Source organism: Epinephelus fuscoguttatus, linkage group LG24 (assembly GCF_011397635.1).
Source record: "Epinephelus fuscoguttatus linkage group LG24, E.fuscoguttatus.final_Chr_v1".
NCBI lineage: Eukaryota > Metazoa > Chordata > Actinopteri > Perciformes > Serranidae > Epinephelus > Epinephelus fuscoguttatus.
The window spans coordinates 12,543,889-12,666,956 of record NC_064775.1 but is presented as its reverse complement, the minus strand read 5'-3'; the positions used below and the strand labels follow the sequence as shown (position 1 = coordinate 12,666,956).

The following is a 123,068-nucleotide window of genomic DNA, read 5'->3' as shown; positions in this document are numbered from 1 at the left end:
AGTCAGGATGACAATAGGAAGACAGATTGCCAGCATAAATGAAGAATATGATCCAGGAGGATTTCGAACAACTTCTAGATGCTGCCAGAACAGAAAGATCCTACACCACATGATCTTCTCTCCACCGCAAGACCTGGAATGAAGACACAAACACACAAGAGGGACACAACTCAAGAGCAGAGATAAGAGGAGACAAAGGAGGACGAAGACCAGATCCAAGACGTCTGGAATGAAGCAGCGACAGCCAGGGAAGAGAGACAGAGGTCAGAGCCTTTGATGGTCCATCACAGAGCTCTGGCAATGTATACAGACAACAGGAAATGAGAAAACACTCAATCATCACACAATTTTAGGACGATGCAAAAAGACAATTATCTGAAAAACAGACGGGAAAAACCCAAGTGGAACGTGTTTGACTGGCCACGTCAGGCATGGCGTCCGTTCAGCTGAGCATGTGTTTCACCTGCTGCAGACCAGACTGAGGGCAAAAAGCCCAGATGAAGACACTACAAGAGCATTAAATCATAACACTGGGTAATCTAATTAATGGCTTCTACACAGTATGACAAAGCAAAACACATTTTTGGAGATCACAAGTCAATATCTTTAACTCACAGAGGTACTGTGACTCCTTCATTCCTACTGGCAGATCCTGTCAAGCTCCTGGCTGGGAAGTATCTGTGAAACTGCCATCTTCAGGTCTCTCTACAGATGTTCTCCCTCTGACACTCTGTTACTGTGACCACTGAGTTCTTAGTCTCCTCCCTGACTGACACCCATGCTGAGATTGGCTGGACGGCCAGGTTTAGAGTCTTGGTGGTTGAAAATGTCTTCCATTTCACAGTGATGGAGCCCACTATACTCCTTAAATTCTTGTCCTGATCTATGCCGCAACACAATTTGATTGCAGACATGATGGTGGCACATAATATACACAGGTGTGGGCCTGTCTGAATAATGTCCAATCAGCTGGCACAGGTGGACATCAATCAAGTTCCAGACTAATCTCGAGGAGAGTCAAATGAAGAGGATGCAGTAGGCCTTTTTTTCACAGGGGACATTTTGAACTGTCACAGATGTAAATAATAAAATTAATGATGGCTGAATTCTACTTTGTTGCTTTGATCTCGGGGTCCTGGTATCGTGCATTTCCGCTCACTGTCACTGGAACACTTGAATTGAACAGAGCCATCATTCGTGTTATTGGCCTACATCTGCGCCTACAGATTCTGACAATACATCTACTTCTGAGGTCTCTTCCTCTTCAAAACAAACGGACCAGTTGATTAAAACCAGTAAAAACGCTAAATAAAGCAGTTTCACGTTAAAAAAAAGCAGTAATGTTTTTTTTATTCTGTGGTGGCTGACACAAAAATAGGAATGCTCCTATCTGGTTTGTCTGTTCTGGGCTACTGTAGACACAGACACATGATGGTGCAACATTGCAGACTGTGTAGACAAGGACCTGCTCCACTAGAGATTATACAATAAAGAGAACATTCTTATTATACTGTATGCCATTTCTGCCAAAGTATCTCCCTAAATCCCACACACTGTACCTCTAAAAACAAAAATGATCTTAAGTTAATATTATCTATCACATTTCAAGCAACCAGAACATGCTTTCTAGTGTTAATATTCAGCAACACTTGATGCTTGTACTTACTCAGAGCAACCTGTAGGTGGAGGCAGAGGCCAAGCTGAGATCATACACAACAGTTTTTACTTTATTTATTTAGTCTGTAAAAACTGCATGTTTTACTTTGTTAATGTGAAAGTTTTACTTGACTATAATTATAATGTTGGCTATTCTATGTTTGTAATGATCATTACAAGTATTACATTCATTCCAAACACCCTCATGTAATCAAATTACAATTATGGATCATAGTGCTCTCAACAAAGCACAGCGCATAAAACACACATTCGATTGTATCTTAATCATTCTAATTTTAAAAGTTTTATAACTGCAGTCTAATCTGATCATGTTTTTTTCTCTCTGGTAATGTTTTCCTGTATTTCAGTGTGTAATTACAGACTGCAGATTGGCCGGCTTCATTTGTGACATCAGATATTCACCAAAATCAATGATCTCATCAATGATTCAGACAGGGACCATTAGCAGGCTGGATACACACACACATGCACACACTAATGTATGTGTTTATATACAAGTGATGTGAGAAATAAAGCCTTGCGGTGGGACTTTGTGTGCGTGTGTGTGTGTGTGTGTGTGAGAGAGAGAGAGAGAGAGAGAGAGAGAGAGAGAGAGAGTAGGACTAACAATACATGCAGCACTTGTCAGCACTTTAGCCCTCAACAAAGGCTGTTTACCAGCAGAGCAGACCATAGGATTTGTGGATTAAGACTTTGATCAATAATTGAATTGCTTCTAAATAAAGGCCACAGACAGACAGTGAGGATCCCCACTTAGTATCCCCACCATAGTATTTCCCATCACCATCATATGAATCAGTATCTACTTTAGGGTCGATAAGCGCATTTTAAAAGTCTGGATTCTTAGATAATTGAACTTATACACACTTGCTGTCTGGCATTGCTTTGGTAGGAATGGGAAGGAAATGACACCACTGTGGTCGGGCTCATCACAGGAGGGGACGAGACAGTCTGAAAAGATGAGGTCCAGCAACTGGCAGCGTGGTATTAGGGCAACAATCTGCTGCTGAACACCACAAAAACCAAGGAGGTCATCATAGACTTCCAAAGGATCAGAGCTTACCACGCCCCTCTCTACATCAACAGGGATCGTGTAGAGAGGGGCAGTTTACATCTCAGAGGAGCTCTCCTGGCCCATGAAAACACAGACGGTGCCCAAGAGGGCCCGACAGTGACTGTACTTTCTGAGAATTCTCAGGGAAAAAATAAACTAGATCAGAAGCTGCTGGTGACTTTTTATCACTCCACAATCGAGAGCATACTCACGTACTGCATCACGGCATGGTACACTGGGAGTTCGGCTGCAGACAGAAAGGCTCTGCAGAGGGTCATAAACACAGCCCAGGGGATCATTGGCTGCTCTCTGCCCTCCTCGGAGGAGATGTCCTGCTCCCACTGCCTCAGTAGGTCAAGATCTATCCTCAATGACTCCTCCTACCCAGCACATCATCTGTTTGACCTGACGCCCTCAGGCAGGCGTTACAGGTCACTGAAAGCCTATACCTCCAGACTTAAAAAAACAATACTTATGTGCAATATCTACACTGTGCAATACTTGTAAGCACTGTATAGGACAGGAAATGAGAAGAGATGGCAAAACAGTAAAGGAAAGGAAATAAAACAAGGAAATGTCAGGAAAGGAATAAAAAGGGAAAAAGAAAGAAAAAGCAAGGAAACAAGAGGAAAGTAAGACAAGGGAAAGGAAAGGTGGCCTCAGTGAGGGCAGAGGACAAGGTAAAAGAGGCCTCGGCTGCGTGAGGAAACAAATATAGAGCAAGGGCAAAAGGACACAGAGCGAGAAATGAATGGAAAGATTAACCTTCAAAAACAAAGAGAGAGGAAGAGAAGCAACAAGGTTAGAGAGGCATGAAGGAGGAATACTGTGTCTGGCCAGTGCTGTCAAAACTAAAAATAAACGAGTCAGGCTGTAAACTGTAACCCGTTCATACCGTGTATGAAATACTGCATGTTCGTTGTGCCATAAATTCGACACTTCACCAGCTGAAGCACTTCAGGGGTTTAGCAATATTGAAATGTCTGACGTCATTCTGGAGAGGGAAAGAAATGTGCAGAGCGACTGTCAACCGAAAGAGAGCGAGACAAAGTCAGAGAGGAAGCAGTGATGGTATAATGGCAATACGTTACAATTAAGGACTCATTAATGGGGCTGAAAAAGCACTCAAGTGCTTTTAGCATACTTCACAGTCCATTTTAGCATCCTGTCAGGCATTTATTCGTTTCTTAAAATGGGCGAAATAGTGCAATTACAATAACATTTTAATGCACTATGGAATTTTTGAAAGCTTCTTCGCTAAAAATGCGCAGAAGCTGCATTATGCCTATATGGTTGATGTCATCCTCGCTGCATAAAATTATCTGTATCCACCTGAAAAAAATTAAAAAGCATGGCACAACCCTGAGGAGCAAAACAAACAAATGTGGGACTGTTATATTGGATTGGAGACATGCTGGTTGTATCACTGGTTCATCACGCACACAGATAGAAAGACACTTACATTTATTCCGATGGGAAATTAAGGCCTCAAATCCATGTGCATGGGAGGAAACCCAGGAGAACAACACGCCATCTCCACACATAAAGACACAGGAAACCAAACATACGTCTTTCACACTGGAATGCTTTGAGCGCTCCACTCACTGGGGAGGAAAAAGGACACGACCATACAGTACGTCCACATATTTCCACCCACACATTTTATTCCCAAAATATCACATTTTTCTTGTTGTTGTTAATAATATTTGCAGGCCAGGACAGTTGCAGTGTCTGTGTGCTGCATCATTCAAGATGAACACCTCCATTTTGTTATTATTCAAAATACGCATATGGAGGTAGAACTTGTGGTTGTGCAGATATCTATTGTTCAGTATGTGAGAGGTTTACACAACAGCAGTTTCCCCAAAAATCACGTCATTAGTGCTGAAACAATCGCTCGAATACAATTAGTCGTTTGAAAGGAAATTAAGTGGATGGTTAATTACTTGTTTGAAGTATTAATTTAAAAAAGCAAAAAGAAGTTCTCCAGTGGGCAGATTTGCTGTTTTAACGCTGTTTCATATCATTTAATATAATATTTTAGGATTTTGGACTGTTGTTTTCCACTAAATTCTTGCATTCTATCAATTAAATCCGTAATTAATCGTTAACGATATTTAACATTGTTTTGTGACTGTGCGCAGTTCTTAATATGCGTACGCCTTCTTAAAAGCTGAATATTTTAATATTTATAAAGTGACCAGGAGATTTTAGATCTTTGGTGGCACCTTGTTTGAAACTGAAAAGTATCAAATATGTATTAAATGGTAGGCTATACATATCATTCCCTATATATATAAATATATGAATACTGGGGTATTTCTCAGCTTAACACTAAGGTAAATGATATTATCCAGTAGCTCTTGAAGGAAAGGCTTTTCATCCAGCTCCAGCCTGCATGCACGGGGTGGGTGTACCCATTCCGTGTGACGTCACCACATCATTCCCTGTACCCCGGGCCCATTCATCCCTACCTCGCCACAGTGCCGCGCGCCTCGCCTTCTCCACACCTCACCTTTAAACCGGGGCGGCTTTTTAAGTGAAGCAAAAGATAAATTAGGATCAATTTCTGTATTTGCGCGACCCAGTCTGGACTGTAACACACGGAAATAACCGTCCACACTACAGGGAGCACTTTAGGAAATAGGTGAGAACTTCATTATTTGGATTGTTTCACGCGGATGTGACAGTTGTTGCCTCGCGCTGTTTTCTCACACGGAGCGAACGCAGAGCGAAACTCCATTTAAAAAAGTCTAAACTGTAAAATTTCCTTGCTGTTAAAGAAAAACGCTCTTGCTTTCAGAGCTGGGCGTAAATTATTTTGTAAGTCTGTAGTCAGTCTTCAATTCAGCACAAATTGTATACACCCAGCAGCACCTTTATGTACATAAAATCCAACTTTGACAAGTTACTTCGCCTGTTGACTCACTCAGCCAGCACGCTGTGTGCGCCTGTGCACAACTGAAACCGGACTCTTTTAATAAAAAAGTACCTTAATTTTCTCACATGTCTAATTGTACGGTATTATCCGGCTTATCTTGCACGTGACGCAAAATCTGCGTTCAGCTTCCACAGAACACATCCAGCCATTCACGGTCCCAACACCTGGACACATCTGTCAGAGCTCTCCTTTGGGTTCTGGGGCAGTCTATCTGCATTTCCACAATTTTTCTGCATCTGTTTTGACGGTTTCAGTGTCACTTGGAGGAGCAGGGATCACCAGAGGTGACACGTTGTGCCCTGGACAAAACAAGTAGGTGAGTCACTATCTGGTCGTCACACACCCAGTGAAGGCACACACACTCACAGATGTGGGCTGATATGTATGGTGATAATTTCTAGTCAGAGAACACTCAAATCACCCACGAGGGGCTCCACATTTTTCTGAGTAAACCCACAGCTGCATAGATAGATGGATAGATAGTGTGAAACAACATGATCCTCGTGCAATATTTCTTAATGATTCAGCACATCTGGGAATGTGAGCAGAAAGTTCCGTGTTAAAAATTGGACCGCAGCTATTGAACCTCCAGCCTGTCAGCTGATATCTGTTAGCTGGTGAGAAAGAAGAGGAACAACTAGGGGTTTCACAACTCCAAAAACTTATACTGGAGCAGGGTTCAAGCTGTGGAATTTTTTTATTATATGCAAAATGTTCCCTTTTATGAGAAGAGGAAGATGTTCTCTCTTTTCTGTGTACATATGGGGTAAGCTCAGTTAGACAAAGATTTGCAAGCATTAAATTAGAGTGGTGTGTATAGTCGACATTGTTGACACTGAGTCAAAACAGAGTCTCAAAGGGAGACTGGAAAACATCCCTGACAAATGATGTTCTCCTTGGGACAATGAGTGGCTAGTAAACAAATGTTAGTGTTATTTTTAAAGTTAAGACTGTAACATTGCACTCATATGCAGCTTTCTCTGCAGTTCATTCACAATTAAATTTTTATGGCAGTCAAAATCGTGTGTTTGATGCACAGGCAGATTGGTTGTTGCCAAATTATTGGCTGTGACTGAAAGATTTTTGGTTAAATTTTGGTTAGCTTTGGACACAGGGAGGGTCAGGCAGAGGATCAGAGTCTAATCATTATGAGAAATGGATAAATATTTGTAGGCCTATGACATAAAACACAGTAAACAAATATTGAGGTTAACACAACTAACAGAATGGCATGTGATTAAGTTGCTATGACGAGCACAAATAAATACACCGGAGCAGGAGGACACACCTGCTGTTCCTGGTGTGCTGGTCAGCTGCAACAGCACAGGTGAGAGAGTTATGTATAAGAACGGGAATGTATGCTGCTGTTGCTCTGCAGTTGTAGGGTATGTGAATGGAAACACATCCAACATCACCCAGACATCTGGACGAGGAAAAAACAACTTGGAGGCCAGCTCCTTAACCCCCGCTACTTTCTAGCAGCCTCTGGTCGCCAAATTAATAGATTATCAGAATAGTTGCAGATTCATCTTCTGACAAGCAACTGATTGTTACAGCTCTAGATCTCTGAGTTTTTCTGTCTTCCTTTCTGTTTAAACAGGTATGGCTGCAGACAACTTTTTAAGGACACGTTTTTGACCTCTTTTTGAAGCAGAGACACATTTTCCAGTTAAACACAGCCAGTTTTCAGCCACAATGACTTCAGACTACGACCCCTGCCACAGCAAGGAGTCCATCGACGAGACAAAGAGCCCGCTGATCAGTGCCATCATGTTCGCAGCAGGCATCTTCGGCAACGTGGCTGCCCTGGTGATACTGGAAATCCGGCGACGTAGAGACACGAGGACCGGGAACACGTGGCGGCGTTCCTTGTTTCAGATCCTCATCACATCGCTAGTGGTCACGGACCTGGCGGGAACCTGCCTGATCAGTCCGCTGGTGCAGCTGTCGTATTCACGCAACACTACCTTGGTGGCAATGTCGCCTAAATCACACAGCGTGTGTTGGTACTTTGGTGTCAGCATGACCTTCTTCAGCCTGGCCACCATGTCACTTCTCTTCTCTATGGCACTAGAGAGGTGTTTTGCTATTGGGTACCCCTACCTGTACAACCGGCTCGTCACCAAGAAATGTGCCTACATCACAATCCCGTTGGTGTTTCTATTATGTATGTTATTCTGTCTCCTCCCTTTTGCGGGATTTGGTAAATATGTACAATACTGCCCTGGAACGTGGTGCTTCATTGACATGAACCCGAAGGGGAAGGAGGACCGGGCCTATGCCACCCTGTACGCCACTCTTATGCTAGTGCTGGTGCTGGCTATAGTGGCGTGCAATGGGTTTGTGGTATACCAGCTGTTCAGGATGTACCAGCGTCGGAGGAGGAACGGCTCGGTGATGGCAGGCACCAGATCCAACAGCGAACGCAGGGCGACGTCTATGGCTGAGGAGGTGGAGCATCTTATCCTGCTCGTCTTCATGACCATCATCTTCATCATCTGCACACTGCCTCTGGTGGTAAGATGAAAGCCAATATCACACATGCATGCTTTACTGCCTTGCCATTATTTAAAAATAAACACTTATGCACAGTTTTAAGTTGAGAAAAGGTGACTAGTGACTGCTGACCTTGCGTTACTGACTTATTTGGGATTCATTAGCTCAATTGGTCAGCTGGTCGATACAGTCAGAGCATAAATTGATTTAAGTTCCATGATGCTGTGAGTAAACAGCTCCCGAGGGACTGACAGTGTTTTACCTAACATTGATGCACCGGGGTCACAACATATCTTCATCTACTGTTAGGCACCCCCCAACCCCACCGCCAGCAAAACAATCTGGAAGTATATGCATTTTCAGATTGAACAGTTTAAGGACTCCCTGAGAGGAACTGCCCACTCAGGGAGTCCTTAATCAAGAACGAAATATCTTTAAGGACTTTTTGTTCTGTTTGCTTTTGCAACAACAATAGGAACGCTGACATGATGTGCTATAAGCCGACCAGCAGTTGGTACGGCAATGTCACTTTTGCTTTGACTAGTTGTATTTCCACCGTCACATATGCTCAGCAAAGCCTGGATGTCACTGTCGGTTCATTTGTCATTTTCATCTGCTTTTTTTTTTTGTTACGAGCTGTAAGACGTGAAAACGTCTGGACCAACTGTCATAGACTTAGTTCACTAATGGTTCCTCTTGTGCTTGGAGAGTACCCACTTTGGAATAGGAGCTAAAAACAGCATTCTAAGAACTACGAGTGCTCCTCGTTCTTGCGGTGCAGACACAACAAAAAAGGGTTCCTCTGGCTGGAAAACACTTCACATTACAGTCATATATTGCTTGACTTCACAGGTTGATAGGGAGCTAAATAAATACGGTTGATTTAATATTGTCTTGTTCTAAATTGAACGTCTTGCACAAAAAAAGTCATCAGGTGTCTTGAAATTGGGCTATTTTCTTTCACCTACTAGGGTGGGTTTATCATTTCCTTTTACAGCTTTGAAGCATATGCCAGCCAACTACAAAAACAACAATCTTATCTAAAGTATGTCAAAATGTTATGCACCCAGATATAGATCTGTGTTTAGCTGTGTCTCCGCACACTTGTGGCTTTTTGTGCACATGCAGCGGTTTATAAATAATACAATGGACTATGAGCTGTTTTGATGCCAGGTTGTAGACAGGAAGCTCTGTATCGGTGCCATTAATAGCAAGTTGGACTCAGCTGCTTATTTTGATGCCAAGTTGTCAACTTGTTTCAGTTCATAGAGTTTAAAAGAAAATAAAAATCGCAATATTATGATTATTACTACTGTCATAAATAGATAAGGTGCCCGTTTCAACGGGCTTTTCAGTCCGTTGAAACTGTTAAAGTCAAAAGACAAACTAGAGAAAGTATTTTTTTTTTTTTAAAGAAAACAATATATGCTTTTTCAGGGGGAGAGTCTAATCACTGAAATCATTTTAGCGAGGGGAGTTTACGGAGCACTTTTAGCATCATTAGCAAGGAAGACGATACAAACAGCAGACTTTCCATACAGTAAACTGCATAATTGTACACGTCCTTTGAAGAATTCTGGATTTGATCAGTTAATGTCATCAGGAAGCAATTTGGACAGAGGCCATTATGAGGAGATCTGTTTTCGAAACTGTAATCATAAATTTGGTCTAAAATGTAGCAACAACAAGAAGAAAAAACATCTGTGACTGATGACTAATTGGGGGATGGACCTAATAACCATTTACCATGCCTGTTACATGAGCTGCAATCACATTTTAATAAGATCGACCCCATGGCAGCAGAATAGCCACTGAAACCCTGTGTCCAGTACATTAAATGAATTACACACAGGGGATGTATAAAGTGATAACACATGTGAACAGCAGCCAGGAACCTTTTCAGATGTCCTGGTTGCAAACAACCTTTAGCTTCTGCTTGACATCAAACCTGCTGTTGGGTACCATACACTGCAAAGGCCAGTGAAAACTAGTTTTGACAGATGGCCAGTTGATCTTGGAGACAAATACAATAGGAAAAATAAGGAAGTAAGGATGGATGGATGGATGGATTCAACCCACAAATGACTCATCATCCAGCGATTCGCCATTTTGTTGTCTCAGTATGACTTCTGGGCATTCTGTTTGTGACCACCTCACTTCTGTGAGTGTCACATTGGATTCTCAACGCTAAATCAATAATTTTCCCAGCAATGTATGATGATGTGCACTTTATTAGAGACAGCACTAATGAAAGTGCTATCTCATGCGCTGCTGCGTCTCAGCTGTGGGCTCAAATGCAGAGTCATAACCTTCATCTCTGCAATGGCTGGCCTATTCTGCATCACATTTAATTTAATAGCATCATTAACAGTACAAACACAGGGTGCTGACCATTAAATGAGCTCTGTGTTGTCACAAAACAAGCTTTAAAGAGTCTGCCTCAACAGTCAGTGGAGTCTCAGTTGGGCAGCAGTTTAATTTAAGTAAATTAAGTATATTTTGACACTTAAAAACATGTGCAAGTAATCCTTTAACCCTACTAAAGGCAGAGTTAAAGCTATTAAACCTTATACAAAGTGGGCACCGTTTGTATAATAGATCCCTCCATGTGATAGTGTTTGTAATGGATGATATGAGGATTAACTTGGATCCACAAATTAGCACCTACAGCCAGTAGCTGCCTTATTGGGCCACAAAGTGCTTGAAATCTAAGAGGCACAATCAGATACTGTTTGTCAGTAAGCGAGGGTCAGTTGTACTTAATGATGTAATCAACTTTTATTTCCACTCCCTCCTATTGTGGCAAGGAAAATCAATTTGCCAGACCACTGCTGCCAAAATGGAGAAGTTGAAAACATTCAGCATATCCACAGGGCGTTTACAGAAAACTGTCAGTGATGAGTACAGTGCATAGTAAACATGCCTCCAGATGATCTGCTGAAAACAACATATTACTTAGTTCGTTGGTCGAGTTGGGTGCTTGGGTGCTGTGCATTCACTCAGCCCCTCCTTGCCCCACCCTCTCTCTGTCTGTCTCTGCTCATCTGACCACAAATGAGACAAGAATTAGGAGGTTAGCCACCCCACAGTCCCTCCGCCTCAGTCCCTGCTGCTGTGGACTGGGAGGAAAGCAGGCAGCAGCTCAGAGACAGCCTGAATTTGGCAAACATAAATACCCCAGCACCAGGTGTCACAGTGGGTTGGTGGCTAGTGGCAGCACCGGGTCTATCCTGTGTAACAAAAGCAGCATATCTGGCGGGGAGTTGGGGCTATCCAGTCGCCTGGAGCTGGGGTTTGCGCTGGCTGGATTTGGGTTGCTCTAGCTGCCGACTGGGGGTCCTTCTTCGAAACTGCTGCACACTCTTCTATTGGCGAGGTGATCTGTAGCAACAGGAAGTGAAGCAGAGGACACACTGTCATTCGTGGCTCTAGAATGTTAGCTCCATAAACAGGAACATGAAGCCACAGACGTCGGCCCGCGGCTCCAGTTAGCAGGGGGCTAAAGTATTAGCAACATCTCTGAAACACTTTGCTGATATATTTTCTTGGGTTTATTGTCAGACTCTATTTTGAAACGTCCATCCTCCTTTTTTGGGTTGCCCCGCAGTGTTGGCAGTTGTTGCCAACGCTGGAATAGCAGCTTTCTCTGCAGGACCATCAAATCAGGCTTTCAATGAAGGGACATGCATGCACATCTGCATTTGTAGAACAGCCACAAGGAATGCTGAGATGACCTATGATATCTAAAATCTCCCGTCACGGACTAAATCTTTTAAAGACTGAAAATAGAGCCAAAAGGGGTGAAGAGGTCTAGTTTTCTCTCAGACCACTTGGATGACTATATGTTATGGATGTAAGTCTATTTTAAGATTTTTGCCCAGTGACACCCAAATAAAACCGCCTACCCTAGCTTTAAAAGAGATGGTTTATGAAATTGTCCTCCACTGTACATTGTGTACCAGATGTAGACTACTGAAGGCAGGTAAAGGACACTGGTATCAGCTTACTACATTGGCTTTCTTAACTACCTCATCGGGAAGCTGAGTAAAATAGATGACTCGGGTACAGGGACGTTAAATAAGGACAGACAGTAAGAAAGGAACAGAACAGAAGATAAGATTGAAAGAGAGAATCAGATTAGGCTACAGCAGATACTCTCTTGTGGAATCAGCAGATTGTTCTTTAGTGTTTGCTTTGACATGTGTTATTATTTGGTCTAAATTGTAATTGACAGCAACCCTAAATTAGTGTTATTTAGGGGACATAAATCTTAGGCTCAGGCTGATAATGCTTGATGCAATATCTCTGTGGACAGCCACTATATTTAATATCATTTAAATTCCAACAGCCACACAAGGCAGTTAACCAGTTGTTAACCAGTATCTACGTTACTCTGGCTAACGAGTCTCCACTTCCCGATGGAAGCTAGTTAGCCTTGCTTGTTAGCATCCACTTTTGGAGTTAAATACAACTTGACGATGGGTTCTCCTAAATACTGAGTGGTGTAAACGGACAGATACACATGCAGACTTGATGAAAAGGGGGGGGGGGACACCTTATCATTTAGCTGTGCACTGATCACAAGTCAGTACATTAGCCCTTTTATCCATTAGGTTATATATGTGCATCTTGATGTCTGCTGTGTCCAGCTATTAGCCTGTCTTACCTCTATATCAGATCTCCAGTGATGGTAACCAGGACTTTCACCACTGCAGGCAGAAGTCATCACAACATTAATGTCAGCCATAAATGATTAATTTATCTTATAATGGGACTCCTGTGTCATTCCTACTGGTGAATCACTTGTGGCTGTCGCATTTGTCTCTCCTCTCGTTCCATCTGTAGTTTCCTCTCATCCTCCATCTCTCCTCTCTTATCTTTCCTTTCCTCCTCTGGGGCGGCAATAGCTCAGTCCATAGGGATCTGGGTTGGGAACAGGAGGGTCGCCAGCTCAAGTCCCCATCCAGACCAAATATGGAGCGTGGACTGGCAGCTGGAGAGGCACCAGTTTGCCGCCAGGTCACTGCCGAGGTGCCCTTGAGTAAGGCACTGAACTCCCAACTTCCCAGGGCGCCTGTCCATCGGCAACCCCTCACTTTGACATCTCTCAATTTAATGCATCGATGGCTCATGTTTGTGCATGTGTGTGTATTTTGGGCCTGTGTACTTATGACATCAGATTGAAAAAATTAAATTACCCTCCAGGGATTAATAAAGTACATCTTCTTCATCTTCTTCTGTAGCTCCTCTCCTCTCCTCTCCTCTCCTCTCCTCTCCTCTCCTCATATTTCCCCAGAATGGCCACATTAACTTAGTGGCAGACATTTCCATTCATTGCCCTGCAGGAAGACCTAGAAAACCTTTTAACCATATTTCATTGGAACTGCGCACTAAGTGATGATGCAGAGGGGGATGTGGTCTCTTATTTTCAAGGAGCATCTACGCTCACGTAGAATTACCTTTCCTGTTTTCTTCTTTATAGTGTAGATAAAGGTAAAAACATCTCTGCTGATAGCAGCTGTTCAGTGTTCAGGTGATGATCTATCCTTAATGTGTTGTAGTGCCTGAGCAGGGCATTATCTACGACCTCAGTGGCCTCTTCAAAGATTCTTTTACAGAAGTGATGTCTGTGAATGTGTTGGTGGGGACAAACTTGTCACTAAACACCTCTGAAAAGTGTTCTCGCTACTTGCTGCAGTTTGGACTTAGATTACCACAGATAATCACAGAATTCATCAGCTGATAAAATCTGCCAGTGAAGGAAACAGGACACGTGTAGCGGTAGAATGGAAAGCTCGACAGACATAACAACAGTGAGTTGGAAAATACTCTGTGATAAAATTTCAGAGGTGTTTTATATGTGCTGTGTGGTCACACGTTTGCCAAAGCTACACATTACAGTGAGGCTGCAACAACTAATCGATTAAATTGATTTAAACTTTCGGGTCTCTATTGTATGATGCACGGAAAACGCTGTGGCAACGTCTCCTAAGGTCACGTGATGACTTAAAGGAAATGAAGCCATCTGGTTTGTCTCCAAAGTAAGCTTTTTCAGTTGTAAAGGAATCAAAAACTTACTTTGGACTGTCTCTGACTAATGGCTGGAAATATTTCCACAACTCCATAATGTTATGTTATACTCTAGTATACTGACCTGACCTGATTTCAGCTGATTAGCATTAGCCACATCTCCTGTCTCAAGCAGATTCGTGTCTGTTTTGACCAACAATTGGATCAACGTAGCCGCTGAGCCCCTGATATTAATCCGTCACAAAACTGAGAGAAAACAGATGGAAGGTATTTCTATTTGCTGCATTTGTTCTGAAACTGTAATCAGATATTTTTTTCACCAAAACAGACACACAGCTAACACTAATTTGCCGAAATTAGGTTGGAAAGACGCTGGAGTATAATGTGACGTATTTCATACTATTAGTAAGACGCTTGCTAAAGTGAATCCAATTTAAATATATATTACATCTCTAAATAAAATACTGGAAATAACAATATTTAGCTTTTATTTTTTTAGCCAATTAATAATCAAAGTATAAATCGATTATCAAAGTAGCTGTAAGTTGCAGCCTCGCATTCAAGCATACTAAACAATACTACAAATGCATTATTTATTAAGAGCCTTATATAAACACTATGGGGTGTCTATGCAGCAATATGATACCACAGTCTGAGGTCAGGATAACAGACAGACACACACACACACACACACACACATATGTGCACACACAGCAAGATCATATTGCATTTCTCTGCTGTGCCCTCTGTTCAGTTGAAACTTGGGGCTGATAATGTGTTTGTGTCTGTGTGATGTGCCTCTGGTTATCTGTGATTGCATGAAAGACTGAAAAGGCCAGACAAAAGCCTTCTGGCACAGAGAGACATTGATGGAGAGATAGACACAGTGTAGAGAACACTGACAACATCACATTTGAATACAGTGACAGAGTTTAAATGGTGCAACTGCAGGTTCCAAACGCATTGATTGTGGAGGCATGTTTGCCTTCTCATGACAACTGAGGTCCTAGGCCTGATTTGAAACCATGAAACTACAATCACATGTGATGTATTTATGGCAGTAGAGTGAACAGGACGCTTCATTCAGTTAACTCAATAAATTGTTCAAATTAAATCTCCTAACTCCATACTCCACCTTTTAGGGACAGCTTAATATCACTGTCTCATGTTCAATACTGATAGCAATAACGCAACCTTGAGTATCTGCTGATACCGATACAAATCTGATACCATCTTTTTCCCTCTCTGAAACAATTACGCTGTTAATAATACATATACATGGATGCAATTGCTTGTCCTAGCCATTTAAAAAGCATTAAGCTCAAACTGTGAAACATATTCTGCTCACCTAAAGGAAAAAATACACAGCCTATAAAGGTAGACAGCGCAAGCTCTACAGTAACTCTACTGTTTAAATGACACATGCTCCTAATCTGTCTATCATCGTGTGACGGTTCTTTACAGCATGGTTTGTCATTTGTCATCATGTTTCTTTTCCTGAACCTAACCTAAATAACTTTACTTGCCAAAGCCTAACCTACATAACTTCAAGTTAAGTATGTAACGTCAGTCGTGGGGCACTATTTCGTTAGATGTGGTTGTGGTTGTATGAGGATGTGTTGGGGTGCAGACAAGCATGCGCCTTTGAAATTGGATATTTGAACATTCTCTTGCATTAAACCTAATGAAAAACAGCCAGAAGCGGAGATTAAGAGAAATTGTCACCTCTTACTTGCATAGTTGCTCAGCGCTTGTTTTAAATTTTGACCTTGAAAATGAAACTCAAAGTGAAGACAGTGTTTTTTTTTTCTTCTGAGCATCAACCCCTCACAGACACTTCACATAAACACTTTTGTTACACTTCCTGTTGATGCTGAGAAAGCAGAAGAAAATGGGCTCACAGTGTGAGTTGGATTTAACGGCTGAGCCCGGCTAAACAAAAAAATCTGTCTCCACACGCACATATCATCTTTCGCCTACTTTGTTTTGGTCCCACACACATGGCAAGGCCTGGCACTAATCACAGTAATGATCTCATGTGGTTTTGTTTAAAATGACACTGGGGTAGCGTGGAGTTTTTCAACACTTAGAGAAAAAACAGCACACCTCAATTGTTTTATGTATGAACTGTATACAGGTTTTGTTGTTGCAGTGAGATAACTTTCCCTGAATTAGTCGTTTAACAACATTTCCCTGCTGCAATTGAGAAAATCTGCAGAAGCGCGTTTTTAAGAGCTAACAGCTGCTAATGTGCCCTTAAGCATGACTCTTAAGTGGCTTCTACAGCTGTGTAGTTAGCTGGGAAGGCAGCTGTTGTCTTCACAGCAACAATTTAGTCACTAGGTTGTCGGATGAAGCAACAGGAAGCTGCCCTAATGAGATTGGCGTGACAATGTTGGTCCAACCACTGCCATCTTAGGAAATTGGCTGCTTTTATAGGAGTCAAATCTGATTCAGTACAAAAAACAGATGAGAAATTGGAGAGAAAAGAGTGGGTGTGAGGCAGAGCTGAAGACATAAAGTGGATTGAATGGAAAATCAGAGAGGAATAAGAGAAGTAGCGCTGTGTTGGTGAACAGACTGACTTCATAACCTCGAGGGTCAACTTTCCTTTCACATTTGACTGGATATTGTTCCTCTCAGACCTCCAGAGAGATCAGCAGCAGGAATTTCTGAACCTGTGAACTAGTCATAGCTTCCATGGATTGTAATAATGTGCTGGCTCTCAACCTTGTGGCCATCATCCCAGTGAGTTAACTGCTTTTCACTTTGGCCAGTCATTGCAGAAGCTGATTTCATGGCCATATTTAAACCACAGACAGGAAATAATGAATACAATCAGCTGCTCATTGTTGGCTGTGATGGTGCTACTAAAAACAGCTGTATTCAAATGCTGTTTTTATTTGAAAAGGTCAAAGACTGTAATACAGCTACTAATGATCAGCTGCACAACACAAATCACAACAATGTGTGTGTGTGTGTGTGTGTGTGTGTGTGTGTAATATAGTGTTGATTTTAATCTTCCTTTAAAAGGCTAATGGCTGCACATATTCATCATTTCACAAGACAGGCAATCATTATCATTCTGCTCTACAAAGGCAAAACCCAGTGACCATATTTGGTCAAAATAAAAATAATAAATAACAGTGAAATAAGTCAGTCAGTTTCATTTGTTAGTGATGGAGTTCGGTGCTCTGCTGTGCTAACGAAAGTCTGGAGATGATGAAGTATCCACAAAAACTTTCACCTTTGCCTTTCTGTTCTTCAGTTAACATTCTTTCTGAAACATAATGGGGCTGTGGTTAAAGCTGGGGTAGGCAGTTTGATGGCGTCACTGGGCAAAAATTCCATAATAACCCTTCAGGGTATTTTAATTCAAGAGGACTAAGAGAAAACTCGATCTTGGCACTTCCTGTTGGCTCTGTTTTCAGGCTTTGGAAAAACTAGCCCATGACAGGAGACTTCCGCCAATCACAAGTCATTTCATAAAGAGGGCAAAAACAATTTGTCAAAAAATCCTGGGTGAACAAATTATGGCTAAATCTATTTATAATGCTGTCCTGGTGATGACAGTGATATGCGAGGTAATGACAGTACAAAGACAGTGATAATGAAAACAATCCATCTTTCACAACCAAGAGTCTTTGATTATCTGTGTGTATCTGTGTATCTTAGTGTGTAAACTAACACAGCCACATATCAGCCTGGGAAATTTTTTTTTGTTTTCGTCTCAGCATTGAACATCTGCCGCTCAGCCTCTCCTAAAACCACAAAATACACACGTGTTCGTCTTTAATAAGTTATGAGCTCCTGTGTTTGCCTCGGCAGTCCTTCAGAAAAGCAAACAAAATGATGCTGGCGAGAGTAATTCAAATATCCTCCCTGAACGAGAGCACCGCTCCGTTCTCTGCAAACATCCTGTGTATTCTGGGATTAATGATAGTGCTTTCTGCATGTACGAGGATGAAATTAGAGAGCGTGCTTTTTGCTGACTGTGCGTTTTACAACAACATTTATATGCAAGTTAGTTTGAGCAAACACATTGAGACTAAAACCCGAAGGACACACTCACTTAAGTGATCTCTGTGAGGAGTCTTTGTGGTTGTGAGATTCTGGTAACTGACATGTATGCGTTCCCTGAGTAGGGCTGCATGATTATGGCCATTATTCACTGATTTTAGGGACAAGATATTTTTCATTGCGCTTTCACATTTAAATAAACAGAGCCCTGCTTCGGCTTCCATGTTGTGCTGCATTCCTGGTAATCTACAAATATTTACATAAAAATAAGACTGGTCCTCATTCACAGTGCATCTCCTGGAAGGACAGTATAAATAAAACTTTACATGCAAAATTAAATCAACGAGCACTGCTTTCACTTACACGTTGTACTACATTCCTGCTCATTAAATCTTTGCATCAGATTAAGACTTTAAACGAGGTTCTTCTTCAGCTCAACTCAGTGCATCTCCGAGAAGCAAAATATAAATACAAGTGTTTGTTGGACATGTGTCTTTTGCCTAATGGGATGCGACTGCATTGGCTATTTCAGTCTGTCTTTGGAAACTGGATGAGTACGGTGATACTATATTGCTGTTATGGATGTCTGAGGTTACGCTGGGTAAGGATGGGTATTCATTGAGGTGAAAGTTGCGGCGTTCCTCCTCTTGCCTTTCATGCTTTATGATACTGCAGTTTGTGGTGCTATTTTCAGATGGTTTAACAAGTTAAATGTGTTGCTCTGCAGCGCAGGCACAAGTCTCATGCACCAAAATAGAGGAACTACTTTCTCACCTTCTGATCTAGTCATTTGATTTCTGTTTCACCTGTCTTCTCTCTGTTGTATATCATTTTTTGACACTGGACTGCCGTGCAACATTCAAGACATTTTTTCACAAGTTGGCCATGGCTGTTAGTTAAGGAAGCTTGATTTGATATGCAGCACTTTTGTCAATCATGTTCATCTAATTATGGTAAGCCAAAATGGTGATCAAAATTAAAATCTGATAAAACGTGCAGCCCTATCCCTTGGCGACAATACAAAAAAAGGTATATTAGCCCAACAATACTTTGATCATAATTTACAGGGTTGCAAGGAAATATAAATAGACATGAGAGCTAAATTGTAATTATGTTACTTTGCAGAAAATGATCTTGAATGTTGTCAAACATCTGCATTTTTGCATCCCAACATGCTATCCCTGTAGTTACCATGCAAAAAAAAAGAACAAAAAAAAATTCGTTAAAAAATATGATTCAGGTCAGATTTATATATATGAGCCGTGACACCACCTGTGTCAGGAGCTGTAATAGTTAAAATAGGAGTGTGTTTGTGATGTCAGACTCGCTTGAGATGGATGACTGAAAAAGCAGCTGTAACCCCTCCGAGGCTGACAAGCTGTTAGACTCATTTTTAATTCATTATGTAACCGCAATGAAGTACAGACCAAATAAAGGTACGTTTTCTGTTAAGTTTCTTTTTTTTTCTCATCCACTCTCACACGTGCATTCTTTCTTTCTGTAATGTTTTAATATCAAGGCTTCTTTGTATGTTTGGAGGATAGATAGAGAGAGAGATCATGACCAGGAGGCATGTGAAAATGAAAGCAGGTGACTGGTTGATGCTTTGTCTATTTTCATCTTCCAGTGTGCATACTTATCTCGAGTTGAGAGCAGTTTACAGTTTTACTGAGACGAACAGAAACAAAGAAAAGGTCACTGGTTTCTGAGATGTTCCACTTTACCCTTCATGCATTTGGTCAACAGCACATCCACATCAATGGGATTAGATATGTTGTCATAAAAAACATCAGTTGCATCAAAAGCAAATGACATTTAAGACTCTAAACATGCATTATGAATATCAGCTTGGCATTTTAACTGATAGGTGGTTTCAATTTCTATGTCAGGTTGTCCTACTGCCCCCATAAACTGGTCCCAGGCTTCATGTGGTACAGCTGCTATAGATGGTTTAGTATAGTATTTAAAGCAGAATGTTATCTAGGATCTGTCTGTGTGTTTGTCATGGATGGTGTTAGTCGTGGGATTATACCGTGGCAGCCAATTTAACACAGTCTCTTTTCCTTCTCCCTGCCTCTTCCTTCCTCTCTATCCATCTCTCAGATCCGGGTTTACATCAACTCTATAATGCAAGTGGACGCTCATCGCCTGGACCTCATCGCCCTGCGCTTCATCTCTGTTAACTCCATCATCGACCCCTGGGTCTTTATCCTCCTCTCCCCCAGCGTGCTGCACTTTTGCTGGGCCTTGGTGTGCCGTGGCCCCCTGGAACACACCAGGGGTTCCTTTTTTAAATCATCGATAGCCAAAGAGAATTCTCCGGCCAACCTGGAGCTGTCTCGTCCCACGTTGGAGTACACTGAGAATTTTCACACTGTGGAGGATCTATGACCATAACAGTACTTTCTTATTTCATACTCATATTTATTGGACACCGGACTACACAGTATGCTCTTCGTTGGCCACAACATCCCTCCCACGTGGCTGGTGTGTCTTATCTATTTTATGAATGTGTTTCCGTTAGATAGTGGCCCCGTCTGCCTAACTGACACACACTTTAACCAGTTCTATCAGCTGGTGGCTGCCTCTTGCCATTTACTGGGTGTTTCCATCAACTCCTTGCATTTCAGCTAAGTGTATGCATGTTGAATGCATACTGACTTTACGTTAAGTGTAAAAGCTCAACACTTTGTCTCCTTTGCTGCTTGTATTTTCAGTTATTCAAAGAAAAGGCTGCTGATGGGAGCTGGAGAAAGAAAGAGACTTCATTCAGGTTTTGTGATGATCTCGAAAAGACAAACTGCACTTGTGCTTTTGTCTACACTGTATTAAAACAGAGATGTTCAGTTGGAAGAAGATGTTCATGCAAGGAGATGTGACAGAATGCAACATACTGAAGATATTCATCTATCAAAGAAGGAGGTAACCAGTGACTTGAAGCCTTCTCTGATTCAAATGCTGCTTTCCAAACAGTTATTACTGGGCCTGGGAATGGTGAACCCAGTGAGATGTCACATACAGGCATGAACCACAAACATTACAGGAATGCTTTACCAGCAAAATGACTATTTGTAGCCTATATCGATTTCTCATTGTGTATTTGAATTTGTGAAGAAGTGCTCCTCGATTATGCCTAAGCACGTGCATGCGTACAAGTATAAGGTAACATGATGACTAATTGACATACAAATGGTAATTTGCAGGTGAAGCATTCCTTAAACACGTAGTTGTATAGAGCACAGTCAAGGAAAGTCTGTAAAAGGTTAAGTAAACCAGAATAAACTTAATGGCATGCCTACAAAAAATAAGCACAATCAAATCAGTTGATGCTCCTGAAAGAAGAAAGGGCCTCATTCACCAATATTTTCTTGAATTTGTTCTTAAGAAAGGTCCCAAGAAAAGTCTACATTCGATTCATGACGTATCCTTAAACCCTACTGTTCGCACCGGTGTTCTTGCAATGATGAATCCCACTGAATCAGAAGAAGCATGTGCCAGTCGATCATAATTAGCATAGGTAAATGCCATGAGACTGCAGGGCTGTGTGCACAGAGAAACTGCAGAAGGACAGGAAAAGTGAGACAGGAGTGCCAAACCCAAAGTCTGAAGATGCGTGGGATGCTTAAAATACATGTTAAATCAACCACCTAATCCGCGAACCTCAAACTTTGTGCATTGTAAAAGCACAACTGTCAGGAGTTAGGACGGACATTAGTGCCACAGTGCTTTCCAAGCTGTGTATGTGTGTGTTTTTGAGTTAGAGAGAGGGGGAGAAGGTGACAGGTGGTCCATTTCACGCAATGTTTGTGTTACTCAGAGTGCTGCTTTTTCACTTTTTGTCCTGCCTGCCCAAACCAACTGATATTTTCAAGCATGATCATTAATCATTTATTTCTAGGAGGCATGATTCCCATTAACTGATAGGAAAAGTGTTAGTGAAGCCGAATGTTTATTTTAAAAGACCATAATGCTTTGTAAAAAATAATTTAAAAACATTATAAATTGTAAAAATATCACTGTAAATTAAATGCTATATTATTATACAACTGTAGAATGAAAGAAAATGCAATCATTTCACAAACATGTCAGCGCAAAATGTGAGTAAGAGTGCTCTTGAGTGTAAGTAAGTAAATCCCAAATACAGAAACATTGGTGAAAACTGCATAAGTGGGTTTTGGTGAATGAGGCCCACAGTATGTAAAATTTAATGTCACAGATTGTTAGAAGGGCCTTTTGTTGCAACAGTAAAACAAAGTGGTGCCTTTTAATGCCACGTGTACCTGTCTGACGCAAACCTAGATATAATCTAGACATGAGGCACGTTCACACAAGTGCAAACGAGAACTCAGATATTTGATATGAAATATGTGGGGCATGACTTTCTCTTTCGAACACTTCATCTTGAGAACATTATCTCATCCCCTCTGAGCTTCATCACTGATGACTTTAACCCCTGCTCTGCTTTGGTAACCTTCCCCCTCAAACACCTACTAGACTCCTGCTGGAAAGGTTAAAGGCCAACAAGCCTGAGGACACTCAAAACTTCACTCAGGGAGTGGGTGGGAGAGTGATAAACACAGAAGAGGTCATGCTGATTATATATACTCATTTATACAGACATGTACATTATGTAGCATATAACATAATATTATATCACAACGGTATTTTATAAAATGTTCTTTGTTTGAGACTGCAGTTACCTTTTGACTTGAAAACTTCTGCTTCTTATATAACCACGTAGCAGCAGAGAGTAAATATTCTGGCATAATCCGGCTATAATTGTGATGCTTATGTATGACAAATGAATGATAGCACACAGTTGTAGCAAATGATGGTACTTTTTAAAGAGCAAACTACCTCCTTTAATGACAAACAATTCTCAGAACACTTTTACAGATCAGGTTCTCTCTTTGTTAATTATTATTAACTGGAGGTTATTCTTTCTTCGAAATGAAAGGTGTTAGCTTAGCCTGAATCCATGGGCAGTGACGTGAGTATTGAGCCTCTACGTTGTTGATATAAATTGTCTGTTACCCTTTAAAAAGTACCATGTTTTGTTTTCAATTCGTGTCATATATCAGTTCTCAGTTGGTAGACGAACTCGCTTGCGTTTGATTTTCTCTTGGCAGGTACTTTGTTCTGTCACGTCGCCTTAAAGTTATTCAGAAACTATGAAAAGAGCTCCCTTTATTTTTATTCATCAACTTTCTGACTGAAGTGCCATTTGAACTGCATAAGTTTTACGAGGGAACATACTGAAATGTTATTTTTGGTGGATGTGTGTCTCTCAAGAAGACCACCATTGTTATGGGACTGAGGACATCCACTTAAAACACCACTAATAGTCCTGATTTCAGTCTCTGATTACAGCCTTGCGCTGATTGTTCAAACACGTTCAACTACCGACTGAAGCCAAACCAGAAAATGTCGTTTTGCCTTCACACCCGCCGATGTAACACTTCATTACTTTATAATGATGTCAGCTCTGTCTGACTTGTTGAAATTAGATGACCACTGAGTTTCCTGTTTCCATTTTTTTTTTATGTTGTCAGACTGGTTAAAGTAACACATGATGGATTCATACTGGGTAAAGTTACACAACACCATGGGGACTTGTAACCATTACAGCATCTCTTCCTTTGAAATGAATCAAATTCAAACAAGGCTCAAGTGTCTGACAAAAAAAAATAAGCTACTACGGATTTTTATGTGATCTCTGGTCATAAATCTCTTGAAATAGAAAAGCATTCAAACTCGAGTGACTGGGGTTATGCAACAGCAGGGGTCCAGTTCAAACTGGGAGTCCTCCAAGTGTGTAAAATGTGAGAAAACAACAAGTTCTCAATCGAGGATGCCAGAGTACTTGTGAGCATCAGGTAAACATTGGGGCTGTAAGCCTTTATTTGAGTGTGTGTGTGTGTGTGTGTGTGTGTGTGTGTGTGTGTGTGAGCAGTGATGATCTTGTTTGGTTCGTGTGTTGTGAGAACAGCAGTTTATTTCCTCCGTAGGTCTGCTGTTGGTTCTGAGCTCAGCATCAAAATGTTCAGTGTTTACCACAGAGTGTTACTACTTCCTGTGGGCTCGATGTGTGAGTTTAAGCCTCTGTGTGCATGCCCTTGCTTTTTCCTGTTGTTTTTATGTATGTTTTTTTTATGTCCATGTGCCGAAGATAGGTAAAAGATTGTGTATATGTGCATGGCAGTGTGTGTGTGTGTGTGTGTGTGTGTGTGTGTGTGTGTGTGTGTGTGTGTGTGTGTGACAGACAGCACTGAAATGTAAAGATGTCAGAATGCTAACTACCTGGATGTCTTGTCCTCTGTAATTATAAAGTACTGTAGATAAAACTGAATGCACTGAATGTGTATGTGTGTGTTTTATGGCTTGTTTAAATAAACATCTCATCCACCACAAATTCTGTCCGACCTGCTTTGTAACCCTGCTCCTCTAAACACACACTGATTGTGGATGGGTTCCAGATGTGAGGAATGCAGGCAACTCTTTCTCTTAGACGTGTGTTTCAGTTTCTGTGTGTCTGTCTTAATGAACTTTCCCTCCACGTCATTTTAAGACTTTTGTTTACGGTGTGTTTTCCATCATTTGAGCACAATGTATTTCTGTGGTTTAAGCAAAGTAGGCCAATGTGTAGAGGGTGAGCAATGACCACAACAGCCTATGTGGTCTTTGACGACAAATCATAGACAATATGTGCAAACAGGAAGTCAAGAACGGTCTTGTGATTGAGCTGAGTTGCTTTGCTTCCAGCCAGTTTTATGATCTTAAGTGTGTTCATTGTTCTGGTGTCTTTTCTTCATAAGTCAGTTACAGGTCAGTGATATAAGCTGCTTTCTTAAAAGTCTTCAGTCTGCGTTACAAAAATGCATCTTGGCCAAGCAGTTAGTCTCACCGCTAAAACTGAGTCAAACCACCAAACACTTGACATGTCTTAAATTAAGCTTATTCAGTCGTAACACTGGAAACAATTCTGACTCAGGACGCATTCACTGACTCACCTAACCTTAAAAACACTCACAACAGGAAGCATTACATAGTTGATCAACTTCTATCCAGTTCAATTACTTCATACAAAATTCTTCAGATTTCATCTACTCATTCTTGTCCATAGTTTGACATGAACATTACATGTCTTGTGTGCTAGTTTTGATGTCACAGAATCATGCCTCTATGTTTCATGTGTTACTGTAAACTGATTTACTGGGAACACAAAGACACTTTCCACCTTAAGCAGATGGATGTGAAAGCAGCTTTCAAGTCTCACATACATCCTTCTGCACAGTGAAGCTCAAACATCCAAGTAATCAAAAATTTGCAAATGAGTAATTATTGTAAGACTTACCGAATTGTCTGGTAACTGGATTATCCAAAAGCAGACACTCATTTAGTCAGTTTAAGGGTTTCTTATTTAATATTCAGAGTAACTTCTATATTACAGTATCAGTATTGCAACTTTGGGAAAATGTGGTCACTGAATGCATTTTGTGTAAAAGCAATATACAATAAAACATGGTTCATAGTTTGGTTCATGCAGACTTCATTATCGCTGACTATCTGATGATGGAAAATAAATAGATTTCTGTCAAATCAAAAAACCTAAAATGGTATTTTAAAACTGCACTTGCACTTTTTGCTTGATAAAAGAAATAAAAGGTGAGCAACTGACATCTCTATCACCATCTTGGACTCTTAGATATGTCACAAATGAAGCTCAGTCAGGAAGACTCTATTTACGCTCTCATTTCATTTACTGCCTCATTCCAGCCTCTACTCTGTCAGCTGGCGTTATGCGTCACTCTCAGTGATTCTACCAGATTTTGCTACGATCTTCCTGAGCCAATCATATCACTGCTGTCAAATATAAAACCATTCTCCTGTCTGTTGCTGTCAGTTGTCATTTCATGTTCACTATCAGAGTAAAGATGCTAAACAACTATGAATACATTTTTCATGTGTGAACAGATACAGCATCTTACTTTTTGCAGTAATATTCACTTTTTCCTGTCATTACTGACAGAAGTTGCCACAGATGTCACACCACTGCTTCTCAGAGTCATAACTCGTAACTCTATATAAAAGCACAGGCATCACACCCACACTTCCAGTCAGCCCAACTTTGTCTTTTATCTTCAGATCTTGACTCTGAGTAAGAGCAGGAACTGCCAGTAGCCAAAGCAGCATGATTATCCACAATATAGATGGATCAAAATATAAACAAATACTTTCAGGCTAAACCGTAGAGGTGTAGTTCGTATAAAGTTCAATCTTCAGACATTAAAGCATGTTTCATCTTTGTCAGTTTTGTGGAAAAGCTTGCCTGATATTGCACAGGTGTTCGTTTTATCTCATGATCTGACTTGAGAGTAAACGGGAAACCCACAAGCTGAAGTTAGGGACTGTCTCAAAAGTGCATGAAAACAGTCAGGAGGACTTCACAGATTTTTGTCAACAGCTTTCTCATTGTTTGTCATCAACAAATGACTGACTTTGTTTTTATCTTGAACTCCACCTGCTGCATGCACAACTTCCATTTTTTAAAGAAGATTTATGCAATATGGCCCAATGCAATTCTGACTTCCCCACTGCGAAAGCATTCAGTTTCCACTACTCATTCCCACCCACACCACAGTTACACAGCTTTTATTTTGACACAGTTTAGACTTTCTGTTTTGTTTTTGAAATCATGCAATTCATTTCGGCAATGGGTTTAAATTTTACTATTTTGTATATTGCATGAGTGTAACAGTCTACACAAAGTCAGCACATCTTCTGTGCACACCCCTACATGAGTCCAGCTTTGTGTGGATGAAGAAATCTCGCATCATTTCCTGTGTACAGAGAAGTGACCACACACACACACCCACACACACACACACCCACCCACACACACACACACACACACACACACACACAACATAGATTCAATTAAGTAATTAGAATCAATCATCAGTTGAGATCTAATGTGTTGCAGCCACACTTCACCATTTTGCCCTGACTTTTGCCATATTAACAAATCATTCTATTGTCATGAGTTGTTTTCTCGCTATTTCTTCTTCCTCTCTTCTTGCAATCTTTCCTTCTCTCCTCTCCTTCCACCATTAGCCAGTGAAAGCCAGATAATCTAATTTATCAGAATTATGATTCAGCTTTTGGGACATTAAATGCCACAGCCTATTTACATGCCAATATCTCATCTCCTACTCCGTCAGTCCATTCTGAAAATTAATCTCTCTCCCCCTGCCTCCCGCTTTCTCAGTGAACTAAGAGCCCCTTGGCATCAGACACTGGTGCGAACAGTCTATCAGTAAGTGTTAGTGTATAACAGAGTGAATGACTACATTGGACTATTTATCAGTATGTAAAGATCATGTGTTCTCGAGTTTGGCTGAAGTTATGTAATGAAGACTTCCTGCTTTTCAGATGAGTCACAAGTATGTCAAATGATCTAAGTGTGAACTATTATAGCCACAATCACCATCAGTATTTACCTAAACATCACCACACTTTTTCCTCGTGAAGGTCATCATGGCTTTCCTCCTGCTGACTGATAAGATCAAGGTGTGAGTGTTGGTGCTGATGGGAAGCTGCAGTTATTTCTTGTGCAAAAAAGGTGAGACACTGTGAGAGTGTGAGTCACAATGAGTACACAATGAGAAGTTTGATACACTGGTAAATTATATATTTCTTTACCTTCAGTTCAAGGTTCAGTGTGTAGGATTTAGGGGGATATATTGGCAGAAATTGAATATAACATAATAAGTATGTTTTCTTTAGTGTAAAATCACCTGAATATAAGAATTGTTGTGTTCTCGTTACCGTAGAGTGAGCCATTTATATCTACATATGGAGTGGGGCTAGCCACCGTAATTAGCAGCCCCTCCATTACAAGCCGGACAGTGGAAAAGTTCTTTATTCAGTGTTTTTACCGCTTTAAATCACTGGTTCCATTTGTTTTGGAGAGTAAGAGACCTCTGCCGATAATTCAGCTCCCACGGAAAAAAACCCCCTCAACGTCTGGAGGCAAACAGCATCAGAGAAACACTCATTTGTAACATGATACTGTATTATTATGTGTTTTCACCAGTTTTAATCACCTGGTCCGTTTGTGTTGGAGAGGAGGAGAACTCAGCGGATAATTTAGCTGCGGTAAAAACCTCCTGAACAATGAACAATGAAGAAATCCTGGCTGGGAGTTCATGCTTGGCACTCAGGAGAAGTTTCAGCTGGTTGCAATCTGCAATCCTCGCCGGTAGATGCCACTAAATCACACACACTGCTCCTTTAAGTAAAGGTCTGAAAGCAGAACTTTATAGTATTTCACCATACAGGTCTCATTTTGCACTTACTTTGCACTTACAGTTTCCTTTGTAGAGATTTTCATAACATGACTGTAGCAAAACAACATATATGGGGTAAGCTATCCAAATATCTTAAATTTACATACATATTCTCAAACACTTGTCTCCAAGTCTGTAACACAGTAAGCAGCCTGTGGATTTCATTAGATGGCAGCTAACTGCATGGGGATCGACTTCCAAGGCAAGCTGTTGGCTAACCAAACTACCTGCACAATGGATGTATAAAGAAAAATGGAAATAGCATTTAAGGCAGGCCCATTTATTCCACTCAAAGTTGCTCAGTGGGGTTAGACATAAAGGGTCTCATTCATGAAAAGTGAGTAAATCTGTGTGTAGATGTGCACATAAAAGCCTACACTACTAAAAACCTACTCCGGATTCAGGAACGCCGCGGGAAACTCAGATTTGATCGTAAACACTTGTGTACGATCATGAATGCCAATCCATCGTAAAGTGACAGCACGCTCCCGGTAATCAGCAATCAGCATAAATCCCCGCCCATGAATAGCCAATGACCACCATATAAGGAGGTGTAGGTACATCCAGTCGACCTGTCAGTCATGGTGCAAACAAAGGAAGAGAGAGAAAGAAAAAAGAATTTTTCTGAAGCGGAGATCAAAATAATTTTGGGTGAAGTGGACTTAAGAAAAAACATTTTATTTTCTTCAGTTAGTAGTGGTGTGACAGGGACAGGCAAAAGCCTGGAGGGAGGTAACAGATGCTGTTAATGTTGTCTCCGTTGTACAAAGAACCATGTCAGAGGTGAAGCGTAAATGGTTTGATATGAAACTGGAGGCAAAGAAACGCATAAGCACACACACAAAAAATACAGCAGCCGTAGAAGGAGGAGGCTCACAGTCACAACTATCTGCTGAAGATGAGCGCATCGCTGGCACGGTAAGGTGTTGTATCATAATACATTCTGAAAACCATCACTGATAGCATAGTGGTCACCAAACAAACAGAAGACTCATTTGTGGGGTTTTGAATGAAGTGGGAACGGGAAACCAGAGATGTTTTGTGCATATGGATAAAATCTAAATCAGTGATGGCTGTCGGAATGTAGAGCTATTTAACTTTTTTTTTTTTAACAAATGATAGGGATAACATATAGCCTACAGCAGTTTTGTATGCATCGTCTTCAAATTATTTGAATCTTAATAGCCTAAAGCTCTGTTTTATACAACGTAAATTAAACATTTTTCAAATCAGATTTATTCATTCAAATGATCAAAAAGCCACAAAAAACAAACAAACAAAAAACACATGTTGTCTCAAATAATTCTTTCAGATGGCGCGTGCTCCTTTGTGGCTCCACCACCTGCTGCTCCTGCTGCTCCTGCTAAACCCAGGCACTGAGGCCGAAGAGGCTGTGATCCGGCTGTCCTTATGGATATTTTTATTATCATCATTCAACATGTAGAAAGAATGCGTAATCTATTGAGTCGATTTACAAAGATAATTCACAATCATGAACCTAATCTGGATCTTAAACCTGCTGATTGCCAACTAATTTAACTAAATGTGTTATATTTTTAATATTTTGTCATGTTTAGATGACGTGTTTTAAAGGCATCTGTGTAATTTCAAATTTTGTCAAGCAATATTTATGTGCTTTACTAAATTTACTCAAGCACTGCGAGTGGTCAGGAGCAGGAGTAGGTTTTGTTAATAGCTACGAAAAGATCGGAGCTACTAAAATATTGATGAATGCGGACATGCACGTAAATTTCTAACAATTTTGCTAACAGTTTACACACAAATTCCTTCTGCTCATGTTTCACGAATGAGACCCAAAGTAATCCTTATATATCCCATATATTGTATAATAGTCTATTATATATTTCTACGGGCTATAGGAGCAGAAAATCACAGGTAAGAACATGTTAAATGGTTCAACAATTCAACAGTAACACATCTTAGATAAAAAATAAAAGATATATATTCACACAACAAATGCAACCTACATTTATGAGACATGATATACAACTTTACAGACATGATCGATTGCTAGGCTCACACTAAACAGCTTTGCTGGCTGCTCACATTCCAGGTAATGATGCCATTCATCAATGACACCTATAAGCTCACACCACCTACAGTCAAACTGCGGCCATTATGGGATAACAGGAAAAGTGTTGAGAGTCAGATTCAAACCTGCGCCAAAGAAAGCCCACGTCATTCAATTACACTTTGACAAGAAAGCCAATTCCCCCTACAATTATCCATAATTCACTACATAAGCTGCTTGCTTTCTGTCAATTAATGTCCCACTAATTAACAATTACATCCAACTGGCTAACCAGACACCAGGAACACATCAGCTGTAACTGAGTTTATTCCACATAATTGAATAGATGATTAATTACCCCGTCTGTTTAACTGGATAATATCGTTTTGTTTGGTGTCTTGATTAGGTCCGAGGAAGGAAGGAAGGAGCTGATGTGTGTGTTGAGTTTGTATGTGTGAGTGTGCAGATTACTTTTCTGATTCCAGATAGTGAGACCATTATAGTAGAGACTGACCCAGAGAGCTATGAGAAATTAAAAAAGATTCAAAGGGATGTTTATGATGGAGTATTAGTTTTTAAAATCTGCAGGGGTTCAAGGTTTTGTTTTTGGGGTCCCATCCTGATTATCTAGCTGTATGTTATTTCTTGCCTGACAACATTAAGAATTTCAAAACATATTTTAAAGAAAAAAAATCATTGTATTTAAAGATGTTACAGAGCTGGGGTCATCAGCATAGAAAAGAATGTATATAATGTCTATCTGCTTTTATCTAAGAAACAGAAACAGTATGATGAAAGCAACTGAAATGCAGCATCAACCTGCTGACCAAAGAAAACTTCTGAGTCATATTATCAGATTTTTACTGTCAGATTATCTGTTTCCTTGATAGTCAAAAAAATTTAGTCAGTTAACAACTTGTGGTGCAGTCACATAAAACTGTCCCCACACGAGTTGTTGATGGATAATACTTTTCACTTTCATATGACAAATTTCAATCCGCTCTAGTTCTGAGAAGGAGAACCTGCTATGCGGATAGAAATCAAATATGGTATAGTAATATTAACATCTTGCCAGTGCTTAATTTGAGCCAGAACGTACTGGAACGCGTACCAGGATCTTTTCAGAAAAGGCCCTGGCGTGTTCCGCAACTAATTTGCATGGGTCTAGAACTTTTCGCATCTAAAAACTACATACAGTATTGGCTGATGTTACTAGTGTTGCAGGGTATAATGGTAATGGTAGACCGCGGTACTAAAACTCCACAGTAGCCTACCTATGATAGTTCAAAGTCCAATCGTGTCCATGCGCCGTCCGGCCACCTGGCACTCAATATGCTGCTGTAGTGGTTTGTTTTCCAGGCATGTGAGTATCTTTGAGCAGTCAAAGTTTTTATTTATTTATTTTTACTTGTCGGCAGTGATTTGTTTTCCACAGAGTTTTACATGCGAGCATTTTACTTGCATTGGCGACTAAAAATAGTTTCGTGCGCGCAAATTAAATCATTCAGCTCGCTGTGTGAGTACAGATTTCAACCAGCAGCAGAAAGGAAAATCAAATCCTGCCGGTTGTGGGTTGAATGGGGGTCACAGACAGGACACGGCGGTCAAATACGGCGGAGGCTCATAGTGCTCCGCGCCGCAACATAACAGCTTACTGGTGAGTCCGACTCCAGGTCCAGTAATTTCCTCTTCTTGGTGTCATGACTGCCCAGTAGTACCTGGACAACTGAGCCATGGCGGCACACAGGTATGTGGCGTGTCAGAGGAGAAACGAGCCGTTCACATTTCTCTCTGTGGCAGGTAATGCTCCACAAACCTCACCGCACTTTAGGGACTGTTCTTTACTTGTCAGGGGAGGAGGGTGGCTGGTTGATTTTTATTTTATTTATTTATTTTATTTTGATCCCCCCTATGTTAATCACTTATTGATGCTGTTTTTGAAGTATGAATAAGTCAATAAGTAATTTATTCCACTGAAATATCATTGATGTATTATGGAAAAGTGATTTATCTTTTTATAAATGACAAAAGGCACATCTGCCTAATTTTTGCTGTGGTATTGTGATACTACTCAGAACCGTGATACTTTCACTGGTATCGTACCATGGGTCCCAGTTTTGGTACGGTGACAACACTAGATGTCACAACCATTCTATTCGGAGTCGCGCAGTGAGGCGGCTCGGGTGCCCCACTTTTGGGAGTGGGGGAACACTGCTCTCTCAGAGGCCCAAAGTGTTCCCCTACTTCTAATTTTACAAATTAAGCACTGCATCTTGCCACAATTTCCTGTCACAGCTTGTAACTTTAGGTCTGCCAGGAATAATCCTCTGTGAAAAAGCACAGTAGTGTCTCTCTGGTTGTTCTCATTGTCAATCTGTAATCTAAATAATTTCTATTATTTTGAATGAGTGAATTACTGACCAACGGGCAATAATAAGGAGAGTTGCCCTTATCTTCTCTCTGCAGTGATCAGCTGATGATCTGGAGGTAACATTTGGTCAAAGATTAAAAGCAACTTTTGAGGTCACCAGTTCACCAATGCACACCGGAAAATAAGCCTATAGCTCTGGGGGAAGTGACTAAGTCAGAACAAGATGCAGATTATTATGGTGGTTAACTGACTTTAGCTGTGTCAGTGCTAATATCGAGCTCTAATCTTTGGCATTTTGAAAAAAACTTTCTTTCATGTTTTATGAAGCAAATGTTTGGGAAATGATGCAAGACTGGAGTAGATGTCACATGTATGCTTCATGGTTGTTAGAAGAGTCGCGATACAAGAGGAAAATGGAGTCTCATTTTTTAACAATATGACAATGTTTTGTCTGTCCAGTTAAGCCAACATAAGTTACAAGAAAGTCTTGACTGTGCCAAAAAAGCTTAAAAACTCTTTGTTGCTGTGCTTTTCCATCCCGACTTTAAATTTCCATTTGAAAATGACTACTCATCTTCCTCCCCCTGATTATAATGAAGGAACATTCTTCTGGTAATAGCTTATAAAAATGCTTCATTTGTCCTCAGGGTTTTTTTTTCACAGAAATCACATCAAGTCATAGTGTGAGACCACCAAACTGAAAACTGAAGACCAGTGCCTCATCTGAAAGGGTGCACTGTTTCTCTTCAAACTCCAACTGGGAGGCTTTCTAGTTGAGTGTCCCTAGATAGCAGATAAACACTGTGAAAAAGCTGCTGGTTAATAAGATGCCTGCTCATTAGTTCTTCCCAAAAAGGAGCCTTATACAGCCTGCTATAGCTAAGTTTAGACAAAATGCTTCATCAAATCTAGTTAAAGTAATTTAGCAGCTTCACAGAAACACATTTGCTGACATGAATGAACATTTTTACAAATCATCTATGCACTTTTTTTCTGTTATTTTAGCACTACTGCAAAAGTGCAAGATTAAAAAGAATGTATCTGTTCTAACACAGGCTACAAATATTAGCATGCCCAGCTAACTAGCTTACTGCCTACAGGGTAGTGACCTGGCACAACTTCAAAAGCCAAGAACAACATCATTACCCAACTACATCATTTGTGTTTTGTTGCAGGTTACGTATGTCAGGTTATGTCGTCAGGACTGACACACATTCACTGGAAGTTTCACCTCCAGCAATGAGTAATCTGTCGACTGACTTTTCAGGCATCAAGTTGGTCATAATTAATGATAATTAACTAGCTAGTTCCTGGTGATAGAAACAGCCAACAGTTAATTTTGGCTAAGGAAATAAGCTATAAATGAGGAGTGTGCATTTGCCTAACTTTCAGTAAAATTCAAGACCCATTGTTTCAAATGTAACTAAGAATTTGGGATTGTAAATCTGCCGCCATTGTCTTTGTAATCTGCTAAAATGAAAGGTTTAAGTCATTTGAAAAGACGTAAACATCTAAGTGTATCTTCTTAAATCAATGATCACAACGGATAAATAAAAAATAAAATCTGAAGTTACAGTTAGGCCTGAGGTCTCCTGTATGTTTAATCTTGAGTTTGAGCAAGGATTTGGTCAATAAGCAACTGTTTAGGTTACAGCTTTGCTAACTTATCCGAAAAGTGACAAGACGACCCCATGTGAGCAGACGAGATACAGCAGGTCCTGAGGCACCGCTCCAAGGTGAAAGTTTTTAGGGAGTCCACTGGTGATAACGGGCTTGAGTGCAAGCATTTTCTCAAGTGTGAAATTATCTAGGCAAGATATTTTGTGTGTCTGCTTTGTGTCTTGCTATCTCTAAGCTTTTGAACAGCTATGGAATGATGCAAAAAAGGTCAAAGTAAGTAAGGAGTCAGAAGGGGTTAAACTGACATGTTTAGTTCACCATCTACAGCTTCAACAGCTGCAGAACCTGGGGAGGTGATGTATGAGATGGCCCTGGGCAAACTGTGTCCTTCTGTGCGTCACAGCGACTTACAGAATTGAATCCCTGCTGGAGGCAATCAGCCACTTGCTGAAGGACACTTCAGTCTTTAACACATGGCCAACCTGCTGCTGTGATATCAGCATGACTTGGGAGGAGAAAAAGGGGAGGTGGTGGGATGAGAGAAGATGTTTTGAACAACTGTGTGATTTAAAGTTGACATTTAGTTTTCTGCCACTGGCCTTTGAGCATTAGAGAAAACAGGGGTTAGCTACTTTGCTCAAATTTACCTCAGTGGTTATGAGGCACAGCAGAGGGATTACAGTCTGAAGCTTTGTAAATCCAGAAATGAATTTTGAGAACATTCAAGTGTGATGAGATCTTCTCCATCCACCCACTGATGACCTATTTTGCTAAATTCACGCCTAACGGACTGTTAAGAAATACAACACATAAATCAGACAGGAGAGGTGTGTCGATCCCTGATCGAGGGCTGACCGTTGACAGCCACCTCTTCCTCTCCTTTTTCTCCTCTCCCCATGAAACCACTTCCTCTGCAAACTGCAGTCACTCTCCTCCACTCTTACTGTAACATCAATACGAATCCCATGCCTTATTTACAGGGAGAAACACTGATGGGGAAAATGAGAGTGAGCTGGAGAGGCCAGTGAGAAAGGACGGATGAGCCACAGAGGGATTTCCCCTTTGGTAACAGAGAAATCAGACGGAGGATTGCCTAACTCTTAAATGTCCACTATTACATGCTGCGGTGACAAACAGTCTCTGGACACATAGTGTAGTTAAATATAGCAACACACAAGGTTTCCACAACTCCAGTGTTACAATCACAACTGTGAAAACAGTTTTCACCCGAAGTAAGTGAGACGCCAGCGTTTATGTAATATTCCAGCATTTAAGTGCTGTACAAATGGACTAGAACCCAAAGTCAGATCATGACAAACAACTGTGCACTTTATGACTCAAAAACAAAGATCTCTATTGCAAAGGTTCAGATGACAACTGGGAAACTACAGTCTGTCTGTGTTAATTATTTCACCCAGTGTTTTTTCACCCAGCTGTGTGGGCACACACGAGGTCATGTCACTTGTTTCCTTGGCCGTGTCATTACCGAACAAGACAGCACACCACCCTGGTCTTAGTCAGCGTCCTGTAAGTTCGTGTGTTTGGCTGTTACGAGGTAAGAGCTGAAATATTTACAGGAAAAAAAACAGCAAAATAGTAGAAAGTCAGACAAAACCAGACAACACTAAGGGTCACACCCAACTGACGCAAGCTTTGCTCATAGTATTTTTCCTATGTTTACTTTATATAGCTATAGCATCCTAATATAACTGTGCGCAAAATGAAAATGTTTCAGCTTGACAGAAGTAAATAATTATCCAGCGGCTTAAGGTATCAGTCATCACATCCAGTGACTAAAGGGGACAAAAGGGAGAGACTTGACTTTGACTTTGACTGACATTCTGAGGAAGTACATGTGAATGACACACACACACACACACACACACACACACACACACACACACCCCTCTACTATTTTCCTGGCAATGTAGTTGCCTACTAAACTTGTTTGTCTATTTCTGTTGAATTTTATCTGCAAAGTAAGCTTGGTAACCAGGTGTTTTAAAGTGTGTTTAACTTGGTGTCAGAGTCACTGTGGATAATATTTTGGTATTGTTCTGACTGAAAATGTGTCCTTTACAGCGGCTATGAAGGTTTTGCCAGTGTTAGCAGCAAGAACATTAGGGTCTGTGATGAATAAAAGTAAATAATGTCCTGTGTTTATCAGTGTGGGGTTATAAGGAAGCTCCTGATGCCCGGGCCACACTGCCTGCGGGAGCAGCATGTGACAGCAACCTCGCTGAACTGCTGTAGCTCACGTGTGAGGTGTTCACACAGACAGTGTTGCTGCTGTGGTGCTGTTGCAGAGCTGCCCTTTGCTATGAGTACTGTACTTCCACAATTAAAAGCCAATACTCCACAAGTTTACAGAGCCGTGGAAAGACCACGGTCCTACAGATATTTCACAAAAATAATCCTTGTGTCGACTAATGAAGAGATTCTTTCGACAAAAATGTTGTCAGAGGGCTTTTATTTTGAAACAAAAATAGGAAAGGTTGAGTTAAAAATAAATAGGTTTTTTTTGGTGTGTGTATGTGCCGAAAATTGCACACGTCACGTAGAGAAAAAAGTCGAGACTGAGAATCTCTAGATGCTCTGAAGCTGAGCAGCAGTTGAGCTGCACCTGACCAGCACTGCTCATACAGGCAGTGTGGCTGCTCTAATGTGTCAACATGGGCACCGAAAAAAATTAAAAAACAAGAGATTTCATGATGCAAACATGCTGCTTATGCAGGCAGTGTGGCCCAGGCACGACAGTTATGTCAAAGTCCAGCCATGAGGTGCTTTATTTGGGTGCATACATTCACAGCAAAACAGGCTACAAGAGATATGTACATACATGGGATGGGAGTCTTGTCTTGTTAAGCAGAGATGTGAATATTGAGATTATGGAGCCACACAAAATTATCCCTGGTGAAAAGATGTGGCCACAGCATTTTCTGAATGTTGAATATTTGGAAGTATTCCCTTTTTTGAATTTGTGGAACTGTATATCGTGACTGGTCATGTGGTCATCCTGGTTGTTGTTGCTGTCTAGTGTTGTGTAAGCCCATATGGTGCATTTCATGGCATTAAAAAGGACCAATGCATAAATTCTAAATATTGTCTAAAACTATCTACTGGCAGCAACAGTCATGAAATCATTGCTGTCACACTTATCAGACAGAAGCCAGTGATTCTATGTATTATGTGTCTCTATTCATATCAGCATAACATTGATTGGTTTGACATTTTCCTGGCTGTTGGTTATGCTGATAATATGAAACCACAGATTTGAGAGATACATCAAATGACTTGAATGGCTTGATATTAAGAGTTTGAGTTACGGCAGTGTGGTGGGCAGCTGTAGTTGCTCTCTGTTCTTAGAGGAATTTTATCAGAGGAGATGGGTCTGTGCAGCCCTACAGGATACATCTGTTCAGAGAGAAAAGTACAAAATAGTGTTTCTGAGGACAGACGATGCAGACGTGATGTTGTGAGTACAGAGAAACTGCCAAAGACAATAGCAAGTGGGCAAAGTTGACTTGGTAAAAGGTGTGTGTGTTTTTGTGTGAGAAGTCAGTGGTCTAGACATGGCTCGTCTAGGGGAGAAGTTAAGTGTGCTTTTGTCACTATTTCTAATTTTTTTCGTAAATCACTCAAGCTACCGCAGTGAATACTGCACCACAGTGAGAGCAGAAAAATAAATGAGTCAGGAAGCATTTTCCTGTAACGTGACTGTACATTAGAAACCTGTTTTACCAGAAGAGACACTGTATTCATCGCTGTGTTTTGCATATGAGGACACTGAAACCATTTAAGATCCCATCACATTTTAATATGAGTACAGTATATTCAGTTTAAAGTTGTTATCCTTAAGATTTCGTTTACGGTAAATAGCCAGTCAACTCATTTACTCGATAGACAGGTAATATTATTACCTCTCTATAATATTGTTAGTGGCGGAGTCCAGGATTCGAATTACCTTCATGCACAGGAACAAGGCACCAGTGTAATCCAAGGTGATCGTTTTTTATCTCATTGTTATCAGTCTCAGTGTACAGTCTCCAACAGCTATATCAGAGCTAAGTCACTGCCAATGCAAACCGAACATTTTCACAGCTTCACATTAAAAGCATTCAACTGGTGAATTTCTCAGGGGCTTTTACTATGAAGCGGTCACCGGAACTAGCACTTAGAGTAATCACTTTTAAATAAAAATGCATATCTTTATTAAAATGATATAAGTTGTTTGGCTGCACTGTAATTATACACACCAGCTGCTTTTCTGTTGTATTTTGTACAAAGTAGCTGCTTAATGAGTGTTCACTGTAGTAATAAACAGCATTTAGTGTTACCACCTGTAACCACAAATGTCAACAAATCACCGAATGAAATCTGAAGGACTGTAAAGAAGTGTTTTCTCTCAGGGCTCAACAATAAGGATTGCCCGATTGCCCGGGGCAAGTAAAACTCAAGGTCGGGCATGTCAACTAACAACTCACTTGCGATCGGGCAAGTTGCTAAAAATAGTAAAGTTAATAACTAATTGATAAAATAAATGTATTTTAAAACGTGCTCCTTCAGCTCTGATGCAGCGGTCTCTCTGCATGAAGTCACAGGCACACGTAACAATGTCCTGCCCACAGTGCCCATTGATATTATTTTGCGCGACGGACGCTTCATATAATAACATAACAACATACTATTTATGGTGTTATGTCATCGTGTCATTTCTGTCTCTACATGGTCACGCGTTAACAATTCTCCTCTGCTCTCTGTATCACGCACGGTGGAGTCCCGCCACACACACAGGTGAGCACGCTAGAGCGGCTCGGCTGCATTTTCCTGACCAAACCTGACCCCGAGCCCGGTGCAGTTTGTCAGCTGACAAAGTTGTTGTTATGGACACTGTGTAAATAACCATCAACAGACTGCTGTTACGCACAGACAAACAGCTGCTCGCACAGCAGCGTAGCACGGCACTCATGCTGAGCTTGTGTTGCGTTCAGGTGTTGTCATGTAAATAACAACTTCCAGCACTTAAATAGGTCATAGCACAAAACAGCAGCATGTCATGTGACTTTTTACTTTATTATATTCAATACAATTGTATGTTCCTAAATCTTGAGACACCTCATATGTAAGCTAGACAGACATTTCACCTGCTCATACTGTGCACACATGTACTGTATGTACTTAGTCCTAAAGAGCCCTTCTGGTAGCCTACCAGTAGATACACAGAAACATCCCAGCAGGCTGTGCTTTGCAAGCATACAAAAAAGTTTCAGGCATGTGAAAATTATTTTTCATGCGTGTGCTTCACCTCCGCTGCTACAACTCCATCCTAGGGGAAACACTGCTGTGTGCGTTTTGTGCAACAGGTGGATGTGGTAGTCTACTGGTAGAGTAGAGAGAGCTAAGTAGCGTTGAAGTAGAGTAGAGCAGGGCAGAGAGATGGAAGCAAAGTATATTAAACCCGGTGTTAATACAGCAGAACTGGAGAGAGGGGTGAAAAATAAATAGAGGTGGGCATGGCTCAAGTAGGGCGCCAAATTATAGACGGAGAAATTTTTCACTTTAAGCCCTGACACTGTCATTTTTTTTTTTTTTTTAAAGATATTTTTTGGGCCATTTTTGCCTTTATTGGACAGGACAGGTAAGCGTGAAGGGGGAGAGAGAGAGAGGGGATGACATGCAGCAAAGGGCCACAGGCTGGATTCGAACCTGGGCCGCTGCGGCAACAGCCTTGTACATGGGGCACCTGCTCTACCACTAAGCCACCAATGCGCCGACACTGTCATTTTTGTGTAGGAATTAAGCTACAATACATGACATATGTTGTTTTAATTAATAAATACAGTGTGAATAAAGATTATATAATATAAAAATAACTGCAGTCTTTGTTATTTGATAGCCGCTTAAATTAAACAATTTTTATAGGGCAAGTAAAAACTGACTTCGGGCAAGTAGATCTGTGACCAACTTGCCCGACCGGGCAAGTGAAAAAAAACCTTAGTCTCTTCTAAGTGCTAAAAGTAACAAAAATCACGAGTGCTATTGCGTGTGTAAAGGTTGAAAATCGCTATTTATTGCGCTTCCTCATCAACAAATAACATTTATATGCCACTGTATAATACTGCAAAGTATATTATTTATTGAGATATCGTTAATAAAGTAGCCCCTGCTGAGCGTATATTTAATACATTTTATCATGTCCATGCTACTGTATAAGTAAGCCTATTAATCCCATGAGTTCGCTAACATCAGCTGGCTATGCTAATACTGTTAGCAAACAAATGTCATTTCAGCTCATGTTAATGTTAGTTTGCTTGTGACATGAGCATTGACATTATTATTTCATGTAACATTACCTAACTTTTTAAGTTACGGTTATATTTGAATATTAGGTTGTAATGTTTACCTTGGCATTATTGGTGGAGGGTGTGTAGCTTATTCAAACTAATCGACGTATGCTAATGTATCCTGATGATTGTCTCTGGAGGGCATACATACTTTCAGACTTCCTCTCCAAGCTTGGAACCAGAGAGAGTCCGACAAAGGAGATGGGCTCGAGCCTGGAGCTCTGCAGCTAGACCTTTCTCAATTTATATGGGAGGGAAATAAAGTAAAATATATTTAGCGTGAGTCACCTTAAATGTACGATCACCTAAAACTTAAGCTTTTATAAACAGAAAACCAAAGTATTGCTTTCTGACTGACAGCTGATTTGTGGTAAGTGTAGTACAAAACCACAGTAATGAGCAGTTTGCACAAAAGCTGGAATACAGCAAGTTGAAGGACTTGACTGCTGCCACATTAATGACTGTAAATCTGACCTGAAGACACAAAATCTTCTTGAGAGTTACATGATTATTATTATTGCAGAGTTGTGTCTATTCCTCCCATGTCTCAGGTCTGAACACATCCAGTTTCACTCTAACGTGGTTGCAACTGTCCTCCCCTCCCCTCCTCTGTCTCTCTGAGAGCTGCCTTATTACCCAGGTCTGTCTGACAGTCTGCTCCCACTCGCTGGAAATGTCAAAAGGCCTTCATGTTTTGTTTAGCTAGCTCATTTTTAATTATTTAACGAACAACATTATGTATTGATGTTTTCAGTTGTATTTTTTATTTGTCTGCCAGTTTCAAACACTCAGAGGATCTTTGTCCTGTGCCACAGTCATTATGTTGATTTCTTTTCCACCTGTAGTACCTCAGAGCCCTGTTTCTGCCAAACACATTTTTATTCTTAATCTTCTGCTGAAGCCTTGCATTTCTCATTGCGAGTCTTTCATTTTATTCCTCATGACATTCTCACTAATGAGGGCTGGGAGAAGCTGAGTAACTTGTGAGAACAAGGTCAGTTTAAAAAGCAATGACAGCCCATCTCCTGAGGTTATGCATCAAAGCATCTGCTGTCGGTGATCCTGAGTCATTGCTTTGTTGTGAAAGAGCCGATTAGCTCAGGTAAGTGTCTTCCTACCTGCTGATTGTGAAGCGCAGTGAGTTCATACCTGGACTACAGCCAGCTTCCTCCTCTGAAGAAGCAAACTCTGAGCTCTGAGACACTTTTCTCTTTCTGTTCATCTGTAAGTCCACAACCCATGAGGAATTTTCTGCTAGGCCAAGGGGAACTAACACTAAATCAACAAAACAGTGCAACATTAAAATAAGTCATTCTCACTGGTAGCACATTTTTGTGTACATGGGTGTGTGTTTGGAGAAGTGTGTTAGCTCTGTGTGTGAGCCAACAGTGAGTCTTGTCAGGACTTGCTATAAGAAACTGATGTCTGAACCTGGCAAACAGGCACAGCCAGGAGCGCGTGCACACACACACACACACACACACACACACACACACACACATTACAGGACAAACTCTGAAGGAAACTCAAACAAAAAAGAAGTTTGGAAAAATGTTTTCTCTCTTCAACCACACAGCTTTAGCCAAACTAAACCTGTTAGTTTAGTGCTGGGAGTCGTATCCTCCCAATAGATTCCTGAAACAAACACCAGGATCTCTAATGTGCTGACAGAAAGTATTGGTCTTCCTCAGAGACTGATGACGGACGGATGCTGCTGTGGTCTTCCTGCTGATGTTTTTGTGGCCACACTGGGGCAGAACGGATGTTATTGATTGCAAGTTCCGTCTCCTTTCCAAACCAAAACGCCAATATTATAAAGGTAAGTGATGCCACAGAGCTCTGGACAAGATTTGGATGTCACAAGCAATATGATGCAGTTTTAAATTCTCTCCGCACTTGGAAAGAAATAACTTATGCTTATCTTATAAGTAGTAATTATAGAAATGACAACATGTTATAGACATGTTATAAATGACAGGTAGAGGTGTGATGGGAAGAAAAGGAGGTTTCCTATACAAAAATGATCCTAAGTACTGTGGAATTGTTGTCACATACTTTGTAATGGGCTTAATACACTGACGAATTTCACAGAGCCAGATACAAAACAGCACAATCCTGTGGTTGGTTGGTTCGCTTTCACACCACAAACAAACTGCACCATAGTCCACTTGGAGGCAAACCAAGACCCACCTTTTCAGGCGGTCTCGGTTCGGTTGTTTCGTCCGCACCAGGGTTTGACTGACAGGTTTCACACCAGTCTAAACCAACTGGACTTACTGGTCAAACGAAAGGTAAGGTGTGAAAGCACCTTAAAAGTGAACTTTAAAGCCTTTAATGTACAGCAGGATAATAAATGCTTAGAGATGTTACACAATTTTAAACAATCAGCTTTCACTGTTGGAAGATAAAATAAAAAAACTGACCTGGATAAATGTTTATAGCTGCCATGCCACTATTATTATCATTATTAAAAAAGAAATCCTGTTTATATTAGCCAAATAAAAAAGATATCTGGTTTCACAGGAGATTCCCCGCTGATTTGAAGAACCACAGAAGGCTGGGAGTTTTTCATAGATAATCTCCCTGATTGTAGAACATTATTACATGCCTGAAATGTGACCAGCTCAGTATTCCCACGCTCCGTTCATCCTGGCCGGAAACACGACCACATCTTTAGACTTTACAGCAAAACCAGAACAGCAAGGTGATCTCTAACAGCACACTAAAATGTTCCCTGATTGGATGAGACCGCAGCCTTTTAGTCACCAGCTGCTGTCCCTCATGTGCATGTGTTGATGGAGCTTTGTAACTTATTATAATGCACCTCGTGTGTGTGTGTGCAGCTATTTCCTGGCATCGTGTGTCAGAGAGTAATGGAGTAACCAGCGTCTGTTTTAAATATCACACACATATTTACTTTGGCACCATGCTGGTTTTATACTGTTGTGATGTTTTGTGCCGCATTTTCCAGAAATCAGGAGTCAATCAAACACAGTCCCCGTGACGACTTAAAATTTTTACTTCATGGCATCAGAATTTTTATGGAGGCCCATTTCTGCCACGAAAAGAAAAGAAAAGTTAGAATTTATCTCCTAACTTGACTCAGGAGTATTTCCATTTCTACAATGCATCATTTTTCATGTCCTTTTCTTGTTGTGTCCGTCTCTTTGTTGTTTTAACTATCAATTTTAAGCTGGTTATCTGAATAATATATTCCAGGTGCAATTTTTCTGCAAAAACTGACCTCAACAAAGCAGGAATCTTTTGAAATCTTATTTTGAAAGAAACAGGTTTATTGATTCTGCAGTTTAATCTTGTTGTTGTCCCTATACTGACGTGCACTCGGTTATACTATTGTTCTGAGACAACGCAATAGAACAGAAAGCATTCTGGCAGTGGCTTCCTGATCAATAAACTGAAGGTCAATGAGGCCTGTGAGGCTCCAATCTGAAAGGGAAAATCTACCATAAAGCCGTAATTTTTCTCCTTGTGACCTCAGCCAGTTCAATTAGTAAGTCAACTTCATCACAAGAGACACAGGCCGAGTGATTTTAGATTCGGTCAAACCAATCCAGTTTTACAGACATGAATTATGTGGAGATTATGCTCCTCAAGATGACATTATGTATCGGTCAAAAGATTATGTGTCAGCAGCTCGATCTGCTAATTGGCTTACGTGACTAAAACAGTTTATTGATGTATGAGTAAAGTTCTGTTTGTCAGTGCAGTATGTCACACTGCTTCTAACAGGTCTTCTTCAAGTAATCTCTGAATATTTCCAGACAATGTACTGAACTCACATGCATGTTTGCATTTCTGTGGCATGTTTTAGAGCTGTAGTTTGCGGTCATACTGTTTTGGACGACAAAATCTGTTTCTAATACTGTGTCATGTAATTTAGATATAATTGGAGGGACTGCAGCGTATATAGCATCTGGCCTTGGCCTGGGAGTGCCTCAGGATCTCCCAGGACGAGCTGGAGGATGTGTGGTCTACTATAAGGCTACTTTAAGTGGATAGATGGATGGATGGATGTCAACAACAAATTCACATGTATATCCCAGTACATCAGCCGTAGAGATGTCTGCTGTCTCTTCAACATAATAAAGTAGATGGCACTCAGCTTGTGGTGCTCAAAAAAAAAAAATACATTTGAAACTCTTTGCAGAAATCAAGAGCCAGTAACTCGAGATAATCCACAGACCTTGTTGTGAGCAGCTTCATGTATTGTTGATTTTGCAGTGAACTGTCCCTTTAACAGCTGGATGGAGCATACAGTATGTCATTATACTTCCTGACGAGTAAAAGCAGAACAGGAAAGGGAATATAATCATATTTACAAACTTTTCTTAGCCTTATTTGTTGGTACATGTCAGTGCCCTTAATAAATTAGGCTGTTTGTTTCAATTGGCTCTGAAACAAATGCTCTAAAGTGCATTTTGAACATGTTTGTGTGTGTGTGTGTGTGTGTGTGTGTGTGTGTGTGTGTGTGTGTGTGTATAGGGGACTATTTAAATGATAAAACAACAGTAGGTGGTCCTGCAGTGACAGCAAGATAAAACTGCTGCTACAAATAAAAGACAGAAGATGGAAGAGCTCAAACCTAAACTGCATGTACGCCGGAATAACAATATTATTTTTAAAGCTCTAAACTATTCACAAACATTAACATGTCTCCATTTATCTCTGTTTATACACTCCCTTCCATCTATTTCCTCTGGTCTCCCCTCATACATAATCCACGTCTACCTTCCTCAGATCGCTTTCCATGTCTGACTTCCTTTCCCTCTGACCCCTTGTCATCCATAAATATTGATAGACCTCTCTTTATGTTTTCTCTTCTGCCATGTCTGTCCTCCCACGTTACCCTCTGTGCCTCCTTGTGAATTACAACACACATCAGTGATTCTGATAACATGGCCTGATGCCACAAACACTGGTTTTTCTTTAGAAATGTGGAAAATATCTAGTCTTATGATGTCACTATCCAATGAAGAAAAGGATAATTCACAGGATGGTACTGCCTTAGTTCTGAGAAAGCACACTGCTGTATTACTAATATCATGTCTCAGTGCTCACAAATGATTCCTAGAATTCATTCAAAGTGGTGCGAAAGTGTTTTTACAAAGTGCAGTCAGGTTGTTAACAAGCCACAGCGTCTGTTTAATTCAAGTGATGAGTCACTGCTTTCTTGAAAAGTTTCTTTTTAATAAACTTCAGGGGTTTTTCTTCAGAAGGCTTTTTGGTTTTTAACATATCCCCATCGCTCTGTCTGGTGAACTCATGTACATCAACTCCAGCTGCAGTGTTCAAAATGCGTTTATTGGACCAAATTTTAAACTGGATGTTGATTAATATTGCGGCACTGTTTATCCATTACTTTAAGCGACAGTGCTTTAGAGGACCTACAGGATACGACACTTGCTCATTGGCTTCAGCACCAAGCTGTTGGTTGAACTCATCAAGTAGGAACTGACACAGCTGAAGATGAAAGAATAACAGGGTTCAACTGAGAGTCTTTTTTTTTGCAGGATGCAAGTGAACCACACAGAGAGCAGAGCAGATCACAGAAGAGGAAGGGAGGACACACGGTGTGAATGTAAAAGGTCACACAACAAATGCATACCTGTAAGCAGGGTTTGGTTTTTTTTACAAGGTGTTAAAACCCACATATGAATTTAAAAACTAAAGAGCAGGATGTGAGAAAGAGGTTGTGGTAGCAGAGTGTGTAGTGTTAAATATAATTGTCTTGATGAGGGTAGTAATATTAGACTGCTGTGAGAGCACAACAGACAGTCAGGACAAAAAAATAGCTCAGGTTCTGTTGAGCCTAAATAATCACAGAACACTTTCTGCTCTCACTATGGCCTTTGACTTGTTTCCCTCTCACTGCTGCCCATATTACCCACTAGCAGGTTTTGAGTATGTAATGTGTTTAAAAAAGTGACTAAATTTGACCTGCCAACTGTATCAGCGAACAGGACACCATTAATATTTTCACCTCGTGCTGTCACAAGCATGAGCCTCTCGTCCATGAGTAGATGCATGCTTCCTTTTGCGCTGTGGTATGGTTGGCAAGTGTAGTTTAGGGGACAAAAAAACAGTCGAGGCACCCAGTAGCTCACTTGGTAGAACAGGTGCGCCATGTACTAAAGGCTGAGTCCTTGCTGCAGCAAAAGACAGAGAAGGCAGACATTTCTACGGCTGATATCTCTAACACTCACACACAGAAGTATGTGACAGTCTCTCTACACTCTTTCTCCAGAGAGACATCAGCAGAGAAAAAAAACACAGACAATTTCACAGGACTCACACTGCATCCAGTCTGATACAAATAATGCTGTTACTGACTTTGCTCCTTCTGTGATGACTTCATCCATTTACAGGCCAAAGGGTGGCATTCCCATTAATCTCAGTACAATCATGTGAGTATGTGTGTGTGCTGTCGAGGTCATACATGCCAAATAAGACACCCATACATCAACACAGGTTAAAACTGGAAGAATTATTCACACAGTGCTTTAAACTAAGCTGCATGTGTGTGAGATCACCATACAGCCGCCACATTCAAGTGACTTATCTGCTCCAGTTTCCTACAACCAAGTTGTCAACACTACTGTGTGTGTGTGTGTGTGTGTGTGTGTGTGTGTGTGTGTGTGTGTGTGTGTGTGTGTGTACACATCCTTTGTCAATGACACAGGAAGCAAAGCCCCAAGTGGGATGGCACACTTGCATGTAGAAGTCCTTTAACCTGCTCCACAATCAATAACAAACACACACACACACACACACACACACACACACACACACACACACACACACACATACACACAGACCATTAATCCATCATATAGATCCTTATTCCCATATCATTCTTGAATCCCTGAGCAGAATAGAAAACTCACCCAATCCCTTCATTCTCTCCTCACCCCTCCGTTCATCACTACCCATTCATAAATACATCACATGTTTAATGCATGTAGGTGACCTGTGCTGTCACCATGGGAGCTATTTAAAGCCCCACCGAGTCTATGATCTGCTGCTCCATGTGCATGCACATTAAAAAGATGCATAGTTTGTGGATGAAACTGAAGCCCAGTTCACACTGCAGGACTGTCAAAGTCATCAGTTAGCTGTACTGTTCACACTAAACAACACGCTGTCTTGTAATTGGGAGTCTAGAAGTTGTGGTTTTCACATTACATGACTAACCATAAGACTGAGACAAGGGGTCACACACTCACCAGGAGGAATCCCCTGATATCTGATCGCCAAACTATAATTTCCCTCAAAATAAAATGGTAAAGTCAGTGTCTGTGTTAACAATGCAACACATACAGAAAGGTTCTTATTGTTACAGTCAAAACCCTCCCCCAGGAATCCCCTCAACCCATCCAAGTCTTGCGCTCTTGTTAGCTGTAGGTCACCAGCAGGTCCAGATATTTATGTCATGTTCACACAGTCCCCCAATCAGCCTGCCTAGCTGCTCACTCCAGGGGCACATTTTTCCATGCCAAGCAATTCTGCTCCTCTGCTCTTGTCTAATCACTCAGAGAGCTCTGTGTGATTATGCTTGAGAGAGAGAGAGTGTGTGCTCTCTGTTTAGACACAACTGACAAATATGTGGAAGCACTAGATGCATATTCTATCATTTATCATGATCAGATCATATCTAATATATCTTTTATATCCTTCATGATAGATTATCAGAGTGTTTTCTTACCAGATTTGCTCACAGCTCAGGGAAAAAATACACCAGATGCAGAGACTATCGCTGCAGATCGCAAGCCGGCCGCAGAGCTTGGGGCCACGGTGAGTGCTGCGTGAACAGCCCAACTGCTTAACATGGGCGCCAAAAGGAAGCAGGCATCGTTCCATGGGATCCTAGATATCTGGGATGCGTCAGTGATACATTGGCGAGCCTCTCAGCTTGCATATTTTAGTTTACACATGATGCCCAACTGACGATTTGTGAGTGCCAAGCCAAGTCCAATTTGCCTCTGATCTGGAGCATCTGTCGGGGTACAGGGCTTAAGTCATGTCGTGTGAACTAGGAACAAGCCTGAAGTAACCTGTAAATGTTCTTTTATGAATCAGACTCTGTTATAATAGGTTAAAAAAAAGATACTGCCAGTACTCGGATGCAAGGCGCCCGCTCGCTGTGATGTGTTCCAGACATATAGGAGATTTGCAGGGATCAACACTTAGATTGATCTGGTGCCCCCATTACCCTCAGCCTGTGTCCCAGAGGGTCTCAGGCATGACAGTAATAACCTATCTTAACCGGCTGCTCCAGAGAACAAGCTGCAGCTGAAAACCTTGCTTACAAAATGAAAATGACTTCTCACAGGACACTGCAAGAGAAAGCATCCTGAAGTGCTTTGTCAAGACAGCAGCAGAAAGCACCGTCCTGTTTAATTTTTATCCCGACCCAGGCGTGATAAATTAGGATTATCAACACGCGCATGTGTTTCTGTTAGTAGAAGTCACTTAAATTTTCTGCACCGCCGCTAATGATACCTCACATGTCATCTAATGTTGTTCGGCCATTTTTTTTTTTCTGTTTGCCTTAAAGGGCATGCACGAGCAAGAAAGAGGGTTAAATTGATTTTCCAGACTGTTGCTACAGTCTGTAAATCATTTATTTTCCTCGCTCCACACTGATGTAAAAATGCGTTTGCCAGTAATTAACTTAACTGCATATTACTCCAGTGAAGACATAAATCCATGTCATAGTCATTTTAAGTTTTAAGTCAAGTACGATAAATTAGTCATCAGATCAGTCGACTAATTGAAAAAGTAATTGTTAGATTCATAGATAAAAAAATAATGGTTAGGTGCAGCTCTATTGTCTGCATAACAGCACACAGCTTGCCTTGTCCAGTGAGCACAATATGCACAATATAATATGCTGTGTTGTATTGTTTTCATACACTGATGGAACACAACTAACACCCAATCATTAATACCAGAACTAAAGAATTCTGTCAGACACAGTAAATCACTGCCCAAATGACATGCTGGAACACAACACACTATCAATAGACCGTTTGAGAGAGTGTGTGTGTGAGGTAAAACAGGAATGTGGACACAAAAGAAAGAGGAGAGCTCTGACGTCATTACACTCATCAGCTCCACACACACGCGCTTCTGACAGGGGAGAGCTGTTCAGGCTTATCACACACACACATAGGTTTTCGCTCTCATCAAGAACATAAACGCTGTGGGACATTCCTGAGGAATGGAGGTAGAGGAGGATGTTTACTAGGTGGTACATATGGGGGCAGAGAGGCACAAAGAGGAGGATGTTATCTCAACTGTAGGTCCATACTTTGAGGAAATTCTAAGCAAAGCTGTGCGTGTTCTCAAAATACACATGCAGCACACTGTATTGACCCTTTCTGTGCCTAAAAGAATCATAACAGGACAGAGTATGCAGAACTTTTCTCCATATTGATTCAGCAAAAGCCTCCTAATGGCAGCAGATGTTATCAAATGCTGACTCCAGAGGTGTGTGTGCATTAGGAACATTACTGTAAAACTGCATTGTAATCATAGAGGATGATATTTAGAAACAGGCCCTCATTAATAAATCAAACATAAACCACTTAAAAAATTCCCATGTTGGGTTTCACATTACTGCCTCTATTTGGCATCTCTGAAATCTCTGATGGAGGCAAAGTGAGAGAAGGTAACGCTGAAAAGTATTATCTGGGCTGAAACTGCAACTTCTGAGATCCACAATGGAGATCAGCCATATCTTTCTTTGTGAAGCTGATGCTTCTTCTGTGCCTTGACATTAGCATGAAATATGCTGGCACTGCATGATAACCCACAGAAACATCCAAGCTGGAAGACCAACAAAGTTCACCGTTTCATTTTGGCACTGTTATAAAGTGAACTGCTGTTGATGTTTACTGCGCACCAGGATGTTATGTTCCATAAAAAAGAGGAATGTACATATTTCACTAAAACACATCCTCCAAAAAGCAGCAGATAACTGAAACCTTCTGTGCTGTTTTAGATTGTGGCTGCTTGGCTTTTATTTACCTTGTGGATGAAGTAAGAACTGCCAAAGAAGTTACACTAAATTTTGTCCAGATGCTTTTCAAAGACCGAGTGAAATGACAAAACGCATTTTCCCATTTTTAATCCTGTTCCCCGGTGTTAAAGGAGCTATATGTAAGAAATCTAAAGCAAATAGTTGTAAAATCATCCTAATATGTCACAGAGACTAAGGACTAATGTTCATATAACATACTGATCTCACCGACAACAATAGTACAGCCAGAATATTCGCATTTAAAAAAAAAATATACAGTCCGCAAATCATGTTTATGTTTTGAATGTTGCGGTTGCGCCACCCACCGCCGTCTACCAGTCCCACAGTCAGTAGAGTCTCAGTATCAGTTACAGTTACAACTGAGCTACAGCAGCACGACAAGCAGCATTAGCAGTGTCCCGGTATATAGCATTAGCAGCTGGCTCCTCCTCAGCTGTATCCCGGCAGCAGCAGCATTAGCAGTGTCCTGGTACATAGCATTAGCAGCCGACACCTCCTCAGCTGTATCCCGGTAGCAGCGTTATCAGCAGAGAAGCTTGCTTGAACGGTCCACTGGAAAACTGAAGATCGAGGACGCGGCGACGCAGCCCTGCCACGGCAGCTGCCCGTGGGCAAACAAATTAGTCTCCAGCGTGCCGCTGTCCAGCAACCTCAAATCTGTAGGGGAGGGGGGGCGGACACGACTCGTGGCAGGATTTTGAATTTGAGTGCAGTAACCATTTGGCCACATTCTTACATATAGCGCCTTTAACTGATCACGAATCCCTTGTTATATGCTCAATATATGTCCCAATATGTCACAGTATTTTACTGATGATTAATCATCCTGTGCTCCGGGGTGTTTACAAAAGCTCATACAATCAAATTAGATGCTAGGCAACTAGCTCGCCACACCGGCGGTCACATAAAGCCACACTCCACTGTCTGTGAGTAGTAGCTATTAGATGACAGAGCGAAACCTTTGTTCTCATTTCGAGGTCTAATTTATTCATCTCTCCCTTGTCCTCTTCCTGATCTAACAGTAAGGGAGGTGTGTGTGTGAAGCCAACAGTCCACTGTAGCTCCATATCGCGCAAACTATATCAACTCCCCCCCCCTAATTTTAGTGATCATCAAGTCGCTTCTGTGGTGGAATTAACATCATATTATGCATGCATATAAGGTTTTTCAATGTATGTCATATTAAATTCATTGTGCAAAATAAGAATAAGCATGCTGGCTGCTTTCGTTCATTTTAAAGCCAATATCGGCTGATACCGATGACGTGCCCATATTATCGTGCATCCCTAGTTGAGGCTGCAACTGCGCCAGTCAAAGTTCATCACAGTTGAACTTCATGTGATGTGAAGATGTGAATTTGTTTCACCACCAGAAGCAGCTGTTTTATTCTCCCCTTCGTACACAGTGAATGGAAGTGAACGGGAGGCAAATATTTGACAAATAACAATTTTGCTCGTGTGTGACTGTATCCTAACTGTACACCATATAAATATTCTGTTTCACTAGGAAATACGTCACAGCATGGAAGCTAAGGATGCTCTTAACTTCTTTCACAGGGACTTTAAATAGAAACTGATTTCAAGCTGTTACACAATTACACAAACAACATGAAATAAAAGAAAGGAAGAGAACTACAATTAGGTATGAGGTATGAGCTATAGCTACAGCTTATTGCAGCTTTTAACAAAAACCAACAACCTGTTTAACATCATTGGTTTCGGATAAGTTGCTTTAAAAAAACACTGATGACTTATGGCTCTCTTTTTGATGTACAAAATTTTAATTGGTATAACTAGAGTTGCAATTGTTTAATATGTATTCCCCTATATTTCCAGCACTAATTTACACAAGTCAATACAATAAAGTAGTAGAAAAAATGATTTAGGAAGTCTTTAATCTTAAACAGGGTTGTGATAATAAATTTCACATAATTTAGGCCAATATGTGTCTTCAATCTGAATTTATTATCTATTATTTGTACCAAAGACGATGAATTTAGAGACTGTATTCCACAAAAATGACAATTGTTTTCGTAAATGCTCAAAAAAAAAAGATACTGTTGCCGAGGTATCTGGATACGTAGGGGTGCGCAGGGGAACTTATAACATGGGATCAAATATAACACAAACTTTTTACGACATTACACATGGTAGAACAGGATATCCTTACAGTCTCCCACTTATTGTTTTTTAAGTTTGGACATGTTTTGGTGGACATAATCAGCCATGATTAATCTAAATCTAATATTTTTTTTATCCTATTCTAATCATCAATCTAGTGGAATTTTGAGCTCAAGAAAAACAAAGAAAGTATTTTAAATATATATATATTTGTTTTACTCACCATTCTTCTGTTCCCCAACACTTAGCTTTAATAGCAATCTCATCATCACCTCACATTTCCCCTGAGTTCGTCCCCTTTTCCTTTAAAGGAAGTCCTGCAAAAGGCACAACAAAGGCCATCATGGGATTTGATTCTAGTAACTCAACCCTGGTGACATCAAGGGTAGTTTAATCACTCCTTTAGAAAATTATACATACACATATCCTTTGACCTTCAGAATAAATGTGAACATACATCACATCTGACTCCAACAACAATAAACCATTTAAATACAATCAAAAAAGTCCTCTGACAAACTCGACAGATGTCAAACTCTGACCTCAAAAATGTCTCCTGACAGAAAATGATTACTTGTATGCAGACAGCTTTTGTTTAGACTAATTCATTATCCTGCCCTGTAAAACTTATTTTGGATGCAGATGAAAGATTTCAATGAGATCCAGATTTGAGAGACTAATGGTGTTAATTAATATTCGTCAGCACATCTGGCCAGATGTATAAAACTCTGTGTAGATTGGCGACTAAAATTCATGTGCAGTATTTTCATCAGTTGTGTAATTGATGGTTCTGCTTTATATGTCTCAGTCATCCTGATTAATGGGTGCAGATAATTAATCAACCCTTTGCTAATCAATACGTCTGCCACTCGTGAAAGCTGTCAATGCCAGAGCAGCTATTTTTGCCACCATTACTCACTGCTGTGGCTGTTTATAGCACTCATATCAGCAACTCATCACATGTACCTGTAAACCATAATTGGCAGTGATATCTCAATCAACATTATTAAATGACAGAAAGGTAATCGATTACTCAGTTTTAGTGCACACATTCAAACAGACTTTACAAGGTACTTCACAACAAAGCATGAAACTCTCTTTCAAACTCAGTGCAGACTATTTTGGATCAATGCTTGAATGCTGCATGGGCGGAGACGGGCAGTATTTTGTGACGGCTCATTATTGCAACTCACCGGTGAAGGAGCCAAAACTGGTGTGTTCTCACGGGTTTTCGTGTTTCCATCAATGCCGAATGGAGCCGAGGCGATAAATACCCGTGTCTACTGCAGAGTCATATCACCCAGGTGTGAATGAAGAAAGATGAAAACGTTTTCCAGGCATTAAAAGGCCACGTTAGCGGGAGTTTTCTGGGTTTTTTTGAGCAGTGGAAAAGGGGATTTTTGAAACAGACAGCTAGAGAGACTTACAGAGCTGTGCTGCTATCAACTGACAATAAACTCCAAAGCGTTATGACAAAGCTAGTGCCACTATCTGTCTGTAGGATGGCAAACTGTTGCCATGGCTACCACTGATCCAGGATAGGTGGGTGACTTCTATCTCAGCCTGAATGCTATCCTGAATTTTGCTTCATAACCTTCAATGCCAATCTACATTTATACAAAGGGCACTTTTATCTTTGTTCTCTGTATCATTCACCACAAATTCTCACATCTTTAAAAGCATATAACTGCTCTGTTAACCACATTAAAAACTGAGCAGCTTTAATGACTCTGAGCAGTCACTGACCTCTGGCAGAGTGGACTGCTCTGAGCAGGACACCCTGTGCTTTCTACTGTTCAGTGCAGTGTGTGTCTCTTAGACTCGGAGGACCAGCAGGAATGCTGACCTCTGCTCTTCCTCTTTCTGGGTCTCTCCCTCCCTACTTTGCAATTAGTTTCCAGCAAAAACATGTGCCTTTTAATCCATGCTGAACTTGGAAAGCTCCAAGTAGGAGAGATCTTAATCTGTCATCCTTCATATATTATTATTGCAGCCGAGGGAGCAACATCAGTTACGCACAAATAAACTTGAAAAACCAGCAGGAGAAGAAATACACATAAATTATTAGGTCGCATCACACTGACCTCTATTTGTTTGGGATAGTCAGTTAATCTCTAATTCTACTTCTACTTCTGTCTCATCTTTCTCCACAAGAGAGTCAGAGATCAAGGTTACTTCAGCAGGATGGACTTTCGGACTCATCCCAAAGGATCAAAGCGAGAACAGAGGCCGCAGGCTGCACTCTGTAACCTCTCTACGACTCTGAAGCAGCAGCAGCAGCTCAGCAGAGTCTGGCAGCCATGTGAAATCACACGTCTCTGTTCCCGACGATCCATGTTTGGAGAATTTAAAAGGTTCACCTCTACTTTTGAAACGTTATCACAGAGATTTACAGCTGCGCAGCTCTGCTTACCTTTTCCATTTCTTTAAACGCAATGTATAGACTATAAAAAACTTTAATGAAGAGTCATTTACAAAAGAACAATAAAAGCAGAAATGAGATGAAAGGAGGAACCCAAAGGAATTCCAATAAAAGTCAATCATCCATCATTTGGTTTTGGTCTGAGAGCTTCTCTTACTGTACTGTCAGCAAAGAGCAGAGACTGTAAAGGATGTAAGGTAAATAAAAGCCTGCCAACAACAAATACATTTAAGGAGAAATGCCCAAATTTTATCTCTCACTAATGTTTTCCAGGTTTTTCCCGACAATATCTGCAATATAATAAACACTTGTAGCACAATTAATGTTTTATATGGTCGTGTTGGGACACTCAAACATTATGGAGCGATGCTGTTAAGTGCATGAGTGAGAAACACTGTCTGATGTATGAGGTTGGTTAAGGTTTTTCATATTCATAAATTGGACATAATCCATTAGCTAGCTATGCCGGATCATCCTTAAGAGGGCCGCAGGGGAACAATAGCTTTTACTGTGTACATGGTGGACTTGCACTTGCTGCACTTCCCTCCCAGACACACACACACAAGCACACACAACTTTAAATCCCTTCCTTATTGGTGATCACTGACCCCACACTGGCTTCTGTAACACAAACACAGACACAAACATACACAGATAAACATGACGCGCATGTGTTTATCCTGCATGTCTCATGGGGACCTCTTCTTTAGTGCATCTTCATGGCAATTTGATGACAACTTCCTGTTTCTCTGTGCTTCATTTTCAAAGTCAATTATGCTGGAAATTGGTGGTTTAAGGAGGAATGAGGAACTCAAACCCCAAATAGCCAGACAGACAATCCCAGGTGAAATGCAAAGTGCGTACACACGCGCTCCCACACACACACACACACGTGCACATGCACTGCCTTTGTCAGCCAGTCCAACTGGGTTTAAAAGGATTGTGGGTTAGGAGTCAATAACTGAATGACTGTGGGAGAGCGTTCACTCTAACAACAGGTCGGTTTTCGGATACAAGTTCATTTTATTCCTGTGTACATACACAAAGAAGCTGTGCAGTAGTGTTTTCAGGCAGATATTCTACATGTCTATTTTAAGGTCCGAAATGCAACATTCAGAGCGTTAATATTGCAGCAAACCACTGTATGTAAAGATATAGCTGAGTAATGGCATCCTGAGTAGCTCTGTCTATGTGCGCTGTAATCTGAGCTTCTCTGTGGTTTGTTATGGTAAGACGGTCCAGGTGTGAGTGCATGTTAGTGCATGAGTGGATCCTACTGGCTAGCTTATTACTGTCACTTTGCACTGTGCTAATACGGCATTTACCACTGACATAAGGATGGTGTCATTGCAGAAGCGTAGCGTCCACCCTCTGGTTCCCCCCTGGTTAACACCATTATTCTGTTGCTTGTGTTTGGCACTATGTATGGGGTTACCACCGTTAACTGCTAGCACCTTTCGATTTTATAAAAGGATCGACACATAAAAATAAGCTTAATAATTATATCGACATTATCGATACAAGTAAGCCAAAGAGATATTGATCCACACAAACTAATGACTGTATGAGACATCTGACCACATTAGGAAAATAACATCTATTTAAAATACATCATAATCATTCAAAATTCCATCAGCTGGTATCTCCTGATCAAATTAAACAGCTCCAACATTCCTCTGAAGTCCTGAGACCAGATTTTCCCTTAAACAGCCAGGAAGAAGGAAAACAAAACCTAAAACTGTCTGTGTTTGGCTGCAAAATCTCTGTGAGTTAACAGAGTAGCTGACAGCAAGACTTTATCTCCCTCTTTGTGACACTCGCTGATTTTGTCGGCCTGTCCAAAATCTGCACCAACACACACACAAACAGAGCTTTTGTTTCCCATTCCAATAGGTGCTGAAAGGTATTGTAGTGTGAGGCTGGCGGGAGATGGATGTGGGAGAGAATGCCTTTGTACTGTGGCAAACTCTTTTCATTATTTCATGCAAACCTGTTTGTCGGCACCATCAGTATTGTGCACACATAATCACCATTCATCATAGATCTGTCTCAAACTAAAACATCAAGCAGAAATGTAAAAAAAGTTTGAAGATATTAGTTTTATTTAAAGGTGGTATGTATTATTTTTAAACTTATTATCAATAAATCTGCAGATAAATTTGCTGGAAGTGATTTATTGTTTGCTCTATAAAATTGTCAGTGAAATAGTGATAATTGTCCATCACAATTTCCCTGCTGACGTCAAACCTTGTGTTGTAAAAAGAAAGTACATCTCTTACTTGCTGGTCCCAGTTGGCACCAGCTCCTAAACTGGCAGCAGTGCAGCATGACCAGTCATGTGTTGTGTTTGAAATATCACAAGAAAAAAAACATCAAATCTCCGTCTCACCACACACTCACAGAAAAACACCAAATTTCCTGACAGTTATTCCTTCATGGCAAGCTATTGTGTTTCTCTTCCCAGAATTGCGCAACAAATTGAATAAAAAGCCTTTTAGGTCTCTCTCCTAGATGGTTTTCTCTATCTCTCCCTCACACATGCACGCTGTATATCTCCTGTCTATATACAAACACAACAAATGCACGCATTATAAGTCTCAGTGGGTGTCCTCTAAAGCAAGAGCATCCAAAATAGAAGTCACAATTTCAATAAAGTGCCTCCCTGATCAGAAATTTAACAAATGCTGCAGCTGTTCTCAGTAAAAAAAAATCTGAAAAAAGTTAAAGTATGTGACAATGTTCATCCTTTTTTTGTTTGTCTGGTTCTTTTTGTGAATTCATACCTCTAAAATGTCAGTATCTTATCAGTTGAGAGCAGTGATTTTGAGTTCAACTATTGGAATTCAAAAGCGTTTTTAGCTCAAAGTAAAAGGCATGCAATCCAGTGAGGCGAAATATATAAAATTATTTCATAACATCATCTTAATTCAACAGTAAACTAACAATATATTCCCTAAAATGTGCACTAATGGGAGACATTTTGTGTGTACAGCATCTTCGGAACATAAACAAATACAGAGGTACCCATACCTGTAACTAAGGTCATCTATGGGACACAATGGGGTGACTTAATAATGTCTTTGGCTCCCCCTATTGGCTGACTGTATACAGTAAATATTGATCTTTGTGTAAATGCATTTAAAAAAGCCTCAGGCATGCGAATATCACTTGCTACTAATTAATTTTCATCCTAAATTTATAGTTTTGACTTACAAGAAAACACAAATGCAGGACCGGCACATCTATAGAGGTGTTTTCACTCTTAGTTAGACGTCAGCTCAACTTGATGATGGGTGGAGTTAGACTGGAAATTTCATGAGGTCATCAAACTTCAACTAATAAGGTGTAAATTGTCCAATTTTGTGCAGTAACCTTGACACAGAGATGAGGGAGATGTCGATTAAGCTGTTTGTTTACACACACTCCTGAGACAATGTGGGATTGGGCTAAATAAGTGAGAACACCTGTGTGCGTACACCACACTTATGTCGGAGCTTTAAAGCTTAGCCAGCAGCCTGTTTGAGTGTGTCAGTGTGCCTTTTGGTAGACTGCTTTTTTTTTTGTATATGGAGTAAAGTTTTTGCACTGTTTATTCACAACAGTAAATCACTCATCTAATGGTAAAGTATATGTTAAATGAAATCATTAATCGACATTAAAATAAATTGGTAATTTTAGATTTTTTTAAGCTTTATTTTTATTCTTTCCCTGTGAGTTCTTAACACATTTCGATGTTTCCCGAAGGAAACTGATTACATAATTAACCGCAGCCTGGTGTCTGACCTGCAGTGCAGCGAGGGTTTTATTTTTCCTCATACATCAGACATAATCACCTGATTGGGCCTGATTGGGCTGTTTTCCCAATTAAAATATACTCAGAATGTAATTTTATAGCAATTTGCTGCTTTGATTAATTACTGTAGCTGTGATTACAATCACCTCATTCATTAAACATGTGGCCTTTGCCATGTGATGTCAATGCAAATACGTGTTTTCCCTTGAGCCTAATGCCTACCACGCACTAAAGACTTTTAATAAGAGACAGAGTCAGACTCCAGTCTTTTAAAAGTGTTTTCAGGCTTTTCAAAGACAATGTGAGTTTATAGTTACACATTATAAGATTTTGTAAAGACTGGGGATCTTGCAAGGTCACTATTTGCAAGACAACAACTGGATTCCTTTTGAGATTGTTCCCCATCCTGCTCCTGATGGAAAATAATACGCCAAAGTCCCTTTAAGAAATATGACAGTAAGAATTCCTTTCGTGCCTGCAAAAACACATAACTCCAGAAGCACAAGATAAAATGCGTCACATGTATTCTAGTTAATTTGACATCAATATAACCCATTAAGATGAACTATATTTGTTTCAGGCAAAGCACCTCCACTATAAAATGCTGCAGGAAATATTATCTGTGTCCCAAATCCAAACTGTATCGTAATTATAGTCAAGTTTTGAGTAGTTGTGTTCACAAATGCTGTGTCTAAAATCACTCCATATTCATTCTGTAGTGCACTTTATTTATTGTCCACCATTTTATTTGAGTCAAATCTCTGTGTGAGATTTGTGCACTATATTGGCACCCTCAAAAATTCCCACAATAGAACAAATAAAGCAGTGTCCATGACTTGTTCACAATCCCATTCAATCCCATAATGCAATTCTCTGCACTTAATAGATGTGAAAATTACATTTTGGCACTCTACAGTTTTCAGTGATAATACAAAATGATGACATTTATGAGGTGTCTGGAAGTTCAATTTAATGCCCACTACAGAGATATTTTTAATATGCAGGGATGATTTTAATCACTTTCTCAAACCAATATTCTTCTTTTTTAATTGTGCAGTTCACACCTTAGTTTAAAATAATACAGGACTTTAAATAGAGTTACTTTACAGTATGTGATTATATTTTTCAGCTGTCATGATGAGGTTGCAGGATGGGAATGGACTCAGTTTATTAAAGACACAACATTCGAAATAAATCTGACTCATCTTATTCATCCACGCCCTGCACGGTTTAATTCCCATTTCTCTCTTTTTTTCCCCTTTCGTTACAGAGGAAATGGCACTGAGAGGTTCCCATGACAACACAGTTTGTCACCAATGGCAGCTGGCCAAATATTAGCAGTGACCTTTAGGGCTGATAAATTAAACATACTAATAAAAAAATGTAGCGTAACTATGTTTTCACATTCACATACTCATACATTTGTCATGATTGCTCACTGACCTTCTGAGGACCACAATGGCAATACTGATTTTCCCACCAGGCAGAAAAAGGAAGTATATACTGTTTGTTCCTCCACTGAATTCAACAAAAGAGTCTGTTGGATATGAAACACACGCAATCTCTAAAATACAAAATCTTCTAAGCATCTGTAGATGCGGATCTGTGGATAGCACTTGCTCTTTATTTCAACAGACTGCACTCCTATTTTATGGTCCAGTATACCAGCATATTGGAAAGTATGCAGCAGAATGGACACATAAAAGAGAGACTGATATAAACTGTCCAAGATGAGGACTTTACTGTCTTCATCAATCAGTCAGTATCGGTATGAAATTGCTTTGGTGCAGCTCACACCAAAGGACAGGCTAATATAGAAGTTGGCACAGTGAAGGGACACATTAAAAAACTCTGCACAGAACATAGTTCAAGTTAGCAGACTCACACACTCTGAATCATGTTGTTGTGTAAGGAGCAACGGCAGGCAATTTGGCCCCCCAAAAACAGCTGTTCTACATAGTTGTGATACAAATATATATCCACAATCCATAGCATGCTCCACGGCCCCTGAATCTGACAGCCGGGTGTCCATATCAGAGTTATTATATATTTCCTTGATTGAAAAATGCACACTGAATATTAGTTTAAAAAATCACAATTAGATTATTTTCTCATACCATTCAGCCCTATTTAGCAGTGAGATCTCCTGTGTGAGTATGTGTGTGTGTCTGTGAGAACACAAATTAAGGAGCATCCCACAGGAGTTTTAGTGCAATCATGGTCAGTCAAGAATTTGATCACAATCTTGGAGTATATTCCCACACACACTCACACAGCATACACAGCCACATTCAAAAAGTATTCCCAACACGATTCCATATCTCTTTAACCCTGCTAATGCCTGGCTGGGACCATTTGTCTCTTTCTCTGTCTCTCTCTCCAACACACACACACACACACACACACACACACACACACACAAATGACACACATACATGTCTCTGCCTCCCCATCACCACATCCTTGTCTCTGCATTCTAACACTCATGCATCTGTGTGCTATTATGCCTTCAGCTCTCTGATTGCGTATGCTGACCTTGTAATAAAGCCAGATTCCATCTGCACGTGCCTGCATGTGTGCCGACTTGCTTTTGAATCAGACTCCTGTATGGCTGCAGCACAGATATTTGAAACCAGTCTTTGTGGTCGGCGTTATGCAACAGCTAAATGTTTTCAAAGCAACAGTTCATGCAAAACTGGCCTTTTTACTTAATTACAATAGTCTGCTTTCATTTAGGATAATGTATGATAATATAAGCATCAGCGTTAACAAATACTCTTATCAGTGGAAAAATCTCTGACTTCTTTCTCCTGAAGACCAAATAAATTACAATTTAAACTGTCTGTTCAGGCTAACAATAATCACACCGCTTGAGGCATCAGGCCTGTGCATCATGTCCCTCAGAAATTGAATATACATGGTCTGCTTACGCTAATGTTATAAGTCACATGTAACAGATGGGTGGGTGGCTGGTCTACAATCTAGTTACACACTTGATCTACGCAGTATCATTTCCCTGCTGATGGATTATGCTGACTCAGGTCCTTCCTGGGTGCAGGAAATGCAATTATTTCATATGTTCATCTGTTTGTGTGTGTGTGACCCTCAGATCAAAAGGCATACACAGACTCACATACACACTGTATATTCTCCCCCAGCATGTTTAGAGTCATCTTCAGCTCAGGATATTCAGTTTTCTAACGGCACCTTGCACATTTCCTGGACAGCTTGACACTTGGAGCCATCAGACAATTGTAAAACTGGCCTTTGAAGGGTTAATCTGCCATCACTAACCAAACTGTCTGCTGCTACATAGATTATTGCCACAATTATCTGGCTAACTGAGCAGCCACAGCATTATCTCATGTGTTTGATAGCAGAAGTTGCTTTACCAGGAACAGCTGTCGGCAGCAGCAGAGCTACAGTAACTGTTAAAAATCAGCGGCGGCAGTTATTTCACTTTCTCTGCGACACGTGACACATGAGTTGAGATCAGATAAGCTCTTTAAGCCAGGACCTTTGACAAAACGTTATTTTATTTGGAAATATTTTTTCCAGACATGATGACTGAGGCAGAACCCCAGGATTTAATTCTGTTCTAATCACTGGCTCCACTGTACGATGAAATCCAGCACTCTGCAATATGTAAACACACACTGATTTGCTTTGCTTTGGCTTTTAATCGTGTTTTTCTGCTCTACTCACTTCAGCTTTGACAGTGATCGACTTGCACAGCGCAAAACAAGCTGAACGCTGACTTAATGAAGGATAAATCCACTCCAAGACAAGAATTATTTGCTATATGAGGACTGCTTTATGTCCGTTACTTTGGCATTTTGCAGTGCATTTCTGATCAAATGGTTATAAATACTTTGAATATAGGAATATAATATCCATAATTATGTTTTAATTCTGTGACTAAGAATTGTTTGTTTTTGCTAGGGCAGAATGAGTCCTTCATCTTTACATATAGGAGCGGGTCGTCTTCCACGGAGCCCTATATGTTGCACCGTCATGTTTGGACAGTAACCAAGAGCAGACAAACCAGACACTGGCTCTAGTGATGCCTTACATGTTTTTACATTACCTGAAGGTTCGCACACACACTTGGAAAGGCAGCAGTGAGGGCAGGGGTATTTATTTGGTTTCAATTTGGAACCTCAGTGCCAGATGCCACCAAATCCTACACACCAGTCCTTTAAAGAAATACATCAACCATTAATAATTTGATAGTTTTCCATGTCACACTTGCAGTTTAATGCAGTAATGATGGCAGTGGCAGAAGCCCCAACATAAATCCTTGAGGACAGATGGTGGCAGTTATTCCTGAAGAGGTGCCAGTTACCATAATTAGTAAACTTTTTGACAGCAGATTTAAGGTCACTTTAAAAACTATGAACATATCATAGAAACATGACTTACACATGTCTTAGTAGTTTATTAGTATAAAAAATATAAACAGCACAACACGGCATAATGTCTGATGTCTGATACAGGTACACAGTGATACCGAATCCTGAAAATATATAAATTAAGTTTAGTATTTAACCTCTATAATATCAACACGAACACTGCCAGGAGTTAAAGACCCAGAAGGCCACATCCCAATCCCAGAGCCATACAACCGTCAGCAAAGGAGCTAGCAAATTAGCATGGCTAGCTAAAGATAGCTAGCAAGGTCAGACTCACAGAGGGACAGAGGGTGTGTCTGACTCACCTTATTTGACGACCAAGTCATTTCTCCTTCATTTCACTGAAAGGGAGTATCCATGTTGGCAGCCATTTTGTTTGTCGACAGGTCTCCTCAAGGCTGCTTACAAAAGAGCGGCAAGGTTGAATGTTAACTGACATCAGTCACACTTAAAAACTATTAAGCTAGCATTAATTCAAACACTTTTTTCGATAAAATACTGACATTTTGTTGTTTCCTCACTTATTTGTTTTTCTCAGACGTGTCCATTCGTAACTAGTGCCATGACGGTGACTGAATCTTGCTTAATACTTTTCAATTAACTTCATTTGACCTGTTTGCGGCAACTTCCATAAGAGTGCAGTGTCGTCTTATAACCACACACATTGACTAACATGTACCAACCGTTAAAACCCAGAGGGGCGCTGTTTCCCGCGTTTGAGGAAATTAAATGACAAATAGGGAAGTTACGGTTAAAACAATCAAATAACAAGTGCATTTTATGGCAGAAAATATATTTATTAAAATGACAACGATAGCTTTTTTGGCTAAGCCATAGTTTGCCTTGATTCATGAGAGAAAATACCACTTTGAAAGCGTGAAACCATTGGACCAAACCATTCGTTTTGAGTGATATGAAAGACAGATATTCAATTGCCAAACATAATTTAAGTGACACAATTTTTTTTTTTAATTTGATATATTTATGAATCTACAAAAATACACAAATTTAAGGGTTATGTTTAAGTAAGACCATTTTCCAAGATGCCCCCCTTGCCTAAACTTTTGTACCCTCAAAACATGGGACTGTTGAACACATATTGAATTTCATTATACTTACTCAAGTCCTTTATATCCTCTGTATTGTGCCCAGTATATTAAATATATTCATCTAATTCCAATTTATTCACTTACAGCATCAAAACACCAATTTACAAACTAATCTGCCAGGCTTCATACGTTCAGTCTGTCAGTTAGAGCAAAGACAAAACCAGTGGCTGGACAAAAATTAAGATTCACATAAAGGTTCAATAGAAAATCAAACCTAAATCACAATCAAAGACTTCTTCAGATCCTTCAGTACATGGTTTCGAATGGATGTTCCCATTTAACTGAGAGGCTAATTGATTCAAACAACTCAAGGTCCCAGAAACCACATCTGAAACCACCATAATAAATAAAACAGAACAGTCCGACTGACCGATTTCACCTCTTTTGTTCTGCATCGCAACTGCCGGGAAAAATTACATAGCCATCCAATGATGCCACTGTCATTACGGGAGAAGAAGTGGAATGACTGGAAAACGACGTCAGAATAATTTCCAAGACATTTACGGGGCATAAATATCCTTCAAATAAAGTCACTGCAATTTTCAACGCACGCTGGGATTTAAGAGAGGAGGCAGATGTGGTAACAGTTAAAACATTACTGTGGCAAATCTGCAGAAAAGGTAAGCGTAGGAGCTGTTCAGATCATATGACCGAGCAGGATGTTGGCCTACTGGCACTGGAAACATGCCTTTGTTCATTTAAAAAGCCCTGAACATTTGAGTGTAACTTTTTCAGATCCATCATTAAGATAAATCTGAGCAAGTTGGTGCTAGACTACCTCCCTAAGGCTCAGAACTTGCTGTGGTTTCATTTACCTGCTGAGCTACACTGAAAAAACAACACTTCACCAGTAATCAGTTACAAAACTACAGCAGTAAGAAACTAGGAGATGAAACATCTCTGTAAGCATTCCTTGGTAAATGCCTACAGAATATGTTGAGTCATATTAGAACTGACTTAAACTCCCAGTTCACAATGTTTGGTCCTTCCCTAAACACTATAATAACACTTGAGGTCACATCAAGTATGTTATTTGGGAGCCTAGCCTTATTTAAAGACCCTAAGTAGACCTATTTCCACACCCTAGGTCTACCTGTACAGTGGCATATTTACTGCAGACTGTGCCCTAAGGAGGGAATGCATCTTCCAGGATCATGTACATGTATTTGCAGAGCGATGAGGGCGATACTTCCTCCCTCCAGTGGTAAGCATCTGTCTTCTGCGTTTGGCCTTGTATTTTTGGGGCCTCAGATTTGAGATCAAACCTGTCTTTTTTAACTTCATATGTTGTGCACATGTCAACATTCGCTGAACAAGTAACAGCTTCCCATGCATCTTCTTCTAGATTATCTTCCATCAACTATTGACGCAACATGACAACTCATTTGGCGTTCACTTCCTTTCTCTTTAGGATTTTGTTTGGAAATTTTCAGCTTAATTCTCTCAACTTTTCTTTTCTTTACCTGTGTGCACGCGGCCCTGTAGTCTTATGCAAATTTGATGGGGGTTGGTGAGGTGTTTACCTATGCTAGTTAGGGCCAACTGGCACACGCTTTCAATTCACAAGAACAATAGGATTTATGATTATAAAAACACAGGTGCAAACAATTCAGCGGTTTAAGGGCATGTCATGAATTTGAATAAGTGAACAAGGCCCAACCATCCTATGATAAACACAGCATAATAATGTTAGTAAAAGGAAAAAACTGAAGCCCAGAATCAATAGAAAAATGTGTTTAATCAATGCCTTTGTGTCATGACCCTCCCATCTTGTTCTGTTACAGTTCAGAGTGAGTGTCTGGGTTACTGTCAGAAGTGGGAACGCTAGAGGAGGAATCCGTTGCTTCTTTTAACATCACATGTTCTTCGATATTCACATCCTCCTCATCCTCTTCTTCCTCTTCCACTTCTCCTTCAGGAGGGTGCTGCTGTGTAGAGTTTGATTCCTGCATGTCCATGGCTTTTAGGAAGTCGTAGAAGTCGGCATTGGGAGGCCAGCTGTCCTCACCCAACATCCCTACAGAGACAGAACAAGACAGAGATCTAGATGTGGTGCAACACAAAATAACTTTGGGCCCCCATAGTTTGGTCCTGAAGTTAAATTTAAAATCATGAAAAATAACGCAACATTTACAAAGGAATCAAAATTATTTCTGTAACTTCCAAGATATTGAGAGATATGAGAGAAAGTGACAGATAGAATCCAGATATCAGCCTTTAAAACCTCTAATAGGCAAATGACAAGTCAATTTTGAAAGGGAAACTTCAGAGAGTCCAATGCTTTTTTTAAAACTGAAGACAAACACAAGATTTACACATCCAGTCAAAAGAAACGTTCTGGAAACCGCCTTGCAAGGAAACATGGTCCCAGGAAGTATAAACTTTCAGGTCTCTGGTTTCTCTGTGGTGAATGGATGGAATGTGCTGCATGACAATCCCTTGGTCTAGATAGACTGAGACGAGTCACAGCGAGACCGCTGTCTTATCTCGACACTTGCCTGCCCCAGCTACAGAGTTCAAAGGTTAATGGCTCCGGACAGTTGAGGTTTAAAGTATCCACAATAATCACCTTCATTTAAAGACCCTGTTTACAATCATTACATGTTTCACTGCTCGGCTCAAAGCCTCTTGCACATACCTTTCACATTCCTCGAAAGGGAACACCACACGTTCAGTCCTGTTGCTGCTTTATCAATAAGCTTATCTGTCTGTAACCTCTGCGGAGTACATGTGATTATATGTGTGACTCAATAAAGATGATATACTGGAGGAAAAAAAGGGGGAGACATTATGAGCTAATCCCTTTTCTCCAGGACTATAAGTTTACATGGGAGGATAGCTGTCACATCTTAATCTGTCATTTCTTTAATGCTTTTTTTGGATTTCTTTATATGAAGTCATTCACATCTTTGTATGGAAACATCTAACAGACACGTGGCTCCATATTTTACTAGAGTTGTATTTTATGTAATTGGACACATAACCTGCCTGATTAGAGCCACAGAATTTGAGTCTCTAATCAGCCTCTTCTGATGTCTCATAAAATGTCACATTTGCATTTAAGCCTTTATCAGCTGCACTTATTTCACTGTTTAAAAAACTCAAATGAGAGTATATGTAGGTCAACAAAGTGGAAATGTACCCGCACAATCTGCTGGAAAGTCACTGCAGGTAGTCACCTAATCACTGCATGTAAGCAGGCAATTACTACGGAAAAGAGCGTCAATGCTGCAGTTAAAAACGTCATCGCAGCAACTCCTGCTGCTTGAGAGATGACGACCTCTGCGTTGCAAAAAGACCTGCCATGTTTGCTTTAATGTGGTCTACTCAGTCATTTGCTTGCTGCTTTAAATAGTGCGGGGAAATTCTAATTTGTTTACAATGCAAGCGGAACACAGACAAGCAGACTGCATTAAATACAAGGTGTTAATGTGAGAGTCTAAGTGGCTTATTCATTACGGATGAAAACACATCCAGATGCAGCCTGCATTTCGGTAGGTGCTAAAAGGGCTGCTTAAAGAAAAATAAAAACAAGGAGCTAGAGCTAGATGCAGATTCAAATATCTCTAAACATCTACAATTAAAATAACAAATTGGGTTTAAACATCCTGTGCTCTTATGTCATCATATCATATTATTTACTTTCCTATATACTGCTGGCTTTAATTTTCTTAACTCGTTGCTGTGCAGCACCTCCCCCTCTTACCTGCTGCTGATTCAGTCCCACCCTCGATCCTCTGCAGCCACTGCAGGACAGACGAGGCCACTATAGGCGTGTTGGGGGGGTACTGATAGATTTCATCTCCAGAGGGCAAATGGGTGAGGACTAGAGCAGGGAGGGGGGGCATTGAGCCCAGGTATGACCCCAGGACAGACATACCAGCTGGAGTACGACCACTGAAACACACACCAACAACAGATACATATATTTACACTACATGATAAACTGAATTTATTTATGTGCATGATGGATGGATGGATGGCTGGATGGAGCAACAAAGCTGGTGCCACCTGGTAGGGTCATTTTGATAAATGACTAAAGAATTGATCAGTAACATTGATTGATGTACATACAGGTGGATCCAGCAGGCCAGGTAGCGCTCCATCTTCCCCCCTCCCAATGCCACCACTCCTCTCATCTCCTCCACCAGCGCCTGGTTCTGCCTCTGCCCGATCTCATCCTCCTCCTCTCCCACAAAGAGGAGGAGGAGGGCTTTACCCAGGGAGAGGAAGGACGGTAGGTTTTCCACTGTCAGCTCAGGCTGGAGATAAAACAGAGATAAGAAGGAAGGAGTGGTTCAGATGTACATATTATGCCAGTGATTTCCTGGACAGCGACAGTAGTGACAGCTCAGCAACATATAACATAAAATGTATATCTACATTTACATCCCTCTTTCCCAACTTCTGCTGTTAAGTGGATCAACCTGAGTAGACTGACGAGACATTGCTGCATTTCAGTCTTGGTAAAAATGAGGACAACAGCATCACCAAAAGGAATACTTTGTCACTACACTTAAACTATTCGCCCTCACAGCACCAGAAACTACTCTGGAGCCAAATCTATCGGCACAATAAACACTCTTAGAGTGAACTGAACTTGTCTTGTTGAGCAACATCTGGCTTAAAGATGGCTGTCTGCACATCAGTGTTTTTGTTTAGACATGAAGCATGACCCTGCTCTTGGACGTATTGAGGAAAACCCTTCTAAACTCTGAGGATCCACATATGGAGCTTGTTATCTGTGACATACTGTGAACAATTCCATTTTGGCTTTCACATATTTCCAAGAAGTTGCGCCCACATCATTTATTTACAGCTATTTAATTTCATGAGATTTAAATGAAGATAGGCCCAGATGAGGGTTGAGAAACGCTGGGACTTTAGACTTTTGGCTGTGTTTGAACGGTTTATCAGACAATAACAAATAACTTTGTTGAGTATTTCCCAATGCAGTCAGGACTTTATACAGAGTCAGACAAACAAACACATAGTCTGATTTACCAGTGGATGCAGCAGTGCAGTGTTTATGTGTGAGAGCAGCTCCTCAGCAGAGGTAGACAGAGACAGTATGGAGGGATGAGTGTGTGTCTTCCAAGATGGATATACCAACAGTGCGGGAAGGTCCACAGTGTGCTCTGCTGCCCTGAACAGCAAACATAAAACACAAAAAATACCTGACTAAATTTTAATTATCTTTGATCTCGACTTCCTGAGTGAATGCTACTCCTTAAAAACAAACAGCTCCCACTCATCCTTTGGTTATGTTGTGTTTTATCAAATCCAGATAAAAGCACTCAAAGCACTTCAAGTGAATGAGTAAAATTCATCTTCAAACTGTCAGGGACAAACTTGAAACAGCAATGGCAAGACTGAATTTAGAGCTGTTACCATTTCTCTGCCAGCCCATCGGTGAGCAGTCCGCTCAGCACCTCTCCTCTTAATGAGTTTGCTGCTTCAGTAAACAGCGGCACACCTGGCGAGACAAACAAATAACCATTACATCATCATGTGATGTTACGCTGTTACATTATGAGTTTCCCCAATCATAGCAGTCCCCCGCATCACGTCACTAAACTCACTAACGTATTTCTGGTTGTGAAGATGCAGACATGCGATACGAACATCTCACATTTACAAACAAACAAACAAAAAAAAAAATTACAGCTAAAGACGTGCAAAGCAATCCCCTGTTTTGCAAGAAAGTGAGGGCAAACTGTTTTGTACCGTGTGCAACACTGTGGTGGAACACAAACAGTTTTCGACCACAAAACACACCCGGAGAATGGCTGAAATGTGTGCTGTAATGACAACAGACAAAATAAGTCACCCTGACAGAGGCTGCTGTATCCACATCTGTTGCACATGCTGAAAATATCAATTGTTGTCCATAAACAGTTCACTGAGCCACACTGTTGCACTGGGTGACATGATCCTTCATTACCATGAACACATGAATCCCACACACATCATCCTGCTGCCAGAAATAGGCTGAGTTCTGACAGACTTAACCACTGTGTGAAAAACTCAGCTCCATCATCTATTTGAATAGAGCTCGTCCGCTGACACAGCGGGGGTGCTCGTGCAGGGAGGAAAAGGGTTGCCAGACCACAACACGCCCACCTACAGCAAGCACCACGGAGGCCATTCAAATACATGCAAGCACACATTCTTGGTAGATTACATTGTAACACGAATTTCCACTGTTAACCTCGCAATTGTAAATAGTCATCCTAGTTACTACTATAAACTGCTGTGCGTTTAACCTCACAGATCTGTTCCTCAAACTGGACTTCCAGGATCCTGTTTCATGTCTCACACTGGTACCTGATGCACAACCACAGCCACAGGGATGTTTTCGGACCTGTACACCTGCTGACACTCCAAATGTGTATTCATCTGTAGCTGAAAATAGTCTCCGACAGATACACTGTTTACTCCTGTTTGAGTAACACCAGCCTTATACTCAACTTTTGGGACATAATTAGTCTAGACCTTCTGACTAACTGAGGCACAGTATTAAAAAGAATTAAAAAGTGAAAACCACTGCCATCCCATCCCCACTGAACATGTCAAAAGTCCTCTGTAGCCAATAATGTTCACTGATTTGTGCATCACACCAAAACACACAACAACAGCCACCTTACCTGTGTGTGTTTGTGTCCTAAACAGTCCCAGTACTCTGTCAGGCTTGTAGCCTGCTAATTCAGCGTGAGGTACTTGAAGGAATGATGTCACTTCCTCTTGGGTGGACAGTAGTGCAGGAGACTCTGGCTGGCTCCTGGTTAAAGGAGAGACAAATAAGCTGTGTGTATTGTTCCTCCGGTATCTAATTCTTATCGAACAATAAATACAAGAAGGTTTATATATTAAACAAGACAGGACAGTAGATTGACAGTTCCTGACTCTTGAGCCTAAAAAGTCTAGAAAGAAAAAAATATAGCTGAGTAAGACAACATTTTGGTCTGACTGGTCTCACTGTGCTTTGAGGAGACACTCCTCAATCAAAACATGATGAAATAGAAGCACGGATTGAAGTCTGGGGGCAGTTATGGGCCAAAAAAGCTTTGCCTGTGGAGAACATCCTGAGTTATAGAAAACATAACCAGTCATCTACATAAGCAATGACTCAGAGACTCCTACAAATTGAAAATATATTTGTACAAGCTCCCCAACATGGATTTACATTCTGTGTGTTTCTGCTTATTTTCTCTGCATCATTCTGATACAATCATGTCTTTTTTCTGGTTACTGTCCTCAAAAACCCATTTGATGTCCTTGCTGTATCTGAAATGATGTCCAAGACAAACATCCCTAAAGGGACATTAAAGTGTATTGCATAAAGCCTTTTCTTGACTTCCTTTATCATATATGGGGTTAGAACCTTCACAAGCAGTGTACTTTGGTTGTTGTTTGCATTAATGTAGATGATCAAATTGTTTGTAATTGGTTGAATGAGCCCCATAGTGACTTTTGCCTCAAATGTAGAATATGTAATTAGTACTGTACTTAAACAAAGTTGGGGGACTCACAAGACACAGAAATTAAAATGTCAAGCTCAAAGCAGCAGTGTGAGATATGCTGATGTTTTATCAAAATTCTCAAGTAACACAATTAGCTTTAATACTGACTACCTCACTGTTTGAAAGGTTGGTGACTTGTTTATGTTAATGCTGTGCTCTCCATAACTCAGACTGGAAGAGCACTTAAGTGAATGCACTGCTATAATTCAACATGATGTAATTCAACTCCTCATTTCAAAATAATTTCAAAGACAAATTCCTGTCTGTGGATTCTTGGAAAACTCACAGTACGATGAAGCGATACAGCGCCTCACTACCCAGCATGCCTCTGTAGTGCTGAGCTGTCTGCTGGGGGCGGAGCAGCAAGATGCTGGGGAAGGTCGTGATTGGCTGAAATGGGATCGGGAGGGAGCCGCCTGGCTGAGCAGCGCAGAGGTCAGTCCACTCTCCACAGTCGACCGCGCACATCTGGACGTCAGAATCTGAAGAGACTGATTAATCAGGCAGACATTGAAATCAAGTCAAAGCTTTGATGATATCTCTGTTCATCTGTTAAGTCATCAGAAACATCAAAATGATAAATAACCTCGAGGAGATCTCCTACAACCCCAGAACTTGCCTATGAATGATCCTGTTTTTAAGTTTTCTTCAGTATCAAAGTAATCCAGTAGCTGTCTGTACATACATTGCAAACAGGGACTAGTTGTACCTAGTTTGGCTACTTTTAATGGTACCAATTTACCAAAATTGAAACATACTGACTCCATGGAAACATGATACTTCCTGTTTAAATCCCCAAAAGACCACATTATGGAAACTGTAGTCCCAAACCTTAGAGCATGATTATACCTCAACTTAAAGCAAGACTAAAACTCCATTTGCATGGGACTTATATCACCTGAGGACCTCATGTGATTTAGAAATTACTTCCTCCCCATCTGTGTTTCATGCAGCACATTCTTACAAGATGAGCAATGTCTTTTATTTCGCTCTAATTTACTGACATTATCCCTCCGATAAGACCCTACACAGCACCACCAGCAGTGATGTACAGTGCTAACCTCCATTTGTACGTTAAACAAATAGAGCTGATTCTGATGTCATCATCTTTCAAAATTTTGCTCTTTAGATAGATTTGAGCTTGCTCATCCTGCAAATGGGTCTCCATGCAGTGTAGAGAGATGAGCCTCCTACAACCAACATGCTGCCAAAACTTTTATTTATAATCACCAATGCAGCCTTTTTAAATTCTGTGTTTGACAAAATCTGGTTGGAAATTCAGGGTGGAATTTCTACATGACAAATTATAGACACGGGACATGGTCACAGGATAAAGATCACAGACAACTTGTGCCATTATTCCAAATCACACAAGGTCCCCAGGAAATACCAGCTCCATGTAAACAGGATTAAATAATACTGTTAAGAGTTACAAAATCCATTAATATTAACTTTTTTGTGTTGCACAATAATAAAAAATAACATTAATAAGGCTCAGAAAGTCCCATCAATATGTTCCTATATTCCTGGAGCACTGACGTCTCCTATATATCTTTTCATATAAAAATGTTAGCTTGCCCTATTGTTGAAAATCTTTGTACATGTAGACAAAAAGGTCAACAATTAAAAATTACCCACAGTGTCAGTCTTTGAAAACCATAAAACTGCTCTTCCTATGCTTTCCTGTTTACCTTCAAGTATCTCTGCAACTTCAATGAAGGAGCTGAGGCAAGACATTGAAACAGCATCCCCTGGTGGTAGAAGCAGAAACTACAGTTAATACTATCCACGTGTATTGTAACTTGTATTAATTTGCTTCCTATCCTTGACAGGACAGTAGCAAGAGCGTGGCTTACATCTGAGGTAGAAGAGCACCACTGTCAGGCTGCTTTGAGCTACTGTGGCGTGGAAGTTGTTGGAGGTTAGTTGGATAATTAAGTCCATGTTCAGCAAGTTGCCTCGACTTTCGTAAAAAGACATTGCAACTTCATCGTCCAGCTTGCCTGGAAGCGGACAAAGAAACACATAAACACACAGATACACTCTCCTGTGTCTCTCTTTCACCCTCAGTTTTACCATCAGACACTTACCAAAATGTGTATCCTCATCATCCTCCTCCACCCCCTCGTCCTCATCTTCTTCCTCGTTATCTTGATTTTTAAAGAGCTCCAACACCTCATCGAGGACTTGCAAGGTCAAATACTTCACCTCTAAACTCTCAAACCACACACACACACACACACACACACACAAAGGTAAACACACATGGGTAAAAATAACAAGTATTCTTATCTTGTATGGATGTGTGGGATCATAATACCTTCTCAGGCAGCCTGTAAGCAGCATTATATTCACTGGGGGTTTTCACTGCAGGACTCTGCCTGATAACACACACACACACAATTAAAAGAATAAAGCACAACACAGAGCTATATGTTTAGGATGCTCATAGATGATGTACCTGTATCTCTTACCTGTGTACGAGCACCAGCAGGGCGAGGCCCCGGAGCCTCCAGGCCAGAGTGGTGGCCGTGTCCAGGTCTAGGTGCTTGGTTGCAGGACGAGAGAACAAGAAGACCTGGGGGGTCTGTTGGTAGGGGAACTGAGGGGGCTGGACCGAGGAGGGGTCTTCATAAACTTCAGTCTGGCAGTGGAGGGACAAATACAGTTATGTACAAATCCACACACTGTATTCACTCTTGCTTTCTATGTTTTTTTCTGACCTATGCTGATGAAATATGTTTATTTTGGATTAAAGGTGTCTTGAAGTCTTAAGTAGAGCTGAAATGATTATGCTGCTTTCACATGGAATCAGGCAGACAGCAAACAGCTCAGGAAAAACAAACCAATAGTCCGATGGAATAGCAGGATCGCAAAACAAAACTTGTGATGATAAAATTCTTTTGAACTGGAAGCTTTCAGGTTCCTGAGAACAATCATTTCAAGTGACAGAGGTTTCTGTATTTACAGCTTCACCCTCCTCCTCCATGTCTGCCTAAATCACGTTACCTTGTGAGGCGGCAGGATTCTAAAGATCCCAAGATTACTTGAGACTCACATGATCGAACAAGACTCCAGCCCTGATCTGCTACATAGTCTGCCCCAAATAGCTCCCGCAGTAGAAACGGTATTGCCAAATCTTTGTTGTTTCCCATCTCTCTCTCCTTCATTTCCTGTCAGCTCTCAAACCAGAATGATTTTTTTTCTGTTGACGGATTAATTCAGTGATTCTCGACCATGGGGCCAGGACCCCTTCAAGGGGCCACAGCACAATCATAACCAGTAGACATATGCAACCAGTGACAAAAGGAAGAAAGAAGACGTTGCTCCATTTTAAGGGGTCACACCATGAAAAAGGTTGATTAATATCCTGATCATTTTAGCTCTAATAACTTTAAATATAAAGGAAATCTTTGCTTAAGTGGCTCTATACTTTCATCCTACTTACCACCAGTGGAGCCTCCATGAGCTGCAGGAAGGAGTGGAGGCTGAGGGTGGACAGGGGTTTCCTCATACGGGTCAACGGGCAGCGCTCAGAGGACTTTGGGGTTGTACAGTGGAGGAACCACACTCGAGACGAGTGAGACAACTCATTGACACTGAAAGACAGACAAAGACACACAAAGTTAGTTCTTATAAAACATCACTCAGCTTGTAGCGGTTTGATGACACATTCAGATTTTTCCAGACTGCCTCAACATCATCACGTGAAATGAATAAAACAGATGATGTTTCAAGACAACTAATGTGCAGAGGCAAGAAAACTTTTCCCTAGAACATTCCTGTGCAGTTGGCAACGCAGTGTTTGGCTTGGCACGTGTCTAACTGACAAAGACTCATTCATAGTCTACAAAAAAAAACAACCAAATTACTTTGTCATAATGACTCTACAGAAGGGTTCGAACCATTCATCCAAAACATATTTCCTCATCTGATGTTTTTGTGAGCATGGTGGTGGAGAGTTACTGCTCCAAACTCTCCCATGGGTGTTCGGTGAGGTTAAAATCGGAGGAGTGTGTCAGGACGAAAAATTGCCAGTTAGACAAGGCTTACTTCAATAAATCAGACCTCCTTAAAGGGAATTAGGTTTCATAATAAATGATGTTTAAATAAGTCTAACATGGATCCTTCCAGGTTCAATGCTTTTCTCAGAAAACATAATGTGCGGACTGCAAAGGCCATGGCATATGAGTCACATCTCAGAAAAGAAAAGAAAAGAAAAAGAAAAGAAGAACCTACCCTAAGTGCTTCAAAACTGGGCCCCCAGTTATGAGGATGAACTGGTATTTGGATCCGTACACATATGCTGTCTCCATCATTGACCTGTGCTCTTAAGTGATACAATCAACAGAAACAATATAATTAATTTAATTAGTCATTAAAGTCAATCAATCAATGAGACAATCTGTGTTGCAACCTTACACGATCATGCGATCCATGAGTCAGTCCTTAGACACGAGCCAGATAACCTCCATCACTGACATTTTGCTTCCAACCTCAAATTCTTTTTCATACCTTGTGTTCCCAGACTGCGGACGTAACCCAGTACGATATCCTTCTTCCCTCTGACTGCCTTCTCCATGGCCAGCAGGTCGGTGTCTGTGTGGACGTACTTGACCTCTTCTCGCAGAATAGCACTGGAAGAGAAAGGCAGAGAGAAAAAGTTGTTGTTATTCTGGATCATTGGGAGTCTGCATGAGAACACAAAAAATAATACTTCACAACGGGAAATATTAGATCAAAAAGACACAATAAAATAAATCATGTGAATAAATTGCTGCTTACTTACAACAGGACTTCAGAGACGATGGAGTTGACGTCAAACACGGTGTCCAAGTCAAAACCCAAGAACTCCTTACCACCCCTGACAGAAAGACAGATGAAAGTTGAAGAGAGATACAACCAACAGCTCTAACAAGTACTGTACTCCACGCAACCGACCTGAACAGAAACGCTGTGTGCAGCGCCCTTTCTTCTGTGCAGTATGTGTGAACCAGCTCTTTATTGCAGTTGACCTAAACAGAAAGAACAAAACAATACTGAACTGTCACCTCTCCATCCATTCACTTCCTGATATCTGTGTCCTCAGTTAATAAAAAAAAACTATGCTTTGATGTTGGTTTCAATGACAAATGGAGCACATTGAGAGGACTACAGTTACCTTGCCAACCAGAACTCCATAATCCTGCAGAGCGTCAGCAGACTTCTCCAGCTCCACCAAGAAGAGAGAGATGGTTGGAGAGACTGGAGACACAGAAATACTGTTATGTTTGGATCTTTGCTGATATGGCAGCAAAAACTGATGCATAGAGAATGAAGGACTCCTGTCATTAATATCATGAAACTGGAACTTGGCATTGCATGTTATTAGACTATCTACCATTGTCTTTTTTCAAGAAGGTCCCGCAGTTGTGGGTAATAAGGGCTTCAACAACCTCAGAACCTCAAACCATGTTTGCACTTTTAAATTATATTCAAATACTACATATACTCTACTATTCCAGAATAAAACAACACAAAATCTTACACAAATATATCTTGTCTCTCTTCAGCATTGAATGACCTTAAATTCATCAAACCACACATCTGAGAAGCAGCTAGATGTAAACTTGAAATGTTAAAGGTCGCATACTGTTAAAAAGTCAGATTTCCATATCTTTTTTAATCATGAAGAAGGCACAGGTGCTGTATAGGACTTCTGGGAAGTTGTGATGTCACAATGATACTGTATAAATTTATAGCGTCATTATAGTGCCATAACAGTCATTCCCCGTCTGCAATGATGGTGCAGAGACGCTGAAAGCACAGACGTGGAAGACCCTGAAACAGTCATCAATCAAAGCAGTCCGGGGTATTGTTTTTGAGGGGGACTTAAAGAGACAGATGCTAAAACTGAGTGTTTCAGATAGAGGGTGAATACATCTATATTAGGGCTGCCACTAACTATTATTTTCATTGTCGACTAATCTGTCAATTATTTCTTCGATTAGTCGACTAATCATTTCATCAAAAAATGTGTTAAAATGTTGAAAAATGTCGGTCTGTCTCGCCCAAACCCCAAAATTACGTCATCTAATGTCTTGTTTCATACTCACGCCAAAGGGTTTTAGTTCACTGTCATGGGAGAGTGTGTAAAGCTGCCAATATTTGACCGTAAGAAGCTGCAGTAAGAGTATTTTGGGGTACTTTTATAGTGCTTTTCTATGAAAAATGACTCAAACTGATTAGTCGACTATTAAATAGTCACCGATTATTTTAATAGTTGATTGGTCATTGATTAGTCGACTAATCGTGGCAGCCCTAATCTATATTCAGGCAGACAGTATGAGAATAATAAAATGATTTTTGAACATTTAAGGATGTGAATTTGCTGTAGTAGAAACCCCATTTACAAGTATTAACCTGAAAGCAAGCATAATATGGGACCTTTAAGTTCTCTATAGTGTTTAACATTACAAAATTCTGTGCTGAAAGAAATATTCTAAGTGTGTCTGGCTCTGACATTTGGAGATTAAGACACTGGAGTCTACCAACTACTTTACTGACAATACAAATTTGGAAAAGGCTGCGTGAGTGACTTACCTTGATGCTCAAAATAGATGAACATCATCTTTCCAGAATGCAATTTCTCATAGAAGTCTGCAGCTGTGTATTCTATCAGATCAGATGTGTTGGCCTTCTCTGTGCATCCTCCTGACCTCATCCACAGCAGGAAAACAACAATACACACCCACATCTTGGAGGACAGATTGCTTTGAGCTCTCTGTGGAGGAAAAAAATATGGTAATGAAAGATGTATACGTGTTATTAGCATCGAGGAATAAAAAGACAAGAACTGTGCTGTCTGTGCATAACTGTTTAGCAGACACACATGATGAGAATGATCCCATACAAACCAAGGATGACAATATGAACGCTCACTATAAATCCATATGACCGCACTATGTTATTTATAACTGTATCATATTTGTTCGTCCGTTACATGGAGCTGAATAGGAACACATTAAGTTAAGTGATAATAAAGATGCTAGCTTGTTACCTGAGAAAGTCGAGGTGGGGTTAAAGTTCACCTTTTGTCTTTCCAAGTGTCACAAACGCTACAAACCACAGATAAACCCGTGGTGAAAGAACATGAAGACATTGTGACGCTAGTTATAGGCAGCAGCTTCTTCTACGAGTGTAAAATCCCGAAGAAAGTCCAAAAATGGCGCTTTCTGCTTTACATCGAATTGGAAGTAATGCTAGCAGATTCATTAGCTGGGTATGTTAGCTAGCTAGTGATGCCGTAAAGACCGTGAAATGTAAAATAGACATGTCAGCATATGTCCGTGGGAGATGTAATGTTAGGCCACCGATAAAGTAAGTTTTCAAGGTTATTTTTCACCAAGTTACACAGTGAAATGTGAAAAATGTGTCTTAAGGGAATGATGCTCCATATTTCGACAGTGACAAAGCTATTTCAGTTAAAAGAGTACTTCCGGTTATCGTTTTTAAATAAAATCCTCAAATGAAAAATGTGTTGCGTTTCTGAGTAAGTTAGTGCGTACCGCTCTTAAGATAACAAAAAAAAATGTTACTTTAAGAATCTTGAGTTGGTGAGAATACACGTTATTCAGAAAGACTGCTGTTCAATTAATGCGAGCCAACATTTAAGCTTTTATTTTGAAGGCAGCACCGCATTTCCGTAAATAACGGTTATCGCTTGTCAACTTGACGTAAATGTCTGGCTGTTGTTTTGATGCCTCTTTCTCTGGGAGTGACGCCCACGTGCTTCATTGAGCCAATGAGATCCGGGAATAGTTTTGACTTGAACAAATGGCCAATCACAAGCGCATAGAGGGCGGGCACTACTGCAGCTGACATCATCATAAACCAATGGAGTGACGAAGCTGTGGAGGTTGGGCGGCAGGGTTAACCAATGAAGCAGCGCAGTGGGGAAGTGGGTGTGAGGACGTCTTTCTAGTGGGAGCTTTAGCTCGGAAACTGGCGAGAATCGGTGGCTCAACAGTCAGCTGTTTCTCATTAAAATTAGGTTAACGTTGAGCCAAGATGGCGGCCCATGAAACAACAGTTTCCGTTTCAGTTGAGAACAAGGGGGCGGTTCTAAAACTGCATCACAGCTGATCTGGAGGTTTTTCCCCCTTAAGTTGTTTTCTGCAGAGAACAGCTTTGCAGAGATTCAGAGGGGGACCTCTCTCTTGTTTTACATCTTGTTGTTTTTAACCTGGCGTTTTTTAAATCTACACCCTAATTTTTCTTCGGATTTAAACCCCAGCGTTGCTTCACGATGCCACTTCTTTTCAGAATAAACTGTTTTTATCGCAATTTTTCACCCGAATACCCTCGTCTTTTTTGTCTTCCACGGTGTGTTTAGCCCAGGTCTGACCCACTTTCAGTGTTTTCGCCCCCACAGCATCCCATGTGTTAGCGCGAGCCGTCAGTGGAGATGTTTTCAGCAGGAGAGGAGGTTAATTCCCATTTGTTTACCTCACTGAAGGAGTCCCCTGGAGCTGCAATCTCCCCAACACTGGAGCTCAGTCTAACCACCGTCTACACCGTCCTCTACTCCTTCCTGTTTGTTTTCGTTTACCTGCAGCTCTGGCTCATTTTGCACTACGGACACAAGCGCTTCAGCTACCAGAGTGTGTTTTTGTTCCTGTGCTTGCTGTGGGCAGCGCTGAGGACGACCCTCTTCTCTTTCTACTTTAAAAATGTGGTGCAGGCCAACCAGCTGCAGCCTCTGGCCTACTGGCTGCTCTACTGCTGCCCTGTCTGCCTGCAGTTCTTCACACTCTGCCTACTCAACCTTTACTTCACACAGGTAGGACTGCATTGTGTGTTTGTGTGTGAGAGAGACAGAGAGAGGAGGGTGTGCTGTGTTTGTGTGACCTGATTTCACAAACCAGCTGACACTGCAATTTTGTGTACACTCTATTGACACACAGTTTAACTTCCATACAGGCAAATTAAGCTGTTATTCTGTTCAACTGTACTCTATTGACCCATGTGAAGGATTCCTATTAACCCAAGGTCCTCAATTCCTGTTCCCAACATCATCCACCACCCTGTGGGCAAAAGCTCTTCAAGGATGATTACCCAACTCTTGTTAACAGTGCAATTTACCAGTTTAATTTGACACATTGAATTTGCAGTTAACAGCAAAGATAAAAGGCCAGCTGTATAAAAACTACATCTCCCATGAGGCTTTGACAGTGCTCCTTTGGCACAGGTTTGTTGGGCATTTTCATTATTTTCTGATGTTTTATTGACTTAATAATCAATTGTTGACTGAGAATATAGTCGCAGAGCAGCTCAGTTGTCACTGAAAATGAGTGCCAGCCCTGCATTCAACTAAAAAAAAATCTGATTTTCATATTGGTGGGTACATTTATTTAGAATAGGCTTGAGGCCTCTGTGTCAATGAAGTGTGGTTATCTGGAAATAACACATAACCTTAAAGGAATAGTTCGACCTTGTGTCAACACTAAATTTCGTGGTCATTGTGAGGTTTCCAGGCGACGAGCAGTGACTCCAGGAAGTTGCACCCAGCTAAGAAGTCCTGCACGTAACCCCCTGGCCCCCAGGAAGGGTGTCAGGCTTTGAAGACAATTTTTGTAGCAGCCAAACACGTAATGCCAAAGGGCCCAAAAAGACTTTTTCCCCATAGACTTACATTGTGAAAGAGATGCTTTAAATCAGAAGATACATTTTTGAGTGCCATAACCTCCACGAAATGACTCATTGAACCATTGGGATTTGGTCCATTAACATTTACAAAGTCTAGAAGAGCTGCATGATTAAATCATTTTTAACCCCATTCAAGTTAGCTACGTGCTAACCTGGAAGTAAGCCACTGGGCCCCACAATGCAGAAGATCTGGGTAATTCCATACCACAGAAAACAGGCTTTTTTGGCTTCACGTGTCACTAAGCAACTTTAACAGGAATAAATGGGGTCCTGCCTCCAACTAGAGTTGCCACCCTTCCGGTTTTTCCCAGAATTGTTGTCTTTTTTCATCAGCTGTCCCGGGAAAAAAAATCTCTCCCGGGACACAATTTGTCCTGTTTTTTTGGGGGGGGAAATGCAGCAGCAGCAGGCCAAGGAGTCGATCAGTGCAACAGGCCCTGAACGACGCATAGTGTGTCCAAATTCACACCTGTTCTTCTCTGTGGTTTTTCTCCGCGACCGTGCGTCATAGTGAGAAGCCACGCATACCACGTGAAACAGTGGAATCGTAGCTTTCCGAATATTTTCACAGCAAAAAAAAAGATAAAGTTACACTAAAATTATGTATAACAGAGCTTTCATACAGCTATAAATAAATCACGCTATAAATACAGATCAATTGTCTACCAAATAAAATCCTGACAAATTTCTTTACAACCCATTATACAGATCTTTTTATCAGTCACTTCATATAGTGAGGAATATCGTATCTTACCACGTCTTAGGCTTGCGTGTGTTTCTCCCTGTCTATCCACACTTGTAGTCTAGATAGACAAGACCAGCTCCTTCACCTTTGTGCACCCAGACAACTGAGGCCTAATTATGCATGCTGACAGGGCCGTAGTCACCATATATATTGAGGGGGACACGTGCCCCCCCCCCCAATGCCCAATTTTTTTTTACTGCAATCAAAGTGGAAAATATTATCTTGGAGGACATCATTGCACTTGGTTGACTATTTTTCTATTATGTTAGATGTAAATATTGCATGTGTCTTTCAAATAAAACACATTTTTGACTTGTGAATGAGTCAATGGAATTTCTTGCAATAATGAAAAAATACTGGCAATCATGTCCGCCTGGCACAAACCACATGTTTTGGACAGCTGTGAAGTGACAGAATGTCCCACCATCATGGTTCTTATATTGCCAGATTCCAGAGAGTCTCCCCTCTTCATATATGGCAGAATATGTCAACTTCCAACTTGCTATGGTGAGATACATGTAAAAATGTAAGAATTTAGGCACACAGATTTGTTTTTTTCATTGATATAAAAATTAATATAAAATACAGGCACAAAGAAGGACATGAAATGATGGCAAATCTGGTCTCCTATGTCCGAATTTCTTGTTCATTGGTCAGTCTGAACTGGTAATAATGGCCGAGCCCTCCACCTCAAACATTTGGTCGAGTGCCCCTCTTTTTTCACAAATCCAAGGTGGCAACCCTACCTCCAACACTGTATCCAGTACCCTTAATACATCCATGGTAACGCCCCATACACAATAAATAAGATACAACATGAGTTAATGGGCTTTAAATGTGCTGTAAGCGACATTTTTTTACCTTGACATAAAGTTAGGCTACCTTTCCCCATTGTTTCCAGTCTGTATGCTAAGCTAAGATAGCCATCTCCTGGCTTTAGCATCATACTTAATGAACAGGCATGAGAGCGGTATCAGTCTTCTTATATAACTCGCAGTAAGAAGGCATACAAGCCTGGCAAAGTAACCTTAAACTCACATTTTTGCTTGTAGAGTTTCTGTCATAGCCAACATTTCTTTTGTGCAAATGGGGAAATGTGGCTACCATCAGCCTACATGTTCTATAGCAGAGTGGGTTGGCTGACTTAAAGAAGCTGTTTTAGGTTGCTGTTGGTTAGAAAGCTCTTCAGATTGACTCACTTCATGTCCTGGGGTTAGAGACGTTAAGATCTGCCAGTAAAAGCCTGTGTGGCATTATCCCAGCGTCCGTTGATGTGTTTCATTCAATAAGTGCACAAGACTCAAAGCAAATGTCCCTGTCAGCGGCATGTTCTCACAAACTGTGTGTGACGTGTGCACGAAAAGACACAGTTGGTCAGTCACAGTTGTTTAAACACATGCCCACTCAAAATGTCAAAGACCTGTTTGTTCCCCTTTCGGAAAACACCTCCACACTTTGGGGCTCACCACCAACACAGTTCAGTCTCTGCTTCAAAGTGAAACACAGTGTTGTCTCAATCACACACAGAGGTGTGAGTAGAGAGGATGCTTGTTCAAATGGCTGAGTAGAGATTGGATAATGAAGTCAAGGGTGTCACATGACTGCTGAATAAACATTGTCGCCCATCAGCTGATCTGTGACCTGTTAAAGCCTTCAAACTACACCCCGACTGAAGAAACATCTTTGGTTGTTGTGTTGCTTTGCATTAAACATGTATGGTGACGACAGCTGCACTCTGTCTTTCCACCACCACCACCACCACCACCACCAACAGATTGGTTTTCTTCCATGTCATTATAGGTTTAAAAGCATGTATCTCTATCTATGTTGGGAAAACCATGTGACTGACCAGCTCAGTGAACAAACTTTTCCTACTTGTGGTTTCATGTCTGGCTGGGTCAGACCTGAGTAATAGATCACATTCATATTTTTTCCCACAGTAGGCACTTTGACCATCCTGCTGCATTCTTATTCATGAGTGGTGAAATAAATCACTTCTACAGTCTCAGTTATACCAAAATGATCAATCAATAAAAAATATATATATATAACTAAAATATTCAACCAGCTATAATCAGCCATTTGATGTTAATGTTCATTTAAATGACTACCAGGAGGATGTGACAAACCCACAGTGAAAAATCACCCAATCTACAGAGTATTTTAGTGTCTTTCAGCTCATTGTTTTGGTTTTCAGGCTCTGACAAACCCCCTGTACACTACCTGCTCAGTAGCACACAGCAGAGAGACACTGTTAATGACTAGCTGGTGAACATAGTGGAACATTTAGCAGCTAAAGAGCCTTATGTTTCACTCAGGAGTCAGTGGAGACCAAAACAGAGCTCAAACAGAGTGAATATTGGATTGACATTGATCAGGTGAACACAGACATGACTCCTAATGAACTAAACTAAATTGATGGTTAATATGAACATGGCTAAAGAAGATTTCATTGGTCAAATTTAGGTTATTTTTTGCTCTATTGTTGTTTATTTTTGTTGTTGGTTTTTGCTTGGATGATGGTTTTGTTTGCTTATAATTTGCTACTTGTCTCACTTGTCATTTTTGTCAGGGATTGTGTTTGTGGAATTATTATTATTATTATTTTATTTTATTCTGTTTCTGTAAAAAAAAAAACAACAACAAAAAACCAGGAAACGTAACTGTCGATTGTCAATTTCACTGTTTATTGACTGGTTTCCCAATAAACATATTTGAAAGGAAACGCGAATGGCTCTATCTAGAGCTGGTTGTGGATTGTCCATTCTGAGCTACTGTAGAAGCAACATGGTGGACTCTGTGAAAAGGATCCACTCCTTATGTAGATATAAACAGCTCATTCTTAAATAATGAAAGCACAACAGCTCTTAGTTTTTACAGTTAATAATATGATATTCTGTTTCTGCAAATATACCCCCCTAAATCCTACACACTGGACCTTTAAAGGGTTTACAAGATTAATAATAGGGGCCATAAGATGCTGAATGGGACAGAAGAGAATCAAAAACTTGTTTTGTCTACAAAAAGTTATGCTTTCTGAATTGCTCTAGTCCTTTAGGACTCAAAAAACCCAGATAAAATAATTTGTGAAGGGACAATCTCTTTGGTTGAACTGCTCACATGTCATAGAAGTTGACACAAGCCATAAAGGTCAGGAATCACTGTCTTAACATATAATTAATCTATGAGTCAGTACTGCATTTTAATTAATTTAGGGGTAAATGGAATTGCCCTCGCTGACTGATCACGATTGACATTTGCATTTAATGATTTTATGTGTCATCAAATGAACATGACTCATTTAAATTCCTTATTCTATCCAACCAGCAGACCAAACCACAAAGATTTTGAGTTTACATCAATATATTACAAAGCAATGCATCAAATATGCACATTTGTGAAGCTGGAACAAAGATTTTTTGGCATTTTCCTTGAAAAAATGTCAGTTTATTTACTCATCATTTCAGCTTTAGTTGGTGTACATGTGTGCTCAAAGTGCATAAAGCATCATCACCTACCATTTGCCTCAAGAAAGAAAAAACAGAGTTTTCTGGACCGCCTCAACACAAGCACATAAAATCTGTCTTTCAGTGAAGATATTGCTCAGTATCATGAATAATTTGTTCACCCAATGTCACTACTCAGTTCCTGCATTACTGCTCAACAGCTCCATTTGATGTTGAACTCAAATGTCGAGAACAGAGCGCTGGTATAACATCATGCCATCGTGAGACGCTGTGCCATCTGACACATACACATGTATGGAAACACTTGTGTGTAGTGTGTTTTCTGATGAGTCAGGCATGACTCCTGACCTGTGATTTACTTCCCACTTATTACATTTTAGCTCCCTCTCACTACAGAGAATAACAATGTTCAGTTACATACTATCAAATCTTTTTCTCTACTGAGAGAAGACAACATTGATTAGCTCTATTTTCCATCCATTTTCGAGGTGCACGTATAGTCTGCATAAAGTATGTAATCCGGTCATGTTCTGTTGGCTGGCTGCCTCATTTCTAGGTTACAAATTACCTCCTTCTGGCCTACATTCTCACACAAAAGGCTGAGTGTTGTGCGTGTGTGTGCTTAAACTCAGTGTCTCTGTGGCCATATCCTCTATCATATAACATCAAAAGTGAATCATTGTCATCACTAATTATGCAGAGTCTGCCAGACTGGAGACTTTGATCAGAGATAGTATTGTATATATCTGAATGTTTGTTATTAACAGAACAAACTACATTGTGGAAAACATTTTTTAAAACCGTAAAGTCATTCCAGAAGGTGAATGAACTAGACCTGTCAAGGCCAGTGTCCCAGCTTTTGTACACTTAACTTGGACTTGTGTCCCAGCTTTTGTACACTTAACTAGGACTTGTGTCCAGTTGGATGTTTTTTACTGATAACATGGTGGCAGCTGGCAGATGATGTTCAGCTTTTGTTTGGCTTTTAGCGAGTAACATGCCAAATTACATTTCCCTACAGCATTTGGAGTAAAGTCTCATATTGTCAGTGCCTCCTCTAGGAAGGTAAATCTCCATTGTGATTGAGGCAAATTAAACTCACTGTGTAGAGGCTGCTGGGATGACCCAAACTTACTGCTGGACTCTGACTTGATATAAGTGTATTAGGGCAATTTGGGCTATGAAGCAAATCACTCAGCAAAACTGCTTTATTAAATTATTGGACTTAAAGGCTTTCTTTGCACCAGTTGGATGAAGTACCTTCATTTGTTAGGTATTTAATTACCCGAATTCACCACAAACTGACAGTTTTATGAGATTACTTGTTCTGTAAATAATTAGAATTTCCCAAAAATGTAATATGAGTAATTGCTCTGCAGCCTGAAGCACACAGACAGGAGAGGCAAACCAGGCAAATGTTTGGGGCCCCCCAAAACAGGATTATATCTCAGCCAAAATACAGTGATTTCTCAAAATGCTCAGTATTGTGCACTAATCAACTGTATAAGCTCATTATGTTGACATTTAGTTATACACCTTTTTCATATGATTATAAAGTCATCTAAAAACAATGCCAATCAGCATTAGTACCCATACTTTTTCTTCAGGAAAAGCTGCATAGTGCGTATTGTTGTCATGATATAAAATGACATATACTCTGCAGCCTACACTCAACAACACTCAACATTTTAAAGGCCTACCTGCAGATGTTAAGACTGGTCAGTGCTGAGTGGTGTGGTCCTTTTTCTTCAACAACACTCTTTGCATTGCTGACTGTCATTGTCTTGTTGCTTACTTTTGTTTACTTCGCAAGATGGAGTAAAGTAACATAAATTTGTTTACACTGTCTCCACCCTTGTCAACTGTCAGTCAGGCCTGGAAGCTAAAGGAGCATTTATGAAGACCCTTTTTTCTTCCTCTAAACTATAAAATAATTTTAAACTACTTTGACATTTTTTTTATCTGCATAAAGAAATTAATTTGATTGTTTTAGGACTTCAGTTGGGTTTAATAGTCTGTGTTCATATATACACACTATTATGTGATGTTGGTTCTTGCTTGGCCCCTGTTTTTCTTGTATTATCTGAATGTATGCTGCATAACTGTGTGTGTGTGCATTTCAATGACACACAGGAATCTCTTCAGGCTTTGTTAAGTTCACACTCTTCTCCTAAAAAGAAACCTACCCTCCTCCACTCTCTTTCCTGAATGTCAAATTTTTAAAACACCTTATTGGCATAATGGAATTTATATATGTATTATTATATGTACATTACTGTATGTGTGTCATGATATTTTATCTTTCTTTAGGTGATGTTTAAGGCGAAAGCCAAGTATTCCCCAGAGCTCACCAAATACAAGTAAGTCTGTCTTTTAATGTTTTTGGTATTTATGCAACATGCAGTTTCCAACTTTTTGCCCTTGTCTTGACTTTTATCAGAAATTAATCTAAAAACAACAGTCTATATCTACATCCAGTAACATGATATGTGTTTGTCCCTTATCGTTTCACGACAGAAATTTTGAATGTGGTTGTGCGATTTCTAACAGTTATCATACTCCTTCCCCTGCACCACCAGCTTTCTGTCTTTGCCTTTCTACTCTCACACACTCACAGTTGGTTTGCAGTTTCAACACCATGAATTTTAATTAGTTGTTGTTTATGAATAAAGTCCCATTTGTTTTGGCCCTTCTCTTACTGACTGTATTCTCCTCTTTTTTCCTCTCTCCAGGGTTCCTCTGCGTTTGTTCTTCCTCTGTCTCAGTATATTTTTCCTGGTGGTGAATTTAACGTGTGCATTGTTAGTGCAAGGAGCTCTGGAGCGCTCTGAATCACCGAGGTAAACAAAATAAAACAGTAACAGAACATTTTCTCCCACAGAATAATGCCACATGTTGCCCCCACAGAGCAGTTATACCTAAGTGTCTGTGTTCTTCTTCTTACTGTCTCCAGTGATGGGGGTATCAGACATGCAGTACTGGCCCGAGTCTTGATCAACGACAGTCTGTTTGTCCTGTGTGCTGTCTCTCTCGCCGTCTGCATCTTCAAGATCGCCAAGATGTCCTCTGCCAACGTTTACCTTGAGTCCAAGGTAGGACTAAAAACATATTGGGAATAAAAACTTTTAAAGATTTAGAATGTATCTAACTTAAAATTCTTGCACTGGTGCTTTGTGTTAAGCCAAAATTATTTTGCTGTAGAAAAACATGTCAGTATTAAAGGATCAAAAAATGTAAGTTAACATTGTGGTAGTGTACTCAAGGGGGTTTCCATAGCATGTATACCTTGCTACATTCCATGCCATCATACTTTATTATACTACATTATGTTAATGTGTTCAGATTTTTGCATCAGTTCATATTATAAATATATTACATTTCTATATTTATACAGACAAATCTAAGTGCCCTAATTTAGTTTAAATGCATTAATACTTTAACTACATTTTCCTATGTATCCTCACATACTTTTACTTAAGTAACAATTTTAATGCAGGACTTATACTTGTGACAGAGTATTTTTACAGTGTGGTATAGGCACTTTTATCTGGATACTTCTTCCACCATTAAAACCATCTGCTTCTGTTATTCATCAGTGTCACCCTGCAATTTTCTCTCCATATGTTTTAGGATAGATATTTTATCTTTTGCCTGTCAATATTTTAGTTTAGTTTTTACCCTTACTATTTATTCTTTTACTTTCTCTATTTATCTGTACTATTGCTATCTCTGTGTTGCAGCAACAACTGCATTTCACCCCTGGGGATCAATAAAGCTTTATCTTATCTAGAAGAAAACGCAATGTCCCCATGTCCCACCAGCTTAAACAGACATTTTCAGTATTGAGAAATCTACCATTTCGAGGTAAATTTGTATGTGGCACTCATACTCTCATTTCTAAAACGTTTTCGGGGTATGCTTCACTTTATAAACGTCTGTTAGCTCAAGCTAGCTAAGCTAACACGGCACAGCATTCCAGTGAGTAATGGCAGCTAGCTAGTAGCACTATGATGCTAACTCTCAGACTACACAAAGTTAGCTCTTGTAGGTGATTAGAGATGGATTCCTAACGGATCCCAGACCTTTAACTAACAGTACAGAAACTTCACGGAAACCTCAAACCTCAGACAAATAACATGAGCATTAAATAAATAAAGTTAGCATATGTATTATTCCTGCTGCAAACATTCTGGATGCTAGCAGCGTTAGCATTAGCTTCCTGTGGTTAAATACAAAACAGACCAGACCCCAGCTGTACGTTATATTAAAACCTCATATTAGATGACCACAGAAAGCTACAGCTACAGCTAAAACTGCAGTTTTAAACAAGGTGGAACAATATGAGCTGTGGTTTTACTCACTTACCGGTTTCTGTGCAAAGCTATCATGAGATGCTAATAGCTAAAAAGCTTTTCCCATTTTTGCACAGAAAATACCCATGTTAATAATTTTCAAATAATATCCTGCACCACTGGCAGCAATGGTGGCTCATGATTCTTAGTATAGACATGTACAGATGCTTGAATTTATGTCTCTCAAAACTCAATTTCTGGCTGTTACTGGCCCGTGCAGAGGCCTCAGTCATCTGGTGGGTCACATCTGTGGCCCATATCTGACATTCAATTACTGGCCAACAGCCAGCTGATGCATGACTTGTATTAAGCACACTAACTCTTCCACCAGGGTACATCAGTGTGCCAAGCTACAGCCATTGGAGCCGTGGTGATCCTGCTCTACACATCCAGAGCCTGTTACAATCTGGTGGTGGTGGCCCTGTCGCCACAGGACAGGCCCAGTCCCTTCAACTACGGCTGGTACAGCGTCTCGGATCAGGTACTGCACCACGTGTGTTCAGTTATAGATGGAAAACAAGCTTTTATTTAGCCAGAAACCCAGTGCCCAACGTGTGTGTGTGTGTGTGTGTGTGTGTGTGTGTGCGCGCGCGTGTGTGGCCAGTCTATCTTAGGAGATTTGTGAAAGCAATGCTTAGTGGGGTAAAGGGCTTTGTTTGGCTATAAATAACTCCCGTGTGTGTGTGTGTGTGTGTGTGTGTGTTTCCTGACCTACATCATGGTTCAGGCCTTGAGGCAGACAGCCCATTTTAAAGGATGTTTGTTTGTGTGTATTTGTGGGCATAATCTGATATTATGAATGATTTCTTTAATCTGTCTACATGCCAGCTGCCAGACAGTCAGCAAATGTGTCTGTGAGTGTGTGTACCATGTGTTTCCCCTTATTCGTGTTACATATAGTAACGAATAAGAGCACAATTGCCAGCGTATGATATCCAATATATTCTGGGGGTTTGCTTGTTTGTTCTATCAGTTGTTTAATGTTTTCAAGGTTCAGGTAATGAATATATTATACACTGTGTTTGTGGGTGTTACAGGCCGATGTGCAGGAGATCAGTGGCGAAGCCTACATCGTGTTTGGGATCATTCTGTTCTTCTGGGAGCTTCTACCTACAAGTTTAGTGGTGGTTTTCTTCAGAGTCCAGAGACCCAACCAAAACCTGGTAAAATAACATGTTAAAAGTAAAAGTGCCAGCAGTAATCTCTCAGACAGAACTGTGAAGTATAATGGACATCTCTCTAACTCTCAGGCTCCAGGAGGGATGGTCAACAGCCACAGTTTCAGCTCCAGAGCTTATTTCTTTGACAACCCTCGACGGTACGATAGTGACGACGACCTGTCCAGGAGCATTAACAGTAGGAGTGATCGGGCCAGGTGGGCACACACCCAAGCCTAAATACAGTCTTATAAGCTTTGTATTGGAAAATCAATTCCCTGACTCACTAGATTACTTTTGATTGATTTTACTTTCACTTCCTCTTCTTCAACATCTCCTCTCAATCCTTCTCTCAGTCTCCTCTCCACAACCCCCCAGCCGGGTACATCCAGTTGGTACGGCTCTATCCAACGCAACGGGACTCTGACTGCAGGCGTTGCCTCCGCCCTGCAACCACCATCTTCCACAGCCCCCCTCCTCTTTGCCTACGGAAACATCCAGAGTCACAATCACCACCACCATAACTACTACTCCACCCCGCAGAACAACAACTACCACCATCATCATCACAGTAACTACTTTTCCACACCACAGAATTATTACTGTGGGTCGCAAACGTACTTCTGCACCCCACAGAACTAAGCAGGGCCCATGTTAAGATTGAGAAAGACTAATAACTAACAGTTTCCTGTGTTCTTGTCACCATTTTGCTACCCCAGATACATCAAAGCAGGTACTTTTGAGTGATATTCTGAGGCGTTGCTCCGGATTAGGTTGGGCCTAAAAATCGGTTCATGTAATTTATTCCAGAGAAATGTGGTGGCATCAGTAGAGAGGTTGTTGTGCCATTATAAACTGCATTGTTAGGACATCTATGCCTTTACATGGCATGTATGGACCAGAAGGAAAGCAAGCGCAGGCCATGGAAAAGAGTTATAGCACTAATATGGCAAACACACCTACACAAAACTGCAAAGACCAACCTTTTTCTGTTAAATGTTTGGTCGGTTATCATTGCAAAGAATCATCAGGGACCAGATAATCATCGCTTTCATTATCCTCTCCTTGTAAATTTCATCTAGTTGTGCTTCTCTATGGAATGAACCATTCCAGATAGAAGCCATGTTGCTTGCTAGCTAATTTGGCTAATGCCGAAGCCACCATGGTCAGTCAGTCAACATTTCTGGATGTAAAGACGTTTTATTAACTTGACACTGGTCAAACTATGGTTGTCAAAAATGGTTTGCGTGACTGTCTTCAATGGACACACGTGATGCAATCATATTAGCATTAAAAAGGGGCAATTTTGGCTGGAAAAGAACAGTGAAGGATGCTGGCTTGCAAGCTTCATCCTCGGTCCTCATGAAGTCTTTTCTGACAATGAAAACCAAATGATATGCGTCTACAAAGGGCATTTCATGGTGTTTCTCACTTTTAGCTCACGACAGGAATTAGCTGTTGCTAATTTACCATCGGCTGCTGCTGCAGTGAGAGGTAGCTTATCGCTAACGCTAACACACTTGTTATCTGTTTAATCGAGAAAGTTCTCAGTGACCGAGAAAAACTGAAATACAAAAAGCTAATTATAAACTTCCATCAAAGACTTGGTAATATTATCTTGTTGGTGGCAAATTATCATTAATTTTTTTCAAACAGTGATTGTTAATTTTGGTGCCACAGAAACATAAAGTTGTACAAACGCCGTTAGCAAGCTTGACACTTTAGCCTGCCTACTCAGTACTGGATTTGTGTTTAGTTGTGTGAAATATGCTTATTACAGTTTCCATGGCTGTAATCAAAATACTGGTCAGTTTATTTCAGTCTTCACGAGAATCATCCATGTAAACTGCTTACAGTCGCAAAAAAAATATGTGAAATTTATATGTAGCTACCATATGCGTGTTATTGTCAATCTCAACAGCACAAGCTTGGATACGTAAATGTGTGAAACATCAAACGAATGCATTTATAGAGACAATGAGTGATGGAGAAACAGTTTCAACAGATAATGACCGACTCAGGCTTTAACAAAATCTGCTCAGTTACAGGAACATGCCACTGCTGTTGGATGAGAATACTACAGTGGTCAGATCCAGGTTTCCTTCCCCTTAATTATACAGAGGAAACTATGTGAAAACCCAAGAAAGGGAGTGCCATATGCTGTCAAGTTGCTGAATGTGGGGAATTAAAAACACATCATTGATTTAATTTGGCAGTAGCATTATCAGTATCATGGATCAAATCGGCCTACAATATTGGAGTAGAGATCCACCCTTAGATTGTTCATTAACAGGGTGAAAATGTGTCTGAAACATAGTTTTGACCAAAAACCTCTTATGTTATCTGATCCTTTCTGAGCTGTGAGGCAACAATTTGCACTTAGAAATTCACCTTAAGAGAAAAAGGCTACAGGCCTAAATGTAGGATTGAACCTCCTACTTGTTTTATGTATTTTCTTCAATCATCGTCTGTATTCTATATTTGACTATTTATCCTTTGTGAAAGGAAATTATCAATGTGCCATCACATTTTATCATATCTAATAGTTTCATTCCTTAAGGAAAATATTTTTGCACAAGAGATGTTTGGATGACGTGTTTTTAATTGTTTGTATGTCGAGTTAATCGATTTCTAATCCATGTGGGTTTTTATGTCTGTATGTGTGTGATCTTACAATTTAGTTTTTGAAGTTTGCTTTTATACATGTTTTACATTGATTTTTATTGTTTAACAGATTTAATAGGGGTTTTTTCTCATGTTCATGTCAGCGCAAATCTTCTCAATCTCACGACAGACGGCAGCCTGTCAGCAATATTTCAATTTGAGGGAACATTTTTGTTTTTGAGACCAAAATCAGTGCACACATCTGGACTAATGCCCCCCCAACATCGCGGTACTTTAACAGACTTCAGCTGTCATGAAACTCGATCTGTAAGTGACCATGTAAACTCTAACTTAATACAAGAAAGGAAAAACACATTACTTGTATCAAAAAGTTTCACAGGACACCGGAACACAGTGATGGAAATGAAGTTGTTGGGTCCAGCTGTTCACCAGAAATATTAACATCTGCAGTGCATGCTTCTGCATCAGAGTGCAAGAACTCAGTGTCATATTTTCTTTCCGAGGTGATATAATTTATGTAAAAGTGTTGCTCTATCTGCTACGAAATGGCAGTGGTAATTGTTTTATGAATTGTTTCATGTTATGGATTGTTTTATCCGTGGCCATATTGAATGTAACCTATTGTGCGACAGATCACTAACGATGTATGCAAGAAAAGCACTACCATGTTTAAATAAAGGCCTACTGCACTGTTTTTAAGACAAAGGTGAGCCAGAATTTGTCTTTGAACCAATTAATATATATATATATATATATGAAACATTATACAAAAGGTACATTATACAAATACATTACCACCAGCAGAAGTGCACTACTCCTGCAGCTGTCATGTGGCTGAGTTTACCAGTTTTCAAGATTTGAAGAAACAGCAGAATTAAGTCAAGACAGCAGCTGGCCAACTCCCTGCAACACGAGACCAAGTGTTGTAGCTCGTCTCCGAGACATAACACATCATACAAAGGATCCACAAGCAAACAGGTTACCTGCTGTTTCCATGTTGTGTTTCTACAAACAACATTCGCAATGATTGACTGTTTATTTCTGGGGGAAAAAAACAACTAACAAGCAACAAATTGTCAAAGTCTGATTATTAATTTCATACAGCATGAAAGAAATTTGAAATTATTCGACTGAGATTAATTAAAAGTCCAGAATCCTGACTTGCAGGAAAGCAAAATCCTGATCAAACCTGCATTAGGATTTTTACTCTGTTATATATTTAATTTTTAGTTTGTATCCAAAGACCAGAGGTGAACAAAGTTGTATAAAACCCTGGGTGCTGAACATTCTAGGTACACAGCTCATGATCTTTGATATCACTCAAGGAAAAGCATCCAATATATATGTTCTGCATTTTAAATGACTTGTTCAAAGACAAACAGGTTTTCATTTTTTAAATAATTCAAATCTAATCCAGATTCAAAAACACACACAAATGTATGGGTTTCCAGTGTTTCCAAAGATCATATTCACAATTAAAAAAGCAATCATGTTTAATCATTAATGGAAGCTGTAAGCTATTTCTGTAAGAAGCTGGTTTATATTATCACAAAACATTTGATTCTTGTTGACACACAGAAAACTAAATTATCTATTTTACTTTTATTTGCTGTTTCGCTGGTGTTTTCATGTCTTGTTCAAAGGACACTTGGGGGGTGGATGCTTCCAGTCATGTAGCTCTGTAACCAGCTCTCTGTTCAGTCCAACACCACCCTGTTACTCCTTTGATAAATCAAATGCACCTGTTTGAAGAAGTTCAAATCAAAAACTTCAACAAACAATATTAAAACATTTAAGGCAGCTCGGTCATTAGGCGTCAGTGACAATACACACACACAGTACACAAAAACTGGTGAATCATGAATAAACCGACATATGGGCATACAAATGAATCACACGCATACAAAACAAAATTACTCTGTCCATTAAAAAGAGGTCTGAATTTTTAGCTAATTTCATCTTCATCTCTTACTTGTGCTGTTTTTAAGGACAATCAGACCTGCCAGGAGGAAAACATGATGCAAAACACTAAAAAATACATAGATGTTCTTGCAAGAATTTGCAATGACATTACCTAGAGCTCACCATTTTCCATTACGTTTCCAGACCATTCTTTCTTCATTTAAAATCACAACTATTTTCTTCATCTCTCTAAACTTTTCTGCAGCCATTCAAGTCCCCAAAATGCAGACTGAATGACGAACATAGTGTCTTTCTGAGCAGAAATCTGGGACATATTTGTTGAACTCATGAACTCATTTGGCTGATATGCGAACAGATGACGTGGGAACACAGCAGTTACTTTACCAAACTATTAAAATACAAAAGTTTTCCCTGCTGTTTTCTTGATGTAGCAATCAGACCTGGTCCCTTCAACAATGCCTCATCACTCATGTTAGTTTAGAGTGACGAGGAAAAAGCTGTGCTTGTCTAAAATCTGAAGTTTAAATGTTTTTTTAAATTCCTCTCTCTGACCCGATAGAAACAGGGTCATTATGGACAAAAACCTAAAAAAAAATTCTAATAATTGTGGGTCCCACAATGAACGCGATGATGAAACCATCAAAAAGCTCTCTCTGGAGTTTTAGAGTTTAAAGTTCATCATCATCGCTGCTGTCCCAAGATACCAGGCTTGTAGATCTCCGAGGGAGGAGTTTGTGCTTCTGTCAGGATTCCTCTCTACCTTCCTCGTTGATCACATGGTGGTACCCCCGGTTGCTGATTGGATCCTTCCGCCAACAAACGATGCCGAGGAGGAGGACGATGAGGAACAAGAGCAGGCAGCTGGACACCACCAGACTGATGATCACTTCTGAAGACAAATGGAGAGAATGGATCAGCAGTGGCACTTTCAGTCATCTCTTTTTATTGTAGCACTCTTCAGTTTTTAATGTGTGTTTACCTTTATCTCTCCCTTCTACAGGCAATTGACACTCTTTGTCCCTGTCATCTGAAATAGAGAGCTTGGTAATCCTCACAAAGTCATCCAGGGGGCAGTCAAGGGAGCAGCCTGGCAACTGCATAGGGTATGGTTCCACTTTGCTGTTATTCCGGAAAAACATCGACACAGAAGCAGAGCTGCGTGGACACAAAGAGAGAGTTTTACAGTCTATGATAACACAGTACCACAGCTAGACACAGAAACATATGACTGGTTGACACTTAACCGTATCAATAGAGCCCTAAAAAAAATGTCAGACAAGTGCCGAGTGTCAGTTTGTAGCTTCATGTCACCAGCTTTCACCTAAAGTGACTTATAGCCTGTTGCTGTGTCACTCGTGGTATAAATCATAGAGGTAGCAATGTGCAAAGTGTGTGTGTTTTACCCGTTGTCGTCCCTGTAAAGCTCAAATATGTGACAGGAGGCATATGGCGGCTGTCTTCCACTGAACACATTGAGGCTGGCCTGAAGGGCAGCTACAGTGGTGTCGTGCTGAGGAATAGACACACATACACACATTAATAAAAATAGTTTGACATTTTGGGAAATGCACTTATATCTTGCGGAGAGTTAACTGAGATGATCAACCACTCTCACATCTGTGTGCTGAATATGAAGCTACAGTCAGAACACATGGGTAACTATGCTAAGCCTGGTTGTGTGAGTGTGTGTATCTTTCTTAATCTAACACTCCTGACATTTTTGTTATCTTCGCCGCCGTCTTGGCTGCAACAGAACCAGGAAGGACAACTGAGTGAGACTCTTCTTTGTTTGGAAAAGGAAAAAGAAGTAGCTCGAGATTTTACCAGACACTGTGTCCGAGGTTTGTCTCCACAAAACCTGTCTACTCCGGTTACATCTTGATAATGCAACCTGCATTTTGTCACCCTGTAACTCCACCACTGTCATGAATACACACTGGACACACAGCCTGCTCTGCGCTCAATGTGCCCCCAGACACACCTGGCAGAGGTCTGGACTCTACTGAGTGTACTTTTCTAGTTCAAAAAGTCATTCTTACCGCTGACAGCATCATCATTTTTAGTTTCTGCTCTGGGTCTGGGACGGCCATCTTGGAAAGATTCTTCACTATTTCACCCAACAGCATACCTTAAAGACAGACAGGAGTTCTGAATTTTATCCTGTGTTTAAAAGATAGGTCTGGTGTTATTCTTTGGTCTGCCTATTGTCAATAAATCCCATGAAAAGGATGACCTACCTCCCTGCAGCCGGCTCTTCTCTTGCTGTTTGTGGAACCCAAATGTAACCTGTGAAAATTGGACATCAAACTTTATCATTACAACACTTTTAACTCAAAAATAGATGTATTTAGACCATCATGAGGCACCAAAACTAATAAAACCACAGATATTGCTACTGTTTTTACCTGAAATCCAAAGTCTTTGAGCTCTCTGAGCTTCCCCATGACATCAGGAGTCACCCAATCAGGAGCTGACATGTTGTGAAGAGACTGAAAACACACACAGCACAACAGAGGGAAATAAGAAAACCACGAGAGAGACAGTTGACTAAAAAAAGGCCTAAAAGCTTTAATCAAATAGTAGTTAAAGTCCACCACCACATGAGAGGTGTTTTCACATTCCTCTGCTGAAGGGAAAATGTCTATGCACTTCCTTAAAATCTGAGGTTCAAGGCCAATAACTCATAGAAACCTGAAAACCTCTAGCGCAGAGCAGCCTTGTTGGCACAGAGAGCAGAGTTAGCATTAGCATAGTGAAAGTTTTGACAGCAAACATGTTAGAGTGTGCAGTTTTGGGATGTAAATTGGATCTTGGAGCTTCCTTCCTCTAACTATCTGCAGAAAAATCCCATCATAGCAAATATTATCGTATGTTTCACAACCGCTAGTGCTGTGTGAACCACTGCCAGTTAGCCTGCAAGCTAACAAACAACATGAACAAATACAAGATGCTGATTCAAGCCTGTTTTTAATTCTTGAACCATTATTTAGGGAAATCATGTTAAACAGAATTTTAACATAAGCACACCCTAAAACATGTCTGGAGGGGGACGTAAAGTTGACAAACTGTCTTGTTGTTCCTGATAGCACTTTGTCAGCAGTCCTCTCTCTCTGCAACCATCTCTCACACTGTTGCTTAATTATCATGTGACTGTACTCAGTGACCCTGCTGTCTGATTTCATAATTGGCTCATGCTTGAAATTTCACACTTTTTTGTGTATTTGACTCATGATAATGTGGGCACCCCTGCATATTTGAGTAATAGACGCTGACGTTGGTATAGATATAGATGGTCTAGATGTTTCCAGACAACCTGGGAATATAATGCCCTCTGCCACGGCTGTTGTCGGCATGGAAGCATAAAAACACAGATCTGAAACTGCTACTAGTTGCACAGTCCTGTTCCTCTAGCAGCTTGTTTGACAAATTGTCCACGTGCTCCTTAAAAACTGATGAGGTCGGCTCAGTCACAAGACTAAAACCAACACACGCTGAAATTTGGTCAGTCACTATCTAGCCCGCCAGAAGTCAACACATGACTTGTATGAATGTCTCTGTCAAAATTCAAACAGTTTTTGAATCAGAAGTTACAGGACGCTCTTATTTTGAAATGAAACATCCTGTGAGCCAGATTACTGCTGCACTGGCTTCACTTTTCCGACCCGGAGATAAACCTTCGGTGATGACACAAATATGCTGTTACCATACCTACAAAAAGCTTTACAAAGCTTTTCACTTCCGCTTTAAGCTTGTTTTTTGCTGGTGGTGGTTTGTGACTCTGTGTGTGTGTGTGTGTGCTTTCACCTCACAGAAGAGCGTGTCGTACACACTCCAGACTGTTTCCACAGTAGTCTTATTCAATCCAGTTTTATTCCTCACCAGCTCTATAATGTCCTGAAAAGAGGAACACATTCATTTTCAGATATTTACACTTGAAAAAAATCCAACTGTGTAAGATCGACATAATCAGGACGTAGAATTAATATGCCTGTACCTTGTATTTAATGGTGACATTGATAAATTCCTCTGTGTGCTCAGTTTCATTCATCAGCTGTTTGTAGCGGGGACAGTCACTCAGAGGAAAAGACAGAAGCTAAAAACAAAGACACAGAGAGTTCAGACAACACAGTGAGGAGGAGCACTGGTAAAACCTTCATATACTGTATACATACCCTCTCTTCACGTAGTGGAACCGTGTGCACAGGTATCGGCTGCCACTGCAAGTTTGGATTGAAGACCTGCTGACCACTGGGTGGGTAGAGACCTAAATGATGGCAAAAGACTTAACATGAGGAAGAAAAACAGCAGGAAGATGTACTGTAGCTAGATGGAAGAGACGTAGGAGGAAGAGGAGTTAGCTTAAGCTCAAACCTGCAAGGTTGGCCTCAGCGCTCATCAGGGTGCGATCGTAGTCTGTACTGCGAACAGAGATCTGAGGACAAAGGCCAGTGAGATATCAACTTTATTTACAAGCCGTTGCATGGTCATCACAGCCTTGAAACAGACACAGTGAAGTATGTTAAGTCCAAATATACTGGAGAGTTTGAAGGGAAGGCAACAGAGTTTGGCTGACTCTAAGAAAACTCCCCCATCATGCTCCAGGAATTCCAGCAGCAGTGGGAACCCTGTATAACACCAATGTGCTGAGGGGCCCCTTCTCCTAAATATTCATATGAATTATCGCCTGTCTGTAAGCATCCTAGCGAGGTGCCATGTGATGTGAAAGCTTACCTCGTGTCTCTGGTAGGAGTCGCTGAGGAATCCTTTGTACCGTTTCCTTAAAAACTGGCCCAGATCAAAGTGCTGCCTCATCCCCTCCTGAAAAAACACAAAAACACGGCCATCACACTCCTGTCGACGTCACTGGGTGGAGGTAATTTTTCAAACTTTAGTACACTAATGTAGAGCAGAAAATCTTTGTGAGCTTAAAGTGAGACATTGACATCCAAACAGCTGTCACAGAGTGGAGAAAGATTTCCTGCTGCTGTGATCACTGGCACGAACTGGACGATTTTTGCATGACATTATAGCATGCATAAATTTGTTTTAATATTGGTGGGGGGGGACACATGAAACAGAGGGTTTGGGGGGAAAGTTTGAAAATCACATACTTAATTTCCTCTATTCTGGTTAAAATTTTGCACCAATTTGTGCCTTTTCTGGGTCAATTTATAGCGTGAATGTCTTTTATTTTGTCAAAATAAAAGTCATCTGCTATTTTCATGCTTTAATTGTCGGGGACACATGCATATGTTTGTCATATTTTGCGAGGAAAAAAAGGTAAGCAAACAATATCAGGGAAGAATAAAAAGTACGTAACATATTCATCATACCTGTGACAGCTGTCCAAAGCCTTGTGGCCAGTCGCTCTCTTGGTGGGGGTCGGTAGGATAGGCTTTGACTGGTGACCTGTCACCGTGCCGAAACAACTGGAAGGGAGAGAGAAAAGATGTCAGTTAGGCAACACCCAACTAGCAACACATGTTTTCCTTTTTACAAAATAAAAATCTTCCACTATGGCATATCCATGGGTGACATCCATGGGTGGGTCTTTCTACAGGCAAGCTGAATCACTGTCTATACAATGTCATATTGACGTATATTGTAAGCCTGATAAATGGAGTTGCAAATGAATTCAACAGCAGAACGCACATGATGAGAACATGTGAATGTATTTACCAAATTAAGTTTTTATAGCAGACTGGAAGGGTGATTTGTCAGCAAATAACACTTCCACTCTGTCATCATGTGACTTGTGTTTGACAGGCCTAATTAGAGGCTCAACTTCCCCCCGTTTGAGGGTAGACATCTGCATTTGATATCACTCCTAAAATGATGCTTATTGTTCCACCTTATGACATTATAGCATTTGTAACCACTGTGCACGCCCTTTGACACTGAATCAAGCCAAAAGCTTTGTCCTAGTTTTATCTGTGTCACTGGCTACTAGAAAATCCAGTCAGCTGATAGTGACGATCTTGCTAAGTGTTTGTCAGAGACTGTCAGGGAAGACAAACAGATAAAACATCTCAACTGAGGAATCCAAATACAACGGGCATGCCCAGAAACAAAACAAGGAAGTCAAGGACGATAATGAACAGTGTCAAAGCCATTAAATGATGGAGGTTAAGAGTAATATCTGCATCCAGTCTATTAGGTCCTGTTACGAGAAACCACCACATCAGCTGTCTACTCAAGCAGAACAGTTTCAGTCTCCGAGCCACTTCAGAGAAGTGCTAGTTTCTGGCTCTCTGGTGTGGAGAGCAGGCATGACCGATCTGGCTGAAAATAGCTGAAAAAGTGTGTAACCTCTATTTGAGGGGTGGATTATCCCTGTAGAACTCCTAATCTTATCTGCTCCGTGATCATTAATGGCTGTCTCGCAGGCTACTAGGTAACCGTTTCTAAGAATGGGTGCAGTAAGAACAACGTGTTACACTAACTCCTTCAGTTGCAGTTGCAACTTCCATATGAGAAAATCTATGTTGTCCTTTTGAACTGACTGCCCTCACCTCTCAGCATCATATTTTACCCCCGTGACACCAAGATGCTTGGTGTCATGGCTGTAACATGGTAAAAACACGAGTGTGTCCAATGCTATTCCAATTCTCACATCCATGACACATTCCATGAAGAAGATAGAGGGTGGGAAACTGAACCCACTCATCCTCGAAACAGTGAGTTAGCTTTGAGAGATTATGATCTTTTAAAAAAACTGGCAGCCAGATAAAAGTCACTGGCTTTCATTTAACACTGAGACATATCACAACAAAAGGAGGACATGCGAAAATGTGCTAATGTATGCACTTAAGTTGGGAGTGGTGCTTTAGTGCTGGTTTCTACTGTGTATAGATAATGGGCAGTGAGAGAGACCGACAACATTTAATCCAGCTATAATGCTACAAACAGCCATTTAAAACCCTCTTACAAAATAAAAGCCTCAGAAAAGTTGTGGTGCACTCATGTTGTATCCCTGAAATTAATTTTGCATATAAACAGACAGCACTGAGATTAAGCACAGAGCTTGATGTTACTGTTTCAGTTTTGCCTGCTTGTGTTCTGCATCATCTTGCATTGACGTCAGTGTGTGTGGCTCATTCTTCCTCTGCCAACATAACTTTTGTGTGCCTTGCCACACTGCCTTTCTTCCATGGGTCAAACTGATCCTGCGGGTAAGCTATGAACAGGATAAAGGCTAGGCAGCTGCACCTGCAAATACTTTAACCAGTGCTTTCCTGATATGAGTCTCAGCATCAGAGGAGCTACATTTGAGTACATGACCCAGATTATTATCAATCTAACCAGCACTGACCCTAAAAAAAATCAGCATACCATTCCCCAGTGTAGTTTGGTTGTTTGTATTGTTAGTACAGGTGGCTTGTCACCACGTGAACAGTTTCTGTCAACAGAAGTGTGTAACAATTGCTTTTCAGTCGGCGACTAAAGGTGACAGGTCAGACAGATAAGGCTCGTAATGCAGGATCAACAGACATAACCTCAACAAGAGAGTTTATGAGACTTATTTTTAAGGCATGATTTATTTAAAGTGTCAGCACTTGCGAAGAGAGTTCCTGTTATGTCCTTTTGTAAGACTGACTTTGCTCTTTTCTTGGCGTCTTATAACTTTAATACTTTTTCCAATTTACTTCTATTCATTTAATGTTCAATTTAATGTAAATTAAAGGTCAACTTTTGCAAAGGTCTTGCCTGTTCGCCTTCTAACGCATTACGAGCAAGAGGTGTGAACCAAACACAAACTGAGCTTCCTTAAAAAAAATAGTGTTGCTAGGTAAATTATTATTATGCCGAATTAACTAAAACACCTTAACTCTTTATGACAGACTTAATTCATGTCCATAGAGATACACATGTATACAGAGAAGCAAATAATACGCAAAACCTCTTAAATTTTGAGTGCAGTTCCGTGGACGTCTGTCCACACCGAAGGGAAACGCGGCGAGTCGCTGCAGAGCTCAACACAGCTTCCGTACCGTTACATTAAATATAAATACTACTCACCACAGTCACATATACTAGATTTCTTTCTGCTGCAGCTTCTCCACAGACAGAGGCGGCCATTAAAAGACAGAGCACAGCGCTGGGCCCCATGTTTCCGTGTGTAGCTGGAGGACTAACCGTTGATCACAGACAGCTGATAGTCGGTTTGTTAGGTTTCTGCCTGAGCTACATCAAGCTAACGACGGCTATCGTAAACGCAACCAGACCGGAAGTGTTAGCATAAAAAGTAATGTATATGTTTAATACAAAAGGGCACATAAAGCATTCAAATATTGTGAAATATATATTAATTTATTATTTAATTAAGGTTTAATTTGATTTTCACCGAAATTTGTCCGTTTATTCACGAAAAACGACACATTTTGTCATTACGGATTTTATTTTGAAATTAATACCCTGCGTAGTGTTAGCTGAATTGATATTGATTCAGAAAGTAAAAACGGAAGTGGCGTAACATTCGATCCGTGTGCGTACTCGTCAACCGTCCACAGCTCTGCACTGCTGTACTGCTAAAGTGAAGTATATTTGGTCCCATTCACAAGCTGCGACACAGCCTGTTCACTACACCATATTTTTATATTTCATTCTGCTTTATTTTGATGGGGAAACTGTGATTTTCTGAGAGTTTTGTAAATAAATTAGCCAGAGATTCCCTTCTCAATATAGCAGTTACTTTTCCTCACTTTGAAAAATAATAATGATAATAATTCATGGCTACTGTAAAATATATCAAAAAGCTAAATGCAGGTATAATAGCTCAAAGTGTTTTAACCCGTTTTAAGTTTAAATGAAGTTAGTAGCTGAGAGTATGTGGAAGCAGAGGGTTTTCTCCACTGGGATGTAGTATATAAAATAAAAGCTAAAAATGCGGAGTATTTTAAAAAGTATAAATGGTAGAAACATAAGCTGAATACAGACATGAATGGCCTTAGAGATGGGGCTGAGCATTTTAATATTTGAATTATTTCTGTAGCTGCAAATTAGCAGAGGTAGTTGTAGTCCAAAAAAACCTATGGAAAAATGATGGAATAAGAAAAATAAAAATTGGATCACAAAAGTGTGTATGCTAAAGAATCTTATCGTTTTAAGTTTGCAAGTCAAACTTTTAACTTAACAGGAGTATAACTATTTTTTATTATGCCTAACTTTTTACTGGGAGAACTGGGCTTCCACTTTGAGGCTTGCAGTTTTTCCCTTCTGCCAGCAGAGGTCAGTGTTGTGTTGGCCACATTTGAGTATCTTCTTACATCCAGTATTAGTGCAGCGTTTATTGGGCTATTTGCTGGGATGTTCCTGGAACTATAGCCTTATAGCCAATATTTTTATCTTTTTTTTAACATGACTGTGGAGAGCTTAGATTAAACAAAAATTTATAGACTAAACACATAATTTGTTACTCATCAGACTAATCTATGATTAGAATGAACTTTCATCCATATCTGGCCAACAGAAACCTCAAGGCACTGGGTCATAATCTCACTTGTTTTAAGTGAGCAACAATCTTTGAGGTGCTAAAGTTAAAGCTGCATGTGTGGAGGCTCTGAGGTTTGAAAGGGCTCTCTGTGCTTAAGAGCAGTGAACATGGAAAACCTCTGGTTCTGAGCTGATCCTCTGCTATGACCCTCTGGTATGCTGATCTGTATGTATAGTGTTTACACAGTGTTGTGTGACAATCTGGCAACAAGAAGCACTAAGCCTGGACCCCAGTGGAAATCTGATATTCGTGTACTACTCTGTGATATTGTAAACATGTATTTTCTTGTGCTTGTTTCATTATAACTATTTCATAATGGGTTTAAAAAGAAAATGGGCCTCTGTGTGACAACTGTGTTGAGCTACTGTTTTGGCTGTGTGTGTTCTGTGCTGCTGTCCCTTTTCCTTCCATTGTAGAGCTGCTCAGGTGTGCTGCATTACATAACGAGGTGCATCACACCTGGCATGGAGGAGGTGTTTAAGAGCTCCTGTGCCAGCAGCAGAGGAGAGAGGCCTCTGGTGTGGGGATCGCTGGTCCTGCTGCCTCCCAGCGGTGGTTTTTTGTTGTCTTGTTTGCTTGATTTATTTGTAATAAATAAATCCCAGGGATTTAAGATGTTTTGTTTGCCCCATAGGGCCGCCTAAAGGTGTGGTGTAACACTACATATGTAGACTTTATGAACAAGAAGCAGAAACCAAAGTGAGGAAGACAGAACATTTGGTAACACAAGACTTTGTGGAGGCCATTCAGGTCCAGCAATGGAGTGTCGCAGGGATGACATTATTTTTGTAGGCCGAACAGGAAGTTAGGGTCGCCCCAGTTCCCTTAAAAAAGCCAGTGGGATTTTTCCATTGGAGTCTGGATCACTGCAATAAGCTATGTGGCAACAATTCAATAATATCAATTCATGATATGTGCAAGTTTTGTTCAGCAAGAAAATTGTCACAAATGAACACCACTTTTATGATTTTTGAGGTGTAAATGCAATTGCCAGAGATAAAAAGCTAACGTTAGACTACTACAAACTACGCTGTGGTGCATGACTTCAACATCACCACCACAACAACGCTGCAAAGCCATGTTAGGCATGATGACGTTCTGTAGTCTCATTTAGCTACTTGTTAGCAAACACCTTTGTTAAGACACATAAAAGCTTCAAAATTCACAAGTGGGGTTTTCACTGACCTATGTTAGGCAATAGAAGAAAACATAAAAGTTTCTTAAGCTTGTGTTAACCACAGACCTTATTTCAGGCACATAACCAAAAACCTATTGCCTCTGAGACAAGGGAACTGGCAGTGCGAAATGCTAACTCGTGTCTGCTGAGGAGGACCGTTACATGCAGTTGAAAACTCCAGAAAAAGCTAGTAAGTGGCCCTTGAGTTGTCTCAGTTGTAAAACAGGCCTGTCAAAGGTTGTTTACTTCAGCCAGGGAACTGATACTCAAACTGGAGCTGCTCCAGAGAATCATCTGGAGAGACAACTCTGGGAATACAAGTGTCTGTTCTCAGGCCTGCTGACACTAGTGTCGCAAAACGTGGTGGCCTCATGCAGTTGAAAATGAACCAGCGGTGGAAAGAATCCCAAAATATCCCGCTGAGGTAGAAGAGCTCCTTATTTTTTGCAGATGTTTTTGCTTTACTGGTATCAACATCTGTTTGCATAAAAGGAACAGCTGGCCTTTTTTGAGTTAGCTAAGTTAGAGACTTGCGTTTGAACAAATTATTAAAAAGAAAAAATGGCAATATTTGTGTGTTGGACAAATAACACAACAGAATCATTATAATGAAGGTGGTGACACACCTGGACACTAGCACACATAAAAAATCTCCAAGTTCAGGCTTGCAGGCGGACATAAGACACCCAGATTAGTCATGGAGTAAACCCTGTGGGAACGTATCAGTACACCACATCCCATGAACTCAGTATCAAAACAACAATATTCAGCATTCAGCAATATTCCCTCAGTATCGGTGCCAAGTTATTGTACGTCTCTGCCAGTTAAGTGTCAACAATAATCTCTTTGTTCCCTTGTTGTTGCCTCAGGTTGTTTATATCTGCCATGTGTTACTAAATCCCAGTGGAGGTGTTTATGTTTTTGCTCATATTGCAGATTATATGTAACAGATAATGCTGAAAACACATGCTGCGGACCAGCTTAACCCCAACAAATTAACACTTGTGCAAAAACAGAAAAATAGGCAGAATCACAGACACACACCAGACAATAACAATCATGAGGACAATAGTGATTAGAGAGGGCAGGATTACCCTTAATCTGGAGTATATGTGTTTGTTTAGGGGCAGATATGCTCATTAAGAAGAGTCAAAGCATAGCATAGCATCTAATTCACCCTGACACCTCACTGACAGAGGTGTAATCTGCTTGTTGGGAGATTATAAAAAGCAATCCAAGTGTGTGTGTGTGGGGGCGGGGGGTCTGCCCCACACTGACATGATCATGAAGATCACAGGGGAGAATTACTGACATAATTACCCAGATGATCTGATAAAACAGATGTCTGCCTGCTTCCTCCTGTCATCTGACAGGCCCTTCACAGCCTAATGCAGTCACATCAAGCGCTTGTTATTCCCTGCTACCTTCTGAGTGTGATCTTGCTGAGTAGAAAAAGTTTTTTAGCTAAAATCATGTGTGGGACGAGCTGTGTGCAGGGAGTGAACCTCAGCAGCCAGATGATGGCAGCATTTCTGCAGCTTGTTTTTTGCTACGAAGCCTCTGGCGCATTTGCTTTAGTCATTCCCCCTCTGTGAGATGGCTGTTTTTCATTCAACGTGAACATTTTGTAAGCAAAGTGCAGCACAAGCATGAAAGCACATCAGATTAACAGCAAAACAAAGCTTCCTTCCTGTCGCTGTTTGTACACAACTAAGGCGACATTTTCAGCAGATGATGACCATAATAACGATCCTGATGTGTTCACTGTGGAGTGTTTGATGGGAGAATAAATGTTGAGGTGCTGAAATGGGAAACACAAGGTTCCAGTTGGAGAGGAATACCCACATGTTTAAATATAGGCCACAACGCTCCTTATATAGCAAGTGGGACGTCAGGGTTGTTTACACAGTTCGCTGCCTGATAAATGAATGGTTACAATCCAGCATTATGTTGCACATTTTAAATCTTTATTAGTAGGCTATATTAAGGATTTAATTGCAAATCACACTGTAAAATAACAATCATGTATTTTAATTTCATTTTGCTGCATTATAAATAAGTATATATAAAACATGCATAGGGTGTTTTTGCATACACTTTCATTTTACAGTCCCCAGGAATTGTTTTTCCTCTGATTATTTCTGTTTGTACCGTGGTTTCTACACCAGAGAGCAGTCGGAGCAGCAGGGGGCGGGGTTTGCCTGCCTTGAATTATTTAATGAGCCAATAGGAAGCGTCAGAGCTGGCTGATGGACAGGCACGGCCCCTGCAGCACACCCCGCCCCCCTATGACTCTGTGTTTTATTCTGTTTTTAGAGCAGCAGCGTCACATGTTGTTTTTCTCCAGGATCAGATCAGTGCCTGCTCTGGTGCCACTGCACTGTCGCTTTTACCGTGACGGAGCGCGGACACAGTTTAGTGTCTGCGATGGACTAGATTATTATAAAACGGGTTATCTGTAAAGTTTTATTGTTTTTGCTGCAGAATAAGAGCTTATCTGGAACTTGAAAAGGGAGACGCGCAGAGAAATGGCAAGTCCTCCGGCGACGGGGGGACACCTGTTATCTAATGGGACGAACAGTGTGAAGAAGTGCGGATACCTGAGGAAGCAGAAACACGGACACAGGCGCTTCTTCGTGCTCCGGGAGCCGGTGGAGCGCTGCCCTGCCCGGCTGGAGTATTATGAGAGCGAGAAGAAATGGAGGAACAAGTCCGCCGCGAAAAGGGTCATAACTTTGGACTCCTGTCTGTGCGTAAACAAACGGGCCGACGCCAAACACAAGCACCTCATCGCCCTCTACACCAAGGACGAGTACTTCGCCGTGGCTGCGGACAACGAGCAGGAGCAGGAGAGCTGGTTCACGGTTTTGACTGATCTCATAGCCGAGGGGAAAGTGTACGACAGCCCCGCGTCCACCTCCTCTCTAGTGGGCTTTGAGGAAGCCAGCTACGGACTCATTACTCCTGCAGCAGCTGTCTACAAGGAGGTATGGCAGGTCAACTTGAAATCCAAAGGCTTGGGTCAGACCAAGAACCTCACTGGAGTGTACAGGCTGTGTTTGTCCAGCAGGACCATCAGCTTCGTCAAACTGAACTCAGAAACAGCTGCTGTCAGTTTGCAGCTCATGAACATCAGGAGATGTGGCCACTCAGACAGCTTCTTCTTCATAGAGGTGGGTCGCTCAGCGGTCACTGGGCCTGGGGAGTTCTGGATGCAGGCGGAGGACTCTGTGGTGGCGCAGAACATCCATGAGACCATCCTCGAGGCAATGAAGGCTATGAAGGAGCTGTCAGAGTTCAGGCCGAGGAGCAAGAGCCAGTCTGCCAGCACTAACCCAATCTCTGTGCCCACACGACGCAACCTCAACAACCTCCCCCCGAGTCAGACGGGCCTGGTGAGGAGATCCAGAACAGATAGCATGGCAGCTACATCCCCAGGGAGGAAGTTCACGTCCTGTCGGATAAGAACAGCCAGTGAGGGCGATGGAAGCGTGACCCGACCTGTTTCCATGTCCATATCTGTGAACGGGAGTCCCACCAGCCCAAACTCTGGGAACCACCTCATCAGGTCTCACACCCTCAGCAGTGGGCGCACCTGCAGGATGCTCGAGTCCGCCTCCAACCTGCATCACAGCCGGTCCATGCCGGTGTCCAACTCCCCGCCAGGCACCTCCAGCCCCATCAGCATGTCACCCCGAGGGGGGGCTGGTGTCTACACTCCTGATAAAGCCAGGCGACCTTTTAGCTGCAGCGCCTCCATCTCTGGCTCCCTCAGTGACACTGGCTTCATGCTGTGTGATGACTACAGCTCCAGCCCAGGGGAACCCAGATTCCTCCCCCTGACCCGCAGCGACACCCCTGACTCTCTGTCCAGCACGCCTCCATCCCGTGACATGAGTGACCCCTGTGGCTATATGATAATGGAGGGGGCTAATGGCAGCAGGTCAGGGGCTGGCGGCGACGGGCTGGCGTATGACAAGGCTTACAGGAAGCGGACACACTCCCTCACCACACCACGTCAACAGAGGGTGGTGGCGCCGCTCTCCTCAGCCTCCCTGGATGACTACACACTCATGAGGATGGCCCATGGACACAACTCCCACTCCGCCTCTCCCAAAGTGTGCTACCCCGAGGATTATGGTGACATTGAAATCGGTTCATCCAGGAGCTCCAGTAGCAACCTTGCAGATGATGGCTACATGCCAATGACACCAGGTGTAGCCGCTCAGTCTGGCAAGGTAGACAACTACGTGCCCATGAGCCCAATGTGTGTCTCAGCACCCAAGCAGATTGTGAACCCGAGGGTGCATCCTCAGGCGGCTGCCAGCGGCGGCTACAAGACCAACTCGCCCTGCAGCAGCTCTCTGGAGGACAATGGCTACATGAGAATGTGGTGTGGCTCCAAATCCTCCATTGAGAGCCCAGACAGGAATGGCGAATACATGAATATGTCACCTGGAAACCCACCTCCACTCCAGACCCCACCTGACTACTACATGGGCCTGCTGGCTGGTGAAGCTCCATCAGTGAGGTCAGCGTACCAGGCCGGCTCCCTCACGCTCCCTGCTAAACTTCAAGCCTCCAAGAATGAGGAGAGCAACCAGTATGTGTTGATGAGCCCTCAGAGTTTGAGGCAGAGGCTGGGGGAGTCAGACTATTATTCAGTGATGCAGCCCAGTGCAGCTCAGACCTCACCGCTGAGCCCCTCGGTCCCCTCCCCAGTCAGACACAACCGGGCGGAGAGCCTGGCCTACAGAGGGCGGCTCGGCAGGCCTAACAGGCTCTCCCTGGACACCCTGAGGACCCTGCCCAGCATGAACGAGCACCCCCTCCCCGGAGAACCTCGAAGCCCTGGAGAATACATCAACATTGACTTCAGCAGCGCCAGATTCTCCCCGCCCTCCACTGTATCCACAGAGAGCCAGTCTTCATCACTGGGCTCCAGCAGTGGGGGCCCCAGGAGGTCCTCTCTGACAGACTACATGAACCTGGAGCTGGGCTCACGCTCACCCAAGGAGGCTGACACTCCCGCTGAGCGCTTGGACACGCTCCCAGAGTTATCCATGTGTTCAGAGGAGGACGAAGTGTACCATCTGGATGGCGAGAAAGGGTCTCAGGGCCTCGGTGATGAGGTGAAAAATGACTACACTGAGATGACGTTTGGGATGACCAGCTCGCCTCCGCAGCTTGTTCCTCAGAACACAGCAAGGTATTTGTTGACAGGAAGCCATTTATTATCATGTATTTCAACAGTCTGGCTGTATGATGATCCCAGGTTAAGGCAAACATAGTGGTATAGCAGTTACTATGTTCTGAACAGTTTGTACTATGTGATAAAACTGGCATTTTAATCACTCTGAATGAACAAATGTACATTTAACTCAACAAACAAATGTACAGTGTGTAATACAAAGTGTCTAATTGTCAAAATTTCAACACCTTTCTGAATATTTTAGCAGTTCTGTAATGTTTTAATAGCTTGATGGTCTCTTTTTTTATCTACATTGCCTATTTGATGATTTTGAACTTCCAGCAGCCAGAGCAGCCGGGAGAGAAGGCTGTCTCTGGAGGACCAGGGAGTCCCACAAGGCATTGGGGTCTTCCTGCTTGGAGCCACCTCTTCCTCCACGTTGGACCCCGACTGCTCCGCCAAGGTGATCCGCGCCAATCCGCAGGGACGTCGGCGCCACAGCTCAGAGACCTTCTCCTCCACTGCCACTGTGACACCAGTCTTCCCCTCCTTTGCCCGTGGCGACATGGTGAAGAGGCACAGCTCGGTGGAGAACATCTCGTCCCGGAGCAGCGAGGGCTCAGACGAGGAGTACGGCAGCCCTGTGAACCGGCAGAGCTCTGCCGGCTACCCCAACGGGCTGAACTACATTGCCTTGAACCTGCTGGACAACAGGGATGTGGAGAAATGCGAGGACCTGGCTGGCTTCAAACCCACCAGCAGCTGCAAAGGGGGTATCAATGGATTACACAGCTCACCATATGTCTGTTTGGGATTCAAGGAGGCTGCAACCACTGCCAAAGGTGAGTGAGGTTGCTGTCAGATGTGTTCTACTAAATAATTTATCTCAACTTTCAACTTAAAGCCTCTGCAGGTGTTACTCTTTTTAAAGGAGGGAAAAAAGTGTTTAAGGAATGTGAACAGTTGTTCTGAGTTTGACTTTACTGTAGGAAAAGAGAGCGGCACTGTACAACTGGCAGGCAAATGGAGGAGAGGAAAAACAAGGATGAAGACAAACTTGTATTTCCTTCAAATTCAAATTCAATCTGGCTCTGTGGATTTCAAAGTACACGTAGGTGGTGCTGATGCAGCCTTCAGGTGCTCCTCTTAAGCTCCTACTTCTGAGTACTTTCATTTCCTGAAACATGTGTGGTGTCTTGTGGCTACTTTTGCTATCAAACAACAGAGGTTTGGAGTGTCAAAATGAAGAAGAGTGGTTTCTGGTTTTAGTTGCAGTACATCATACTGGACTGTTGTTTTTTGACATGTGCATATTTGGTATTGCCTGTACTTCCCACAACATGTGAACGCAGCACAAGGCTGCTATGAAACGTGACCAGGCTGGGAGCTCTGAAGTAAACAAGCACCACGACAGAGCAGGACGCTGCCTCCCCGCTGCTGTCGTGGGCTGCACACACTAAAAAAACACAAGCAGATTTTGGGATTCCACCAACGCTTATCATGAATGAATGTGCAAAATGAGAGGCTCGAGATTCATTATGAAACATTAGCCACAAGTATTGTTAAGGCCTCCTAATGTCACACTGAGCCGCAGGCATTTCCGGCTGTTGTTTTTCAGTTGGGTAGGCTTTAGGATGTCTTGCACATCAATGTGACCTCTATAGACTTTTTATTCCCACCACCTCCATGATCAATACCGTGTCCCAGAATATCCTAGTGGACCAAATAAAGCTGTGGCATGGGGTAGCAGACGTTGTAAACAAATAGGGATGGCAGAATGTTGGCATTAAAGCCAAGTTTGACCCCTGTCTCTGCGCCGTTTACAGGACACAGCGAGCTCACATGTGTTTGTGAGCACGTAAAAGGGGTTGGCACAGGAGGAGGGGTTGTATGCTGACATGTGAGGCCCCTGCACAAGTGGATATGTGTTTGTGTCCTTGCAGGCACACTGAGGGAAAACAACAAAGTGGGAGAGTTGCTATGCAGCCATCAGGTAACTGGATGTCACGGTCCACATTCCTGGCTGTGCGGGTTTGAAAAGTTGCTGTGAGAGGGGCCTGTTTTTGTTTCCCGGCTGCGGGCCATTTGAATAGAAAGTGGCTTTTATTTCACCACATGGCCCCTGTGTGTGGAGAGAGACGCCATATTATGTTTCACTCCATATACAACAGAAAAAATGCTCTAAACATTGTTGTTATTTGCACAGTGTGTGATGTTCTTGTAAATACAGAGGAACATACAAACACAAGCAGCCATCACAGTATGGAAAATCAGTTTTCCTTTATGCCTTCTTTAAAAGTGACATCCTGTTTGCATTTAAACAGGCTGTAAACTGAGTTAATGATGCTGCATCCTTTCACAAATTTCATTTACAGCAAAATTACTCTCAACAGCATGTGCTAGCATGTTTGTTTTCATCTGTTCGCACGTGCTCTGTACTCATGTTTTAATGGAGTACAAACATTTTTATGATACTAATAAAGCTTGGATGTTACTGAGCAGGGAGAGGGAGGGAAAACAGTCATGCACATACATGTGGACTGTTGCACGTACGCATGCAGAGCAGTAAGGGCGTGTTTTTTTTCTTCTAGGGATCTTTTTTTCTTTCCAGTGGCGTAGCCTGCATCTGTGAGCACTTGGCAGAGATGTGCAGAGAGAGAAAGAGGGAGAGAGGCCTGTTTTGTTTTCCAGAGCCTGACTGTTTGTGGGCGAACGAATGTGTGCATAATGGAGCAGGATGGCACGTGCACTCCACTGCCCTTCTGCCTCATTAGGCTGTTCACTTAGCAGAAGTAAGACAAGCAGAGAGGGGGAGATGGAGTGCAGCCTTGTATGCTCAGTAGAAAGAGGAGGGGAGGGGCTTTGGCTTTTTAAAGCAACAAATAAACTCATTGGTGAGCCCCCCTGGCCCCCTTTCGAGCAAGGTGCATTCTGGGAGTGCAGGATGGCAGACACGATGGCTTGTTTACTGAATGCTCAGTCCCACTGCACTGCTGTGTGGCGAAGTGGGGTGAAGGAGGTCAAAGTGCAACACTGGGGGTTTTGGTGATGGGCCCCACTGGAGGAGGGCTTTGGTTTTGTGTCTATCAGGGTGTTGCACTGGTGCGCTGGACCATGTGCCATCCTGACCAAAAGGCTTGCAGGTTTTTAATTCCAGCCAAACACCTCAGTTGCAGTGGCGCCCCCAGGAATTTTGGCTGGATGCGGCCACTGAAAATCTTGGGGTGGCACCAAAACCAAAAGCCATAACTAAATTTAAGGGATTCTTTTATGCTGTTGAAGTTCATAGGTACATAGTTATATACTTTGGAATCTTATTTAACGATTAATATTACCGATTAGCTGATGTGTATAGACTGATGCCAGTACAGTTAACACTTTGAGCTCAAAACAATCCCATAATGTGTTCTGTATCTCATGGGCACCCACAGAACCCATTTTCATTCAGATATCTTGAGGTGAGGGTTCAGGGGACTCCTTTGAACATGGCCACGCCAGTTGTTTGTAGCATTATTTAGCCCCCTCCCAACAAGCCATGCCAACAGTGTTGCTATTAATGGATGCCTTACATTGACTAGTTTTACGAGATACCACTACCCTCACACTATCTTAAAAATGAGCACCACAGCCTCTTAAAAACAGTAGTTAATCTTAGTTAACCCTCCCAGTGAAATGTAGTTTAGCTGGAATGAAAACTACTGGTGGAATGCCACTGCTCTGGAGGAAGATATGTGTTTGTCAGGATGAAAGTAAAAACAGTCAGCCCCTAACTGGAATTTAGCCCCCCAGACCCATGTGACAGCCCCTTTGGAAAGAAACATGACTGCACTGCTTCCAGTCAACAAAACCCCAGAAGTCATAAGCTACTGACAGCTGGATGTGGTGTTTTTTTGGTACTCCACCTAGCGTCAACTTAGATGTCCTAATGTGTGGCATAAGGGTCAGGTGTTTGTTTACCTCTTGCTTTGTCAGCGGGCCAGCCCATGTGACTTGGAGGTGGTGTTTACCTCTGCCCTAACCTCAGTTCCCCGTCTCTTCTCGCAGCCCCGGCTAGCCGCAGCTCAGCCAGGTGGATGTTCTGTACCAGACCCAGATTAGCCAAGTCAGCCGTCTCTGTTTTCAGCTCCTCGGTCTGACTAATACCTTTATCTAACGGCGGCGACGAGCTCCTGCTTCCTCTGTGACGATTCAAGAAGCTTGATTTTGCACAGTGAGATTATTCTTACTACAGTCAGACTTATATGTCAGGGTGGGATGGGAGGAGTGTAAAAAAGGAAAAGGGGGCTCCAAGACCGGAGGAGTCCTGCTGTGAGGCTCCCTCCTGAGTGCTTGTGGCAGATGGCCACTCTCTGTAGGACAAGTGTGCATGTGTGTGTGTGTGTGTGTGTATGTAGTTGGGGGGGAGAAAAGGGGGGTTAAACACCTGCCACTGCCCTGTCTTCACACACACGCAAACACTCATTACACTGATTTCCCTTCCCTTTGCCCGCACTAGCACGTCAACATATACATACCACTATATGTCTCTTTCTCATGCACACACACATCCCTACCTACTCACTATCCCTCCGCTAATGACAGCCCACCATCTGCCGCACCCACAGGCTGCAGAGAGCGTGACCATCAGCATCATATGTGTGTGTGTGTGTGTGTGTAATTCATCGGGCAGATTAGAAGCATTCGTGTCCATCTACTCAAATCCTGCTTCCCCTTAACGTCATTCAGTCAGTAGTATTGCGGGTGATGTCATCGCGGGGATGATGTGGTGGGCAGATCGAAATGCCCCCAGAGCATGTTACGTATATCTGTGTTACTTACATTTCCTGTGATGTGTGTGATGTTAGAGGGTGCAGCGAGCGAAAGGGGTCTAGCTGCACAGCCATGCATCTCTAACTCGCTCTGAGCATGCTCAGTAGATGTGGCTGTCAGGTGATTTTTGATGACATAATCTTGGGCTACAGGCACTTGTTTTCTGTGTTTCAAGTGTTTTCTGACATTTTATAGACCACATCTGCAGATAAATCAATAATGAAGACATTTCTTTTGCCTCTCTGCTGCTCACACACACTGAGACTTAGACATTTGCATAAAGGCTACACTGATACCACTTTTTCCACAGCTGGAATCTTAGCCAGCGTCATTACTAAGTGGCGCCTATGTGGCTCTACTTGATTTTCTGCATGTCACATTTTGTGCTGGCATGTGTGGCATCATTCATAAAGGTGACACCTGATTTTAGCCATCAATCTGATTGTTCAAGCCATTGTTGCTGCATCCCTGCACACTGGCTCAAACACACACACACACAAGCTCTTGAATACTTTATTTACATCTGCATCAGACCTGCATTGAAGCTGAGATCTTGCAAACCTAACAAAGCAGCTGCAAAAAGCCAAGTTACAAAATGCCATGTTACTTGATATATAGAGAACAAACATGCGCACGTAACACCGCAGGCTCTTGTGTCAGAGTTTCCAGGCAGCGTGTGTGTGTGTGTGTGTGTGTTATGGCACAGGCAGGAGGGGGGCTAAAGTAGGCCGGGATGTTCCAGACAGAAGCGCTAGCTGCTAGATAACTGCGTGGCCAGCGTTCCCCACATTTAGCCAGCCACGGCTCCAGATGAGATTACAGCCTCTGCAGGCGAGATTAGACGGCCAGGGGCAGATCAGTGAGAGCCAGCGGCTACTCCACGGACAGCAGCTGGCTAATGCAAGGTGTGGGCATTTGTTTGCTTTAGCCTTTACAGATCTCAGCTCATCATAACTGAGCACACATCATGCTAAAATTAGCAGAAATCTGTTTGTAAATTGTCTATAAAACCATATCTGGGTATCTGTTCACTGTAAATGAGTAAATTATATAATATACAAAGACTTATCTTAGGATTTAGAACATCCCTAATGTCCTCACCTACCCCCCATCCCTCTCTGTTCATCATTTATCATGTAGAAATAGAATTAAGATAGTAAAATAGTGTTTTCTAAAGCTGTTTCTTTATACATAAACTGGATGATAGCTCCAAAAATGGCAACTGTTCAGGAACTAAGAAAAACAGCCTTGCTTTCAGCCCGACCGCTGTGCATTTTTGAGGTTATCCGACGGCTTTTTAAAGAGTTTCATCAGCCCTGCACTGATAGAACTCTCCCAGCCCAAAGACAACCATGTAATCCTCCTGTGGTTTCTTGACACATGACTGCAGCGGGGATATTGTCCTGCTGGAAGCCTCTCCTTCGTCCCCACTCCCTGTTTCCCATACACACATTTAGTGGCGCAGCCCTCTCCTCAGCTGTAACAATCACTTCCTGGAGGCTTCCAGTTGACCCAGTGCCCCTCCCTCCCCCTGACTTCAAGCAAATCCTTCCTTCTGTATGCTTGCAATGCTCCCCACCCCACCTCCACACTTAGACTTTCAACAGTAGTCACAAAAACCTTCTTAACTACCAATGCACTGTAAATGCAGTATGGTTTCTCTCTCTATATATGATGAGGGCTGCATCAGCTGCCACTGCTGCTAGCTGGTCCTCCTCTGCTCAGTGTGTGTCCATAGCAACACGGCAGCACGACAGGAGACCCCCGCCCCCCATCACTCTTCATCATAGATTATGTAATAACAACCATTACCGACCAGCCCCCTACTTCCAGCCCCCCCTTGCCGTCCTTCGAAGCGCTTCCCGGGCGAAACAGCTGGTGTGTTAAGAGAATGAGACACACCATCTCTCCACAACTCAAGAGGATTGGGATGGGTTTAGGTGAATGGGCGAGCAGTTCATCATGGCTTTAATGAACCAAATTCATACTAAACACATATAAAACAATCACATTAAGACCTGCCAAATCCCTCCAATTTAACCTGTGTGTGCAGCACTCACTGTTTTTTTTACCCAAGCTGCTTTTCCCAGTGTCTCCTTGTTATTGTGGCACAGAAACGCAGCTTAATCTGAGTCTGAATGAGTTCACACTGTACAGTAATAAGACTATTCTCTCAGACCTCTCATGTCAGCTGGCTCAAAGTTCTGCATTGTTGGCACCAGTGTTGTTTGTGGGAAAATAATCAGGCTACCAACAGGGGTTTACTCACTGTTTCTGCTTTCACAATCAAGTAGAAAGGAGCTCTTGAATATCTCCACTCACCTGTTTCTCCTCAGAATAATTTATACATTAGCTGCTCTTTTATTCAAAGAAGTTTTATGTAGTACTCAGGCAGAATTTTTCTTACCCACGGTCCCACAATTAAGCTGATTTGCTGTAGTTTGAATAGTGATCTGCAGACTAGTCAAGGAATTGGATTAGTGAAATGCATATTTACGCAGCTTTGGAATGTTTATGTTAAAATATTAAAAGTGCCATGTGGAGTTTTGACCACTAGTAGCGCCATAGAGTAATTTTTGGATGTTGTGCGAAACATTCCTATCGCCGATTTCGCACTGTTTAACTTGCTGACAGATGGTAACGGCAACGCTTAAAGAAGTGTAGCACCACATTTGTATGTTATTTGTCAAAAAAATTTGAGTACAATTTGCTTGACAGTTTTATGCAAATGGATGCAAATGCTTATCCTATGGCACTTAATAATATGTGCGTGTAAGAAGACGTGATGAGATATTTCCACTAACTCCATCTACCTCTGTCTTGTCTTCTCTTGCAGACTGAAGGACTCCTGTATCCTCTAACTTGGCGTCTTCACCGACCTGCTGCTGCTCGAAATTTTAAAAAGAATTAACTTTGCCCTTCCACTGGGCTCTGTGTCCCCAAAAGACTGTCTGGACCCTCAGCAACACTCACACACACTTAGGAAACAAGCAGGTCACCATCTATGCATGTAATGAATTCGCTGAAGGCAAGACAGGTGTGTTTGTGTACATGTGTGTGGGCGGGTGAGTGGATGTGTGTTGTGTATTGGTGCGTCTCATGTTCCCTGCGCTTTCAGAGGCCATTTCTCCTGTGACCCACATTTTGGCGCAAGCACAGAAGCAAAGATAGTCAGATAATAACAACACTTTAATGGTACCCAGATGCTATTTATTTACTTGAGGGTAGTTTTATGACTGCCTGTATGAGTGCGAGTGCGTTTCTGAGACAAAGTACGACCAACTGGTATGACAGTGAACAATGAAACCTTCTATAGAAATGGCCCAGGGAGTGAGGGTACCTCGGTACACTGGGTATATAAATATATTTAGATTAGATATGTTATTTATTTTTGGAAGATGAATGTCTGATAAGACCTACCCAATGCCTTAATGTCTATACTGTCCTTATGTTTTCTATGAAATAAGAGATAAATATTCTATTACAGTATGTCTGTTTGGACCTACATCTCTATATTGTTATTCTGTTGTGGAAAGTAAATAGCCTAGCTTACCATTAAAATATTATTTCAGAAATGTACAGTACAGTGGGGCTGCTTGAGATTTGATTTATCGTATTGATATTAAAGTATTTTCTTAATTACTAATTTCTTATTTATTCTAACCTAGTTTATTTTTGTCCAATCAAAGCGCTGGACTTAAAGAAATATATTTCTAAATGTCTTTAAGCGTTATGCATGTCTCTATAAGTCAGCTCAGACCCCACAACACCAGGCATCTGAATGCACTGTACCTCCCACAGTTCCTCAGTCACTTGAGCCTGAAAACCTCACACACTCCTACCTTCAAACCTACGGCCTGCTGTTGAGCTCGATGTAGGCCTCCCTGCTGTGATATCGTTTGACGGTACAACTGTATAGTTGAGGTGATGACGGAGGGGTGGAGCCAGTAAAATAGTATGTCTAGGTTGGGGCACAGTCGAGACGATTTCCGGTCAACCAGTGAGGGCTGAAGTGGGTGGAGGGGGGCACTGGTGTCAGCAATACTGGACAATCACTGAGAGGAGGAGGGTTCTGCAACACAGAAAAAGTATAAGAGGAGTGGCCAAAAGCCACATCTGGCCGCATCATGGAGGTTCAATGAAGAACCAGCTGTATGAAAAATATATCTTTATGGCAGACAGACAAAAATTTGATCTGGCCGATAGAGGAAATCATGTAAAGTTATAAGATAAAGCAAGACTTTGTAACTATGACTGAGCAACTATGTAACTACGGGATAATGCTAAATGCTAAAACATGATGTAAGCACAAAAAGAGAAAAGTTATCAAGTGTTGTACAGCAGAAGGCCCATGTATTTAATGTTTGCTGACATTAGCCACCATTAGCTACAGGCTGACCTTAACTGTCATTAGGTACTGGTTGACATTAGCCACCATTAGCTACAGGCTGACCTTAACTGTCATTAGGTACTGGTTGACATTAGCCACCATTAGCTACAGGTTGACCCTAACTACTATTAGGTACTGGTTGACATTAGCTACTGTTAGCTACAGGTTGACATTAGCCACCATTAGCTACAGGTTGACCTTAACTACTAATAGCTACTGGTTGACATTAGCCACCATTAGCTACTGGCTGTCTTTAGCTGCTATTAGCTACTGGTTAACATTAGCCACCGTTAGCTACTGGCTGATCATAGCTACTATTAGCTTATGTTACTGGTTGACCTTAGCCACCGTTAGTTGATGGCTGACCATAGCTACTGTTAGCTACTGGTTAACATTAGCCACCGTTAGCTACTGGCTGACCTTAGCTACTATTAGCTACAAGTTGACATTAGCTACCTTAAGCTACTGGTCATACCAACGCTGTAGAAGTGGTGTTTTATTGCTTATAAATTTAACTTTTAAATTGTCAGGAGAATAATTTACTTATTTCAAAAGTTAGTCTTGTTTTAATCTGAAGAATCTTAAGTTTTGACCCTCCCAAATAGCAGCTAAATGGTTCGTTAACATAAACAAAGCCCTTGATGCTATACTGACTGTGTGGTCTTTGCGTCGTCCGCTGTGCCATCTCCAACTGGCTCTCAACCCCTTCAGTGTACAGTAGATTGTAACACTTTAACCATGTCTGAATGTATCACTGAGCTGGTGGGAACACCACACACACAATGTGGGAAATGGTTTTGACAGAGTTGAATAATATTGGAGCAGTACCACACTAAATTGTGATATCTATTTATCTTCAGAGTCTTGAATGTGTATATTGTGTACATAGAGAGAGTTTAACTAAAAACAATCTATTGAAAATAACTAGAGTACTTAGATTTTACCTATGTTGCAATGATATTCCTGTGTAAAGACTTTGGCTACCGATTTTTAAAAAGGGGACGGGGTTTTTGCTTTGAGGTTGTACAGTGTATTGTATGCTTTCTCCCTCACAGTCTCTGTGACTATATGAAAAAATACTCTGTCTATTTTATTATAGAGATCTCTTTGCCTTGTTGACACACTTTACCTAATGGCATATGCAATAGTGACATGAATACAATCTAGTTTACAACTGTGGAACCAAATGTAACATCGCATTGATGATTTATTTTCTTTTCGTGGCGAGCAGAAGCTCTTTTGCTCCTTGTACATTTCTCTCTCTGCCAAGTGTTTTGTTTTTGTCGCCAGGAACTTTGTTCCTGACATGTCTCAAAGCGCTTTCCCCTTTTTCTGTGTCCATGAACGGACTCTTCTTTTGCAGATTGATCTTGGAGTGACTCAGTCTGAATGTGTCGTTGTCTTCCATTGTACATAGTTCAATATAATGTTTATTGTGATGCTCACAAGAGATGATTATTATGATTTATAAATTCTGGTAGTAAAGTATTGCTTTTGTCTGTATTGATTATGGATAGCAACCTACAGAAATAAATGAATTTATTTAAAGAGGTACAACTTTGTCTTCATTTTTATTTCAGCAAGTATTATCTCATGCAGCCTAAATGGCAAATGGAGGTGGTGTACTATTAAGAAATTCTCAATTCAATATTATTATAAGGATAAAATAATGATAA

The 123,068-nt window shown here is 41.2% G+C and overlaps 5 protein-coding genes and 2 long non-coding RNA genes across 14 annotated transcripts; 4 read left to right on the top strand and 3 right to left on the bottom strand.

Annotated features, from left to right (window-relative positions):
- Positions 1-5,224: 5,224 nt before the first annotated feature.
- On the top strand, positions 5,225-24,630 carry ptger2a (prostaglandin E receptor 2a (subtype EP2)). Of its 3 annotated transcripts, none has more exons than XM_049570203.1 (4): positions 5,225-5,378; positions 5,927-5,988; positions 7,273-8,189; positions 20,322-24,630. In XM_049570203.1, exons 3-4 carry the CDS (start codon positions 7,368-7,370, stop codon positions 20,607-20,609), a joined length of 1,110 nt encoding a protein of 369 aa, XP_049426160.1. In that variant the 5' UTR covers positions 5,225-5,378; positions 5,927-5,988; positions 7,273-7,367; the 3' UTR covers positions 20,610-24,630. The 3 variants fall into 3 exon arrangements, with proteins under 3 accessions (XP_049426160.1, XP_049426158.1, XP_049426157.1); XM_049570201.1 differs by having other exon boundaries at positions 5,798-5,984; XM_049570200.1 differs by having other exon boundaries at positions 5,798-5,988.
- On the bottom strand, positions 9,071-64,386 carry LOC125884918 (uncharacterized). 2 transcript variants are annotated; one of them, XR_007448777.1, is made up of 5 exons: positions 64,248-64,386; positions 64,050-64,142; positions 63,420-63,528; positions 53,341-53,434; positions 9,071-11,549 (listed from the first exon to the last, which is right to left on the bottom strand). It is a non-coding gene; the product is annotated as an uncharacterized LOC125884918 (long non-coding RNA). The 2 variants fall into 2 exon arrangements; XR_007448776.1 differs by lacking the exon at positions 63,420-63,528.
- Positions 42,578-55,338, top strand: LOC125884919 (uncharacterized). Its single transcript, XR_007448778.1, has 3 exons — positions 42,578-42,753; positions 46,466-46,562; positions 55,272-55,338. It is a non-coding gene; the product is annotated as an uncharacterized LOC125884919 (long non-coding RNA).
- A 2,186-nt stretch (positions 64,387-66,572) lies between the features above and the next one.
- Positions 66,573-84,312, bottom strand: txndc16 (thioredoxin domain containing 16). Of its 4 annotated transcripts, none has more exons than XM_049569811.1 (20): positions 84,008-84,312; positions 78,959-79,139; positions 77,538-77,620; positions 77,318-77,391; positions 77,166-77,240; positions 76,892-77,013; positions 76,616-76,706; positions 75,825-75,975; positions 74,851-75,020; positions 74,697-74,757; positions 74,467-74,593; positions 74,233-74,379; positions 74,068-74,127; positions 72,663-72,867; positions 71,501-71,634; positions 70,245-70,329; positions 69,858-69,999; positions 68,928-69,115; positions 68,560-68,750; positions 66,573-66,870 (listed from the first exon to the last, which is right to left on the bottom strand). In XM_049569811.1, the coding sequence occupies exons 2-20, from the start codon at positions 79,110-79,112 to the stop codon at positions 66,632-66,634; spliced, it is 2,499 nt and encodes an 832-aa protein (XP_049425768.1). In that variant the 5' UTR covers positions 79,113-79,139; positions 84,008-84,312; the 3' UTR covers positions 66,573-66,631. The 4 variants fall into 4 exon arrangements, with proteins under 4 accessions (XP_049425768.1, XP_049425766.1, XP_049425767.1 ...); XM_049569809.1 differs by lacking the exon at positions 84,008-84,312 and adding an exon at positions 82,818-82,938; XM_049569810.1 differs by lacking the exon at positions 84,008-84,312 and adding an exon at positions 79,416-79,826.
- gpr137c (G protein-coupled receptor 137c) lies at positions 80,505-95,103 on the top strand. The gene is made up of 8 exons (XM_049569813.1): positions 80,505-81,197; positions 88,586-88,635; positions 89,008-89,115; positions 89,229-89,367; positions 90,959-91,108; positions 91,665-91,790; positions 91,878-92,002; positions 92,141-95,103. Exons 1-8 carry the CDS (start codon positions 80,823-80,825, stop codon positions 92,424-92,426), a joined length of 1,359 nt encoding a protein of 452 aa, XP_049425770.1. The 5' UTR covers positions 80,505-80,822; the 3' UTR covers positions 92,427-95,103.
- A 323-nt stretch (positions 95,104-95,426) lies between these two features.
- On the bottom strand, positions 95,427-104,510 carry acp2 (acid phosphatase 2, lysosomal). The gene is made up of 13 exons (XM_049570411.1): positions 104,352-104,510; positions 101,666-101,761; positions 101,064-101,150; positions 100,704-100,764; positions 100,505-100,596; positions 100,327-100,425; positions 100,137-100,226; positions 98,738-98,821; positions 98,570-98,618; positions 98,372-98,460; positions 97,736-97,842; positions 97,312-97,487; positions 95,427-97,221 (listed from the first exon to the last, which is right to left on the bottom strand). The coding sequence occupies exons 1-13, from the start codon at positions 104,439-104,441 to the stop codon at positions 97,076-97,078; spliced, it is 1,266 nt and encodes a 421-aa protein (XP_049426368.1). The 5' UTR covers positions 104,442-104,510; the 3' UTR covers positions 95,427-97,075.
- Positions 104,511-109,332: 4,822 nt separating this feature from the next.
- On the top strand, positions 109,333-122,949 carry LOC125884695 (insulin receptor substrate 2-like). 2 transcript variants are annotated; one of them, XM_049569803.1, is made up of 3 exons: positions 109,333-112,211; positions 112,539-113,035; positions 119,839-122,949. In XM_049569803.1, the coding sequence occupies exons 1-3, from the start codon at positions 109,531-109,533 to the stop codon at positions 119,841-119,843; spliced, it is 3,183 nt and encodes a 1,060-aa protein (XP_049425760.1). In that variant the 5' UTR covers positions 109,333-109,530; the 3' UTR covers positions 119,844-122,949. The 2 variants fall into 2 exon arrangements, with proteins under 2 accessions (XP_049425760.1, XP_049425759.1); XM_049569802.1 differs by having other exon boundaries at positions 112,536-113,035.
- Positions 122,950-123,068: the final 119 nt, after the last annotated feature.

What these genes read in the sequence shown, in the direction of transcription:
- ptger2a (XM_049570203.1), top strand. Translation starts at nt 7,368, where the DNA reads ATGACTTCAGACTACGACCCCTGCCACAGCAAGGAGTCCATCGACGAG. An exon ending in TCTGCACACTGCCTCTGGTG is followed by an intron (nt 8,190 to 20,321) that starts GTAAGATGAAAG and finishes TCCATCTCTCAG; the next exon opens with ATCCGGGTTTACATCAACTC.
- txndc16 (XM_049569811.1), bottom strand. Translation starts at nt 79,112, where the DNA reads ATGTGGGTGTGTATTGTTGTTTTCCTGCTGTGGATGAGGTCAGGAGGA. An exon ending in CACACAGCGTTTCTGTTCAG is followed by an intron (nt 77,241 to 77,317) that starts GTCGGTTGCGTG and finishes TCTTTCTGTCAG; the next exon opens with GGGTGGTAAGGAGTTCTTGG. An exon ending in TAGGACACAAACACACACAG is followed by an intron (nt 70,330 to 71,500) that starts GTAAGGTGGCTG and finishes TTGTCTCGCCAG; the next exon opens with GTGTGCCGCTGTTTACTGAA.
- LOC125884695 (XM_049569802.1), top strand. Translation starts at nt 109,531, where the DNA reads ATGGCAAGTCCTCCGGCGACGGGGGGACACCTGTTATCTAATGGGACG. An exon ending in GTTCCTCAGAACACAGCAAG is followed by an intron (nt 112,212 to 112,535) that starts GTATTTGTTGAC and finishes TTGAACTTCCAG; the next exon opens with CAGCCAGAGCAGCCGGGAGA.
- acp2 (XM_049570411.1), bottom strand. Translation starts at nt 104,441, where the DNA reads ATGGGGCCCAGCGCTGTGCTCTGTCTTTTAATGGCCGCCTCTGTCTGT. An exon ending in GCTTTGGACAGCTGTCACAG is followed by an intron (nt 101,151 to 101,665) that starts GTATGATGAATA and finishes GTGTTTTTTCAG; the next exon opens with GAGGGGATGAGGCAGCACTT. An exon ending in AAATGATGATGCTGTCAGCG is followed by an intron (nt 97,843 to 98,371) that starts GTAAGAATGACT and finishes TCTATTCCTCAG; the next exon opens with CACGACACCACTGTAGCTGC.
- gpr137c (XM_049569813.1), top strand. Translation starts at nt 80,823, where the DNA reads ATGTTTTCAGCAGGAGAGGAGGTTAATTCCCATTTGTTTACCTCACTG. An exon ending in CCAGAGCTCACCAAATACAA is followed by an intron (nt 88,636 to 89,007) that starts GTAAGTCTGTCT and finishes TCCTCTCTCCAG; the next exon opens with GGTTCCTCTGCGTTTGTTCT. An exon ending in AGAGACCCAACCAAAACCTG is followed by an intron (nt 91,791 to 91,877) that starts GTAAAATAACAT and finishes TCTAACTCTCAG; the next exon opens with GCTCCAGGAGGGATGGTCAA.